Source organism: Physcomitrium patens, chromosome 3 (assembly GCF_059467195.1).
Source record: "Physcomitrium patens ecotype Gransden chromosome 3, ASM5946719v1, whole genome shotgun sequence".
Taxonomy (NCBI): domain Eukaryota; kingdom Viridiplantae; phylum Streptophyta; class Bryopsida; order Funariales; family Funariaceae; genus Physcomitrium; species Physcomitrium patens.
The window spans coordinates 13352431-13496609 of record NC_143412.1 but is presented as its reverse complement, the minus strand read 5'-3'; the positions used below and the strand labels follow the sequence as shown (position 1 = coordinate 13496609).

General features: G+C 33.8%; 9 protein-coding genes and 1 long non-coding RNA gene across 32 annotated transcripts in view; 3 read left to right on the top strand and 7 right to left on the bottom strand.

Moving 5' to 3' along the window:
* Window positions 1-23474: 23474 nt before the first annotated feature.
* LOC112279774 (uncharacterized) lies at window positions 23475-40612 on the bottom strand. 2 transcript variants are annotated; one of them, XM_024514443.3, is made up of 31 exons: window positions 39958-40612; window positions 39665-39787; window positions 39319-39476; window positions 39093-39137; window positions 38785-38863; window positions 38366-38439; window positions 38138-38244; window positions 37778-37960; window positions 37171-37503; window positions 36607-36856; window positions 36095-36169; window positions 35279-35637; window positions 34728-34941; window positions 34092-34344; window positions 33500-33851; window positions 33033-33207; window positions 32715-32855; window positions 32048-32309; window positions 30814-31925; window positions 30495-30637; window positions 30027-30211; window positions 29246-29722; window positions 28898-29023; window positions 28698-28763; window positions 26719-28565; window positions 26169-26448; window positions 25492-25707; window positions 25215-25343; window positions 24460-24867; window positions 24211-24343; window positions 23475-23988 (listed from the first exon to the last, which is right to left on the bottom strand). In XM_024514443.3, the coding sequence occupies exons 1-31, from the start codon at window positions 40021-40023 to the stop codon at window positions 23735-23737; spliced, it is 8625 nt and encodes a 2874-aa protein (XP_024370211.1). In that variant the 5' UTR covers window positions 40024-40612; the 3' UTR covers window positions 23475-23734. The 2 variants fall into 2 exon arrangements, with proteins under 2 accessions (XP_024370211.1, XP_024370210.1); XM_024514442.3 differs by having other exon boundaries at window positions 33033-33210; window positions 39958-40162.
* A 20835-nt stretch (window positions 40613-61447) lies between these two features.
* LOC112280433 (2-C-methyl-D-erythritol 2,4-cyclodiphosphate synthase, chloroplastic) lies at window positions 61448-64047 on the top strand. 3 transcript variants are annotated; one of them, XM_024515928.3, is made up of 5 exons: window positions 61448-61594; window positions 62259-62391; window positions 62608-62867; window positions 63080-63210; window positions 63499-64047. In XM_024515928.3, exons 2-5 carry the CDS (start codon window positions 62261-62263, stop codon window positions 63730-63732), a joined length of 756 nt encoding a protein of 251 aa, XP_024371696.1. In that variant the 5' UTR covers window positions 61448-61594; window positions 62259-62260; the 3' UTR covers window positions 63733-64047. The 3 variants fall into 3 exon arrangements, with proteins under 3 accessions (XP_024371696.1, XP_024371695.1, XP_024371698.1); XM_024515927.3 differs by having other exon boundaries at window positions 62215-62391; XM_024515930.3 differs by having other exon boundaries at window positions 61572-61868; window positions 62215-62391.
* A 271-nt stretch (window positions 64048-64318) lies between these two features.
* On the bottom strand, window positions 64319-69670 carry LOC112280432 (putative polyamine transporter At3g19553). 2 transcript variants are annotated; one of them, XM_024515926.3, is made up of 2 exons: window positions 66686-69670; window positions 64319-66406 (listed from the first exon to the last, which is right to left on the bottom strand). In XM_024515926.3, exons 1-2 carry the CDS (start codon window positions 67776-67778, stop codon window positions 66276-66278), a joined length of 1224 nt encoding a protein of 407 aa, XP_024371694.1. In that variant the 5' UTR covers window positions 67779-69670; the 3' UTR covers window positions 64319-66275. The 2 variants fall into 2 exon arrangements, with proteins under 2 accessions (XP_024371694.1, XP_024371693.1); XM_024515925.3 differs by having other exon boundaries at window positions 66525-69669.
* Window positions 69671-69948: 278 nt separating this feature from the next.
* Window positions 69949-80107, bottom strand: LOC112280431 (uncharacterized). Of its 10 annotated transcripts, none has more exons than XM_024515915.3 (15): window positions 79733-79989; window positions 79080-79135; window positions 77989-78709; window positions 77412-77666; window positions 76895-76999; window positions 75800-76511; window positions 75216-75568; window positions 74683-74832; window positions 73267-74196; window positions 72859-73067; window positions 72337-72616; window positions 72108-72215; window positions 71506-71784; window positions 71064-71207; window positions 69949-70715 (listed from the first exon to the last, which is right to left on the bottom strand). In XM_024515915.3, exons 3-15 carry the CDS (start codon window positions 78472-78474, stop codon window positions 70527-70529), a joined length of 4200 nt encoding a protein of 1399 aa, XP_024371683.1. In that variant the 5' UTR covers window positions 78475-78709; window positions 79080-79135; window positions 79733-79989; the 3' UTR covers window positions 69949-70526. The 10 variants fall into 10 exon arrangements, with proteins under 10 accessions (XP_024371683.1, XP_090104978.1, XP_024371685.1 ...); XM_090248852.1 differs by lacking the exon at window positions 79080-79135 and having other exon boundaries at window positions 75800-76009; window positions 76151-76511; XM_024515917.3 differs by lacking the exons at window positions 79080-79135; window positions 79733-79989 and adding an exon at window positions 80029-80107.
* Window positions 80108-80792: 685 nt separating this feature from the next.
* On the bottom strand, window positions 80793-82038 carry LOC141045217 (uncharacterized). Its single transcript, XR_012217218.2, has 2 exons — window positions 81900-82038; window positions 80793-81639 (listed from the first exon to the last, which is right to left on the bottom strand). It is a non-coding gene; the product is annotated as an uncharacterized LOC141045217 (long non-coding RNA).
* Window positions 82039-87081: 5043 nt separating this feature from the next.
* Window positions 87082-92640, top strand: LOC112280395 (uncharacterized). Of its 2 annotated transcripts, none has more exons than XM_024515848.3 (14): window positions 87082-87269; window positions 87467-87521; window positions 88187-88639; window positions 89098-89184; window positions 89366-89407; window positions 89645-89689; window positions 89915-89980; window positions 90195-90251; window positions 90363-90424; window positions 90760-90880; window positions 91050-91226; window positions 91608-91717; window positions 91967-92049; window positions 92148-92640. In XM_024515848.3, the coding sequence occupies exons 1-14, from the start codon at window positions 87223-87225 to the stop codon at window positions 92396-92398; spliced, it is 1656 nt and encodes a 551-aa protein (XP_024371616.1). In that variant the 5' UTR covers window positions 87082-87222; the 3' UTR covers window positions 92399-92640. The 2 variants fall into 2 exon arrangements, with proteins under 2 accessions (XP_024371616.1, XP_024371617.1); XM_024515849.3 differs by having other exon boundaries at window positions 87088-87269; window positions 87447-87521.
* Window positions 92641-97492: 4852 nt separating this feature from the next.
* LOC112280176 (putative glucan endo-1,3-beta-glucosidase A6) lies at window positions 97493-102528 on the top strand. 4 transcript variants are annotated; one of them, XM_024515342.3, is made up of 3 exons: window positions 97501-99448; window positions 99680-100990; window positions 101140-102528. In XM_024515342.3, the coding sequence occupies exons 1-3, from the start codon at window positions 99373-99375 to the stop codon at window positions 101166-101168; spliced, it is 1416 nt and encodes a 471-aa protein (XP_024371110.1). In that variant the 5' UTR covers window positions 97501-99372; the 3' UTR covers window positions 101169-102528. The 4 variants fall into 4 exon arrangements, with proteins under 4 accessions (XP_024371108.1, XP_024371107.1, XP_073388914.1 ...); XM_024515340.3 differs by having other exon boundaries at window positions 97493-99448; window positions 99692-102528; XM_024515339.3 differs by having other exon boundaries at window positions 97496-99448; window positions 99680-102528.
* Window positions 102529-103020: 492 nt separating this feature from the next.
* On the bottom strand, window positions 103021-105712 carry LOC112280177 (uncharacterized). Its single transcript, XM_024515343.3, has 3 exons — window positions 104316-105712; window positions 103910-104075; window positions 103021-103714 (listed from the first exon to the last, which is right to left on the bottom strand). Exons 1-3 carry the CDS (start codon window positions 105093-105095, stop codon window positions 103272-103274), a joined length of 1389 nt encoding a protein of 462 aa, XP_024371111.1. The 5' UTR covers window positions 105096-105712; the 3' UTR covers window positions 103021-103271.
* Window positions 105713-108290: 2578 nt separating this feature from the next.
* LOC112280709 (uncharacterized) lies at window positions 108291-112968 on the bottom strand. Of its 6 annotated transcripts, XR_016502129.1 has the most exons (7): window positions 112128-112957; window positions 110827-110928; window positions 110509-110653; window positions 110227-110276; window positions 109913-110105; window positions 108958-109221; window positions 108314-108664 (listed from the first exon to the last, which is right to left on the bottom strand). XR_016502129.1 is itself a non-coding variant. In XM_073532391.2 (6 exons), the coding sequence occupies exons 1-6, from the start codon at window positions 112221-112223 to the stop codon at window positions 109211-109213; spliced, it is 597 nt and encodes a 198-aa protein (XP_073388492.1). In that variant the 5' UTR covers window positions 112224-112957; the 3' UTR covers window positions 108304-109210. The 6 variants fall into 6 exon arrangements, 5 of the variants coding, with proteins under 5 accessions (XP_073388493.1, XP_073388492.1, XP_090104977.1 ...); XM_073532391.2 differs by having other exon boundaries at window positions 108304-109221; XM_090248851.1 differs by lacking the exons at window positions 108314-108664; window positions 108958-109221 and adding an exon at window positions 109277-109576 and having other exon boundaries at window positions 110827-110903; window positions 112128-112968.
* Window positions 112969-143996: 31028 nt separating this feature from the next.
* The window catches only part of LOC141045188 (uncharacterized), a 3363-nt gene continuing 3180 nt past the window's right edge, over window positions 143997-144179 (bottom strand). Inside the window, exon 2 of the mRNA XM_073532737.2 lies at window positions 143997-144179. This exon is cut by the window's right edge and continues 2769 nt beyond it. The gene's annotated coding sequence lies outside the window, so the exon portion shown is untranslated.

Below are 144179 nucleotides of genomic sequence, written 5' to 3'. Positions count from 1 at the left end.
AAAATATTCAATGCTTTTTGGGCTTTGCCAACTATTATTGGATCTTCATCAGAGACTTCTTGTCACGGACATACATATAATTACCTATATAAATAGATAAAAGTATGTAAAAGTAGATAAAAGTAGGTTAATTGTGTAATATCTTCTAGAGAAGCTTCTTAGAAGCTTCATAGACGCTGCTTTGACTTTATAGGAGTCTATAGTTGACTTTTAGGCTAGAAACTTGGTCAACAAGTTAGCCATGTGCCACACATGTTGGAAGCTTAAAGAACAAGCTAACTACATGGTCCATCCATAGAAAACTTGCCTTGTAAGCAAAGGCATGTGGCCTAGAAAGTCAACATATATTGGAGGTCTTATAGAACATCGCCATGTGGCTTCTAGTTAGATAGTATATATAGAGGTAAGAGTGAAGCCCTCTTCACTCTTGTCAACTCCTTTCTTGCTTCTAGTCTAGTTTCAAGGGTCTCTAGTTTTCTTGTATTTTGGCAATAGCCATTCTAATTTCTTTCTTAATATACATATTTCTATTTTGTCCTATTGCTTTGAGAAAAGTCTCACTTACTCTTTAGCTTTCATCGAGTTCTTGTCCTTGACAGATTGACAAGAGTTCACTTACAATATGAGAGCTTTGTCTTTTCTTGATTAAGAGTGGATTACCCCTTTTTCTTGATAAGACATAAGCGCATTAGAAGTTGCGGATTACCCTCTTTTAAACTGATATTGTTCTTAGTATTTTCTTTGTTATCAATTCCTCTCTTCTATTTGTTTTGAGCGTTATTAGACATCTTCTCTTTTCTAAGTGCTACTATGGCAGAGCTTGTTGAAATGAAGAGTGCAATGGCACAGATGCAAGAACAATTGAGGGAGTTAATGCTTGCGATGCATCAACTCAATTTACCACCACAAGGAGCAACAAGAATGGTAGGAAGTGAAGATATAGAGATGATTGGGGCTGCTTCAACATCTGCACCAAACCATGTCCCTTCTCCCAGAATGGAACACCCTTCGAGTATTAGAGAACCGAGAGTGGCCTTGCCCGAGAAGTTTGATGGTACCAGATCCAAGTTTCGAGGATTCATCAATCAGGTCCAATTAGTGATTGAACTTCAACCCCAGAGCTATCCAACTCCAGGGTCACAAGTTAGATTCATTGGTACACTTCTTTCAAGTTCAGCATTGTCATGGTTTTCATCTTTTCTTGAACAACGAGATCCAATATTGGATAATCTGGAGGCTTTTTTGGCGGAGTTTCGATCCATGTTTGGAGAACATGATGCAATTCGTGTTGCAACCAACAAGATCCGTATTTTGCGACAAGGCAATCGATCAGTAACATTATATGCTTCGCAATTTCGACAACTTGCAACTGATATCAAGTGGGATGATGCCGCACTTGTGAGTCAATTTCTCTACGGATTACAATATGAGGTAAAGAAATTGATGCTTAATTTACCTGATCCTCAAACATTGAGTCAAGCAATTGACTTTGCTGTGAAGTGTGACAATCGACTTTTTGAATTTCGATCCGAGAGTCGCACAAGTAGGCCTCAACGTTACTACAATTCAATGGCAACACCGACGTCTCCTCAACACATACCTTCAGAAGTAGAGGATATGCAAATTGATGCGGTACGTTTCAAACCTCTTACTGAGCAAGAAAAGTCTCGTCGTCGACAAGAAGGATTGTGCTTATATTGTGGATAACCTAAGCACACTGCTCAACATTGTCCAAAGAAGTGACGTAACTACAAAATGAGGAGTACGGCTGTCAAAGAAGACAGTATGTCGGAAAACGAGTACGTCCAGCTACAATAGGGACCGTGCGGCTGGAATCTTGTACAACTTCTAATGAAGGTCCTATCCTCTCCTCAGAACCATCTCCTTGTTTTATAATAGATGTTCGTTTAGGACCTAATAATTACAAAGCCTCTGCCTTGATAGATTCAGGAGCCTCAGCTTGTTTTTTAGATGAAGAATTTGCTAGATGTCATAGAATATCATTAATACAAAAAACTAAACCTGTACACGTAGAAGTCATAGATGGTCGTCCGTTGTCTTCTGGAGATGTAACTCACGAAACACTTCCTGTAGATGTAGTAATAAATGGTCATAGTAGTTGCGTAATTTTTAATATAATTAGATCTCCCTCTAATCCAGTAATTTTAGGCTTATCATGGTTAGAAAAGTATAATCCTCGAATAGATTGGATTTCTCGTAAACTTGATTTTCCTCGGAGCATTAGTAACAGTTCTATTAATCAAGTAAAAAACCATGAGTCTAGTATAGTAAAACCCGCACTTATAGGTGCAAAAGCATTTATACACGCAGCAAAAGAAGGATCAACTTTTGCTATTTATGCTGCACCTATTTTTGAAAGCGTAAAGACTTCAAGTGGCATTCCAAGTCAATATCAAGATTATCAAGACGTTTTTGAGAAAAAGAATGCAGATATTCTTCCTGAGCATCGCCCATACGATTGTTCAATCGATCTCAAGGAAGGAACTCAGCCACCATTTGGACCAATTTACAGTTTATCGCAAGATGAGTTGGCTAAACTCAAGACATATATTGACGAGAATTTAGCGAAGAATTTCATACGCCATTCAAAATCTCCAGCAGGAGCTCCAATTTTATTCGTAAAGAAAAAAGATGGATCTTTACGAATGTGTGTTGACTATCGAGGACTCAATAAGATCACAATCAAGAACAGGTATCCATTATCTTTGATATCAGGACTCCTTGACCAGTTGAATCAAGCTAAGATCTATACAAAAATAGATCTAAGAGGAGCATATAATCTAGTACGGATCAAAGAAGGAGATGAATGGAAGACTGCGTTTCGAACCAGGTACGGACACTTTGAATACAATGTCATGCCTTTTGGACTCACGAATGCACCAGCTGCTTTTCAACATCTCATGAATGATGTATTTCGTGAATTCTTAGACAATTTTGTCGTCTGCTACCTAGACGATATCCTGATTTATTCTAAGAATGTTGAAGAACATGAAATACATGTTCGTCAAGTATTACAAAAACTTAGAGATGCAGGATTGTACGCCAAGATAGAAAAGTGTGTATTTCACACTACTCAAGTTGACTTTTTAGGATACATCATTTCAAATGATGGTCTTATGATGGATTCTAAGAAAGTCCAAACAATCATGGATTGGAAGATTCCAAAGACTGTAAGAGATGTCCAATGTTTCTTGGGATTTGCCAATTACTATCGGATCTTCATCAAAGACTTCTCACGAGTTGCAGCTCCACTTACACGCTTGACTAGTAAAGATAAATTCCAATGGAATCAAGAAGCGGAAGCAGCATTTGAAGCCTTGAAGACATCGTTTGTCTCTGCACCAGTCTTATATCGTGTTGACTTTTCCAAGGCATTTTTTATGGAAACAGACGCATCGGATTTTGCCTTGGGTGCAGTTTTATCACAAATGGGAACAGATGACAAACTCCATCCGATAGCTTTTCATTCAAGAAAATTCTCAGCAGCCGAGATCAATTATGAGATCCACGATGAAGAACTTCTTGCAATCGTGGATTCCTTTCAAGAATGGCGTCATTATCTAGAAGGTGCTTCTAGTCCAGTCACTGTGTATACAGATCACAAGAACCTCGAGTATTTCATGTCAGCACGCGTGTTGAATCGTCGTCAAGCTCGTTGGAGTATGTCTTTGTCAAGATTCGACTTCATTATCACTTATCGGCCAGGAAAACAACAAGGTTTGTCCGATGCCCTGTCTAGACGTTCTTATTTTGCACCAAAAGAAGGAGATGCAGCTTTTGAGCAACAAAGAACGGTCCTCTTGAAACCGGAGCAATTTCATCTCCGAGCAGTGAAATCAACATTGACTGTTGATTCAACTTTTCTCAAGCAAATCTAGTCCAGTATGTCCTCAGACCCTCTTGTTCATGATATCGAGAATAATTCTTCCAAGTCTCATGATTCTTCTAAGTTCGAGTTCAAGAATAATCTATTATATTTTGAAGGACGCCTATATGTTCCAGAAGGAAAAGCACGTTTGCGTGTTCTTCAAGCACGTCATGACTTTCCAGCAGCAGGGCACTTTGGATATAATAAGACTCTGGAACTCATATAAAGAGTTTTGGTGGCCACAAATGTGGAAGTCAGTCAAAGACTTTGTACAATCATGTGATATTTGTTCAAGATCAAAAATTCCTCGACATCGACCTTACGGACTTCTTCAGCCATTACCTATACCAGAACAACCATGGTCTTCTGTTTCTATGGATTTCATCACAGATCTTCCAAACTCAAGATCTTATGATTCTATATTTGTGATAGTAGATCGTTTCACCAAGATGGCACATTTTATGCCATGTACAAAATCTATCACAGGTGAAGAAACAGCTAAGCTTTTCATTGATAATATCTATCGCTATCATGGATTACCTAAAGATATCATATCGGATAGGGGAACTCAATTTGTGTCGAGATTTTGGAGGACTCTTTTCAAGATTTTAAAAGTGGACATAAAGCTATCTTCAGCTTTCCATCCTCAAACTGATGGACAAACAGAGCGCGTAAACCAAGTCTTGGAATAGTATTTAAGGTGTACCATCAACTACCAACAAGATGATTGGACAATCCTTCTGCCATTGGCAGAGTTTGCTTATAATAATACAGTACATTCTTCCACGCAACAAACACCTTTCTTTGCCAATTATGGCTATCATCCACGACTTGATACTTTTGATTTTTTAAAAGTTGATAATCCTGCAGCAGAAGACATGGCAAATCGGTTGTCAGAGTTACATGCAATAATGAAGGCGCAGTTGAAGAAAGCTCAAGAACGACAAAAGATAAATGCAGATGTATATCGTAAAGAGCAACCACAACTCAACGTGGGTGATAAGGTATGGCTACTTCGTCGCAATATCAAGACCACTCGACCTTGTGACAAATTGGACTATCGTAGGCTTGGCCCCTTTTCTGTTTCTGAACAGATCAACCCAGTTGCATATCGGTTACATCTACCGGAGTCAATGAAGATCCATCCTGTATTCCACGTGTCTCTTCTTGAACCATATAAGACAGTGGATATACAAGGAAGAAGACAAATGCCACCGCCTCCTATAGAAGTAGATAATAATGAAGAATTTGAGGTGGAAGAGATATTAGACTCAAGGCGGCGCCGAAATAAGCTGGAATATCTTGTTCATTGGCGCGGATATGATATTAGTGAGCGCACATGGGAGCCATCCAGGAATCTAGCAAATGCATCAGCTAAAGTCAAAGTTTTTCATCAACGACATCCATCAAAACCAAGATGAAAACCTCTCTTATAAAAGAGACAAGATTGAGGCAAGATAACATTCAATTTCCTATCCTTGTTTGTAACTTCTTTGCATTTGTGACGCTAATTAGATGGAGAGCCAACAACCAGCGGATTCAACTCAAGAACCTTCGTTTGCTGACTTACCGGATGAGACATTGCGATTGTCACAACCTTCAAGACGACGCAACTGAGATGAAGACCCTCAAGAACGACATGTTCTTCCTCGAATAGATGGTGAGATACAACGCATTTGGTATCACGACCTTGGAAGAGATTCTCGATGTTTGGTGATATTATTGGAGATAGGAACGACTCCTAATGGTGTTTCAAATGTATTATTTGAAGGAAGTTATGAAGGCCTCAATAATGATCAAATAACAGGGTGGTCTTCTCGCCCTGGAATGGGACACTATCGATGGCTAAGAGGACCCATCAACTATCTTCGAAGAGAACAAAGATCAGAGTATGTAGCAAATACAATTCGCCGCATATTAGATTTTCTCAATATATAATCACCGCTCCTCGTGGAACTCGTCCCTAGAAGGGGGGGTAATGTCACGGACATACATATAATTACCTATATGAATAGATAAAAGTATGTAAAAGTAGATAAAAGTAGGTTAATTGTGTAATATCTTCTAGAGAAGCTTCTTAGAAGCTTCATAGACGCTGCTTTGACTTTATAGGAGTCTATAGTTGACTTTTAGGCTAGAAACTTGGTCAACAAGTTAGCCATGTGCCACACATGTTGGAAGCTTAAAGAACAAGCTAACTACGTGGTCCATCCATAGAAACTTTGCCTTGTAAGCAAAGGCATGTGGCCTAGAAAGTCAACATATATTGGAGGTCTTATAGAACATCGCCATGTGGCTTCTAGTTAGATAGTATATATAGAGGCAAGAGTGAAGCCCTCTTCACTCTTGTCAACTCCTTTCTTGCTTCTAGTCTAGTTTCAAGGGTCTCTAGTTTTCTTGTATTTTGGCAATAGCCATTCTAATTTCTTTCTTAATATACATATTTCTATTTTGTCCTATTGCTTTGAGAAAAGTCTCACTTACTCTTTAGCTTTCATCGAGTTCTTGTCCTTGACACTTCTCTCAAGTTGCAGTTCCACTTATATCTTTGACTTGCAAAGACAAACTAGAGTGGAGCAAAGAAATTGAAGCATCTTTTGAAATTTTGAAGTCAACCTTTATTTTTACATAAATCTTATATTTTTTGCACAAATGCGTCAATTTTTCTAAAGCATTTTCTATCGAAACAGACGCATCAAAATTTGCTTTGGATGTTGTATTATCACAAATGGATATAGATGATAAACTTCACGTAATAGCTTTTCATTCCAGAAAATTTTCAATAGCCGAGATTAACTATGAAATCTACAATAAAGAGCTTCTTGCAATCATGGATTCATTTCAAGAATAGCATCATCATCTAAAAGGTGCTTCTAATTTAGTCACCTTATGCATGGATCACAAGAAACTTGAGTACTTCATGTCAACACGTGTTTTAAATTGTCGCTAAGTCCGTTGGAGCATGTCTTTATCAAGATTTTATTTTAAGATCACATATCAATTCGAAATACAACAAGATTTATTAGACACCATTTTTAAATGTTCTTATCTTGCACCAAAAGAAAGAGATGTATCTTTTTATCATCAAAGAACAATTCTCTTGAAGCCAGAGCATTTTCATCTTTGAGTAATAAAATCAATGTTGATTGTTGATTCGACCCTTGTGAAACAAATCCAATCAAATATGTCTTTTGATCTTCTTGTTCTCAATATCAAGAATCTTTCTTCTAAATCTTAAGATACTTCTAAGTTTGAGTTCAAAAATAACCTACTCTATTTCAAATGTCGATTATATATTCCAGAAAGAGAAGTACGATTATGTATTCTTCAAGCACATCACGACTTTTCAGCAACATGACATTTTAGATATAATAAGACTTTGGAGCTTATATCTAGAGATTTTTGGAGGCTACAAATGTGAAAGGGTGTGAAAAACTTTGTTCAGTCATACAACATTTCTTCAAGGTCAAAAATTCCTCGTCATCAATCTTACAGACTTCTTCAACCATTGCCTATTCTAGAACAACCATGGTCTTCTATTTCTTAAGATTTCATCATGCATCTTCCAATCTTAGGTTCATATGACTCTATATTTGTGATAGTAGATCATTTTATTAAGATGGCATATTTTATACCATGTATAAAATCTATCACAGGTGAAGAAACAACTAAGTTCTTTCTTGACAACATCCAATCGCTATCATGGATTATCCAAAGATATTATATAGGATATGAAAACTTAAAAATAGATATAAAATTAACTTTGACATTTCATCATCAAACTGATAGATAAATAGAGTGTGTTAAGCAAGTTTTGGAGCAATATTTAAGATGTACCATCAACTACCAAAAAGATGATTGGACAATTCTTTTGCCATTAGCAAAGTTTGCTTATAATAACATGATAATTTCTTCTATAAAACAAACAACTTTCTTTGCCAATTGTGATTATCATTCTCACGGACACAGAATACAGACTTGATATCTACCAAGAAGTTCAAGAAGAACTGGCAAGAACTAGATTAATCAGATGAATACAAGTACAACACAAAAGAGGTGAACTAGAGCTCCAAGAGATGTGTTGTCGAGACTCAAGAACTCTTCAGCCTCGATCCCAATATATACTCCTATTTAGAAAGCTTCTCAAGCAACTTCTACCAACTAGGAAGCTTCTAGAAGGTTCCAGAGACTTGCTTCTAGAAGGTTCTAGAAACTTATCTCTAGAAGGTTCTAAGGACTATGTCCCTAACATCTTCTACCAATTAAGAAGCTTCTAGAAGGTTTCAGAGACTTGCTTCTAGAAGGTTCTAGAAGCTTGTTTCTAGAAGGTTCTAGAAACTTGTCTCTAGAAGGTTCTAAGGACTATGTCCCTAACATCACCTCCTCCTTTAGCTTCGAGGTCTCTGAGAAGCAATATTGTTGTCAATCAGTACCAATGCAAGAAAATGAAGATCTGTCGCATAACGTCTGTTATGAACTCCAACTGTTGTTCACGAGATAAGTGGTTCATCGACCCTTGAAGCCAACGATAGTGGCCCACTCCTTCAACTTCTGACCAAGCATGAACTTCCGTGTCTTCATTGTGAAATTGTCCTGCACTTATGCCTTCTGGTTGACCATCATAAGCAGGCTCGGACTCAAATACAATCACCAGTGATCGGTTACTTGGTATCCTCCGTCGTCGTCGTGGTGCAGGTGGTTCTTCATCTCGGGGTCGCCTTCATGAACTAGTTGGTTGAGATAATCTGACTGGCATAGTATCTATCTCTTGGCTATCCATATCAGAAGACCAAACTATGGCTACTGAAAAAATTCTATTTTATCTTGGAGAAAATAACTACATCAACTACGAATTTTGGTGGTGCTCTCTCCCTTTCTTATATTCTTAGGTGAGCAAGCTTCAGAAAGAAGCTATTGTCGAACCGGCTTAAGTTTATGAGGATGTTGTTGATGAAACTCTTGTACCTTTTGCGGCGCATTGGTGAGATTTTTTAGCTGGCTCCCACGTTCGCTCATTAATGTCGTAGCCGCACCAATGAACAAGATATTCCAACTTGCCCCACCTTCGGCGAGAATCCAACACCATTTCAACCTCGTATTCCTCGTGGTTCTCGATCTCAATACTAGGTGGCGGACATTGCACTCTTTCAGAAAAAGATGACTCTCGATAAGGCTCCAACAAAGAAACATGAAAGATTGGATGTACCTTCATAGAAGCCGGTAATTCCAGACGGTACACCACTGGATTGATTTGTTTTTGGATGATAAATGGTCCCAATCTTCGATAGTCCAACTTATCACATGGTCGCTTGGTCTTCATATTCCGTCGAAGAAGCCATGCTTTATCTCCAATTTTGAAAGTAGGTACTTGATTCCGAAATCTATTTGCAGACGCCTTGTAGGATTCTTGAGCGGATTGTAATTGAAGCTTCAACGTATTTTGAAGCTCTGATAGTTGTTTCGCAAATCCTTCAGCTGCTGGATTGTTATTTGTTGATGGACTTAATAAATCAAGCTTTGGATGATACCCATAGTTGGAAAAGAATGGTGTGTATTGAGTCGACGCATGGAGGGTGATGTTATATGCAAACTCGGCTAGCGGCAGATATGTGGTCTAATCATCTTGCTGATAGTTGATGCTGCATCGTAAGTATTGTTCTAAGACTTGGTTCACCCGTTCCGTTTGACCGTCAGTTTGAGGATGAAAAGCCAAAGAAAGCTTGATATCCACCTTCAGTATCTCAAAGAGAGATCTCCAAAACTTTGATACGAACTGGATTCCTCGATCTGATATGATATCATTTGGTAGTCCATGATATCGATACACATTATCGAGAAAGAGTCTTGCTATGACTTCACTGGACGATGTCTTCTTGCAAGGGACAAAGTGTGCCATTTTTGTAAGCCGATCTACCACGACAAAGATGTTGTCAAATGAGTTCGATGATGGCAGGTCCGTGATGAAGTCCATGGAAATTGAAGACCATGGTCGATGTGGAATCGGCAATGACTGTAGGAGTCCATAAGGGCGATGCCGAGGATTCCTGGATCTTAAACAGATGTCGCAGGAGAGAACAAAATCTTTCACATCCTTCCACATTTGGGGCCACCAAAAATCTCGAGAAATAAGCTCCAAGGTCTTGTTGAATCCAAAATGTCCCGCAGCTGGAAATTCGTGGCGAGATTGAAGAACTCGGAGTCATGCTGGTCCTTTTGGGATATATAACTGCTCTTCAAAGTATAAAAGATCTCCCTCCACCTTGAACTTGTTGTCATTGGCATGCTGCTTAATATCAATGGCTACTAAATCTTCAATGGTTACGGCACGTACCTGATTCAGGAAGTCAGCATCAATTGGTATAATAGTAGCGCAAAGCTGAAATTGCTCTGGCTTCAACAATGTCGTACATTGTTGATCAAACGCTGCTTCTCCAGCCTTTGGTACAAGATACGATCTCCTCAATAAGGCATCAGATAGTCCTTGCTGCTTTCCAGGTCGATAAGTGATAATAAAATCGAACCTAGATAGCAACATACTCCATCAAGCTTGACGTCGATTTAGAACTCGAGCCGACATGAAATATTCCAAATTCTTGTGATCTGTGTATATGGTCACTGGATGTGCAGCTCCTTAAAGAAAGTGACGCCATTCTTGGAAAGAATCCACTATAGCAAGAAGTTCCTTATCGTGGATCTCATAATTGATTTCAGCAACACAAAACTTTCGAGAATAGAATGCAATCGGATGGAGCTTCTTATCTTCTCCCATTTGTAAAAGTACAGCTCCCAAAGCAAAATCCGAAGCATCAATTTCTAAATAGAAGGCCTTTGTAAAGTCTGGATGTATCAAGATTGGAGCCGTAGTAAATGCGGTCTTCAGGTTTTGAAACACCTTCTCTGCTAGAGGTCCCCATTCCAGCTTATCCTTGCATGTCAACCAAGTGAGAGGAGCAGCAACTTGAGAGTAGTTCTTGATAAAGATCCGTTAGAAGTTGGCAAAACCAAGAAAGCATTGTACATCTCTAACCGTCTTTGGAACCTCCCAAGACACGATTGCTTCCACCTTCTTGGGGTCCATCTTCAAGCCTTCCGTAGTCGCAACGAACCCCAGAAACTCCATCTCTATTTGGTGAAATAAACACTTCTCCAATTTGGCATATAGTCCTTGCTCGCTTAGTTTCTCCAATACCAAACGAACGTATTTTTCATGCACTTCCTCATTTTTGGAGAATATCAAAATATCATCCAAATAGATGACAACAAAATCGTCAAGGTATTCTCGAAAAATATCATTCATCATATATTGAAAGACCGCTGGAGCATTGGTAAGACCAAAGGGCATGACATTATATTCAAAATGGCCATACCTTGTACGGAATGCTATCTTCCACTCATCTCCTTCCTTGATTTGTACGAGGTTGTAAGCTCTCCTTAGATCAATTTTTGTAAAGATCCTTGCACGTCCAAGTTGTTCTAAGAGACCAGAAATCAAGGGTAACGAGTAATGATTCTTCTTTATGACCTTGTTCAGGCCTCGATAGTCCACGCACATCCGCAACGAGCCATCTTTCTTCTTCAAAAATAAGATGGGTGCTTTAGCTGACGATTTTGAATGACGGATGAAGTTCTTGGCTAGATTCTCGTTGATGTACTTCCGCAACTCCGCCAATTTCATCTGCGATAGATTGTAGATTGGGCCAAAAGGCGGTTGTGCTCCTTCCTGTAAGTCTATGGCGCAATCATATGGTCTGTGTTTCGGTAGCATGTTGGCATTTTTCTTTTGAAACACATCTTTAAAATCTTTATATTGCTCCGGTATACTTGCTGTCGAGATCTTCTCCCCGGTAGTTGAAGCCGCATAAATGACAAACGGTGTGCCTCCCTTGGACAATCTTATAAATGCTCTTGCTCCAATAAATAAGGATTTCTCTATTCGGGGTTTTCTACTAGGCTTGCTCTTGGGTGGTTTTGTGGGAAAGGTCATCTTCCGCAACTTCCAATCTATGGATGGATTATGCTTTTCCAACTAGGAAAGACCAAGAATAACAGGATTTGATGGGGTTCTAATAATATTGAAAATAATATGACTACTATGGTCCTTAAACGTCACTTCTATAGGTTCTGATTCATGGGTGACACTACCAGACAATAAAGGTCGTCCATCTATGACCTCAACGTGAACAGGTTTGGATTTTTGTACCAAAGGGATCTTATGACGCTTTGCAAATTCTTCGTCTAAAAAACAAGCAGATGCTCTTGAATCTAATAATGCTAAGGTTCTCAGTTTCTGAGGGCCAATAAGTAAAGAGATTGTAAAATAAAGGGCAGGTTGAGCGGAAAGAAAGGAACCTGGTTGTTGTTGTGATATTTCACTGTCCAGTCGCACGGTTCCTATTGTGGCTGGGCATCCTTGTTTTTCTGAATAAACGCACCCCTAGTCTTGATAATACGTCGATTTTGCTTCTTGGGGCAGTTTCCAACTTTGTGGCCTTCTTCACCGCAATACAAGCATAGACCTTCCTCCATACGCCGCTTTTTTTCTTCTAGAGTAAGAGATTTGATACGTACTGTATCAATTTGCATGTCTTCTACCTCTGAATGTGAATTCACGCTGCTTGCCAACATAGTTGGGGTGTGGCAAACCATATGTTGTCTTGAACGTTGGTCTTGGCGACGTTGAAATAGGCGGTTATCGCACTTCATAGCTTCGCTAATAGCTTCGTTGAGTGTTTGCGGATCAGGAAGAGTTAACAGCAAATCCTTCACATCGTCCCTTAAACCCCAATAGAATTGATTCATCAACGCTTCTTCGTCCCAATTGATATCACATGCTAATTGCCTGAAGTCCAATGCATAGATTGATGTAGAACGCATCCCTTGTCGTAGTGACTGGATCTTTGTTGTAGCCCATCGAACCTTGTTGTGTTCACCAAATGCTAAGGCAAATGCCTCCAAAAAGGATTTAAAGTTGTTTAGTATGGACGATCGTTTCTCAAACAAAGGAGCAACCATGATAGAACTCGTCCTGTAAGTAAGGTTCCAACAAGCCCAACACGTGACTCCTCCATTGGATAGCGTTCGGGTTGTAAAACTGTTATCAACCTGATTTGGTTGACGAATCCTCCAAACTTGGAACGTGTACCATCGAACTTGTCCGGAAGACTAACTCGGGGTTTCTTATGTTGTAGAACCAGCGGTTCTTGTCAAACCTGAGGCAAAGTTGCTTCTCCAAGTGTAGAAGTTTGAGGCTGGTGCAACCTAGATTGTGCCATCCCAGATGCTCCATCATTATGAAGCCTTGCCACAACTCCTTTAATCTCTGCAGTTCTTTGCGATAACGTAGCGAGGACATTCATGATAGCATCTAACTTGGACTCTGAACTTTCCATCATACTAATGTCTTCGCCCCCGACCATTCTAAGAGAAGGACAGAAATGACTCTACAAGAAGACAATATTGGTTTAGAGGAGGGTACTCCACAACCTCTAAAATGCCTTAAGAGCTTCAAGAAAAGGGGTAATCCACTCTCTCCAAGAAGAATAAGACTCCAATATTGTAACAAAAGAAGTATCAGTTTAGAGGAGGGTAATCCGCAACCTCTAAAATGCTAGTACACTTCCAAGCAGAGCGATAATCCACACTCTAACAAAGAAGAAACTAGCTCTGATATCTGAGGTGAGTGAAGTCTCGACAAACTGTCACGGACACAGAATACAGACTTGATATCTACTAAGAAGTTCAAGAAGAACTGGCAAGAACTAGATTAATCAGATGAATACAAGAACAACACCAGAGATGTGAGTTAGAGCTCCAAGAGATGTATTGTCGAGACTCAAGAACTCTTCAGCCTCGATCCCAATATATACTCCTATTTAGAAAGCTTCTCAAGCAACTTCTACCAACTAGGAAGCTTCTAGAAGGTTCCAGAGACTTGTTTCTAGAAGGTTCTAGAAACTTATCTCTAGAAGGTTCTAAGGACTATATCCCTAACATCTTCTACCAATTAAGAAGCTTCTAGAAGGTTCCAGAGACTTGCTTCTAGAAGGTTCTAGAAGCTTGTCTCTAGAAGGTTCTAGAAACTTGTCTCTAGAAGGTTCTAAGGACTATGTCCCTAACAATCATCCATGACTTGATACTTTTGACTTTTCAAAAGTTGATAATCCTAGAGCAAAAGATTTGGCAAATCATTTGTTAGAAATACATGCAATAATGAAAGCGTAGTTAAAAAAAGCTCAAGAATAACAGAAGATCAATGTGGATGTCTATCAAAAAGAACAACCACCATTCTACATGGGTAACAAGGTATGATTATTTCATTGCAATATCAATACCACTTGTCTTTGTGACAAGTTGGACTATTTTCAATTTCTGTACAAATCAATCCAATTGCTTATCATTTACACCTACCAAAGTCAATAAAAATCCATCCAATATTCCATGTATCTCTTCTTGAACCATACAAGATAGTGAACATATTAAGAAGAAGACAAGCTCTACTTCCTCCTATAAAAGTGGACAATAATGAAGAGTTCGAAGTAGAAGAAGTCATAGATTTAAGGTGGAGTTGAAATAAATTGGAATATCTTGTCCATAGAAACGGATATGATATTAGTGAAAGTATATGGGAGCCAATAAAGAATCTTGCAAATGCAGCAAAGGCGGTGGAGGCTTTTCATCAATGACATCCATCAAAATCAAGATGAAAATCTTTCTTATAAAAGAAATAAGATCTAAGCAAGATAACATTCTACTTTCAATTCTTGTTTGTATCTTCTTTGTAATTGTGATAGTAAGGAGATGGAGAATCAACAACCAACAAATTTGATTGAAGACCCTTTGTTTATTGACTTGCTAGACAAAACATTGCAATTGTCACAACCTTCAAGACGATGTAATCGAGATGAAGATCCTTAAGAACGACATCTTTTTCCTCGAATAGATGGCAAGATACAATGTATTTGATATCACGACCTTGGAAGAGACTCCTAATATTTGATAATTTTATTAGATGTAAGAACAACTTCTAATGATGTTCCAAATATTTTATTTGAAGGAAGTTATAGAGGCCTCAACAATGATTAGATAACAAGGTGATCTTTCCACCGTTGTAGGAGACACTATTGATGGTTGAGAGGCCCTATCAACCATCTTTGAAGAGAACAAAGATCTGAGTATGTGGTGAATATAATTTGTCGCATCATAGAAGTCTTCAACATATGATGACTGTTCCTCATGGAACTCATTTCTAGAAGGGGGGGATAATGTTGTAGACATATCCATGTAAGCCAATAATTACCTGTATAAATACATAGAAGTAAATAGAAGTAAGTAAAAATAAGTTAATTCTATAATATCTTCTATAGAAGCTTCCTAGAAGCTTTATAGATGTTGCTTTGACTTTATAGGTATCTTTAATTGACTTTTTGGATTAGAAACGTAGTCAATAAGTTGGCCATGTGCCACACATGTTGTTAGCTTGAAGACCAAATATGTGTAAATATGAACTAAAAGCCCCTAGTAAGATAGAATATATAGAGACAAGAGTGAAGCCCTCTTTACTCTTATCAACTCCTTTCTTGCTTCTAATCTAGTTTCAAGAGTCTCAAGTTTTCTTGTCTTTTGGCAGTAAGTCTTTCTAATTTCTTTTAATATACATACTTCTTTATTTTTATTTTGTCACTCTTCTTTGACACAAATTTCATTGATTTATCCATCATCTTTTAGTTCATATTTTAACACCTTGTTAATATTGAATTAAGAAGATATTATATCATTGTTAAGTCTTAATGGTTGGTGATTTCTATAATCAGTAATATTTTGTGAATTTCTTCTTATTAATAGCTTAGTCTACTCTAAAAAAAATTATTACTTCTATTGTACTAGAATTTGTCTTTGAAAAAGTTAATTGTACATACAAACTTATTGCACCTTACTAACAACAAAATATATGTCAGAATCTCTTTAAGTTCACAATAATGACTATGGATTTTGAGAATCCAATAAAAAGCCATCAAAAAGGTTGTCAACATAGTACAATAAATAGGTCAAATTTATACTATATATAATTTTTTTTTTACAATTTGAAAATTTTTAAAATTATAAGTATAAAAGTACGCCATTGCACAAATTGCAAATGAATTAGGTAAAATATATGTGTTTGACTTTTTTGTAGTATTCATACTTTATAATCCTTTGCTAGAATATTGCCAATTGACTTGGGTTTATTACCAATTGAATTAGATTTATTGTTGATGGACTTAGGTTTATAGAAAAGATGTAGAAAATCATAAAGTAAAATTCACATTTGTATTTATTTAATGGCTAAGTAGTTTAATGTGAGTTGAAATTGAGTTGTTATTCTAGCAAGCTAACATAAATTGATTTATATTTATGTACTCATAGAAGCTTATGTACTTATAAAAGCTAGTATGATTTGTGCTTATATGCATATAAATTTATCTTATTATACTTATGTAAGCTACATTGATTCTTTTATCTTAACACCATATTACTTAATATTTGTGACCATTGATAAAATCATCTTGGAATAAATAAATAAATCATAATTAATTACCTTCTCAATACCTTTGACATTCATACATTCAGTGAGTACATCTAATGCCATAAGTATGCTTATTATGTTATCTTTAAGATCCATCAAGGTTTTTTTGTAATGCACCAAAAGAATCAATATAATACTTAAAGAACATAGTTTGTAATGTTGAACAATATAATATGATATCAATTACATAAGCCATTTTTTACCTTATTTTTCTTTGTTTATTATTAACATAATATTTAAGTGATGACTTTAAACTTTGAGTTGTTTGCAAATTCTTTTAATTTTGAAAGCTTAAAACTACCTCTATATAAAATGTTAATAAAAGATGATACATTAAATTAATTGTCATGTTCAAAAGAATATAATTTTTTTATTATATACAAGGCTTTTTAGACTTAAACTTCAACAAATGATCATGTAAAAATATGTCTAAATAACAAATTCAAAAAACTTACAAAAAATACCAATATATTAATAGAATGTTTGAATGTTTAGACAAAATTAACTTTAGATTTTTTAATTTATAGATAAATTATAGCACTAATTAAACTAATTATAGAAATATAAGATACCTACATAAATATAAAACAATAAGACTATATCTCAATAATAGAAAAATATAAAAATCTTCTAAGAGAATCAAAACTTTAAAAAATATAGTCTTAATGGCATATCTTATGCTTATATGACCTTAACTTAAAACAAATTTCTACAAGAATACTAATATTTAATCCAAATATCTTATTTTATGATCAATATTAATTTTTGACTTATTTAAAAACAAAAGACAACTATTAATCAAATGCACTTTCAAACAATCTAAACAAAGTCATTTAAAGTCACAAATTTGATCATTATAGGTGAATTTTTTGTATGGTGAAGGATTTTTTCGACTTATACAGCCATATAAATTACAAAGCATAAATCCAAGTTCAATTCTACTTATATGATAGTATGCACTTATGATGTCATCTATTATGTTTATTTTAACAAGTTTTTTTTTATTAGTGGCATGTAATGCATTATTACTCTAAACATGTACATAAAATCTGATCCTTTATTGTTTCTTATAAGAAGAGTACATACATATTTATTGAATTGACATAATCTTCTTTATTTAAGTACTTTGTTGAATGCCATCTTCAAACTTGTTGATTATTCTAGCATTGAACTATATATTATCTATACTCCAAGATTCTCTAGCAATTTGCAAGCCAAGGTTCCACTATCACTCAATCATTGAAGATTAAAAAGATTGTGAATATAGAAGAGAAGTAAATTCATAACTCCACAAAGACATGCTTTTGAATAAACACACATTGTAGCATTATAAATAAAAAGAGCCACAATTAAAGTTTTTAAATGATCTTGATATCTTATGCCTACATTAATTAGCCCATTTTCACTCAAAGATGTTTAAAATATTTTCTTTGAATCTTTCTTATACTTAAAAATAAGATTTAAGGTGAAGAAGATAAAATATAAAAATTTAAAAAATAAAAACATGGCTTTTAATTCCTTGCTATTCTTTTTTCATCTTTTCATTTAATTAAATTATAAATCTTATACTTACTTTGAATTGACTAAATTATATACATCAAGTTGAAATCACTTTAATTGAATCATGGATATCATAGTAGAATTATTTTGGCTGAATAATGGATATTAAGATAAAATCACATTAATTGAGTTATAGACATCAAAGTCAACTTCAATATTCTAGCACTGTCCAAATTCATATGCAATTCTAGATGCAATTTGAGATGCAATTCTAGTTAATATTTTTGGATTGATGTAATATACAACTTGATTCAATGTCAGTTGAGAAGCTTATATCTTTCTTCGAATCCTTGTAGCAAGTTTTATTTGTAAGTCTATATATCAAATACATGAATCACAAAAAATAAAAATATTGATATATTCTTGCATAAATCAAAAAAAATAGATACTTATTCAAAGTAATATAGTATTAGAACAAAAATGGCTATTGCCAAAAACAAAAAGATTAAAGACTCTTAAAACTAGATTAAGAATAAGACAAGTATTAATAAAAGTGAAGAAGATTTTATTCTTGCCTCTATATATATTATTTAATTAAAAGCTATATTGTAATATTCTATAAGATATCTAAGACATATCTAAGGTGCAAGACAAGTATCTAAATTGTAAGGCAATTTGTCTTTATGTACACCATATAACGAACTTATATTATAAGTTGCTAATATGTACAATATGTATCTAATTTATTAGCCAAGTTTCTAACCTATAAATCTATAAGAAGCACATCTAAAGGAAAATCTACATCTTTAAAGCTTCTACAAGCTTCTCCATAAGATATTATCAAATCTACCTTCATTTACCTTCTACCTAATATTTCTTCTCTAATTAATTATATCTATTTGTGACATTATGTTCTTCTTTTTTTAGCAAAGCTACTATTGAAGCTTACTATTGAGCTATTATTGTTGTTTCGGATTTAAATTTATTGGCACCATTTCTCTCTTTCTATCTTTTATGCTTAATTTTAGAGGTATAAGTCTTAGACATAGAGTTTAGTATATGAATTGAGTATAGTAGTGTATATATCTTACAATTTGCAGAGTTGATATTTTTCTCCTATTTTGATATTTGATCTAGATTGGACTTATTGGAATTTATGAGTCAATAGATGTGATTGATTAAGGTTAGATATTGCAAAAATATGTCATTTTTTGTAATATTTTGTGTAAATACTAAACATAGCAAGTATATTGTTAGATTCACCACTACCTAGTGGTTGAGTCATATATCAATACTTGACTATACTAAGCTCAATCTAAGCTCAAATTTGATCTAATTCATAATAAATGTATCTTGAGCAATGTATCTACTTAGATAGATTGATTTAAAAAGCAAAACTTGCAAATAATCTTGGGTGCAATAAAAAAATGAATCCATAGTAATTACGCTTTGTTGTGGCATACACTAACCTCCTATCACTCTACTAAGTTTACTACAATTCTTTAAAAAAATGCCTCTTTATAACATTTAAGGCAACGGAGTACATACTTACAAAAATGAAGAAATGATTTGATTCCTTAATTATCAATTATTGGCTTAGCTACTAGTATAGGATGTACAAATATATTTGTGCAATATTTCAATAAATTTTCTGTTTTAATTTGTTGGATTTCAATAATAATCAAATCAACTCTTCATAAAATTTATCTTAAATCTACTTATTATTTTTTGATGTTTTTGTGTATTGACATGGATCCATTATTGTAGATCAAGTAATAACTACTAGTCTTACATATGAATTGGAATAAATTATAAGAAAAGTTGAAGAAGGCTCTTTGAATACAACAACTACTAAGTCTACTGTAAGTTCTTTAAAATTTCTAAGAGGCTTTAATTTCAATAATTCAAGCACTTTAACTATCAATATTGTCATAATTCAATAGCTTGTTTAAATGATAGAAGCTTAAAAATATTGTGTAATTTAATTTTAAGTGATTGGAATCTATTTTCAAGTATTTTTAAGAATTTATTTTTTTAAAATCTAAAATATATATATTTTTAATAATTTTATAATTATTTTATATTTAGGAAGTTTGTTAAATTATTTTGTGATTATTTTTCTTTATGATTAGATATTTGAAAATAAAATCTATTATTAGAAAATATCATATTTATTTAAGTCTTTCTTAATATTTAGTTCATTTTTTTGCTATGACACATTGGCTCTCATTTATTTCATGGACAATGAGATGGAAGAAGAGTATGATGTTTGAATGCTTATAACTATTGATAATGCAATTATTTTATGATCCATGTTACATAGCAAAGGAATGTATGAGAATCTATAAAATATTATTATCTTAAATTATATAATATCAATTATATAGTAATTTTCTATGTTCATTTGATTTTATAATGAGCTGATAGTTGTATTGACAATATGTGTTGGCAATGAATAGAGAAGGTAAATGGTGACCCTTGAGGGAAAAAAAAAAAAAAAAAAAAAAAAAAAAAGAGTAAGAATTATTGAATAACATGTATGATGATTTTTCAAACTTGCTAGACAAAGTTGGAAATTTGTATAAATTGGCAGAAGCATGTGTATTCTCTTTTTTATTTCCTTAATATGTGTGGACTTGAATTTTTACAAATTTTTAGGATTTTATCAATGAATTTAATGTAAAGATGAAAAAGATAATTAAAAATGCATTATTTATAAGTCTTGTTTATTAATGTCATCTTTAAAAATGCATGAATTAATAGAGATTACATGGCAATACAAGTAGTAAGATTTTCTATGGCATTTTATGTGGGACATGATTCCAAACAAATTAATAGTAAGACCACATTGATTAGCAATTATAAGGTTATATTTTATAAGAGATATTCTATCTTCTTTTTTTGACAAAGGTACATGAGCCATGTTCATTTTAAGATCTATAAATTGCAAATAGAGAGCTCCAACCAAATTTTAAGTATGTATGCTTAAAAATAGAACTATTCAAGAATAACAAAGACAAAAATCAATACTTAAAAGAAGCCTCCAAAATGAAAATAGAGAAACACTTATAAGTATTGTTTCTTATTATTCTTCTTTAATGTTTACTTGTACATCTAAATGAACTATGGAATAAGTTTAAAGAAAGTTTTTTTCGTGACATGAATTATTTTTTGGCTCAAGATCATGGAGTTGAGGTACCAACAAAAAAAAAAGATATCAAATCATAGACTATTTCTTCTTGATTATATTCTTTAACAATCCAAAAAAATACTTATTGTTTTTTTATTAATACCAAAGTATAGAAAAGAATTAGAATGAGAATGCTACAAATTGTATGTTTACATAGCATATGACATTAGATCATGTCATATTAAAACAAATAGTAGAAGAATATATATTCTAATTAAATGATGAACAACATTATATACATTTAGATATCTTTATTTTAGTAGATAATAATTTTGGAAGTTTTCATTTTTTAGAAGGACTTGTAGCAAGTAAAAGAACATTTATTTATAATATAACAGCAATGAAGATCTTTGTAATGGAAATATTGTTTTGTGTGGTGCTTCTTCTAAAATTGCAATACAACTTTTAAGTGGTAGATACAGTGCACACTTTATGTTTAAAGTTTTGTTTTGTCTTAGTTAAAATTTATTTTATAATATTGCAAAGAAAGCATCATATACAAATATGCTGAAAAAAACAATTCTTATTATTTGGGATGAAGTAGTAATGCAACATTGCCATTGTACAAACATAGTTCATAAAACTCTCTAAAACACAAATAGAATTGACATGTTATTTTGTGGATTTACTATAGTCTTTGATAGAGATTTTTGGCAAATTCTTTATGTTTTTCTTTTAAGTTCAAGAAAGGAGATTGTTGATGTTTCTTGCAACAATTAAAGATTTGATCTCATAAAAAAGCATACAAGTTGACATATAATATGTGTTTAAAAGGTAAATTTAATGAGAATCAAATATTTATTGGAGATGTATTGAAGATATGCATTATACATGTTTATTACTTTTGAAAGTTTTTTTATGATATTTTGTTTATGTTTAACATATCTAAGAATGATTTCAATTTGTAGATTGGAAATGGACCAACACTTGCAGATCCTTTGAGAAGTAGAATGAGTCTTCTAAAACACATGAAAGTAGGTCCAATATCAAATGATTTGATTTAAATTGTTTATATGGGATTAGATGAAAATGGAATACTTTGAGATAAAAATTTCACCAACATGTTAAATTTATTTGTACAAAATTATGATGTTGATGATAAATATAAGAGAGATATTTAGAAATTTCTTAGAATTTCATGTGTTTATGTCAACATCGATATAGTAGTTTTAGAAGATAGTTTTGACAATGGTAATGGTTATAATTTTTATGTTGCCCTTTCATGAAGCACTTCTATAAACATGATCAAGATCTTTTGTTTGAAAACAATGAAGACAAAAAGACCATGAATGTAGTTTATTACAAAAAAATTTAACAAATCTATCTAAGTTGTTGTAGTAAATAAGAATTGGATTTGCCAATAACATTGAAGAAACATAAATGGTTCTATAGGTATGTGTATACTATTTTTTTATGTTTTTGTTTTTTTGTTGGTCAACATTTATTTAGGAGTAATTAATTGTTGTCTTAGCAACTAGAAATTAAATTTTATAATTTTTTTGTATCCAATGGCATGAATTTCTACTAATATATATATATATATATATATATATATTAGTACACATTCATATATAGCAAATGAACAAACAAATGAAAAGAATACACACCAATGTAATATTTACAAATAGCAATATTTTATATGTAAGATGGTTATAAGAAAAATTTCAAAGTGTACTTTAGAACTCATATGAAAAGTTGTATTTTTTAAAATATAAAGTGAATAACTAGTCTTGTTAAATAAACATTCTATTATATAACTATAAGTTATAATACTATTTATTACTACAGTTTTGCACTATTATAGACTTAAATAAATTTTGTTTAAATGATTATCTTTAAAATTAAAATAAGAGTAAAATTTATTTTATAAAGAGTTGATTACATACACATCGTCACTGACATGAGACACGGGTCAAAGCTACACAGCCGAATTTTCAGATTTTAAGAGATAAACTTCAAAAACATAAAAATAAACATTATGATTCAAATTTACTAATGAAGGATAAACTGGTTCTAAATTATATCAAGCGTTTTTCTTCACTGGATTTTAAGTTCGACAGACCCTGATGAACTGAACCAAACCTGACTGGCCACATGCATCATTGCTGCGTTTACGGGCTATTCTGAATGTCACATCCGCCCATGTCCCAATCACTTAGCCATTGAATTGGGTGATCAACACCATAAGTGAAAATAGAGTTGGAAGTATCACAGTGGCAACCTACAACAATTAGATCGATTAAATGTTCCTAGACGCTCATCACAAAGAAAACACTAAAGAGGTAAGATTCAGACTCAGCTCGGTAGACAGTTGCAACTCTTGTCCAGACTCGTTTGAGTAGTAAAGCTCCAGTTCACACTTTCAATCATCAAATGTACTAATTAAATACTCTACAAAATTGTAACTTCTTGAGAAGTCTGATCACTAAAATCTATCTACAAAACTTACTCTTGTGGGTACAAAAATGATCGGAAATGGTATCCTCCAGTGCTGGCTTTCACACCAGTGAGTGCCATAAACCAAATCTATTAAATGATTCTCAAGGAGTTGGATTGTAGTGAAAAAATAAGGCTTTTTTGAAAAACTGATACTCTAGAGACCTCTCTGACGTTTGGAGTCTATAATTTTCCGTTTTTTCTGTGCTTGTCGTTTCTGATTTAACCTTATCTTGCGCTTAGCATTGCGCTCCGGATCCACAAGTACATTGAGCTTTTGAGCTCTTTTACGTTTCTCGCGGACATCTTTAACCCGCTGACGAACGTTGTTGTACACTTGTACAAATTCGTTCACTCCTAGTAATTCTCGCAAGCCGCTTAGCACTTCATCGCCCAACGCCTTGAGCTCCACTGCTCTCCCACAAAACATGACATTCTTCGAAGTGAGCAAGTAGTGACAGAGATGTAACGGTCCGACTAGTAAAGCTCGTCAGAGACACCACAACGAGGGATTGGAACATAGTAACACTGAATCCATTCCAACATTGGCGACGTGCATATCAATCAAAAGCAAAAAAGAACACGGAATCGAATGATGAACGATCCTGCAGTCACTATACTTAGGTACCATACCTTGCACAAGCTTCGCCGCAGATCCTTCAGTAATTTTGAAAAGAGGCACAAGAATGGATCGCAAATAGGGCTGAACCCCAACTACTCCTAACCGAGGAGCCATGGCGGCATACCACTGCAAAACTGCCTTCGCCTGCCAAGCCATATCAAACGTCTTAACGGTAAGTTGGAGTGAACCAGTGAGCGAAAAGGGATTTATAATATCATGTTTTCTGCTGTGAAAATCCAAAGCGTGTTTGCTGTCCTTACCTGGATGGGCTGAACACGAAGGGCAACCTTCTCAAGCCTTCTGAAAAGAAGTGTAAGAGCCCAAGATGCACCACTTCCGTCTACATGGTCCTCTGTCATTAGGGCTCCATTAGTAGGCAAGTCTTCATCATCCTCCCCTATTGCTCCATCGTCAGAATCCAAGTTTTGTGCTTCCTTTTTCAAATCTCTCTCTTTCGCACCAAGCATTTTCTTAGCTTCCTCGATTCTTCTTTGGCTTTTAGGTTCACTGACATGGTAGGCTGATTCCGAATGAGGAAACGCGGATGAGACATAGAGCAGATTTTTCACAACTTGTTCCGCCAGAGCACTATCCATTATTTCCGCGTCAAGCTGCTCACAAAGGGATCCAGCAACGAATAGGAGCCAACTTGGATGTAGCATCGGCAGCTGTTCAGGCGAAAGAATACAAAACAAAATTAAGTGTGTGATCATAAGGAATTTTGTCAGCGAATTCAATTCACACCTCAATTTTGCACATTACATATGGCACTATACCAACTATGCATTGTTTCAAGAAAATCGCTATAGAAACTACCTACCGACATTTGAACGAACCAAGAACCAGCGAGATTATACGACAAACAGCATGTGGAACACCACAGTAGATGACTCTCATATTGTTTGATCATGAAGGTCCACGCGCGGGCGTGTGCGTGTGTGCACACACACACAGTCACACACATGTTACCTAAATTGAACATTACATAGAAATAAACAATCCTCTCAAAACTTACCTTCGAGTTACTCTTTTTATGATTGGTCTGACCACATGAATCATAGTATAATCCAAGCAAGCGTCCAGAGACAAGTCGAATCCAAGAGTGCTTGTGCAGTAACAAAGTGCACACTAACTCCCAAAAATCCTGAGAAAAAACAACACAAGCGACCAATAGCACTTAGATTTAAAGACAAAAGAGTCTGAAACAAGACTGCAGGTCAGACATTCTTAGATGAAATTAAGGAGGGCACTAAACGTCTTCCAAATGTAATAAACCTGAATCAGACACTCACCTGGAGCTTTAAATGGAAGCAGAATTGAGGAAATTGCTGCAGAAGCTTTTCCGTCATGATCAATGAAGCATAAGCCTCTTGCCAATATGGAAGGTCGTCTTCCTTCTCTTCGCTTTCAGAGGTACATTTCATCAATATGTTAATTGTGGCTCCTACAACTTCTTCTACGTAATTCTTAAATTTTGCTTTCATTACCTCAATCGAAAATCCCAGTACCTACAAGAACATATGCCAGTCTGAGGTCAGAGCTCCATTCATTGTAGAGCCAATGAAAGGCTTGAAACGAACGAAGTACTAGAGAAAGACAAGTGGATAATGAGCAATGACATGTCTTCGACTTTGTATGAAATACAACAAAACTCTACAAAATAATAAATGAATAATTAACTATCGTAGAGACAAAGATACGGAAACGAGATGTCTAAGAGTAGCGCCTGCGTATCTAACACCAAGTAACTGATAAGCAAATTTACAAGAAAATTTTCAAGAAAAAGTTTGTTGCATAATTAAGAGCAGTGCTGCTATACAGTATTTTTATAATAAATACCACGTAAAAAGTTAGTAAGACAATAAACATATTCGTCATCATGAACATCCTTCTCCTTGCGTTTAGCTAAAGAATAAAATCAAATTCTCATAATCATAATTGTTAAGATATCATAGACCCGGACTCTTACCTGTGCGGCAGGTCGCCAAAGTCGAAAATTTTCACCCTTATACCATTTGAGTGAAAAGTCCACCATTCTCTGCAGAGCATGAGGACCAACCCTGTTCATGAGCACCTTCAACACTGTTCCCACCATGGTTCGGACATGGTTTGATTGATCATTCACCAGCCTTGTCACTAGTGGTAAGAAAATTGTATCAGCATGTTCTTCAACGACTGCCTCCGGAAATTTCATAATTATCGTATGAAGCATTTCTAAAGCCGCCTCTCGACCACTTTCATGCTCATACCTGTAGGATTGGTGTACAGCATGAATCAGAATCATTTTGAACATACTGATGAAAATAGTAATACTGAAAAGCCCCAAAGATCATCATAGTAGACTTAGCAAACAGAGATCGTTGCTGTGTTCTAAGACCATTGAACTCATGACTACAACCATACGCAATTTCCTGATTCAAATAACTAGCATTAGATGAAACGAAAGATGGATCCAAGTCTAAAAACTAACGATAGCAAACTACAAATGACAATGATTTTTAGAGGATTCGTCCTCTTACCCTAAATTTGTTAAGAGGAAGCCAAGATGCTGCTGCAGACGCTTAGCTCCAAGTGGATAGTCAAGCAAGAACTGAAGAAAAATCTGGCTGCAGACCTGTCGAACAGCGGGGAGTTGACTCTGTACCATCACTCCGGAAACACGGGTCATCATGTCACACAGCTCAGGAATAAGAAGCTTGCGACTCACAACAGCCTTCAAAAGAGCCAAAGCTGTACTCCCAGTAGTACTTTCCAAGTCAGTAAACACAGGAAAGCTTAGTAGCGACCGAAGCTGCTCATCTGTTATCTTTGCAGTCTTGCAATGCCGAATAAGAGTGATAAGAAGCTGGAAGCAAGCCTGCATAACCGGAGTATCAGTCCTTCCAGATTGCTGAGCCATGTTGAACACTAGCTTTGACATTTTGGCTCCACATTTGTCCACAGAGGGCAAAGGCAACTTAACGAGTATACTTAGACACTTCATCACCCCCGACAAGACGCCGTCATATTTCGAAGTCAAAAATCTAAAGAATAGATCCACTAAAGGATCGAGCATTGACAACGTCAGCTGATCTTGAAAACTGATCTTTACTTTCTTCAAGTGAGTGTAGAACAACTGCAGAGCGAATTCTGTGAGCAGATGTGCATTTGGAATTCCGGTTCCGGTAGTGGTAGCATTATTGTTCGCATCCTTATCTTTACTGTAATTTAATTCTGCTGATTTTGCAGCAACCATCTTCGTCAGCCTTCCAGATCCCTTTCCTTCTAGTTTTTCCTGCTTCTTGGCAGCCAGCGATAAAGCTACAGCATTCTCCTCCTTTAAGCCATCTTCCAGTAGCCCGTGGACCAGAACAAAAAGAGCATCTTGCCTGACCGAAGAATTAGATTGCAAACCAAGGGCAATGTGCTTCAACATATTCTCAACCTTCACGCGATTCTTTGGGGAAAACGTTTTCGGTAAATTTCTCCTAACCGGGCCCAGCAAAGTGGGAACTACAGATGGGAAAGTGCTGAATTGCGCAATCAGTTTCATGCCATCGAAGGATCGCATGTGCCTCGTCTCTTTCATCTTGATTGCAATAGCTTCCACATTTTTCTCTTCCGCTACTTCACCCATGATATCATTCTCCAGTAATTCCAATAGTAGCGGTACACAATAATCAAACTCCCCTACTTTCACTGTTTCTACAACCTTTACTAGGATTGCATTCAGAGTGTAACCCAGTACATGAACCTCGAATCCCTTCGTAAGTGAAGCCTTCAGAACACCTACAATGAAGTGCAAATAACGTGGGCCTAGAGTGGCAGCCACTGAGACTAGTGCAGAACGAGCCTCATCCCTCACTGCCTGGCTGTTTCGGTTCTTAAGCAAATTTGTAATACTTTGCAGTATACGTGGCAACTCAACCTCTACTACCTCTTCTGGCATAAGCTTCAGAATTTTCACCAGCGCAAGAGCCACTGAAGAATTGACGATGTCCATTTTTGAAACCATTACCTTATTAAATTCAGGCAAAACACGCTTGCGAAGAAGATTTTCTATCTCAACTGGTAACGCTTGTGTGGTGCCGTTGTTCGCATCATCCCTTGTGTCCTCACACATACTGTCTTCTGCTCTCGACTCAAAAAAGTGAAAAGCATCAAGAGTTGAACACACCAATCGCACCAAAACTTTCTGATGTTCCGCTTTTGAAGTAAGGAACCTGAATGACCGCATCAGCAATCCAAAATAAGGCTCCCAGGTGAGTTGGCTGGCTATGCATGCTATAGTTTCGATAGCAGCTCCCGCAAGGTTTCCCTCCTTGTCACCTTTTGCCTCGAATATAGAATTCATAAACAAAGGTACAAAAATCCTCAAGAGGGCTCCCTGATCACGCCAAAAATGTTTTTAGTAGACATTTGGATACACATTGTAAGATATTATTAAACCATAGAACTACAGAAAATACTGTGTTTCAGCAAATAGATGAATACATCACCACAAGCCAACCCTATTTACCTGAGAGAAATTTCCAGCAGCACACAAGGTCCTGAATTTTGCCATTGCCTTGATTCTTCTGTGAATCTGTATGGACCAACAGAAGAAGCAATGTCAAACAAATGTCAATCACAAAACCAACACGAACTCATTATAGGATGTTCCCAATGGTTAAAGAATTGTTAAAAGAAGAAAGTAGGTAGAATAAGTAAACGTGATACCTGTAGATGGACTATGTTGTAAAAGAAGTCAACTTCTGGATCTGTGTTCACAAGGCCTTGATATTCGCTCAGGGCTGGAATTTTTGAAAAGCTCAGAGCCATTACACGTAGTAAAGTAACCCATTCCTGCAGCGGTAACAAAAAATTAAATTACAGGATTATTTGAAATTGACCAGCTGTTTATCACCATTCTTCTAATATGAATAAATTCCGAACGTGATCTTTATCCTCCTAACTCTTTCTTCAGCTGATAGAACTTGGATGGAGACTTGAAACAACTTTGTCACCAGCATAACATAAAAGATTAGCATTTGTCCTTTCATTCTAATTAGCACTTGAACAACTTACCCTTCTCACAACGAGTAGTTCAGATCCCATCGAATTACGAACATGTGGAAGTAGAAACCTTTGTACCAGTGACTTGACTGATCCTGTCCCCCCCTTAGTAAGGACTTCAGAAACATCAAAGCTACCCTCCACCGGTTCGCTAGCCAGTTCACCATCAGCAACATCATGAGAGATTCCCGCGTCCTCGCACAATTCATCTACTTTATCATCTTGCAAGTCGTCAGCGGACTTTTCCTCCGGTAAAGAGGACGCGAACTTGACGAACGACTGCAAACAGCTCGAAGAACTGTGTCTGAGAGACATGTCCTCAGACCCCATGTCGAAAACTGCTTGTGATAGAACAAGCAGACCCGTTGATCTATTGAAATGAGAAAAAAACGATGAATCCATTCGCTCATAAGCTTGTAGTCGCCGATCATAGTCAAATTCTTCCATAGTTGTAGTTGACATGGCATTCAAGTCAACTAATAACTCCGCCTGTACGAAAACTAGAATGGGTGAGCTGAAGTTTAAATTAATTTAGGAACAAAATAGATTAAGAACACAAATCCATACAGTGGTAAAACAAAGAAAATTAGTTCTCCCAGTCATACCAAAATCACTGTAATAAACCTGAACGACAGTATATGCAGGCCATGTACCAACACACGTTATGTGGAATAAAAGAATAACAAATTGTTGCACAGAACCATCGCAACATAAAAAAAATTAAAATAAACATTAATAAAATTCGGCGTTCATCTGATATTTCAACAAAACAGGAATAGTTGGCATCACATACCACTGGTAGAAGGGAGGAATCAACACGAGAAAACTCTTCAAGACTTTGACAAATTGCAATTCGATTCCCTTGCATCGAAACTGAAGCTAGAAGAAGCGCCAGAGCTGGAAGACATTTATCGATACTCTGAACGTCCAATGCTGGTGCCAGACCACTAAGGACATGGAGAACCTCCTTCAAGACATCTGCACCCGCAAACAATAAGGTGATAGATGAGACATCAAGTGGAGTCCAAGAAAATGAGATATACATGAGAAAAAAAAAAAAAAAAAAAAAAAAAAAAAAAAAAAAAAAAAAATGATCTGTAGTTTTCACAACAAGCGGGAACACAAAAACCAAAAATCCAAAAAAAGAAGAGAAAAACGAACAGACAAACAAACAAAACAAAACAAAACAAAACAAAGGACAGGAGGAAATACAATGAAGAGAATAAACACGTAAATGTGTATATGAGCTCTCTATTATTACCTTGATCCATCCGCTTCTTTATCTTCAAGAAAGGAAGTAACACATCCACTAAGTTCCTTGCCTCCTCCTTATCTTTGACATAATGACTAAGTCGGCTCAATATTCTTAGTTCACGTTTCACAGAAAAAGCAGACGACTTTCCCCTGCGAATGCACAAAACAAGTTTTTTAAGTGGCACTTGCATGCAATGTGTAACAAAGTTGAAGGCTCAGCGAAAAACTAATTCGCTTCTCAACACAAAAAGTTGTAGCTTAGATATTACAAGGGAGTCCAATTAAACTTAGTAAGAATATGCTTAGAAAAGTTGTGTATTTCTTACTTGAGTTTCTCCCGCCTGATCGACAAAAGATCATGAACTCTGGCAAGCAAAACCTGTAGATGAGGCAACAATACTTTTTTTACAACCTCCTGCCCATCTTCTCCATCTTCCTCTTCAAGATTCAACAAGCCCTCAATAAAGCTGACAACTGCTGTTATGACAGCCGGTGTAGCGGTTCTGTAACTGAATACAGCAACAACATTCGGCACAAGGGTTGGAACACGGGCAAGTAGAGGTGCCAAGAGCACACTCTTTCCCATCGATAAAAGGCAGGAAAAGACAGCCCCAGGAGCAGTGCTCGAATGATTTTCCGCAGCGAACTTTTGAATTGCAGGCGAAATCGACTGAAAGAATATATCCCAATACACAAGATTGTAGTCGAAATCCTCAAATTTCGTTAATACTGTCGCAATGATCTTCAAACATAGTGTTCTCAAGTCGTGACTACCCCCAACATTCGTTTTCGAAGGTTGCTCCAATTCCTCCTCGTCTTCGTTCAGATCTTCTGCATCTATGTCTTCAGCATCCTCCATTTTGTCAGCAACTTCCGTCAGAGCAGATGGTGACTCTGTATTGGTGTCGTCAGTGCCAACATCAACCTGCATGGATGCATTACTTGCTGGAGCAGATTTAGCCTCAGAAATCGCCTGGACCGCTTTGTTCTCCACTGAGTCCAATTCCATTCCATCTACCATTATCTGGTCTGCAGATCTTGTTTTCTCAACCATTTCAGAAGATTCTTCACTCACTCCCAAAGTACTTTCGAGGCACTTAAAGACTAGACCCAGCAACGCGTGCAAATAAGGTCCAAGTCTTTCCCTATCAAAAATGTCGAGGGAATCTTTAACCATGTGTAAAAATCCCATCTTTCGTTTGTATTGCAGGGCTGCTACAGCACTAACATCAACCCAATCAATAAATTTAGAAGTAACCTCTCTTTTTAAAATTGCAGCCTCCCATTGGGGCGTTGATCCCTCAGATATTAAGGACGCGGCGTCAGAAAATGAAGTCTGCAAAGGCTTTAGCAAAAGAGTGAAAAGAGGAGCCAGCTCCTCCGTCTCTAACTGTGCCAAAAATTGAAGAACAGCATTCCTTTGCACACCCGCTCCTGTCTGCGCATGATACGAAAGCCAATCAACATAACTTATTTAAAATATAGAAGAAGCCAAGATTGCAATTTTCGAATTAGTGAAGTGGCCAATAAAGAAAGCAAATGGTAACTCAGATGCCTTGCCTTTCCAGCAAACTTGCCACTGCGTTTCATGATTTTGGGATACAGAATGCGCAGAACCACTTCAAGTAACCCAGACCGATGCTCTTCTTGCACCTGATGAGATTCTCTTCTTATATCCCATGTCGTAAGCTCCTCTCGAAGAGAAGAGTATGAGATGAGATTTTGCAGATGCATAACATGTGATGTCAGATAGCTGTCTTTCCAGTTGAGTAGACATTCTAGACTTAACGTCTGAATTGATGGATCATTGTCCATGAGAATCCTACAGCATGAAATTGCTTTCATTAGTGAAAATCAAATGATATCCATCCTTTCGTGTTGCTAAAAACTATGGTTTTCAACTGTCATATAGACACACAAACTTCTGCTCTATGCACTAACCGTCATCTTCTACAATAGAACTCAAACATCATCTTTTTAAAATCAACGTCACTTGTTATTGTTCCCGTGAGCTTTCATAAGTTTAGTTACAATCGAACACCTTATCAATAAACAAGATCTTTACAACACTGAGGACTTCAAATGTTAGTTAAACAACTAGTACGAGAATCACTGAAAATAATTAAGATTTTATCATGTTCCAACAAGAACATGTTTACACCACAGATGCCTTTAAATATATAAAGAAGTATTTAACTAAATAAAAGTAACGAAAAAGAGGGTGCACCTATTCAATAAGATCCCCTTCACTATTGCTCCTTTGTAATATGCACGAGCATTTCGCATATCTTTCAACAATGTCAGCCACTCTTTCAGGGCTTTCTTCCAATCTTTGCCACTTCCTCCCTTGGTGGTTTCAGAAGATCCACTGCATTCAGCATTAACGGCACAAAGAGTACCTAAAATAAAGATTCGACTTATGTGGACATACCGACTGAAACTTCACACAGCTCGACATAGCAATGAAAATACGAACAAAAACACACATTTTACACTTATCAAATAGTATCCAGCTATTAATTGAAGGAGGGGAAGGAATAACAACCTGTCCTCATCAATATGACCAACAAATGCAAGAAAAAGTGGAAGGAGCTGCCTTGATTTGGCTTCTGCAAACTTCGGTAGTTTTTGAGTGGTCCGAAGGACCAGAGACAAAAGAGTACCAGTGTCTGTACTGTCAGTCGTCTCAGATAATTTTGCGTCCAGTCTTGCGTGGGCATCTGCTACAAATAAATGGAATTTTCCTTAGTACAGATCACAGATGACATTTGTATCTTAACACCATTAGCCAAAAAAAAGTAAACTCTCAGACAAATGCAACTAATATTGAAGTTAATGATAAGAACTACATAATTTTACATTCTTCAAATACAGAAAAAAGACGGTAAACCAAATTGTAGTTGAAGTCAAGGTTTCCTGTACTCTAAATTGATGTGTAGCAGCAGGATATAAAATATCTCAAATCACATAAATAAGTAAAGGAGTCCAGACAAAAGGGTAGTTTAGTAATACCATGTGGAAGACAAACACAGCCTTCCCTAACATCCTCTCTTTTTCTTGATTCAAAAACAGGCTGTGATAAAAAATCTTTCTGAAAATGCTGCAAGTAATCAGTCAAAACATCCCAAGCAGTGACACCCACGGTATCGATCAAAGCAGCCAGACACTCCATAGCTGGATCCCACAGCACTGAAAATCGATTCCGCAAGATCCCAACCATCATGTGAACAAGTGGGACTACATAAGCTCCCGGAACCCGACCAGCACAAACATCTACTTTGATGTGAGCAACTATCAGATTACTTTGCCGGCAACTTTCAAGCACCAAGGGGGCCGCTTCTATAGAGAGCATCTGCTGTACCAGCTGTGCACCAAAAACATCCAAGGATGATTGATCAGAACGAGTACGATCTTACGTAATGAACTTTCTGATCTCGGTAAGATTCTGTCGCTAACTAATCAATCGATCGTCATATCAAATCAAAAGTAAGTACAGCTCAGTTTGAACGGGCGTAATCAGGTTACAAAGGTTCATATCAAATTTATAGGACCTCAATGCCTTACCAATTGTAACAACAAAGAATTAAAGTAGTAACTTATTTACCTTACTAGTCTGTCCCTTCCCATTCTCTTTCGACAAACCGTCATTTCGTTTTTGTCGTTTAGAATCGTTCTGAGAGCCGTCTTCATGCGAATTAGAAAGCGGCTCAAAGTAACTGAGGACCCGCAGTGTTGCAAGTCTAATTGCCTTAACAGGAGATCCCAGATTCACACTTGCAAGTGGGAAAAATTTCAGTGCAGCCGAGGTACCGAGTTCTGCAGGATATACTCTGGCCTGATCTTCCGCTTGTAGAGACCTATTAGAGACACCAAAAACATTTAGGATCGTTTGGCTTAGGTACATTACAGAGCAATATACTTGTATGACCAACGCCTTCCATAACCTCACATTTTATCCTAAAGTAGACATGGAAAGACTATTAGCATCTTTCTAAAGAATTCAATGATGGAGGTGATTTTTACTAAAAATATAATAAAATAAGGGATTTAAAAAAACACTTAATATTTCCAAGTTTCATGCCAAATGAGAACCATAAAATATTACTTAAATCCAAGCTGAACTTCCAAATGCTTCCATAAGACTATCTCCAACAACCATCCCTGAGATAACAAAGCTATGAAAACCCACTCAATTTCCATCTCAAAATCCAAGACAGTAAGCGACCCAACAGGTCATTACCCAAAAGCAGCGTCCAAATAATCAGCCACCGCTTTCAAGACGGGTTCTGATTGCATGTGTCGATTTGCGAATGCAATAAATGTACTAGCACACTCTTTCATATTGTTGGATGTCCTCTGCAGCAATTTCGTATGTGTAGACAATGCTGCCCCAAGCAAAGTCTCCAATAGCTTATTCGCGACTCCACCGGTCCTCATAGAATCCTCTATCTCACCTACAATACATAATTAAAGTAAGCAGGTCTGTTTGCCAGCAATCTTATCCATGACCTTCTCGAATCAGATTTTTAGGTGAAGGCAGTTGGTCCAGTTCGGCAACTGTTTGACCTTTCTACAGACTCAAATAGTTCAGCTCACCCGGTGTTCACATTGACAAGGTATACAATCTCAAGCTAGCAGTATAGAACTCTAGTCATTATTTAGATATGGATATTCTAATTAGATTTGAATTATGTAATTAACTTTCGAAGTTCTTGAGCAAGTTGAAAAATAAAATTTATAGATAAGCGTATCCTCAATAAGTACAACCAAGCAACAAAGTAAGTTACATACCTTTATCAAACGCGGTTATATAGTCCTCAATAGCCACCGCAAACTCCCAGGCTCGTCCCAAGTGGTCATCGCCTGAACCCACAATGTAAGGGAAACAATTAAGTGCCACCCACATCAAAGCAGGCTCGAGCTTCAGAAAGTCCTCGAACTTCGATATTTTTCGGCCATTCGGCAAAGAAGCCCTCAGCGAAGCTATCGAATCTTCGATTAGCCTAGTGACAAAGTTTATCAAGTTCGTGCTATCCGGCAGATGCGTCAATAAGAATGGGTGATTCCCTGACGGATCCATCTTCTGGCACAAATCTAGCACCATAGGAAGTGCTGTTGAGGTGTTCCTTTGTATCAACCCAGAAAGAGCCCTGAAGAAAAAAAATGTATTAGAAGCATATATACACATACATGTGCAAGTTCGTAACATGTCAAAATTAACTTTCTTTTATTATAATTCCGGATTACAATGCAAAGAAATTGCACACCATTTAACACTCTGAATGTTAATCTCCAGATTTCAAGACATGAATGTGAACTTTACAACGACAAGGTATAAAATTTCTTTACATTTGTATCACTTTCACAAAACACAAGGAGATTTCATGCAGAGGCTTTATGTTGGAATTTTGGTGTACGCATTGGATGGAATGAGTGGCAAGAAGATGACTGTAAGATATCTTAGAAAATAAGGATGAGAACATGGAGAGCGAGAATCAATAAAATGAGCATGAAAACAAATAACTAACAACCGTGGAATAAGAGAAGTAGAAAAAGCATTTAAACCAATACATACACAAGGAATATCGAAGGATTACAATGACAAACCTCAAAATATAGGGAACAAATGGACGCAACAAGTCGAAGTCCTGCTCGATAACGCCTCGTAAGAAAGGTAGAATACTGAATTTGTCACAAACCGATTGAAACAGTTATTAAAAATGGCATTAAACTCCAAAGAGATAACATCCTGTTAACGCCCAAATAGCCGAGATATGGTAACAGGGGACACAAACACTTGAGGTCCTTCATACAAAAGCTTCTTATCAAGGCAAATACAGAACAAACTACACACGACGAAGAATGAAACCAAAGCTGTCTGTTCAATATATTCCACCACACTGGAGTTGAATGTTCTTCATTCAAGTATCCTTGTTCGACAATTTAACTTCTGGTCATCTAAGATTTTTTATTCAGCACGTAAAGCAGCAATCAGGCGATTCTAGAAAGTCACAACTGACAGAAACATTGAACAAACAAACAAACAAACAAATAATCAAACTACCAAAAAGATATGATTCCAACAACACAAATTTAAAAACTAATGTATAAAACCATACCTAGTACTCTTCTGACATGTAAATGCCAAAGCCCATGTCGGCGCAGTCTTAGCTATAGTTGCTGGTCCAAAGCTGGCACCTGCTTGTCGTCCATGGCTCTTGATTAAAGCCAGTAATAATCGGAGAACCTCAGAACAGAGTGCTACTGATGAGTCAGCTACTATTACAATTTCTGATGTGGCTTCCTTGTCTACAAGGAGAAAGTAAGGCTGCAAAAACCTTGTTGCGAGACCAAAAAGAGGCTTGTAGTCTGCATTTCCACAAAACGCAACAATATTGATAAATCCGCCGCAGGCAAAGTTAACAAGAAGTTTTTTCCTGCCAGTCTGCAATTTAAATTGCTGTGCATTTCCTAAACATGGCGATGTTCCACTCAGGAGCATACGGATCTAAAGTAGTGCACAAACATGAATTCGCAAATTAAAACTAACATCAAAGTGATATTATATATCATAGCTTCAGTACATACAAGCCTCATGTGCATCTTACAATTATTTCTAGTCAATGCGTTCAACAAAAGCCAATTTCCTCATCACGAAAACATTCCCCATGAATTGCACTCACCATTAACACGACTTCCTTTTCGATACTCGAGAACACCATTCAGCAGGGACAAACACGAAGTCAGGTGCAACTCATCGATATTGTCGTGCGCACCAATAACATTAGATTTCCCACCATTATAAGATGATTTTTCAATGTGATCACCACCCCCGTTAACTAAGCCGGAATGTGATGATTGAGAAGCGTCCTGATTGAGAAAGGACATTTTATCTAATTCCTGCACTATTTCTTCGTGAAGGCAGGTCCAGAGAAGATCTAGTTTTTCCCTGCGCACATCCTCTATGATGCGGCTCAGAGTTTCCGACACCACTTTTAGAGCAACAGATCTCCCCTCTGATTTCCAATGAGAAACAAGAAAAAATTACATTAGTTGACGCCGATTGAAAGTGAAAGTATATAACTATGCAATCAGGAGTAAAAGAGTCAGCAGGTACAAGTGTCCAAGGTTTCTGCAAGAAAAAGAAATACATACAAGCCTCATTGCGACGCTTACAGGAAAAGACGAAAATAAGGAACATGAGTTCTGCGATCATATCCAAAAACTAAGTACATGCATGAAATGCCCTTTCTAATGCAATACGAAACGATCTTATAAAAACGTTAATACCTGAATTTTTTTTGGTCACACCAGACAGAACAGAGCGATCGAGCAGCAGTCTCAACAGAGGCTCCGCACGAGAGTGTAGACCAGAGGAAGGACCCTTTAGCGTATAACAGAAAAGAGCGGCGCATCCTGAAATCTTTTCCTCAATAGGATCTGCTTCAGCTTCTGCAACAATCTTACGAACACCTACAGATTCATAGACGGGAAAATAAGTTAGCACGCTGCAAGTTCCACTAATGTTCTCCAAATTAGCAACTGCATGGTTCACCACCAACTTCTTTGAGGAGAGATCCGAATGACTCAAAATTGATACGAGAAACAAATCCTTAACATGACTCATCAGTACTGTCCTTCGAGAAATACCTTTGATTAATTGCTTCATGGAGGCATTTCGGAGCAAAAATGAAACTGCCTCCGCTGCAAATTCCTGCACATAGGATTTAGGATAATAACGCAGCCCTCTAGTCATCCTGTTACAACCAAAGATGAAAACAAAGTTAAAGGAAGTGATGTCAGCAAGACTATTCTCAAAAATCAAAAGAAATTGGTGAAGGAACTGTACAGAATATGCGGAATCAAAAAAATGCTCACTTCAAGCAAGACGGGATATCATTTGTGAGAAGCTTGCTCAGATATTTGATGACATAGGAAATTGACGTAAAAACCTGTTTAACACACAGAACACCAAAGTGGACTAAATAAAAAAAATACAAAATGGTTCCACAAGGCTAAGATGTAGACATGAACAACGACAGCGGGCAAAGAAACATACGTCTAGATATGTTGACCTCCAAAATTAAAGATGCAGATTATTTTGAGAAGCAAAAAATTCAAAACAAACTAATGATGCAATTGAAAGATCCGCAAAAGAACAGCAGAAACGAAAGCCCAATTCTCACCCTTGAAGGAAAAAGCTAACGAATTTCTACGTTAGAATATGCCCATTTCAAGCTCTTCTTTTCCTAAAAGACTGTAAACGAATAAGAAGGTGATGTTGAAGAAGCAAATACCTGTTCAATAAGATCTGGATCACGATCTGCCCCCTCTTTCAGCACGCATACACATGCGTCCAATAAGCGAGGAATGTATCTGCAAAATTAAAAACAGCTTGTGATGTCACTCTCAAAGTACCATCATATTCTGCAAAAGAAAACCTGTGGAGCAGAATCTCTGCCCACTTTCACTATCTTAGAAAACGCTTCTATTTAACTGAATTGATAAAAATGCAATAAATTTAGGAAAAAGAAAGTAAAGCAAATCTCTACAAAACAGCCAACTAACGTCATTCACGTGCTTGAAGGATTCACACAATACTTACGGTACAAATTCTTCCCTTAAGTCGCGAGATAACAGCGCAATTAAACTGCAAAAACAACAAAACATCCATTCGTATTCAGCAACACACTAGCATTATCGATCTAAATGTTCAGGAGTATTTCACAACGGAAACTTGGTATTGTAGGAAATCGAACAGCATAGCGAGTCCTCGCTTACGAGTCAATCTGCAAAAATGAGACCCAAGTTTTGTCCATCGATTCACTCACCTCATTATCGGTTCCAAGGAAAGGGCGGCACTCATGTGAACGCGGGATAATAAACACTCCATCACAGTCTCCTTGTGGAATAAAAGTTGTGGTAGCGTTTGCACCACAGGCAGCAGCTGCTGATAGACGTCGTTGAAGTCTGCAGCACTGTTTAATTCCTGAATCCCCACGTTGAGACTAAAGGTTAAACATCTCACAGTCAGAGTACGGCAGCTTCGATCATACGATGCAGGATACTAAAAGACTAAGAGCCTTGTAATTCGCAAAATATTGATTTGAATGAGTCATATATTTTAATCATGAAATCATACAAAGTGAAGCCACTATTTAGAAAGGTACCACTTACCCTCCATTGTACAAGGTTTTCGTGAAAAAAAGAAGAGCCTGCGGTAGGCTGAAACTTCACTGGTGCAAGACTGCGAAACACGTCCACATCTACTTCCTCCACGCGAGTCGCAAAGTTCTTGAACTGCAAAGCACATTATTCGTGAAACCACGCAACTTAGCAGCAGTATTAGAGCGCAACAACACACAAGACCAAAAAATTAAATGAAATATAACGCTTAGGATTTAGGGTTTAAGCACGATGCAATTCAAACAGGGGAAGAAGATTGTGATAATCAATTCCCAAACCCGTACCACAAAGCGCTTGGAGCCAGGACCCTTATTCAGACTTTTCAGCGGGCGCGGCTGCTTGGACGCCATCTCCAAAAACTGGAAAACCTACAAAGACAATCTATCTCTCTTGATTGTCAGGATTTCGTTCTCCTCTCTGAACCACCAGCGAATCTTCAATGAGTTCTAACACTCAAACGCACCAAAAATTGAGCAGGTCCAAACACCTTCTAAGGTGTGAATGCGATGAAATGACTAAACCTAGAACCATGCTCCGAAAAGTAAACGAGCATAATTGTGATACACCTCTTGACATGCGTTCTACTGAAGGTGCATAACGTGCAAGACGGAGCACAACAATTCCATTCAATGCTTGGGCAACCTCGTTACAGCCGAGTGTTATTTCTCCAAGTCCTTTAAGCTTTTCCACGCACCCTGATCAACCCCAAATTGTCAGTCCGCGCACCCCCTGCCCGTCCTTGAACAAAATTTCCAACGGTGAACCTCTTGTCGAATTGTGCGCCCGGACACTTTGTGTGCGGGTTTCAAAATCTGTGCTCGTGAGCAACAAGTGAAAAATTCCACAGACGATCGAGTTGGGAGGGGGACGCCGCCTACGATGGCAGCACCAGGGCAGAAGCGGCTCTCCTCTTCTCACAGCCGCCGCTTGTCCCACTGCCTTCTCTTCTCTTCTGAGGTCTCTAACTCAAACCTTAAGGTTTCCCAAAACCCCTTACTCCTCTTCCCTTTCCACACATGCGTCTTTCGGTCAATGTCCTCCTGCCAGCTTGGCACCGCCTACCTTTGCCGTATTCCACGTCGGATAAACATCCGCTGCTGATGTAGGATCGCATTCTGAGGCCTATTTGTTGCACCCGCTTCTGTTGAAGCCATCCCAACGTCCTTTTAATTCTGTGTTAGAAGATGTGGAATAGATGTGGTAAGGATTCCATGCTGAAACTTTGGTTGAATATAGAAATAAAAAATATTTTTGGACAATTTTTATTTGTAAGAAGTAAAAGTGTATCTTGTTTGACTTGTTATGCAAAAACAAAAAAAGATGATGAATTCAAGAGATTAATTTATTTTAAAATATAATAAATAATAAATAAAAACAAAAACAACTTCTACTCAATGATTTTGATTAAATTTTCAATTGGAAGAAAATATATATATATATATATATATATATATATATATATAAATTAGAGAAAATCCATGCCATTGGACAAAAAAAAGTTAACTTTTAATTTTTAGTTACTAAGTCAACAATCGATCACTCCTAAAGAAAAGTTGAACAAGAGAATTATATATATATATATATATATATATATATAAAACAATAGAACCAATTATGTTTCATCAATGTTATTGGCAAATTCAATTCTTATTTACTACAACAACTTAAATAGCTAAGTTAAAGAGGTTTTGAGAAAAATTCTATTTACAATGGTGTTTCAATCTTTATTATTTTTAAAATACATAATCTTAACCATATTTGGACTAGTGCATCATGAAAGAACAACATACAATTGTTCATTTACAAATATAGTGGTTCTAATATCTATTCCTACATTCTTTAATGATTGTCTTTGAGATTTCTTATTGGTCATTGCAAATGCCATCTTTATCAAAAACTACCATTGCTATAATTCGAATAAAATCTCTATACATAATTGATATAATATGAGCTTTGGAAGAAAAGCCAACTATCTCTTGTAATTTCTAAATCATACTCTTATTAGTATAACTTGATCAATTAGTTTTCTAATGACTAAATATTATCCATTACAAAGTTGTTGATAATAAGCAATGTTTTGCAACAACATCATTAGACATCTTATCTTCAATTCCAAGTTAAATAATGGAAATCCACATGGATTTAAGCTATTCAAATATTCCATTAGAAAATAATTGCTATTATTGATACTATCTTTAATAACTACTAGATTTGTATTGAAATAAACAAATGCAACTCTAAGAAATATTTTTCTAGTACAACTATCTATATCATTCACATCATAACTTTATGCACATAAAATTGTTATGTGGATAAAATATTTATCTCCAAGTGTCCCATTTTCATCCAATTCCAAAGATATAACTTGAATCAAATCAATTATTGTCAAACCTACTTTTATACATTTTAGAAGAATTCTCCTATTTTTCAATGGATTTGTAATTGGTAATCTATTTCCAATCTACAAATGAAAACTATACTTAGATATATTAAACATAAAAATATATCATGAAAAAATTCTTTAAAATATATATATATATATATATATATATATATATATATACTTTTAAGAATTTTATAGAAAATAATTGATTTTCATTAGATTTACCTCCCAAATAAATATTTTAGATCAACTTGTACACTTTAGTATGAGACCAAATCTTTGATTGTTGCAAAGAAGTATCTACAATCTCCATTCTTGAACCATTAACAAAAACATGAAAATTTTGCTAAAAATCTTCACTAAAAATTACATTAAATTTGCTAAATAACTTGACAATGTTGTTTGTGTCTTAGAGAGTTCTATGAATTGCTTTGGCACAATGAAAATATTGCATTGGTACTTCGTTTTAAATAATAAAAATAGTCTTTCTTAGTGCATTTATATATGGTGCATTCTCTATAATATTGTAAAATAAATCTTTACTAAGAAAAAATAAAAGTTTAAATATAGAATGTGTAATCTATTTATCACTTAAAATTTGTATTATGATTTTAGTAGAAGCAAGACATTTAATAATATTTCTATCACTTGAAAAATTCATTGTTGTTATATTGTAATTTTTTTTTACTTCATGTTGGTCTTTCTAAAAAATACAAACTTTTAAGATTGTTATTTGCTAAAGTAGAGATATTTAAATATACAATGCATTATTTATCATTTAACTTTGGCATACATTCTTCTACTATTTGTTTTAGCTTGTTACAATTTCATACCATATATTCTTCATGTATATAATTTGTAGTATTCTCAATCTAGTTCTTTTTGTACTATAATATTGATAGCAAATTAATACGAATTTAATTAAGAAAAAATAGTATATGATCTAATATTTTTTTTTGTATGTATTTCAATTCCATGATCTTAAGTCAATTGAAAATCCATATCATTATAAAACTTTCCTCATATTTTTTTGAAATGTGCATGTGAATACTAAAGAAGAATAACCGCATTAAATGTTCTTAATTGCTTCTCTATTTTTGTTAGGAAGATTTCTTCCAAGCATTGATTCCACTCTTTGTCATCCTTCAATAGTTCCATTTCTAAGCATTGACCTTTAAATTTTGGTTAGAGTGCATTATTTACAATTTACAAATCTATAAATAAATATATATTACTTATTAGTATTATAAGAAAAATAAAGATAGAATCTTTTTTTTGCAATAAGAATAGCAAAATATAAACTTATAATTACAAATCCATATTTTCTTACTATCCACTTCTTAGAGGTCTTGCTCCACAAAAAATGCTATAAAAATTCTTCATATTTGTATTACCTAGAAATCTCTATAAATTCAAACATTTCTAAAAGTATTATTAAAGTTATTTTTTGCCGTTTTTCATGGATTTAGGCTTTAATTGCATCATCATTTAGATAAAAAAAAAAATGAATGCATTCAAGAAAGATCCAATGTATATCAAATTACATTTTGAACTTTTTCATGCATATTCATTTCAAAAAGATATTATATTACCTTTAAAGCTCCAATATATAATGCATCAATATATTGCTTGACTTCATCTTCTTTATTTCTAATCTATATTGTTGTATAATCATGCCTTTAATAGATATACTTATAAATATGTTTCAAAATGTGAACTAAGTTATAAACTTCAATGCTGATATGATAATATTATTTTCTACAAAGAATAGAATTATATGGAAGAACATCTTAATTGTCTGCAATATAATTGATGTTACATCTGAATATTCTTTTGGATAATTTTTTTTGACATATTCCATCCATCATGCATAGAGCTTGCATATTTTGAGATCCAAGTGGACCATAAACCATACAAAAGCTAATTATTGTAAATATGAGTGGACTTTTTTTAAAATAAAAAAGACTATATACAAATAATCCTATCAATATTGATTAAATCTTTTATTTTATTATTCTATAAAATTTGATTTATTGATATATAGTAGTCTAAGCTTAAACTCAATTATTAAAATTTTAATAATTAAAGTTATTAATTTATTGATATTTCTTACAAAAATTGAATTTTTATGAAATTAAAATCATAAAGTCATTATTATTAATTATTTTTAAAAAATAGGATTTCTTTGATTATTTTGGTGCATATAAATGAAGCATTTTTCTATATTTTATAATCAAATATAGGTCGTCCTAATTAATTTTAAAATTTTATTTAAATTTTTTTATATTTATTTATTTTAAATATGTTTCTTGATAAGTTCAATTTCTTCCAAGAAAGAAAATAAATCTAATATATCCTACTCAATCATTTTTTTTGCAATTAATTGTAATAAAACATTGCCAAAGAATGTTTTAATAAAAAAAATTGCTTAAAGATTTTTTTTATTTAAAGATGTACCTCTATTCAAAAAATAATGGTGGACAAGGAATCTTGATTAAATACAATTTTCAAACTAAACATGAAAGTACAAAGGATACAATCTCAATCAATCTATATAACATCAAAAAACCATCCAACTATACACCATAACAATTGTAAAATATTTTGGCACATAAAAATAGTCTTGCCAGACTTTGTAACTAACCCAAATTTTTATTTTGTATATAGCTTTTGTACATTATATGAATCAATCTATATAACATCAAAAAAGCCATCTAACTATGCACCATGAGAATTGTAAAATATTTTGGTATATAAAAATAGCCTTGCTAGACTTTATAACTAACTCAAATTTTTATTTTGTATATAGCTTTTGTACTTTATATGAATCAATCTATATTAAATCAAAAAAACCATCCAACTATGTATTATAATAATTGTAAAATATTTTGGCACATAAAAATAGTCTTGCTAGACTTTGTAACTAACTCAAATTTTTATTTTGTATATAGCTTTTGTACATTATATGAAACAACTAGTAATGCAAATATTAAACTAAGTGTGGTTTATCATACAACCATACAATTTGGCAATGCACTTATAGAGCTTAGATTTTAAAAAATATGTATAAAAAATCAATTAAAGATGTTGAAGACCAAAAACAAATCACCATAAAATGTCAACACCTTTAATACATACTTATAGTGGATGCAAAAAGAGGCTTGCACAATACCTTGCATCCTAATTGCAGTCAATTATTCTTTTCACTAATAATAATGACAAACAATCTTATTTCAAACCTTTCTTAAAAGGCACAAATCTCCAAAAGTAATAGGACTTACTAGACAAAAGGTAATTCTTTTATGTAATTTGAATGAAATGAAAACCTAAAAATTATAAAAAATTCTACAATACTATAACTTTTAAGAATTTTAAATTTAGATCTTAAAAAGGTGTATTCTATTTTATAGTAATAGTATTATATTTTTATTTTTTTAAGATTTTACTTTTGATATATACCTTTTTAATGAAAAAATTCTATAGTAAGAAGTATGTAGCCTATCAACAAAGGTAGAATTTGTCAAGAAGATTATATACAAAACTAAACCATCAATAATAGTATTTAATGATCATATACATCTACTCCAATAATTACTTAGATAATATAATTAGATAGAAGTATGTAAAAATAAGTTAATTTAATGATATCTTATAGAGTAGCTTCTTAAAAGCTTCATAAATGTAACTTTGTCTTTATACATGTTTGTAATTCATTAGTAGGTTAGAAACTTAGCCAACAAATTAGTTACATATTGCACATGTTGGTAGCTTACGATATAAGCTAACTATCTGGTGTACACATAGAAAACTTGCCTTGCAAGTTAAGACATGTATCTTGCAAGTTGAATATATGTCAGAGGTCCTATAGAATATCACCACATAACTCTTAGATAGATTGTATACATAGAGGCAAAGAGTGAAGCCTTCTTTACTCTTCCTAATGCATTTTTAGTCCTTATTCTTATTTCAAGTCTTCATAGTTTTCTTATTTTTTGGCAATAGCCATTCTAATTTTAATACTATAATAGTTTTGAATAAATATCTATTTTTTTTATATGACACAAGTGTATATTGAATTTCTTTTTCTTTGAGATATATGTCTTTGATAATTTGACAAAAGTTCTAAGTCATTGTTCTTGTTTTATTTTTAGAAGTACATAGATTATTTCATTTCTATTGTTATCTTTGAAGATTGTAAACTACCTACATTTAAAGTAATAATTTAATTTTTTAATACTAATTTTTTTATAAAAAGAATATACTATTTTTTTTTAGAAATTTTTATTTGATATTAGAGGTTGTAAATTATCTTCTTCTAATTTGACTTATGAGTTTATTTGAATTATTTATGGAAGAAAAAATATTGATACTATTTTTTGTAAAAAAAAAAAAAAAAAAAAAAAAAAAAAAAAATTAAAATTTTCATGAACTTATCAACACTCTAAGAATAAAACTCTCATTTATTTTTGATATAAATCATAGATGTACTATTCCTATACTTATGAAAGAAGTCAATAATGAAGTTCAAATTCTATGCCAAAAAGTTGTGCAATTGAGAGAAACAAGTAGATTAAGTTCACAATTAAATCTAAAAAGTCTTGTTACTATTAATGTGAGAGAAGCAAGGATAAGTATGCCATAGAAGTTTAATAGAATAAAATCAAAGTTTCAATGATTTCCACAATAAGTGAAGCTTTATTTAAGGTTGCATCTTTTCTGATACTTTGACTGATTTATTCAAGTTGGATTCATATGTGCACTTCTATCTAGGAGAGCTTATTCTTTGATGGAAATAGACTTAGGACTCTTTTAGGATCTAAATACATTCTTAGAAATCTTATGGCCACGTTTGAAGAAAGTGATTGAAAAGGAGTAGTAGAGACCAAATTCCTATCATCATAATAAGGATCATATTCAACTACCATATATGTTGCAGAATTCTAAAGCATTATTTGTAATGTGGATTGGAATGACAAAGTCTTTATTAATTAATATTGATATAGATTGAAGGACAATGTCAAAGAATTATTATTGACAATGCCAAGAATAGCATCATTGAAATAATTTATTGCTTAACTTATTGCATGCAACAATCAATTCTTTAAAAGACATTAAAAACAAAGCTTTGGTTAAAGAGATACAATTGTCATCAATATATATATATATTTACCTCAATAGTTACTTATAAGATTAAGTAGAAGTAGGTAAAATAGAATAATTTCATAAAGTCTTTTAGGGTAGCTTTCTAGAAGCTTCTTAGATATAATTTTGATTTTAGATGTGTTTGTAGGTTAGAAACTTGGCCAAAAAGCTAACCATATATTAGTAGCTTGTGGAACAAATTATCTCCATATAGTAGCTTGTGGAACACGCCAATTACATGGCGCATACATAGATAACTTATCTTGCAAGATAAGACATATGGCTAGCAAAGTCAATACATGTTGGAGGTCCTATTGGACATCGCCACATAGTTCTTAATCAGATAGTATATATAGAGGCAAGTGTGAAGCTTTCTTCACTCTTATCAATGTCTTTCTAGTCTTAGTCTTGTTTCAAGACTTTCTAGTTTTCTTGTTTTTGGCAATAGCCATTCTAGTTAATATTACATCACCTTTTGAGTGACTTTCTAGTTCTCTTCATTTGTAGAAGAATGTATTGAAGATTCTCTTTCTTTGAGATTCATGTCCTTGACAGTTTGACAAGAGTGTTAACATATTATTTTTGTCTTGTTTTAGAAGTGAGTGGATTATCCCACTTCTATTGTTGTGTTTTGAAGGTTCTGGACTATCCACCTTTAAACAAAAAATATTATTTTCTAACACTGATCTTTCCTTAAAGAGAGTGGATTATCTCTCTTTATGGGATTTTTTTTTTTAGAGGTTGCAGATTACTCTCCTCTAATTTAACTTTTGAATTTGTTTGAGTTGTCTATGGAAGGAAAGATTATAGATGCTACTCTCAATGGAAGTCAGAATAGATTTGTAACTATTACAGATCTTCATGAGCTTGTCAACATTCTAGGAGTAGAAATCTCAGGTATTTCTAATATGAATCATAGAAGTACCATACGTACGCCTATGGAAGAAGTTCAGAGTCTGCAATAAGAAATTGTGCATTTGAAAGAAGTAAATAGATCAACGTCACAACAAATCTAGGGAGTTTTGTTTCTATAAGTATGACAGGGACAAGGATTAATATGCCTCAAAAGTTTGATGGAACAAGATCAAAATTTTGAGGATTTTTGCAAGAAGTCAAGCTCTATCTAAAATTGCATCCTTTCCAATATTCTGATGGATTTACCCAAGTCAGATTTATAGGCGCACTACTATTAAGAAGTACTCTCTTTTGGTTTGCACCTTTAATGAAAAAAGTTTCACGACTCTTTTATGATTTGAATTCATTTCTAGAAGTGTTTATGGCTACATTCGGAGAAAGTGATCGAGAAAAAATAGTAGAGATCAAGCTTTTATTTTTACGACAAGGATCATGATCAGTCACTACATATGCTTTCAAATTCCAAAATCTTGCTTGCAACGTGGGCTGGAACGACAAACCACTAATCAATCAATTTCGATATGGATTGAAGGATAGCATCAAAGATTTGTTATTAATAATGTCGAAAGTAGAATCTTTGGAACAATTTATTACTCAAGCCATTGCATGCAATAATCATTTATTTGAAAAGCGTCAAGAACAAAGATTTGATTAGAGAGGAATAAATCAAGTAATGGCAGCAGCTCCTAAGTTTTTTGAAACATATTCGTCAAAGTTAAAACTAATACAAATTGATATGATATGTTTAAATCTCTCACAAAGCAAGAAAAGACTCGACGTCGCCAAAAGGGTTTGTATTTATATTATGGAGAAGCTAAGCACATGACTCAACATTATCCAAAAAAGTAATGCAATTACAAAATGAAGAGCACAATTACCAAAGAAGATAATATGTTGAAAAATAAGTTTTTCCAGCTACAATAGGGATTGTGCAGTTGGAATCATATGCAATACCTAGTAAAGGTCCTATCCTCTCCTCAGACTCCTCACTTTGTTTCATAATAGAAGTATATTTAGGACCTAATAATCACAAAGTCTTTGCATTGTTAGATTCAGGAGCCTTAGCATGTTTTATAGAGAAAGATTTTGCCAAAAATTTTAAAAATACCTTTAGTGAAGATTCTTAAATCCGTACATGTAGAAGTCATAGATGATCATTCGTTGTCTTCTGAAAATGTTATCCATAAAACTATTCCTTTAGATATAGAAATTAAAGATCATAACTTTGTAATAGTATTTAATATAATAAAATCTCCCTCTAATCTAATTATTTTAGGATTATCATGGCTAGAAAAATATAACCCTCAAATAGATTGGATTTCTCATAATCTTAACTTTTTTGATACTATAATCAAAGATTACGTTAGCAAAATAGAAATACATAAACTCAGTACATCTAAATCTTTACTAGTAGGTGCAAAAGCCTTCGGCATGCTGCAAAAGAAGAATCATCTTTTACTATATATGCTATATCCATTTCTAATGGAGAAACAATGTTGAGTAGTATTCCTAAGCAATATCAAGAATTCCAAGACGTTTTTGAAAAGAAGAATACAGATATTCTCTCCGAACATCGACCTTATGATTGTTCAATTGATCTACAAGAGGGAGCTCAACCACCATTCAAACCAATCTATAGCTTATCATAAAATGAATTAGTTGCATTAAAAGAATATATTGATAAAAATTTGGCAAAGAACTTCATACACCATTCTAAATCTCCAGTCGGGGCTCCTATCTTATTTGTGAAGAAGAAAGACGGATCTCTTCAAATGTGTGTGGATTATTAAGGACTCAACAAGATCACCATCAAAAATAGGTATCCTTTGCTTTTAATTTCGGAACTTCTTGACCAACTTAATCAAGCAAAGATCTATACTAAAATAGATCTACGAGGAGCATACAACTTAGTTCGTATCAAAGAAGGAGATGAATAGAAGACAACTTTTCGAACTAGGTATGGATAATTTGAATAAAATGTCATGCCTTTTAGATTCATGAATGCACCAACCGCTTTTCAACACCTTATGAATGATATTTTTCATGAGTTCTTAGATGATTTTGTTGTTTGCTATTTACACGACATTCTAATCTATTCTAAGAATACAGAAAAATATGAGCTTCATGTTTGCCACATGTTACAGAAACTTAGAGATGCAAGATTATATGCCAAATTGAAAAAGTATGTATTCCACACTACTCAAGTTGACTTTTTAGGGTACATCATTTCCAACAGAGGCCTTATGATGGATCCCAAGAAGGTTCAAACTATCATAGATTGGAAGATTTCAAGAACAGTATGAGATGTGCAGTGCTTTTTGAGCTTTACTAATTACTGTCGAATCTTCATCAAGAATTTTTATCAAGTTGTAGCTCTATTTATACGTTTGACTTGTATAGACAAACTTGAGTGGAATAAAGAAGCAGAAGCATCATTTGATGTTGTAAAGAAGGAATTTATTTCTGGACCAATCTTATATTGCGTTGACTTCTCCAAGGCATTTTTTATGGAAATAGATGCGTCAGATTTTGCTATAGGTACCATGTTGTCACAAATAGAACTAGATAATAAATTCCACCCATTCAAGAAAGCTATCCATTTGAGAAAATTTTCAGTAGTCAAGTTTAATTATGATATCTATGACAAAAAACTCCTTGCAATCGTGGATTCATTTCAAGAATTGCATCATTATTTAGAAGGCACTTCAAGTCCAATTACTAAATATACAGACTATAAGAACCTCGAGTACTTCATGTCAACACATGTCTTCAATCATTGTCAAGCCCGTTGGAGCATGTCATTATCTAAATTCAATTTTAATATCACTTATCGACACAGAAAACAACAAGGTCTATCGAATGCTCTTTCTAGACGTTCTTATCTTGCACAAAAAGAAGAAGATGCATCTTTTGATCAATAAAGATCAATTCTCTTGAAGCCCGAGCATTTTCATCTTGGAGTTGTAAAATCAACATTGACTATTGATTCATCATTTGTGAAGCAAATTCAATCAAGCATGTTCTTTGATCTTCTTATACATGATATCAAGGATACTTCTTCTAAGTTTCATGATACTTCCAAGTTTGAATTCAAAAATAATCTAGTATATTTTGAATGATGCCTATATATTCCAGAAGGTGAAGTTCAATTACGTATTTTTCAAGCTCATCATGATTTTCCAGCAACATGACATTTTGAGTACAATAAAACTTTGGAATTAATATCTAGGGATTTTTAGTGGCCACAAATGTAAAAGACAGTCAAAGATTTTGTACAATCTTGTGATATTTTCTTAAGATCAAAAACTCCTCGTCATCGACCTTATGAACTTTTTTAGCCATTACCCATTCCAGAATAATCATGGTCTTCTATTTCTATGGATTTCATCACGAATCTTCCAATCTCAGATTTTTATGACTCTATATTCATGATAGTAAATCGTTTTACCAAGATGACAGATTTTGTACCATGTACAAAATCTATCACAGGTGAAAAAATACCTAAGCTTTTCATTGACAATATCTATCGCTATCATGGATTACCAAAAGATATTATATTGGATAGGAGAACTCAATTTGTATCAAGATTTTGGAGAACCCTATTCAAGATTCTAAAGGTGGATATAAAGCTTTCTTTAGCTTTTCATCTTCAAACTAATGGACAAACAAAACGGGTAAATCAAGTTTTGGAGCAATATTTGAGATGTATCATCAACTACCATCAAGATAATTGGACAACTCTTTTATCATTGGCAGAGTTTACATATAATAATTCGGTACATTCTTCAACTCAACAAATATCTTTTTTTTTCCAATTATGATTATCATCCACGTCTTGATATTTTTGACTTTTCAAAAGTTGATAATCTTGTGGAGGAAGATTTAGCAAATTGTTTATTAGAGCTACATACAAAAATGAAGATACAATTAAAAGAAGCTCAAGAACAACAAAAGACCAACACAGATGCCTATCGCAAGGAATAACCACAATATAATATGGGTGATAAAATATGGGTACTTCGTCGTAATATCAAGACTACTCGTCCTTGTGATAAATTAGATTATCATAGGCTATGATCTTTTCTTATTTGTGAATAAATTAATTCTATTATCTATCAATTACATCTATCAGAATCTATGAAGATCCACTTTGTATTTCACGTGTCTCTTCTAGAGCCGTATAAGACAATGAATATCTTGGAAAGAAGACAAATGCCACCTCCTCTTATAAAAGTGGATAATAATCAAGAGTTTGAGGTGGAAGAAGTCTTAGACTCAAGGTGGCACCGAATTAAGTTGGAATATCTTGTTTATTGGCATGGATATGAAATTAGTGAACGCACATAGGAGCCATCAAAGAATCTTGCAAATGCAGCAAAGAAAGTTGATGACTTTCATCAACAATATCCATCAAAATCAAAATAAAGAATAATAAATCTTTGCTATAAAAGAAATAAGATCAAAGAAAAATAACATTCTACCTTCTATCTTTCATTGTAGCTTTTGTGTATTTGTGATGAAATGGCACACCAACAACCAAGAAATTCAACTCAAGCGCTTTCATTTGTAGACTTATTAGACGAGACATTACGATTGTTACAACCTTCAAGATAATAGAATCGAGATGAAGATCCTCAAATATGACATGTCTTTCCTCGAATAGAAGGTGAGATACAATGTGTTTAGTATCACGACCTTGGAAGAGACTCCTGATGTTTAGTAATTTTATTAGAGGTAGGAACAACTCCTGACGGTGTTCTAAATATATTATTTGAAGGAAGCTATGAAGGCCTCAACAATGACCAAATAATAGGGTGGTCTTCTTGTCCTGGTATGGGACACTATAGATGGTTGAGAGGACCTATCAACTATCTTCGAAGAGAGCAAAGATCGGAATATCTAGCAAATACAATTCATCACATCTTGGACTTCTTCAGCATATGAAGACCGCTCCTTATGGAACTCGTCCCTAGAAGGGGGGGTAATATCATGGACATATATATTTACCTCAATAGTTACTTATAAAATTAAGTAGAAGTAGGTAAAATAGAATAATTTCATAAAGTCTTTTAGGGTAGCTTCCTAAAAGCTTCTTACATGCGGTTTTGATTTTAGATGTGTTTATAGGTTAGAAACTTGGCCAAAAAGCTAACCATATATTAGTAGCTTGTGGAACAAATTGTCTCCATATAGTAGCTTGTGAAACATGCCAATTACATGGCGCATACATAGATAACTTGTCTTACAAGATAAGACATATGGCTAGCAAAGTCAATACATGTTGGAGGTCCTATTGGACATCGCCACATAGTTCTTAGTCATATAGTATATATGGAGGCAAGAATGAAGCCTTCTTCACTCTTATCAATGTCTTTCTAGTCTTAGTCTTGTTTCAAGACTTTCTAGTCTTCTTGTTTTTGGCAGTAGCCATTCTAGTTAATATTACATCACCTTTTGAGTGACTTTCTAGTTCTCTTCATTTGTAGAAGAATGTATTGAGGATTCTCTTTCTTTGAGATTCATGTCCTTCACAACAAGTCAAGTTATGACCATAACTTCTAAGTTTTAAGAAGATTATTCATCAAAGCTTGAATCTATATAAATTAATATGTTATGTTTCAAATCTCTTACTGAATAAGAAAAGATTTCATGTTTTTAATAAGAATAGTGCTTATATTGTAGAGATTCTAAGCACATTATTCAATATTATCTAAAGAAGCAATATAATCATAAAATGAAGAGCATAATTCTTAAAGAATATAATGTATCAAGAACAAGAACTTGATGGAAGCTTATGAAGAAGTAGACTCTTTTAAAGAAAATATATATATATATATATATATATATATATATATATATATATATATATATATATAAAAGAAAAATTAGATTGATTATTGTTAAAATATAATGAAAATAAAAATTATTGAATATAGATTAGAAGTAAAAAAGGAGTTGATAAGAATGAAGAGAGCTTCACTCTTTGCCTCTATATATACTATCTACCTAAGATCTATGTGGCAACATTCTATAATATGTCCAAAAATATGTTAACTTTGCATAACTTAGATTTTGACTTATAAGGCAAGTTTTCTACATAGGTACGAAATAGTTAGCTTGTTCCGCAAGCTATCAATACATGTGGCACATGGGTAGCTTGTTGACTAAGTTTTTAACCTACCAATCAATTACAAACATATATAAAATTAAATTAGTATCTAGGAAGCTTCTAAAAAGTTTCTCTAAAAGATATTATGAAATTAATCTATTTTTATCTAATTCTACCTATTCATATTATCTTGATAATAATTATAGTAGGTATATATCCATGACACAATGTATCAAAAGATGAATTTTTTAGTTATAATATGAATTGTACCACTAAAATCCTATAAAATATCTAATAAAGGTCATATTTTTTTTTTAATTCTTTTACCTTTTATTATAGAAGAATTTTTTTTAGGGCCAAAATATCACAAAGTTTTTGTTTTTTTAGATTTAAAAGTATCAACTTATTTTATAAGAAAGGCTTTTATTAAAAAACAAGAAATATCTTTAATTAAAAAAATCAAACCTATATATGTAAAAGTCATAGATGATTATTTATTGTCTTCTAAAGACATTATCTATGAAACAATTCCTTTAGATATAGCAACTCAAGCTTATAATAGTTTATTAATACTTAATATCATTATATTTTATATCAATCTAATTTTTTTAGGATTACTAAGACTAAAAAAGTATAATCCTTAAATAGATTGAATTTTTTGTAATCTTGATTTTTTTTGTAGTTTAATCTAAGATTTTGCTAGTTAAGTAAATATCTTTAAATTCAATACAACCAAATCTTTATTAATAGTTGCAAAAACATTCATGCAAGCTATAAAAGAAACATCAGTTTTGGTTATATATGCCATACCTATTTTTGTTGGAAAAAAAACTTCAAGTGACATTCTAAGCTAGTACTAAGATTATCAAGATGTTTTTGAGAAGAAGAATGTAGATATTTTTCTAAAGCATTGTTCCTATGGCTATTCTATTAAACTTTAAGAAAGAGCCCAACTACTATTAGGACCAATCTATAGATTATTGCAAAATGAGTTGGTTGCATTTAAAGAGTATATTAACAAAAACTTGGCTAAAAACTTTATACACCATTCTTAGTGTCTAATACGAATTCCTATCTTATTTGTGAAGAAAAAAGATGGATTTCTATGGATATGTATAAACTATCAAAGATTCAAGAAGATCACCATAAAAAATATGTACTCTTTATCTTTGATTTCTAAACTTCTTCATCAATTCAATGAAGCATAGATTTCTACAAAAAAATATTTTCAAAGAAAATACAACCTGATATGCATTAAAGAAGGGGATTAATGAAAGATTATATTTTAAATTAAATATAGGAATTTTGAATATAATGTCATATCTTTTAGATTTCTAAATGGATGAATTATTTTTTTAAATCTAATGAATGATGTTTTTTGTGAATTTCTTGGTGATTTTATTGTTTATTATTTAGACAATAGTTTTAATCTATTTTAAAAATACAAAAGAACATAAAATTTATATTTTTCTTATGTCACAAAAATTGAGACATACAAGATTACATGCCAAGACGGAAAAATATGTATTTCATATTATTTAAGTTGACTTCTTAGAATACATTATTTCAAACAATGTCCTTATAATGGATCCTTAGAAGGTCCAAACTATCATAGATAAGAAGGTTCCAAGTGTAGTCAAAGATGTATAATATTTTTTGGAATTTTTTAATTATTATAGAATCTTTATCAAGAACTTTTTTTTAAGTTGCAACTTTTTTTATACATCTAACATACAGAGTCAAATTTGAATGGAGCAAAGAAGCAAAAGCATCTTTTGAAGCCTTAAAGACATTATTTATTTTTTTACCAATCTTATATTATTTTAATTTTTTTAATATATTATAAATAAAAACAAATGCATCAAGCTTTGCTAAAAATGTAGTATTATCATAAATAAGAGTAAATAACAAGCTCTACCTAATAGCTTTCTATTCGAAGAAATTTTTAGTAATTAAGATTAAATATAAGATCCACAATAAGGAGTTTCTTGCTACCATGGATTTATTTTAAGAATAGCATCATTATTTAAAAGACACTTCTAATTCAATCATCATATATATAAATCATAAGAACCTCAAGTATTTCATGGGAGTAAGTATTTTGAATTATCATCAAGTCCATTATAATATATTTTTATCAAGATTTGATTTTAAGATCACATATTGATGCAAAAAACAACAAGATTTATCAAATGTCCTCTTTGAACATTTTTATTTTGCATCCAAAGAAAGAAATTCAACTTTTGATCAATAAAGAATGATTATCTTGAAGCTAAAGTATTTTCATCTTCAAATAATGAATTCAACATTGACTGTTGATTCAACCTTCCTTAAGCAAATTCAATGAAGTATGTCTTTTGATCTTCTTATTCATAATATTAAGCATAATTTTTTTAAGTATTATGATATTTCTTAGTTTGAATTTAAAAATAATCTATTTTATTCTAAAAAATGCTTATATATTCTAAAAGACAAAGCATAACTATGATTTCTTTAAGCTTGTCATGAATTTTTAATAATTGGATATTTTTGATACAACAAAATTTTGGAGATAATATCTAAAGATTTTTGGTGACCTCAAATATTGAGAGATGTCCACGACATTATACAATTATGTGACATTCATTCAAGATAAAAAAATCCCTTGTCATCAATTTTATAGACTTCTTTAACCATATCTATTTTGGAACAACTATGGTCTTTTGTTTTATAGATTTTATGATAGATCTTTTATTTCAAATTCTTATAATTCTATATTTGTGATAGTAGATTATTTCATTAAGATGGTACATTCTATATTATGTACAAAATCTATCACAATTAAAGAAATAGCCAGGTTTTTTTTATAATATCTATTACTACTATAGATTGTCCAAGGATATTATATCAAATAGGAGGACACAATTTATATCAAGCTTTTGAAAAATTCTTTTTAAAGATTCTAAAGATGGACTTAAAATTATCCTTGGTTTTTTATCTTCAAATTGATAGACAAATAGAGTGTCTAAATCAAATTTTATAATAGTATTTGAAGAATATCATCAACTACCATCAAAATAATTGAACAATTTTTTTGCCATTGACAGAATTTACCTATAATTATATAGTAAATTTTTCTATTCAAGAAGTACCTTTCTTTACTAATTACAATTATCATCCATGATTTGATATTTTTGACTTTTTAAAATTTATTAATTCAATAGAAAAAAATTTAATAAATCATTTATTAGAGCTACATACAATAAAAAAAGGTACAATTAAAAAAAAATCAAGAATAATAATAGATTAGGATAGATGCCTATTCTAAGAAATAACCTCAATTTGAAGTTGCTGATAAGGTATAATTACTTTGTGATAACATTAAGGCTATTTTCTTTGTGATAAGTTAGATTACCATAGACTTAGACTATTTCATATATGTGAATAAATCCATCTAGTTTCTTAGCAATTACATTTATTGGAGTCTATAAAGATTCGTTATATATTTCATATATTCCTTCTTAAACCTTATAAGATGCCAAATATCTCAAGAAAAAGACAAATGTCACTGCATCCTATAATAGTGGATAATAATTAAGAGTTCAAGGTGGAATATGTTTAAGATTGAAGGCAGTGTCGAAATAGTTTGAAAAATCTTATTTATTGACATAGATATGATATTACTCAATGCACATGGAAACCAACCAAGAATCTTTGAAATGCAATAAAAAGAGTTGATGCTTTTCATTGACAACATCCATCAAAATCAAGATGAAGAATAACAAATCTTTGCTACAAAAGAAATGTGGTTCATGAAATATTATATTTTATTTTTTATCCTTGTTTGTAGTTTTTTTATATTTATGACCTTAAAGAGATGGAGAATCCATAGTCAAAAGAATTAAATCAAGAACTATTATTTTTTGGCTTATTAAATAAAACATTGCAATTATTGTAGATTTTAGATGATGTAATAAAAATGATTATCTTTAAAAAAGATATATTTTTCTTCAAATAAATGGTGAGATACAATATGTTTGATATTATGAATTTAGAAAAAAAAATCTATATTTAGTAATTTTATTACAAGTAAGAATAATTCTTAATAGTATTACAAATATTTTATTTGAAGGAAGTTACGAAGGTTTTAAGAGTGATCAAATTACAAGATGGTCTTCTTGCCTTGGAATGGAATATTATTGATGGTTAAGAGGACTTATTAACTACCTTTAAAAGAAACAAAGTTTAGAGTATGTAGCAATTATAATTTGCCACATCTTGGACTTCATCAATATGTAATCATTGCTCTTTTATGGAACTCATCCCTAAAAAGAGGTATAATATCATGAACATATATATATATATATATATATATATATATATATATCTTTCAATAATTATTTAAATAATATAATTATATTGAATTATGTAAAAATAGATTAATTTGATAACATCTTATAGAATAGCTTCTTAAAAGCTTCATAGATGTGTTTTTGACTTTACACGTGTTTGTAGTTGATTCGTAAGTTAGAAATTTGGCCAACAAATTAGCCATATATTATACATGTTGGTAGCTTGTGATATAAGCTAAATATATAGTTCACACATATAAAACTTACCTTGCAAGTTAAGATATGCATCTTGCAAGTTAGACACGTGTCAAAGATCTTATATAATATAGTCATGTAATTCTTAATTAGATAGTATATATAGATGTAAAGAGTGAAGTCTTTTTTACTCTTGCCAATGCCTTTCTAGTCTTTAGTCTTGTTTCAAGACTTTCTATGCTTCTTGATTTTTGACAATAGCTATTTCAATTTTAATACTATATTAATTTTGAATGAATATCTATTCTTTTTAAGTGACAAAAGAATATATTAAAGTTTTTCCTTCTTTAAGATTCATATATTTAATACATTGCAAAAATAAAGAAGATAAAAAAATTTAAAAATCATTAATGATTTATATATATTTTTTAAATCTATTAAATAAACCACAAATAAACAAAGAAAAATTATTAAACCAACCAAAATAGAGTGCACTTCTATACACGTTTATTTTTTAGTAAAAGAATTCTCTTCCAAATATTCAATCATTATTTAATAATCACAAAAATATATATATATATATATATATATATATATATATATATATATATTATAAGTCTTTATCATCCACAAAATGCTTATATATTTTAAGGCATAGCAATATTGTGCTAAATTACAAATCTATAATATGTATGCATTCAACTACTTCCTTACAATTCTTAATCCTTGTTCTTCTTCCATATTTTTTTTCTAACGCTTTATGCACTATATATCACTACAACAAAAATAAGTTTTTATTATATTTATAATTAATTAATATGATTGTGATTATTTGGCATGAATAGATTGCACTTGGATCTAAAATTAATTAGATCTAAAACTAATCCCAATCTAATCTCCATTACAAAAACATGGATCCTTGCATCCAGAAAGCAAGACATTATTTTTTGCAATATGAGAGTGGTGAAATTTGCAATGATTTGCAAACCAAGTATATATATATATATATATATATATATATATATATATATAAATTTTATGCATATTATTTATAAATCATAAAAATACATTATGGATAATTATCTTAACATGGAGTTCATATGTGATATTATTAATTCATAAAACATCAATTATATTTAAGTATATTTTGTGTAATATATATTTGTATATTGTTATTGATTTCTTTTTGTAATGGTTTTAGAAAGATTAAATAATTATATTATAAGCATAAAATAATTTTAATCATAAGTTCTGCAATAATGTTAATTTACTGGATAGTCTTAGTTATTGATGAATATAATGACATTTAAATATGCATGTGGTATCAATCAAAATGGTCATCTCTCAAAATAATTATATAACTTAAATCAACTTAATATCAAATGTTTATAGTAAGTAGTGAACATCTCATAAATATCAAATGTAATTATATCAAACAAAAAAGATAATTACTCAATTTCTTAGTTTATATTTTTAAAAAATAATATCATTGAATTTTAAAATAAAATTATAATGATGATAGTGTATTTAATTATTCTTATGTCAACATTGCACATATTACTTAATGTATTTAAAATACATGTATATAAGAGTTCTAAAATTAGTTATATTATATACATAACTATATATATTTATAGTTATAATTATGATTTGATAAATTATAAAAGATTTTAAAAGTTATTTTGAGTAAATTTAATAGATACGAATTATATATAATAAATCATGTATGGTTTGTCAATTAAATATGTTTCAAAAATTTAGAATAATTCATGTTTAGAAATTTATTTAGTATAGCAAGATTAAAATGAATCAATAAAAATGTGGTTAAGAATAATTTAATAAATAAATAAATAAGTAAGTTTATAAGATTTATACCTATCTTTTATGTTTTATAGAGAATGATTTAAATTTTTTTTAAAAAAAATATTGTGTATGTATATATACAATCTTGCATATGTTGTTTAAATTTAATATAACACATACAGTGATTGTATTGAAAAATATGAACTAAGAATTTTTGTACTGTAGTATAACTTATAGCTTGAATTGATTTTATTTTTTATTTTTTTTTATATGTGTTAAAAACTTATTAGCTGTAGGTCTATTAGTTTATCAACACTGTTGGGATAAGCTCTGTAAGATATATATATATATATATATATATAAATATAGATGATGAAAGGGACTGTGGAATTTGAAATTGAATCGCCAATTTTGTAACTTTGATGAAACTGTTTTGCCTTTGTTTGTTGTATTTTGTTTTATATCGTTTTAAAATCATTAATTGTTTAAATAAGTAATTTACATAAATCACTCAACAATAAGGGAATTATTAATAGCGTTTTTTGTTAAGAAAATTAGACGATTTGCAAAACATCGGTTAAATCCATATTCTCAGTGCTGCAATGTAAAACTGTAAGTGAAATTGAATAACGAATAATGCTGAAAACACGAGCTGAGGTGAGTTCCTTCACTATATGCAGTTCGATACGGTCATAGGGTCAACAGAGGACACGCGACCGCGCAAACCCAACCCATGACCACGTCCGCATCCTCTTGAAGACCCTAGCAGATGAATAATACGATTTGTACGGATGAATTGTGGGATTGGTGGATGAAGAAGCTGGAGTCGCAGATGCCTCGCGGGTGTCGTTCTCCATCCTCGCATCGCATCGCTGAGGTATTTGCCCAAATCCTGTGGTCATTCCTCGAGGGAATCCGTCCCCACGCCCTCGCCGTGTTACCGGGTGGCCCACTTCAAGGTTGGAGAAACGAGAGCATGTAGCTTCATCAGCCTCACAGGAAGAAATTGTTCTCGCACTTTGCAGCTGAATTGTCTCTGCGTGGTGAGTTCTTGCGAAGTTTTTGTTTTTTGTCCGTCGTTGACTGCTCCTCGCTGTGAATTTTGGAAAAAACTTGTTAGCTCGTACTCGTCCAGTGGGGTGGTCACTGTTTCTGGAAGGATCAGACCTCGCTGCGTTATAAATGTCCGATAAGGCTCTCATTGTTGCTGGACATTCTTTTTTGTGGTTACTTGTGGTGTCTGCCTGCTGCTACTCTCAGAGTGTGTGTTTGCCGAGTGAGGAGAAGGCGATTAGGATTTCGGGATTCACGACGAAGGCAACTACGTTTTGATTGCATTCTAATATACTGTTTAGGTTATCTGATTTTGGTTAGCGGAATTTTGCGTACGAGTTATTTATGCAATTGTGTTTCGAAGTTTGGTCGTTGTTGTTCCTTATTAATCGAGCAATTAGAATGTAGCCCGAGTTGCTTCTTTAAGAGTAGTAAATCATTGCTTGTTGTTGATTTCATCGTAGTTTGCGCTTCCTCAAGGCAGTTAATAAAAATGATACGTGTGTGACTGTTGTTACGTATAGTCGTTCACTTATTCTGGTCTTTGTGGTTTGAGTCTAAGGTGTGGTCCAATATGAACGTTCTTATTTTCGAGATTGCTTTGAAACAGAATACCTGTGTGCCACTCTTTTAAGCGAGCTATACTTTTTACAGCGATGGCCACATCGGTTGCTACTAACGCGACCTACTGTCAACTGGGCAATGCGACTGAAGTGTGCCGCTCGGTTTTTCCAAGGAAGAGTTCCGGGTCTGGGTGTAGCCATGTGTATTTTGGAAGAAACTTGAGGTACGATGTCTTTCAATAAACTAATTCGAATGGTTGTCTTTACAAGAAACGGCCATTGAAGTGCAACGGTTTTTAACTCTCATGTGTCGTATGTGGGAATAGTTATGTATTTGAGAAATGAAATCATCCATCAGTAATTCTACTTTTCTTCTTGTTACTCTAAAGAAACCATTTTTGTATCTCCTTTTCTCAAAATAGTTTCACTCCAATCTGCAGTAAAAGCTTGCACGCGAATTCGAGAGGTCGAGTGTGTTCGCTTGATGCAAAGAAGCAACGGGGAACATTTGAAGTTCGGTGTCAAGCCGCTAGCACCAGCACCGAAGTTGAGAATGATGTTGTCGGAGTGAAGCAGGCACCTGTTCTTCCGTTCCGAGTGGGTCATGGGTTTGACCTTCATCGTCTGGAGCCCGGACTACCCCTTATCATTGGAGGAGTAAACATTCCACACGACCGTGGTTGCGAGGCCCATTCTGATGGTATTGCCTCTTCATAACAACTTCCGCAAGCCCTTCTTTATGTTTGTCAATTTGTTTCGAGCAATGTCCAGAACTTGTCCTGCCTACTGGTTGCTGTTTCGTGTCATTTTCTAATATGCGAACTATAACTTATGCGTGGTTTTCCGGTATCGATGTAGGCGGTTTTTGATTATTTTAAATTTAAATTTATTGAAATTTTTATTTTATTACAGGGGATGTGCTACTGCACTGTGTTGTGGATGCTATCTTGGGTGCCTTGGGTCTTCCGGACATTGGGCAACTATTTCCAGACAATGATCCAAAGTGGCGGGGAGCTGTCTCGTCTGTCTTTGTCATTGAGGCTGTGAGTATCCTTTGTTTTTTGTCCTCGCCATGAGCATTCTGTTTAGTTCTTTCTCGCAGAGCATACTTATAGAATCCTTCAGTTGTCATGTCAGAAGAAGCTATAACTAAGTTCCGCACAGGGTATGAGGAGAATTCGTTCCCATAAAGTGGTTGTTACTCTGCAATTGCACTGGTTTGAAGAAGAACGTCTGTAAATCGTTTGTACTCCTTCCTCCCGAGAAGATTGTGTATCTGATTTTTCCGGTTTTCACGTTTGCTTATTTCCATGGGCTCTGCATGGTAACAGGTCAGGCGTATGAAGGCTGCAGGATACGTTATCGGTAACCTGGATGCCACTCTGATTTTGCAAAGACCTAAATTGAGCCCTCATAAAGAAGCTATCCGTGCGAATTTGTGCGAGCTATTAGAAGCGGATCCTTCTGTTATCAATTTGAAGGCAAAAACACATGAGAAGGTGGACAGTCTAGGTGAAAACCGGAGTGTTGCTGCACATACTGTTGTGCTTCTTATGCGTAAGTAGGCATTGCATAACTTTTATGTGCTCCACCATGGACACCGTGGAGGTCAATTCCCACTTTCTTTTTGATTTATTTTGGAGGGGCCGTGTAATGATTTACATCTCAGCATAAATGGCTGATTAATCATGCCCAATGTATTCGCATTGTACTAGAAACGTACTTTAGTTAGTTGAGGTCACTTCAGTAGCTGAGTATGTGGATGCTGCTATTCATGAAATAGAATATATTTTTTCTGATTATTCCTGACTTGGTGTGAAGCAAAGTCATGTTATTCAAATATTCCGCCAATAAAAGAATTTAATTTTCTGATTAGTAAATGGACTCGTGACACTTCTCTATGAGTACACATTCTGCTATATGTTGTCTTCGTTCATTTCAGCTAGAAGAAAACAAGCGTTTGGCTGTTGCGATGTTGTTGGTGCAGCTTTTTCAGGTACTTCTCCTACAGAGTTGCATTACCTCTACCTAAGTTAGATCCTCTTATTATCATTTTCTAACCACAAAATAGGTATTCTTAGGTTAGAAATATTCGATGAATATTTCTAGTATGTCACGAATTTGAATCTGAGCAGTGACGGATCTGGCTCGCAGGGTAAACGGCGTGAAGACGGTGGTCAAGTTATTGACGTACCTAGGGAGAACGTAGTATGTGAAGTTTGTCACGGTGCAAAAGACAAAGAAAAAGAACAAGAAATTGGACTCGAGATATCCTCCATTTCCCTTCCGTCTGATAAAATATTGTGCACAACCACTCACCCTAGTGGTTTACTTGATTTGCCTACCTTTGTAATTGCTTGTACATAATTTTAAGAGGCTGCGGTTGAATTTGTGCCTGATCAAGAATGCCCCAATTTTGCTGAAAACTTCAAGGACAAGAAAACATACCGGAAATTTTCTCAGTGTGGTGAAGATCGTTGGCCAATATCATGGAAATGATGAAAAATGGACGAGACTTGACAATGCGTAATTACATTCATATTTTTCATCTTTCATGCAGTATAATGATCGGTATAATTTTGCTGATTCTGCGTCTCCGTAGATAATGCCCTTGAATCAGGTACATGCACAATAATTGAGTTCTTAGCCCAGTCTGTTTTCCGTCAAGTTTGCTCCTCAGATCAGTAGTTTAGACGTTGAACTCGCTCGAATAATCTCCGCATGTTAATGCCTCAACTTGCTACATTCTAACGGCTGACTATTGGTGAGCAGAACAAGCGGGTCAGAATGCCACATGCGGGCGGTCTTAGCACATCTGAGCATGAGCAGTGGTGTAGACACATTGACTAGCGTCTCAATTTCACATGATCGAAGCAATCGTGGTATCTGCCCACATTCCATGTACACCAGTATCGATATGCAGGCAACTGCGGAAGATACAAATACTGCTCAACGGATTAGACAATGACGGTATCTGCCAATGAGTGGCATCGACCTCATGACGTACACATCACAATCCAACATTCTGAAATACTAGTGTGGCTCCATCCAATGTAACAAAGGAACCTTCGAGGTGCATTAGCAATGCCCTCTCCCGACCCTTAGGTCTTCGTTGATACAAGGTCCTCACCGCAAAGAGAATAGACATCCACGACAGTCCTCACATCGTGGTAATTTTACTGCCTAAGACTATACGTGGTGTCGTGTTTGCCTGGTGTAGGAGCTTGTCCTACGATTGTGAAGAAGGGGCAGTGCAACGTAGTTGTTCTAAGTTTCCCTTAGTCTGGATGTGCTATCTGGTAACAAGCTGGTGCTGTAATTGATTCCTCAAGCGCTACCAGACTAGTGAGGCACCGGCTGGCAATCACAAGAAGTTGATTCAATTCTTTTGCATAGACCATGGTCTAATTGAGACTATCAATTCATAAGAATATCTCCTGCTGGTCTGACATATGACGCAGCTCTGTAGCCAATTCTCAAGTCTGTTCCTTCACGTGTAAACTCCAACTGTGCGACATCTTTTGGAATTCTTCAACACTGCTCAATCAACGATGCCCTCTTTGAAAATGCGCATATTGAAGTTTTCTGCACTGGTACCCCAAAATCAGTCTTCATTTCAGGTACGCAATTCAGAGGAAGTTTTCATCATTCAATGCTGTAATCAAGCAGCTTATCGCTTCTTCCCTCCCTTGACACTCTGGTCCTACTGAAGTGGAGTCGCTTGCAAACCAGCTGATTGTTTCACCAAGACCTCCCAAAGCTATTTCACTGAGACTGTCAAAGCAGTCATTCGTCTTCCACATCATTTTCCATAACTGCAAGTGCTCATGAAATTATTTCTCAGCACCAGTAGAAAGCCGCTATTCCTATCTAGATCCCTTGGAGCTAAAGGATTGGTTTTCCTTTATTCCACTCGATGAGCAGAGGCACAGGTGGTGCCATAATCAGTATGAGTAAAGTCGAGAATAAGGGGCGACATATCAGACTTCAAGCTTGATCCTGTGTATTTGCTTCCGGAGCAGTTTCTCCGAGCTCACCCTAAATACGTGTGAAAAGAATGACATCGCCATCTACACCATTGTGCAAATGCAAGCATCCTGGGAGAGGATTAGGTCAAGAGCCCGGACCCCTCATCATGAGCATCATGAGACGACGAACCGACGACTTCAACATCCTTCGGGTAAATCTTAGGTGAGGCTGAGAATTTGAACCATCTCTTCTGCTTGGCGACTTCCAACCCTGGGTACACCACAAACCCCAGCATGGAGATGAAAACACCGAGAATGATCGTCTTCAAGGATGCCAACACTAGGATGGAAAGGAGGAAAATTGAGGGGGGCAGCAGCAAAAGACTCACTCCGGCAGTGTTGAGAGGGATGCAAAAAGGCCGGAGGAGATTAGGTTGCTGGACTCTGAGCCAGATGAAAGCCGCAAACTCCAATAACATACCAAAGCAGTAGAGGAAGTTGAGGAACTCGATGATCTCTTGGAAGGACATCCAGGAGAGGATAATCACACCTGTGGCGGAGCAGAGAATGCCCAACGAGGGTGTGCCATACTTGGATCTCTGCTCAAAGACTTGAGGCAACAACCCGTTCTCTCCCATCCCGAGCAACTGGAATGAATTGCTGCTCATTTCCGCCTCAAACAAGCCCATGTTTGAGAGCGCCGCTGCAATTGTAATCCAACATTTCAATGGTGCGCCTCCGATGACAAGCGCTACGTCTGCCAGGTATCCATCTTCCCATTTCGCTCGGTCAAGTTCCACAGCCCCGGTTCCAGCGAGAAGCGGCACAATGTAGGTGAAGGTTACCAAAACAACGGCCCATAACAGAGCTTTGGGTAATGTTTGCGAAGGCTTGTCGACTTCGCCCGCCAATGTGCTGACATTATCCCAATAATTCAGATTCCAGAACAGAATGTTGAGATAGACCCGCCAGTTCATGCTCCTCAAGTCCATCACGAACCATCTCTGCATTTGGATTTTTGGGATGGCAAGCAAGCTGAATACGAAAAACGGAAGTAAGGTGAAGATTGCTAATGCTACTGCTGTAATTCCTACAATTGTCAAGCCTCTGTAATTGAGATAAGTCAATCCTACGGTGGTCAGTAAAAGAGCGGCGACACGAGCAGGGCCTTTGGCAAACACGGGGAGCCCTCGTTTGAGATAATCTAAGAAGAGGACGGGGTAGAGCGCATTGTCCGTCACTCCGCTCATCCATTTGAGCCAACCTTCTTGGAATCCCCAAAATGGTCCAAAAGCCGCTGATATCCACACCACAAAGCCTCCATTCTTCGGAAACGCTGTGGCTAATTCGGCTGTCACCAAGGCTTCGGGGATGGACCACACAAACGGAACGATAATGAAACCAAGAAGAGCGAGAAGAGGTCCTCCTGCTCTCACAGAATCCTCCAGTCCGAAGGGACCACCGGACACTTCATAAAAGATTAGGGCAACCAGTGGCAGCATTGATAGCTTCGCAACTGAGCCTCGCCTGGGGGAGCTCTGTTCCGAGGCAGTCGGTGTGTCCTGCCCTTCTTCACCGGCATTGATGCCAAATTCTTCACGATTCAGCGGGTGCGGTGCGATAACAGGCATGACTTCCTTCATCGCATGCAGATTTTCGCGATCAGACTACGCTGTCACGCACCAAGGATTTTCCAAGCGCATGTCCGTCCCCTCCTCATGGTTAAGTGCAGCATGCTCTCCAAGTATCGTTCAACGCCGCTGGGTCGATTGCAATCGCCATTTCCTCAAGGACGACGTTGCAAACGCTCATGGTTGCTGGAGAGACGAATCCTCGCCATTTACGGTTCGGGAAACATGCGAAGAATGGTGAATCGTGGATGTGGGTGGGGCTTCTTCAAACATGGGCTCGCACTCCAAACAGAAGGAGGAGCCCATCATCGCGAGAAAAGCTAACTGAACAAGCTGTGGTGAAGCTTTTGACTTGGACCCCATTCACACTTGCAAGCCCCGATCCTGTTTATTCACATTCGAGACTGACGTGGAAGGCACGAATGTCTGGCCCACCTGAATGGAATGTGTCCTGGTGCCCACGTGGCTCATCCTTGGTTGCTTGTGAACTGCGTTTCTCTTGAACCTCTCATCCAAAAAACTTGCATTTCTTTTGACTGTCTTTCGTTTTTTTAATAATTAAATAAATGAAAACTCTTTCTGTTCAAACCCCAAAAGAAATGTTTTTGACCACAAGTCAATACAAAAAATTAGAATTGTTTCTAAACTTTAGAGAGTGTACAATGATATCTGGATTTTTTAATTTAAATTCAAAAGTTACTGTTTGATATAATCTCACTGAATGTGTTCAAAATAACTCTTTGCAATGTTATGGTTTTTGTTTAGTTTTCTGTTATTTTTTTCTCTTCAATGTTATTTTCCTGTTTATTTGGTGATGTTTGACCATGGCTTGTACATAAATTATATTTTCTATATACTATTCAAAATACAAACATTTCAAAATTGATGTATTCATGTATGTAGACTTTTTAAACTTGTGTACTTTTGCATCACACACAAGCATACTTTCAAATACCTTTCATTCATATTATAAGATAAATATAGAGTTTTATATATTTTTAACCAGCCGTTTGTCCTCGATGCACATTGCGGGAGTTCTGTGAAGGACCCGGTGTTGTCGATCAGCAGGCGCACCCCAGCTCAGAATAACACACGTCCATCGCATTTTCGTCACATATTGGAGGATTCGAAGTCACTCACTATGGTTTCTGGTGATATTGTTTAGGAGTTGCATGGCTCCGGAGTATGCCACTCTCGAGCAACTAACAGACTAGGCTGACGTTAACAGCTTTTGCGTTCTTTTAGTCGAGATTGTAATTGGGAGGAGAAACATCGATTTTGATGCACTGTCGGATACAGCATGCCTTATTAGAGTGGGAAATCACAATGCAGTGGGGAGGGAATTAATGTTTTCCAGGATGTAATGCATGTCATCTTGTTTGGTAGTTTGATTGTTTGATTGAACGAACTCAGTACAATGCACGTCGGCAATGGCGTTTTTTAAACTGTCAGGTGACTTGACAAATGAGTAGTCTCCAAATATAGGCTTGGAGTTTCTTTGAAGAAAGTTGCCTCTTCTATCTTTTTGATGCCAAGGTTTATCTACGCCAAGTGCATGCCCCTGGGTTGCACCTGGTTCTAAATATTGCATTGTTCTGCATCCAGCGAGTTCGAGAAAACGGCCATCCAGTTTCTCTGTGTTGGCGATGCTACTCAGTGAAGAGAAGATGGAAATAGTCATGAAGTATGTGCAACAATCGTCGCTTTCTGGAAAGCAGCAATCATCTAAATACACATCAACAACTTTGCTATAATCTAGATCTAGTAGTGACATAACTTTGCTACGTTTTCAACATACTAAAACAACGGAAAAAACACAATACAACAAAATCAGGTTTAAAGCCTTCATGCGGTCAAGTATGATTTTAATGTAGAATCTATTTAAAATCTAGTTGCGATTTTGTAATTAAGCAGCACTTAGCGTAATATAATGAATCGTGAATTTGTACAGAAGCCACATTTCTCGTCAGATCGTGGATAAAATCATGGTTCTGTCTGCTGCCAAAGACGAAGTTAATGAACGCATAAGATGAATGCCTTTACAAGATTAATCCTCTGAGTAGGCATTCATGCATGCACACGGCTGCAAGTGATAAGCTGAAATTCGGTGACATAATTCTGAAGCTTACGCATTGCACAGAGAAAATATAAAACAGCAACACATTGCAACTGGCAAAAAAAAAAAAAAAAAAAAAAAGACTCAAACTGAGAAAAATGGTAAAGTACATGATCGGCAATTGTCAAAAGGCCACTCCTGCCTACGGCAAACGCCTCTAAAGACCTGCTGCTGCTTGTCGATGAACCTTGGGACGTACTGCTAAACTGTACATTGATAGTATGATCCCCATCTTTGAGTCTGAACTACAGGAATCCGGAGCAGCCTGAGCATTACATTGACTGTTGTGATCCGACGCCGAATGTTCATGCTTCTACCTACCCTACCCAATTTTCCACAAGTTGATATCACCCAAGTTTGAATACCCAGATCTAGAGAGGATAAGCTTGTGGAGGAATACGAGATTCTTTGAACCTCGGTGAGACTGCTGCAGACCAAACACAGACCTTTCAGAGTAACAATCATCACCCGGATATAGACTGATTGATGGATCCACTGATTTCAATGGTCCTTGGGAAGGACACACTACCACCAATAAATTTCACGGCTAGCTCTTCAGATCATATGCTACAGGAGAAAGTTAATAACCATGATGGTTGGAGAATTTCTCGAAGTGGACAGAAAAAGAATCAGTGTGGTTCCAATTATGAAGAAATTGGTTCGTAAGGAAATAACAACCACGGATGCTTCAGGGCCTCACTGGCATTTGGTCGCAGAAGAGGGTTGATATTGAGAAGGTAGCCAACAAACTCCACAAAGCCTTGGTCACCCATGGGTAGACGATGGGCTAGAGACGTCTTCTTCGGCAGCAGGTACTCGAGTTGGTCAGAATCCTGTCAACAATCATGTGTAACGCAATAAGGGAACAAGTATCATACGTGTAGCTAAAACATAATCACACCATGTGATTAAGACCATACCATGTCAGTGAGATAACTCAAAACAAAACGAAAAAATAGAATGTTGAAAAATCACGAACGATTATGGGAAAAGAACTGGACTAATGTATACACCAGATTCACAAGAACAATCTGTGTGATAACTTACGAAGTGAACTTTGCACTCGTAATGGCATAGCACAAAGAATGTGCAGTGAAAACTAAGATTTATGTACTAGAAGTATATCCACAAGTACAAGAACCTTCTCAAACTCAGAATGAACACATTCAAAAAGATCGTACCTGATTCCGTTCATAAAGCGTGTGGTTCTTGGTGAAGAACTTGTGAGTGTCTCGTCCCTTGGATAAAAGCTCAGGTTCTATTGGACCTAGTATTCCGACCACACGAGCTAATAGCGTCGCCAGGGAATCATTTTGGAAAAGTACCTACATACATCAACGTATCAAACCTCATTAGGTAACCACGTTTTTTCTAAAGCACAATTGCTAAAACGACCAACACAATCGTGCAATCACTTTTACCAAAGCCCGACCTTCATTCGGATGTAGTTTGCACATCAACAAACAAATCTGTCTAGCTTTACCCACACTAAACGTTATCCACTTCCCGTCACCCACAAACAAACCGGCCTCTAAAGATATCCGCACCATACAGGGGCAAAGTTGCAAATATTTACAGGTAATCACATGTCATATAGACAATATAACTAGACCCATCACTCACATTTCCTGAACATAGTTCTGCAAGAATGCAACCAAGAGACCACATGTCGATCTTGTGATCATAAGGAAGACCAAGAATAACTTCAGGGGCTCGATACGAGCGAGATTGCACATAAGGGCACAGATGATCTGTCTGGAAACAACTGCTTCCCAAGTCGATCACTTTGATCTCACACCGACTGTAACTTTTCACCAGAATATTTTCCGGTTTCAAATCGCAGTGAATCAGCCCCAAACTATGAATGAACTCCAGTGCCTCCAAACACTGCCGGGCGATGGACTGCACAGATATACACAACAGAACAATGAGCAATGATTAACTCGACAACCGAGTGATGTTAAAGTAAAGCTCAGTAAATTTCCGTTCTGATTCACTCAACGTCCACCCCTAACCATAACTACCCTTCCAGACCAACCTCTATAATCGAATGCCCGCTGCAAGTCTCTAGATTTCTCTAGTTATGCAAAACATTCACATGCCACAAACTTGTGTACGCTATATATAGAAATCTAGTAAGGTTCACTTACAAATCGAATAACAACACTATGCTTATAGGAACAAAAGTAAAGGAACCAGATCGGCATCAAGGATGCGAAATACACCTGAAGACGGGGCATTGTAAAATAAACCTCGCCACCCGATTCTCTGTTGTACTTGTGGAATTCGTACAGGTTGGCTCGAAGTAACTCACAAACGATGAACAAATGCTCCTGCAATTATTACCACCAATATTTAATCTTCGTCCAAATGAAAGGAAAACAAAATTACATATGTAGTACAACTCAATTTGCATGGTCCATCAAAGAGTAACACAAACGACACTATTATTACCCGGTGGTAAAAATAATCGTACAGCCGCAAGAGGTGGTGCTTGTCACCAGGGTCGTGCTTGTTGATGTACTTGAGAAGCTTGATTTCATCAAGACTCTGATCGAAGAAGTCTTTATTATTCTTGATAATCTTCATACACACATCCATTCCTGTGAGCAGGTCGTGAGCCTGAATAGCTGTGCTGAATGCAGCAGAGCCTAGATACTCCGTCACATGATAGCGACCAGCAACAACTGCATTAATCACAACTGGAAAGTCTTTGTCTTCCTCAAACCCAGTCCTGCAAATTCAAGCACTCCGATCTTGTGAATAGTGACGACAATTAACCCAATTAATTGTCCAGCAGACGAGCATGGAAAGGTCCCCTCAAAACTTCGCCACAAGTCCTTAATATGTAGGTGAATGGATATGCGTTAAGTGAATACGAGTGAAGGTAGCAAGAATAAAGTTTCATGCGAGCAACGACCGTCATCTAGCAACTTGAAAAGGTTTCAACAACATCCATCAACTTGGCAGCAATACCTGTTCTTTCGATGGATGATCTTCAAATCGAATGTCTCGAACTCCTCTTCTTCTGCTCTTATTCTCCGAATTTGCTCTTGCACTGCTGCGGCTTCTTCGTCTTCGGCTGCTACAGCCTCAGTATCCCTAATTTTCTGGTGCACCTCCAACGTATCTTCTTCCTCTACGTCCTGCTCTACTTCGTCATCACCTTCTCCTGCATTCTCATCCTGCACAGGCACAGTGACAATAAGAGAAAAATTTGGGCCGAGAAAGTGACTAACTGATACGCAAGATGAGGTGCAGGTTGATACAAAGCATCTGGCTGACCCACCACCTAACACTAGTCTTCAGCAGTTCTACTTGATCTCGTAATTTCACCATAACCATGGGATAAACCTCAATTATGCCAAAGACAAATTATGTCACCTTGGCAACTGTACTGCCATACCCAGCCGTCGAGCTCGCAGATCCAGTGGACCGCACGGACAGATCTCGATGGCCATCATTACGGGGACTCAGCATGGGCGAGGATTCATTGCTCTTGCGCCTCCAAGAAGCTAAAGGATCATCCGGCTCCGACACGCCATTCCCATAATCTGCTTCTTCACCAAGCATCTGACCAGTGATGTCTCTAACAGACCACAATGACTTCCCTGAGTCTACTCTAGATACAGCTCCGATGTCTCCTCCACTTGTGGAGGGAGATGGAAATGAAAATCCACCGAACCCTGTGGTACCAGCTGTCTCGGACTCCTTGTGCCGACGACCCTCACCAACGTTACTAACCTTCTCCATAGTGGAATTCTCCTTTTCTGAGTTCGGTAGATGTAGGATATCCAAAGTCGAGACCTCCCGCTCGACTCCACGACGCTTGTGACTCGCCCACGGATTGTTGTAATATTTAAGGATCAAGTCTTCTTCCTCCTCTTCTTCGTCCTGCTTCCGATTACTCTCAGATTCATGTGCTTTTCCTCTGGCGCTATTCCTTAGTTGAGGTGATAACCTGGTTTGCCCCATGCTGCGATCACCGATCTCTCCTATATCTAAATCCCCTTCACCGCTTTCCCCTGGTACACTCTGACGCCTTTCACTGCCAAAATCTGCAACATCACTGCTCACGCCCACACCACCAAACCGCACTGAACCCATTCTGTCATCCTCCACTACAAAGACATGATTATTTAGAACAGCTCTTCCGTGGTCAGGTTTTTTGACACCCTCCTCTTCTGACTGAATTCCTTTGGAAGCATCAAAATTTCGCCACCTTGTATCACTATCCATCAAAGGAACATTAACCGCGCCCAATAGCTGTCTGTCGAACTGGTCTGGGTCAAGGATGCGCGTAGCGTCGGCAATCTGGATCCACAAACAGTTTGTTACGACAAAATAAACAAACAAAACATAAAGTATAAAATAAAATCAACAACAACGACAACACAAGCCTTGTTCTGAACAGGCCCTGCTCCTTATCACATCAAAATTACCAGAGCATGTTCCGTCAAAGAGGATCATTTAACTTAGCAACCAGATAAATAACAAGCATAAGCACGAGATTTGTCCTTAGTATAGAGCATTTCTATACAAGATTCTTCAGTCAAGGAGCCTCAGAGAGGATGCTGAAAAAATGTGCCAAGTAAAGCCGAAAAATTGTACTCCCGTCGACAAAGTTTTCGTTTACACTGAGGGATAAGTTGACAATATTCATAACCACTAAGGCTTGGGAATATGTTTCAGAATGGTCTAGTATCTAGGTAGTGACTTCTACACAAGTACAAAGTTACCCTGTCCTATAACTTCGCACTCTACAGCTGTTTAACCTCCAGAGGGTGGATGTGACTATACCTGGCGATTAATACCAACAGTATCTCCACCATCCATGCGCCCAAATACCTCACTTGTCTGAACCTCGTTAACTTCTACTAGAGTTTTTCCCTTTTCTCTCTCTGCCTTGTTGAGACAGGCAAGAGACTCCTCCCCAGAAAAGTAGGACTGCTAAACAGAGAGACGTTCATATTCTTAGTCAAGGCTGTCGAAATACTTTTCACGCCATATCCGTCCAAATAGGAACAAGAGAACGCCAAGTGAGTACTGACGAAATTCATTCCAACACACGTGACTGAGCCAGAAGGAAGGGACAAACAAATTTTTAAAAACCTCGGAATGGCACAATCGAGTCAATCCAACCCTTGCCCTCGAAAGACCACCTTAGTTACTACTAGGTGCACAACATCAGAAGGTTCCGTACAATTCGCAAAGCCCTTCGCTTGTCAAGCTTGGAACCACTCAGAAGGCCACTAGTTGTGTAAGAAGAATATCAACTCCGCACAGAAACTCAACGCATTAACTGAACACGAAGAGAACAGGAATACACTTGCCTCTTCTTCGAGGACAGAACAACCTTCTTCCTCGTCCTTCTCGTACTTCTCATAATCCTTCTCACGCCGAGAGCTACGTGCAGCTTCTTCGTTAGGGCGAGCTCGCTCATCATCACTTGGATAATCAATTTCATGTGCCAAGAACCACTCCTCGTCTTCTATTGGCTGCCTAAGGTACCCAGGATCGTCATCGTCCTCGTAAGTATCAGAGTCCCAACACTCGTCCGCATATTCCACTGCAGATTCACTCTGCACATCTCCTGCTGTTGCAAACCCAGACAGGAGCTCAGACTGGTCCTCTACAATGCCATGGCTCACTGAAGGCCGAGCAGACGCAGGTATGCGCCGAGACCCTACAATTACGTACACCAGTAGTGGAAAACCGTGCATTAAAAACCAGGAGAACCCTTCGACATTAGCCTGCACGTAACGCTTCTGAAAAAATGTATTTTTCACAATGCCTTCCATTTCAGGGCAGGCCAACAATAGTAGAGACTTTGTAATAAACATCAAAGAGCATATGAGCGTGATTGAAACACAGGTTGAAAAAGCAAGACTCTAACACAGAAACACTCGACACGTACCAGATGAGGAGACGTCCTGACCAACAGGAACGTCAAGATACGACCCTAGTCCAAAGGGAATAGCGTTCGCAGTCCCAGCAACATTACCAGGTGACGAAGATTCAACACTCTTCTTCATCCCACTAGCATACTCATCTTGGACTGCTTCAAGGCTCTTGGCATCAATTGAACGCAACCGAACAGGTGCAAGTTTAGGAAGACCCTCCTGAACTGATCTAGGAGCTACACAAGTTAATTTCCTTTCTACTATTGTGGAGCTCGGCCCTTCTACTGTTGACTGCTCTATTGTATAAGACGTTTTCAATTCATCTGAAGAAACAGCTGCATATTGCGAACCAGTGTCTTGTTTACCGAAAGCTTGAGGTACGAGCTCCTGCTTTGTGCCCGTTTGAAGCCGCTCAGGATATAAGTGTGGAGGGTTAATAGAAATAGTTTCCTTTCCCCCCTCCTCAAAACTCTTCTTCGAATCCGCTGCAAGCGACACACTTGTCTTGATGAGTGGGATAGTCTTGATAGGAACTTCTGCCCACTCTGGACTTTTAGGCACGGTGAAGTTCAAACTTCCAGCGCTAACATCTTCTGATTTCGAATCAGTAGGAAGTGTTGCATTAGCTTTAATCTCATTCCTAGGTGCCAGCTGCACCTCAATTGTAGCCTCTGGAAGAAAAGTCGCAGAATCTTGGACATCTGTGGATTGTCCATTACTCTCAGTCTGCAAACAACATGACTGTCAATACAATTGCTGCACTAACGAAAGAGCTACAATTAATTAACCATCGCTGCAAATCCTACTAGTCGCGGATCAAATTCGAGAGAGAGAGAGAGAGAGAGAGAGAGAGAAGCAAGCACTGAAGAGGGCTACCACCAAATCTCTCTCTAACGAGTAACGAGGACATAGGGTACAAATGGACCACACGCACTAGTGAAGACGGCTCTTCCAAACGAGGGAAAGGTCAGGATTAGTATTTCGTGAGCTCTGCTAACTTCGGCGGACACTCAAGAAACGACCCAGTTTCTAGTCCCATATCTCGCCTTACAAACCACAACCATGTGAACCTGTGGTGCAATGAAAGCCTTCAGGAACACAATATTTACCCATTTATCTGATTGACTTTCCACTTTCTTTGCCATTGCCACAACAGCTCGAAAGCTCTTCTCTCGTTCAAGAGCGGGCTTATCAGCAGCCTTGGGCTCCCACCTCTGGAAAGATATGATCTTTGTCAGCATCTTACTCCACATAAAGCCCAAGACTGATTAAATAACAGACACAGGGCATCGTTACACCAGAAGCTCTGCCTACTCCCGCCTGATCTCCATCAAGCATACTCCAAACGACACCTCCGATGCGGTAGTCACGGACAGATTGTCGCATTTCACAACACTGCGTCCAAGGACAACGAAGACGAAACGGGATGTGCGCATCTAAATCGAGAATCGGTTCACCGAGAAAAGGAAATAACCGAAGATACCTCATTGGAAAGACGCATTACTCACCCTCAATGCCGTTCGCTAACTCTTAATCTTACTTACAGACATGATTAATCCGTAGTGTTCAGCTATGCACTAAAAAAATTCACAAGACCAAAATCTCAACAACATCTCAACATCCCACCTGTTTCAGTGCATCTACTTTTCCTCGTGTTGCTTCGAAGTGCGCTTGTGGGGGGTCTGCTTCATGACCTGGTAATAACTCTTTCCTCTGACTCGTTGGAGTAAACACTCCCCCAATGCAAGAATCAGAAGCAACATTCCCTGGGCTTGCGTTACTTGCTTCCGCCTCCTTTAGATCAGGCGTCACCTTCTCGATGGAAGAAATGGCCCCCATTTCTGCCTCAGTCTGAAGGACACTCAAGCCTCCTATTCTACCCTGTGACGACAATGACAAGATAGCTGTTGTGAAAAGTTTGACCCACATCAGTATCCAATTGTCTAAAACTACAACCGTTAAGACTCTGAAAGCAGCTAAAATCAATTCCTTAAACAACAAAGGCTTGCAAGTCCTGGTCATCGCTGTGTTTCTTCAATCCAACTAATGTACAAAATATTTCGTCAGGGAAGTTGTACTCGGCCTTCAAAGGCCTGTTCCTCATAGAATACATGAAGAAACCATAATCTCCCATGTTTCTAGGGAATGAGAAAGATTCTACACTGGCACAGGACATAAAATAAAATAAAAATACTTCACTTACCGGAGACTTCCTTCTCTCAATCATCTTCTTCTGGGAGATGGGAGAGAGAGAAACTTGTGAAGGCGAGCTACCAACATCAAGTGTAGAGTGCAGCTTTGTAGATCGTTCAAAATCCTTCACCTCAAATTCCATAAACAGTGGTTCGGAAACCTCCGCCTTCATCGATGACCAAAGTGGTTCCACATGACCATGGGGCTCCTCCTTGGCTGCTAGCCTCAACGCTGCAGACGGTTTTACGTCTGTCACCAACTTGTCTTGCGCTGGTTTGTTAGGCACAGCTTTCAATTCCGCATGTTTCTGTGTAGTTTTCTCTTGCACCGATTTAAGGCACATGGCCACTTCTAGGTCCAGGTCATCGTTCAACGGTACAAGGTCTGGACCATTGGACTGCTGCCGGAGGCTGACCTCCTCCCTCAGGACTTCCTCTGCCCTTGTAAAGTGATGCTGGTGCAAGTATTTTAAAATAATACCGATGGTGTCCGCCATTGTTATTCCAATGGTATGAGGACCCAAATGGCTCACGAGCTACGCCCCGTCCGGTATACCCGAAACCTTAACTTGTCATCTGGTATGCCTTCCCTGTAAACACTTATTTATATCTCTGCATAAAATTTCACTGACGCAGACGAACCACCTGCTCCTTACTTGTCCATAATAACACCACACTCAAGATCACACCATTACGCTCGACTCCATTTGCTTCACTCAATGATGTCAGCTCCTGAAAAGCCAGGTTTTAGTTTGAGTCAAACCAAGGCAATATTCCTTCAAATCCGCAGTACACATGAAAAACATCATGTATTGCAAGGAAAAAAGTAAACAGATAAATAATCAATCCTGGGCATCCTCGGATTTCAAGACAAGGTGTCCGTCGAATATCCAGACTGATAGCCAGAAAGAGCTTCACTGCTCCGGAAACACAAAAACGTCCCTGGAGAGATACGAGCTAAAGAGCACAAGCACATTGCGTTTGAAGGAAAGAGATCTCCTCCTGCTTCCCTCTCCAATGATCAAACCCTAAACATATTTCTCGCAAGAACGACTACACTACAGACGCGAAATGAAGCCCAGATGCAAGTCTTCAGCATCACCTGTAGCCATGCCCTCGCTTCAAATCGGAAAAGTGACGCACTACACAATCTGCCCTCTGTATCACAACAAAGAAATTCAAACATAATCGACGTCTCTCAGTCAAAACAATCGCGAGACAAACGATTGCCTGCTTCCTAATAATCTCCGCCACCCGCCACCGACAGAACGGCATCCAACCCAATGAACATGTCACTCACTGAAGAGAGAAAAAAACTCAAATGTGAAAATAAAAAGCCGCAAAGAACCAGACGATATCGATAGCGCTCCATGAACATTGTATCCCGAACATCGACACTGCACAATGCGGCTTCGACCCACCACAAAACACCTTCATGTCTCGAACCTCAACGTTCCTAACAAAAATAAAACGCCATCACTCCTCGCCAAACAAACACCGAAGAAACCGAAATCGCTGACTTTGACCCCTAACAAAACTTGACGATCCTATCCAACAACCAGTCGCAAACTCGTCACACTCCACCGCCTAAAAATGAACCCAGAGGCCCAACGACAAAAGAGACGATCGAAACGCTGTTCGCGACTCATCCCGACATCTCCGACTCCGCAAACCACATAACCAACCACAAACACAGGGGAATATTCGTTAACTCCAAACAAGGCCACAAGGCTAAGGTTACCGGTACACGCATACCAGCTTGCAAGAGCAAATCGCCATGGCTACATTGCACCACCAAGGATGATGCGGCGCAACGAGGTCGCAATGCAATACAGTTTCAACAACGCCATGTTCGATGATGATGATGATCGTCAACATCCATGCACACGCGCTACCTATCCATAATATTCATTTCCCCTCTTTCTTCCTTCTGCCATCACACAGGAGACGAGGAATACCACCACCGACGACGGCCAAAAAAAAAAAAAAAAAAAAAAAACAAAGCACAGGATTCGCACGACGAAGATGCAAACGAGACAATAAACTACAACCTTGAAGGACGATACACGAGAAGACCACGAGAATCCGAGGGAGTAATGCAGTGACGTGAAGTGAAACGAGACAAACACAAAGCTCCACAGCAGAACGAGACGACGAGCGGGGGAAGGGCCACGGGCGCGGGCCAACGGGCTCCCCTCGCTTTTCGCTGCCCGGCCCGGCCTGGCTCCTCTCTTCCCAAGTAAAAGGGCTCTCTCGCTCGAATCCTGGAATTGGCCACCACCCAGCGGACGATCCTCCCCTTCCATCGGCGACCAGTGGACGAGCCTTTCGACCAGCCAAGGCAGCCCTCTACTAAGTAGGCCCCAAAAGGGGGGTTTTCTATCCATCATATTGCTTCTTTCTCATTTCCACTCCTTTTTTGTCTCTTCTGCTTCAAGGTTTTTCTCTACGCCTTCTTTTCTTCCTCTGCTTTTGAAGGAAAAAAAAAAAGAAAAAAAAGAAAAAAAAAAGAGGGGGGGGTCTTTGTTTCTTCTGCGTTTATTGTATTGTCACATATTGTCACATCAATCAAGTATTTTTAAATAAATAAATAAATTTTCCAGCAATTTCTGGATTTTGCCATCGAGTTTAGGTACTCAGGTCTCACCATCAAAGGTACTACATGTTGGATAAAACTAATAAACATCAATTCTTTTTAATACAATGTTGTGTAGCCTTTTGGGTTGTGTAATGTTGTGAATACAAACGGGAGCAAATCTGCTCTTCACTTCACTCTTTGACTAGTTATTGTTACAATAATATTAATTTGTGAAGAAATAGACATATTACGATATTTATTGATTGTTTGACTATTTTTTTCTGAACGGGTGCACAAAGTGCAATAGACACTACTGGATGTGATGTGTGAAAAGCCTCACACGAATGGATTGTGCTGGTTCAACCTAAGATTGATATTTGTTCTTGTTGCTAAACTTCTCATTACAAGAATCTAAAAAATGAATTTATTTAGTTATAAGTACTAGGCATGCATGTCTTTCTACTTCCTATATTTGAATGAATGTAGCTATGTTACAATTATTCTCCACCCTTGCAACTTCCCCTCCCCGTCAAGGAAAAAACCCACCCGATCTCTCGCAGTTTGCTAATGCGCCCCACCCACCATCGGCGAGATTGATTCGCATGTAGCACTCTTTCTTACTTTCGTGGACGACTACGAGTGCTACAGCGACAACTCGATTAACCGCTCTCCCCCAAGCAGTTCAAAAACGGGTTCCGAATATGCTCTTGGATGTGATTTGGGGGAGCCCCAAATCGAGTGAAAGGCAGCACCAGCAGCACCACTGTGCTATCATCAAAGACACGGCAGCAGATTACGATCATCGGCTGCGTGGGAATTAGGCAGGGAATGAACGATTCTTCGTCTTCTTCTTCTGCCCTCTCCGGGTGGCGGTGTATGCTGGAAGGAATCTTCGGAGGTAGGCCTGCAATGGTCTTCTTTCGCCGCACATCCTGCTAAGGTGGTGGGGGCCGAGGGAAGGCTCCCTTTGCCGCTGCTGTTTGTCGTCGTATCCCCTCCTCTCCCTCTCCTCCGCCCCTTCTTCTTCGCCATATTCGGGTTGTCCCCCGCTCTTCTGCCTTCTCGTCTCCACACAACGCCAACCCTGCACAGGAAAGCTTGTCTGTTATAGTGAGGATGAGGGTGCCGCAAGTTTTTTCTTTTCTATATTAACGTCGGAATACCTTAAACCGTGTCAGGCCTTTGAACCAACTCGTAAATGTTGCCAGAAACCACGTTTGTACAAACCCCAAACCGCTTTGAAGAATGTAGAAAGATTCCGAGTGGATTCCAAGTCCACCGATGATTGGCAAGCTTTATAACAATGAAGGCAGTGGTTTTGTGTGATGGATGTGGTAGTTTAACCTGTTCTTACGGGTGGTTTTGTTCAACTCTACGACTCGGTTCAAGGGTAAATTGCAAAAACTGCTATGATAATTTTTTATCAATTCAAGCACTGTGTTGTTTCAATTTTTTCTTCTGGAGCACATCAGAACCTTATTTCTCCCACCCTCCCCCCCGAGATAGCTGAAAAACCATCAGTAGATTGATTAAAGTATTCTGACATTAATACTAGACAAATCGCTATAACCCTCGGCCCGTTTGGGAATGCGTGCATCCCTTGCAACACATGGTGAGTCTGTTTGTTCTGTGTCGATGACACATGAGCTTGCGGTGTCCAGCGCTTCGCTTCATTACGGTGTTGTTTTCTTCTTCTGCTTCTTCTTCGTGTCACATCACCCTATATTGCAGGATTTTAATAGCCGGTTTTAGGGTTTAGGCTAGATGTAAGATTGTGCATGAGACAGAACTGCTCTGTGATACCATGTATATTAAAATTAGAACTAATACAACTGTTTGCGTGTTTAGATATCCATAATGATACATATAATGTTTATTTCGAATGTACCCATATTTGATCTGATGTTGATTTTTCTGTTTGTATGGTGCGGTTTATATACATGTATATGTGTATCTTCACATTCAAAATATTGGGTAGATTTTTGTATTATAGTTTTAGAATGTAAGAGATTGTTTCATTTGGAGAAGTAAGGAAAACAATATTAGTCACTGAAGTTAAAAGGTAAAATAATGTGTTTACAATATTATTTGGTGACATATATAAAAGATACACTGTATTAAAGGTAGTGCATGGAGGAGACAATTTTCTTCATCACATTGGCAAAGTCAAAGCTTCATTAAAAAAATTAAAATTAAAAATGAACTTTTTGAGCCCCTAGGGGGGTGCATTGCAAGTCTTTAGGTGGCACTCTTTCGTGGTTTTAGAGTGGGTTTTAAGAGGCTTTGTACTCCCACATTTCTTAATAAGTAGGCCACAAAAATTATATATATATATATATATATATATATATATCACAATCATATCTTGTTAGAGTACAAATACTACAATACAACTTGATAATAAATGTTTTTATGAATCATGGTAAAGTTATAGTTTTACTTTAAGTGAGTTATGCAACAAGCCTTTTAATACTATTTTTAAAATTATTATAAGGCATTCCAAGATAGTATTTAACACAGTTTTACAAAATGTTGAAAAAAAGCCGAGGATTAAAACTATAAATTGTTGGGTTTAAAATAAAATACAAAACATATCCCACAAAACGTTTCTGGATCTTAGCATTATTAATTGAATAAAAAAAACGAATGTGAAAATGACACTTAAAAGAAATAAATTGCAAATTTTGATAGATTGTTAATCAACATGTATGTGACATGTTATGTTTTGCAATTTTAATTAAAATTCAAATACTAAATACTGAATTTCACCACCCAATTTATAACATAAGTCTAATGTTGAGTTCTCAAACCTTATCTTAAAGTCCCAGTTTCTCATAATGTAGTCAAGTTTTAACAACTCAAATTGGAACCACTTCAAAATTTAAATCAATTAACAAAAAAAAAATTCTTTTACTGAAGATAATTGCCAATTGTCTCAATTACATGGGTATCTGAAAGAGAATCATATTTAACACAAATCAGTGAATAATTCTTCTCACAAGTAGTAGGTATCAAAATCTAAGTTAGGTATTTTTTGTTTCCGTTGAATATCTTTGAGCAACACCATCAGTCAAAATTAGTCAGTATATTTTATACACTTGTTTTTGCTTGAAACACAGTACCATTATAGACTATGAATTTATAATACATCTATATATATATATATATATGACTTGTTCAAACTTGTCAGGTGCGTTTACTCAAGAATTTGTCATGTCTACAACAATTCAAGCATTCAATTCAATTAATGTAACTGTATAGCTTGAAAAGTACCAAAGGTTAAAAAAGATAATCACTCACCTCCTCATGCTTAAATAGATGTTTTACATCTTATCACTTTGCTTTGGACTAGCATGTTTTTTACCTGTGAAAACACTTCACAAAAAGGTGAATATGTCAAATTTTATTTTCACGATACTATCTATAATGTTTCCGTTTTTCAATTGTTTAAGAAACTAGACGAAATATCAGTTACTTGTTTAGAAGGCCATTAATTTTCTCCACCAGGAAATATATATATATGTATATATATATATTTATTTATTTATATAATAAGTGATTGAAATATAAAAAGTTCAAATTGAGGTTGGACCCTTAAACTTGAATCTTACCATGAATTGCTTTGGGTCTTGAATATCATAGCAGAGAACAAAAAAGTTATGTATCTATACTTTCAATTGTCATTTGTACTAAAAAAGCATTGTAAAAAAAAAAGTTCTTCACAACTTTGGTTTGAACATAAACATTTGTGCAATTATTCGAATTGTCATGTTCAAGACAAGTTGAATGCAAAATTCTTCAGCTCAGAAAAATGTAAAGTAATTGTATTCATCATTAGCCTTAATAAGCAAAATTAACACATTACGAAACAAGAAAAGAACAAGAAAAAGAAAAGGAAAAATATGAAGGTTTAATTCTCTTTTATTGGTTCAATATCTGAATTTATCCTTGTATATATAGTAACTCATATAATGTTTTTTGACGTTTTGTTCCAAGGATCAATGGCCCTGAAAAGAATTGCTCGTGTTGATATACATCAATAGTGACCTATATCTGTATATATGTAAATATAAACAAATATATATATATAATGGAGAAATGTATTAAACCCATACCTCAATTTTAAAGTATTTGTGTGATATCTCAAATAAACAAAAAGTCTACAGATGATGATATCTTTTATGCGTTAGTCTTATTGTTTTGGATACGATCAACAATTGTGTACAAAATTAGCTCTAGTTTTAGAAAAAGTTGAAAATTATATAGTTTTCCATGCATTGCAAATTAATTGTGTTTAGGATTGGTATGTGTCATTTAGCAGTGGCTATTATAATGCCAACATTAATACAATATCCAACTGGATGTTTTGCAGCCTGCACCACAAATATCTTTATTTTTGGAAAAGATTGTCATCTTAGTTGTGCCTTTATGTTGGTTTTTTATAATAATATTCGGCTTAGTGTTATTGATTCGAAGCTCAGAGATCCTCGAATTGAAACTGTTGAAATACTTCCTTAATTTCGATGGTCCTCGACTTCCTTTTTTTTCAACTAAAATTGGATTGTTGGTTTTTGCTTGTTATCTTGTAATCTTCCAAGGTCGCCACCAAACTAATCTTTCACGATTTTGTTTGTGACATTTTTAGCAACATGTTTACTACATTTTTTTTAATATGGAAATCAAACATTCGTACAATTTTTGCTTTAAAAATAAAAATTTCATCATTCTCTCGTTCCCATCCTTTGTGAAATTTTTCGAATGATCCATTACTGCGCAGAAAATCTAAACTATTATTGAATAATTAGCAACATATCTAACTGCCACTTGTGTTCAATTTTTATGCTTAAATGGCATGTTTGAGAGCATTCCAGGCAACAAGTGTACACAAGTTTCATGGAATGTTCTCAACCATGTCATTCATAAATTAACAAGTGTATACACAATTGTCGTTTATTTCTATTGAATGTTTGAATAATAGATGCACTAAAGTAAACTGAAACAAAAATTACGTGTTTGTAAACAATTTAAGTCTGTGTTGTCTGTAAATAAGACCATTTTGTTTCATTTATCACTAAATCACACAATTTTATAAACTACAGGAAATTGATTAATTATTTGAAAACACCCACTTTTCATATTTAAAGCTTTATCTGTCTGACAAAACACTATTAGAGGAGCTGTTACTCTTCTAAGGTCATGAATTAAAAATAGTACCGTCGTATTTTAGCATTAATAGTAAGCAAATTTACCTCAAAAACCATTAAATAGACCTTCTACAACTGAACAAAAGTATTCTCTTTGATCGTATGAGAGATTTTTTCATCTTTTCATGAGTGAGTAAAGTAACAAGTTTGAGTACTGGTTTCAGTAAGAATACACATCATGTTATTCATATTAGTATAAAATACTTTTGATGTCATGGCTTGTTTATCAAATGTTATTTACAACAAATGTTATGTCAAAAAGTATTCATCAGATTTGTAAAGTACTAGGATACTGTTTTTTTTTTGTATTATAAGTGAAATAAATTATATTATTCAGCCCAAGTATTGCTTATTAACATTGCAATATACATAGCATTTCATGTTTTTTGCATCCCTTTTATTACTTTTTTCAGATGTTGCATGGCTTGCTTTACCATTGTAGAAATTTATTTTTTCTAGGTTTAATCCTTCTTATTTTGGTTCAGTCCATTGACTGTAACCTAAGTTTTTCTACACCTTAAACTTTGGTGCTACATTATTGAACTTGGTTACAAAGTGGTGACATTTTTATTTTGTTTTTTTAATGTACTTCAAAAAATAAGAAACACTTCAGTCCAAATATATTCTATATAGAAACTTAGAATGTGTAAATACTTTATTAAATATGAAATATATTAATACTCAACTAGATTAAAATCATATTATGGGTAGACCAAGATAGTTTGCTAGAGGTATGTTTTAGTTTAAAATTACTTGATAATCTTCTTTCAAGTTGTCTTATAATTATTCTCAATTCGGTTTTCTTTTTATGTTCACTCTAAGCACCCTAAAAAATGCTCAATAATTTAAACTGTTTGGTTTTTTTTTTCAGATTTTATTTATTTATTTATTATTTTTTTCATATCTGTAAGTTACTTACGCATTTGCTTTTTTTATTTATTTTTTATTTTTTAGTGTGTATACTTTTTAAAATTATATGTAAACTGTTTCCTAAAGAAAGAATGCAATCATGAACCTTGAAGATTGTCTAGTTTTTTCATAAAGTTGGAATACAGCTTTATAGCATTTTTAACCGAATTCATGGTATAAAATACATAAAATAATTAAATAAATAATATTTCGGTTGTTCCGAATGAAACACACAAAATTAATCTTCTAATGAACAATAGAATGCGATTTTCGTTGCTTGTGGGGACAGGAACCCGCGCAATTCCAGAACGGGTGGAAGAACCCGACCCGCGCATTTTTAGATCCGGTTCTTCTACCCGTTCGGGAATTGCGCGGGTCCTATCTCGTCGCGACATAGTTCACGGCGCATTTGGCTCTTCTTAGCACAGCTATAGTGTGTGTGTGTGTGTGTGTGAGAGTGAATGATGTTATGCTCAGGAGAGCAGCGGATGTGGACCAATTTATTTCAGGAGTATGGTTAGATCGGAGACTTAGACGGTGCGGACAAGACGTGCATGCGGCGGCTCTGGAATTCTCGGATTATGTCAGTTTGCAATTGGAGGTTTGAATTCAGTTCGTTTTTTTTTTTTATTTTATTTTTTTTTATTTTAGTGTTGCTGTGAGGAGCGCATCAGCATTGGATTCGACGATTCGTGGAGTCGTAGGCCGCCGTTTTCATAAGAGGGTTTTGGTGTTGACGGGTTTTTATTTTATTTTTTTCTTCTTGATTGGATTGGAGGGAATTTGAGGGAGCTGAAGGGAATTGGAGCGACCTGGAGCGATGACGCGTGGTCGGCGTCTGGCGTCGCAGCTGGTTTGTTTTCTCGTTGATTTCTATTTGCAAACTGACATAAACTGTGAATTTCGTGTTTTTTCCCAGCTTCATGATGGTTTTCCTCAATTCGTTTGTGCTTCAATTAATTGACTTGAACGTGTATGCGTTTACTGTGGTGAAATTTTTCATGGAGTGGCGGATATTTTCAGCTCAATAGATATCCGTGTTTTTTTCATTTTGTATTTTTTAATTTTTCTACATTTTGTAACAAAATTTGAGGAAATCTATTTGTGTTTCTTTTCATTGATAAATTCTGGTGATGGTGCTGCCATGCTTACATTTTGACCTTTCATCATGTTTCAACAGAATTGCATGATGTATCAATGCTGTGAAAATTTGACTGATGAAATTCTTAGTCCTCCACCCTTTTTCATTTTCTTTCCTTCTGCAGACTGATCTTACCTGTTTTCTGTCTTCCGTTTTTCCGGTCCTGGAAGTGGCGATAATTAGAACTCTTATTTTCTTGTGAAATTCTCTGGCTTTTGACTTCCAAATCCATTTATTGGATGATCATATCTTGTGCTTCTTATTCGTCTTCTTCTTCGTATTTATTTTTAAATTTTAATTATAGAATATATTCAAATATGTAATGTATTTCAAAAACAATTCTTGACATTAACATTTTATCTGGTTTGAGGGAACAGGTTCAAGGAAGCTTTTCATTGTCAAATGGTGTTCGTTCATCTCACAGCAGGGGTTCCGGGTCCTATATTTCGACTGGTGAACTCCTGCGTAGTGAAGCTAGACACATGTGTGAACACGACGTTGGAATTAGGACCAGGCTGGTTGGACGTAGAGCATCGCATAGGAATGAAGGCAATTTTTTGAATCGGATTCCGAATTTAATGAGCTACTGTGATGATGGTGTAAGAGTGATGGATATTTCTAATAAGCATCGCTACTTAGACTATTCAAATCGTCAATGGTTTGAGTTTCAAAAACGTGCCATGAGTTCCTCGGAACAAGCAGTGAAGACTTCTGATAACCAGGAGGTGAAGACAGCCGATGTTTCTCAATCTAATGATTCTGTCGGCCTGAAGCAGCCACCATTGAGCCAACCACTTGAAGGGACTTTGATGCCTACATCAGAGGAAGAAGTAAGGAGCTATTCACTCTATTAATTTCAATGCTCTGACGTGTGTACTTATACGCACTCTTCAAAAACCTATTTCTTTTTCAAAAACATAAATCTATTTCTTCTATGTGAAGTCCATTGTGTAGCTGTTGTACCCACCTTTCTGAATGATCTGAATTTTTACGAATCCATCGTCTCTGTGATCGGTGAGATGGAGGTCAGTGACTTGAAGTTTATGTAGGCGCAATTGCCCTAGATTGGACATCATCACTGTGCTTTTGGTGGATGTTGTGTAGATGTTGTTGCTTTCTTGAATTGAGTCACCTGAAATAGAGAGAGTAACACTTTTCGATATCATGTGTATCGCTGTGCGGATGCAGTTTTGATTATGGCAAACTGAATTTTCATGTTCGCTGATGCTTTCTGCCAATTCAATTTAATTGACCATTTAATTGTGGTTATGGTTGAACATTTATGTAGGAGATGATTGCTCCTATTCTTTCAAGGCCGGACCTCCTGGTAACTCGCAATGTAGAGTGGGCCAATCTTGCGCTTGGGTTTGAGCAGGTAGGCAAATACGTGGCGAATTTACCGGTCATTTACATTACCAGTATATTACTTGATTTTATGTCTGCTTGGAAAGTTAGCTGTTTTGCTTTTAGCTCTGATATGCTGGAAATTCTAAATAGTGTTTGTGAATGAATGGTGCGGACGTATGAACTTGTTGACATACTTTGGTTTTTTGCAGCAAAATAAATATCTCATTGTGGATCCTCGGGAGCCTGAAGTAGTGAGTCGTCCTTCACTCCTAAATAGGATGAATCTTGCATATGCTTTCTGCATGATACTGACTGATTTGCTACCCCGTCCTTGCTTCGTGTTCTTGCATGAAGAGCAAATATTAAAATTTGGAGAAGATGTGATACGAGTGCATTAGATGGACAATTTTGAGCAAGTAATATACTGCAAAAGTTTGTTTCCTTTTGATGTTGCTCTGATTTCACGTATATGAACTTTGTGTTCTCAGCCCGTGGGATATATCGTTGAAAAGAGCAACGTGTTACTACGACAGGCAAGTGATGTTTCTTCATATTTTTATAAGCTTGTCCTTTTATCAACAAAAGCAGTCAAACAAGATTCTGTTTGATCTTAAATGTTACTCCTGAACACTGATAGTCGTTCAGGATCTTCCCCTGGTTATTGTATTCGTACCGTATCAAACTGCATGATGGTGTTTATAAAGTAAGTTTTTCTATCTGATGTGTTGAGCCACTGAGCAGAGATTTGCTTTTCACAGGTAATGAGGACCAGGCGACCTTTTGTTGTATCCTTGCTGAATGCCAACGGTGAAGAAGTCTGCCAGGTAGAAAATTTGCTCAAAAACATTTTCCCTGTTTTCTTATCATTCTACTGTCTTATTGACTGAACTACACTTTGGTTTTGGCCACCACAATTGAACGTGATCCGTACATGGTTGAAAGATTGATCTGCAATGTCTCTTTCATTGAATGTGTCGGGTGTATCTCAAGCTGAAGTTTATTTCTCTAATACTGTGCATGCTTTGCTTCTGTGTTTAGGTGCGAAGACCGGCGTTCCTCATAAATAGCTCCATATTTGTGGAGGTCAATGGCAAAGTAAGTGTATCATCATCGATGAAAATTAGAATTGCTACTGTCTCTGCGCTCCATGTTCAACAAGCCTTATTCGCTTATGTATAATTGCGTGCTTTTCAAATCTGTGTGTAGGTTATCGGTGAATGTCACAGAAGATGGCATCTTTGGAAGCGTATATATGATGTCTACATAGGGTATGAACTCTCTTAGGATTGCTTTTATATTGATTTTGTTTGTTATTTGAGCTGTCGATTAGACATGCTTGCTTACCAAGAAATCAATAGCAGCACATGGCAAATGGAGTGTGGTTTCTCTGTCTGATATGACTTCACATGTATCAAATCTTATGATTATCTGATCTCAAGACGCATTTCCAATGCCTAAGAATGTAGGTTTTTATGTTATTTTATTATTTTAGTTTTTTGCAGTGTTTGAGGTGGAGTTTAAGAAATGAAATTGTTAAAACATCTACAATGGTTTGTAACTGCAGCTTGGAATGAAGTTAATGTCTCTTTCGACTCTTTCGCAGAAACAAGCAGTTTGCGACAGTGGAGAATCCTGGTTTTTGGAATTGGAATTTCACTCTGATGGATGATAGAGGAGGAGTGCTTGCAGAAATTGACCGATCTTGGCGTGGTTTTGGCTATGAGGTCATGCATTTCTGTTTTGGCGATGTATTCTTAGTGATTTAAGGAAAGTTTTGATTGATTGAAGTTAGATAATAAAAATTGAAGGGCACTTGTTTTGGACATTCCTTGGTTTTGACTGTTGATGCATCTCTTTTCGAAAGCTGATGTTGTGTCGAATGTGTTTTTGCAGTTTCTGACTGATGCTGGACAATACGTGATTAGGTTTGGGGATGTCTTGCCCAAAGCAAGTATTCAGCATGCCACTCCAGTGTCGGTTGAGGCAGTAGACAGGAAGCCGTTTCTGCTAACCAAGAGTGAGAAAACAGGTGCTGCAGAAATGCAAGAGTTGCGACAAGCTGCTGATCAGGTTACTAATTTTTTTCCACTGAAATGGACTAATTATTATGACTCTCTGATGTGATCTTCATCTTTTTCTTGCTTGAATTTCCGGTAAATTTAGTCTTGCTACTGATTACTTCTTTTCCACCTTTTATCCTACTTTTAGTATTTCCAGAGTAGCCGTAACTTCATGGTGTATATTTTTAAGAAGGATTTTGCATGAAAATGGGTCGCTGTACGGCTGCGTTCATATTTTTTAAAACTTGTGGACATAGAAAAAAGTTCTCTGAGATTCGAACTAGACCTGTGACTTAAGTTATGCATTCTGGTTGTGTCGTTCTCTTGAAGTAGTTGCATTTGCAATGCGGGTAGTCTCTATAGCTTGAGGTGCTTTCTGTGCGAGTGTCAGGTTGATGCGTTAGAAGTGGTCAGACCTCTGAGTTTGACAGAGAGAGCAGTAGCTTTAGCATTGGCCGTTTCTCTCGACAACGACTATTTTTCAAGACACAGCCAGACTGGGTAAGCAGTTCTAATCTCTGCATATGTACTTTTTAAATTTTTCTTTCAAAGCTGTCTGATCCAAACTTATGAGCAAGCTGCCCACTTCTGTCTTTAAGTTTATTAAATTTTGGCCTTTGGGGTTGGCGAGGAGAGGAGAATATCCTGTCCTACATTGTATTTTCCTGTGTTTTTCTGTTATAAAGCGCCAGATTGGCATGTAATGCAACTAACCAACTAACGTTGTTTCCTCACGCCTTGACTTGCCAGTGTTGGAATGCCTATGCCAATTCCTTTCTACACCTCTGAATCAGCTGCCACTGAAGACTCCCACCCTGAATCATCAAATGCTGGTATGAGTTGCCCTTCTTTAGATTTGAACACCTACGATGTACTGGTCAATCCACCACGTGGATTCCCTGCACTCATGATGTTATTTTGGCTTATTCAGGAAGTGAGACAGGGCATGAAGTCTTTCCCAGTGAAGGTTATCAAGGTTCACATGATAGTAACACAGGACGAGAAGGAGGAACACCAGATGGCACTAAAGATGAGATGTTAGCGGACGATCCTTTCTTCGGCATGTTTGATGAGCCAGAGAGCGGGGGTCAGATCAACGATGACCAATTTTTTGACGATACACCTGATTCTGGTGATAGCTGGGGATCGAGCGACTGGGGAATAGGTGATTCCGAGAGCTAGGAGGCAACAGGAAGTGCACTTTATCAACGGTGAGGCGTACTAGCTTCCAATCTAGGATGGATTAGGCAGAGGTAAGATTCCAATTTTGAAGAACATGGGTTGTATTTAGAGACTTGTAGGATGAACGAGATTACGGTGTAGGAATATTCAGATACCCCAAACTCTGCAGCAGAATGACAGAGTATGTCTGAGAATTGGGTTTTGTTATGTCTGATTATTCCAGCAATCATTTTTGTAAGTTATGTCGTTGCGCTCTTTGCCTTCCATGAAGTATATGACACTCTTTGCAAGGTGCTTAGAAGTTAGTACCGACAACTCTGCAGGAATTTCCGGTCATCTGTCAGCGAGACGTATGGAATGACACTAACAACCAGTTTTCAATGCAGTTTGGTATCAACATTGGTATCAACTGGCTGTTTCACGCACAATATATCCAATGTCTGACAGAGCAACGCAAGATCTTGTGATTTTTTCCTATTTTTATTGGTTTTGATCTTGTTAAGCCCATACAAAAATATTCAATCTTAGACAAATGATTAAGGTGGTCTCTGTGTTTAGAAGTTCACTTGGAAAAATCATGGTGTAAAAGCCTCACAAAGGTCTCTTAGTTGGTGAAGATTTTTTTTTTTTTTTTTTTTTTTTTTTTTTTTGATTTTTGATTTTTGATTTTTTAGAGGAAATACAAAATGAGAAGTTATGAAAATGACCAAATCATTTTTTTTCTAAAATTATAAGTATGTATATTTATATCAACTCATATTCATATATACATATATCAACTTGTATTTTGATTCCAACAAGATAAACAAACATCAAAAATAAAGATCTCTCATGTTAATGGTTATCTATAATAAAACTTGTCACTTCTCAAGTTATTGTGAAAACCAATAGATGGGCCTATTGCAAATTTAGAGAACATCATTAATAATGCTGTGTAAGAAAAAAGTGCTTAGACTTATAGAAATGATTTTTTTCTATTCATATTTTGAATAAATATATATATATATATATATATATATATATATATTTTCCAAAAAACTCATAACTCACACTTAACTCCGTGCACGTTAAAAATGTTAATCCGAAAAATCATTTTGCACAGTATGATATTATACATATTTAAGTAAGAGACATCAAATCACAACAATACACTCAAAAAGTATGCCATATTTAATGTAGGATCATTAAACATGGCATATGTTTTGAGTGTATGTATTCTTCATGTCAAAAGACAGCAAGGCTTGGATACACAAACCCATGATTGACAACAAACTTCAATTTGATGAATATATAATCATTCTTTGTTACTTTATCTCTTTATATTTGCAAAAAAGGCAACTTGTTTTTTGCATACTTAGACCTAATGCACTGAAATAGCCTTTTACCAATTTTCACAAAACCAAACAAATGATTTCCAGTAGACTACAAATTGGTTGGTTGCTGGGATGGTTTCACACTGTCTCATGCGTCTGGTTTTTCTACTCTGCCCTTTTGAAAAGTTTATTTATTTGTTTATGTAAAGTTTTATCTATTTATTTACATATTGTTCTTTCTGCCCACTCATGACTGGTGGATGAAACCTATCAAGATGAAGCTTTTGGTTCAATAAAGTAGATTGTTCACTAGCAATACTTGATGAACTTGAAGTATTGCTTAAGATCAAAAGCCAAATGCATCTGCTTTACTTGCATTTAGAAGTGGGTAAGTAAAACAAGGTAAAACAATAGAAGAAGGGAAAAGGAAAAATGAGAAAAAGGTGAGAAGTGTCTTAAATTAATATTAAATTATTGTGTTATTTGACAACCCAAAAACTTGTACAGTTTTGCAACACATGATTGAATCTTCCTTTGAGATTTTGTGACTAAATATCATCATTTATCATTTTTTTAATTCTGCTTATCAAAACTTTTGAGTTCCAATTTTACTAAAATGAAGTTCTAAATCAATGGCTGTTAGTCATTTTAGACATTGCCTTCAGCTAGTCGAACAAATTTATACATCAGATAATATTTTTTTTATTTTTATAATATTTTTTTATATGATTTTGTATTATCATCATTGTTATATACATATTACCTATTTCTTTTAACATTTCACTAGTTTGTTTGTATTGTATTTGGTCTTTAAAACCTACTTGGTTTTTAGTTTGTTGATACATGCATATAAATTGTTCATAGTTATAATTTTTTCTTATAAATATATATACAAATAAATAAATAAACACATACATACATACATACACACACATACACACACACACACACACATATATATATATATATAATAACTTAAACTACTTGTTTTAAATATAATTCAGACAATGGTTATAGAAAATTGCAAGATGGACACTTTTTACTGTGTAGACATTTAATTAAAAAAAAAAAAAAAAAAGAAGTAATATATGCTTATAGATTTATTATAGAAGTTTCAAGCCACAATAACATAATTGTTAACAAGACCTATAAAATACATGTATACATACATACATACATACATACATACATGGTTAAATTCTTATATATGTAGACCAAGACAATGTAATTAGCTTTTGTTTTAAGAGAATTTCTAGGGTATGTATGTATGTATTTTATGTCTTCTTAGCTATTCTATTTTTGTTGCTTGAAATTTCCATAATAAATTTGTAAGTTTTACATTTGTAAGTTTAAATACTTCTAAGTTCAAGCAAAAAGTTACAAGTAAGTTGTAAGTTTAAACATCGTAGCTATTTTATTTTTGTTGCTTAAACTTACAAATTACTTGTAAAGAAAGATGTTTATGCAATAAAAGAGATGTATTTACACAATAATAGGAGGATGTCTACCTACCAATTGTTTAGGTATATGTATTTGTATAAAGCTTATATGCCACATAAGCTAACATTGATGATAATTTTGAAATATTTAATTTAGTTCAGATTTTCTTTTTTCTTTTTCCATACAAATATATCAAAAAAAAAATTTTAAATGTAATAATTATTTTAAAGTTTTGATCATCTAAATTAGTAAATTTTACATGAAATTCTCTATCAACTTAATGGAAAATTCATAGTATATTGGTATAATTTAAATTACTCAAACCTTTTATAAAATTTTATTTTTGATTTTAGGAATAAAATATTAAAAAAATAAAGGTATATAAGATCTTTTATAGTCTTTTAGAAGTTTCCATAAAACATTCTTTAGACATCAAAGATATGTTTTTCTTAGAAACTCCTTTGAAGCCTTTCATAGGATCTACTTGACACAAGATAAATGAAGAAGCAACAAGAAGTATGTTAATACTATTTTGTTTCTAATCTTGTATCTAGTCTAATGTCTAATCTAATCTTATACTTTTTAATCTCTTGGTTTATTGTCTTGCATCTTTCATATATATATATATATATATATATATATTGGTTATTTGTTATTATTATTTATCATTATTAAAATTAGTATTTTATATTTAATTGAAAGTATTTTTAGATATTTTTTATTATGTATTTATTTTTAATCTATAAATTTTGTAAATTTAAGATTGTTAAAGTTTTACAACTCTGCAACTTGATTTTTTTATTCAACAAGAGGCTTCCTATGAAAAATTTAAAATTATATAAAAAATATTTTTATGATGAATATTTTTGTTTATTTTTATTGTATAAGATTGTTGTTGTTAAATTTAAGTTTTTAGTTAATGCTTAAATAAAATTAAAAGTACAATGTTTTCAATAATATGATTTCTTGATTTTAAATTTTTTGTGATGCTATGTTTTATTAGGTTACAATTTAAAATAGTTAAAATAAATATATGTATAAAACATCACTATTTATTTTTAATTTAGAAAAATTACAGAAAATAATAAAACACACTTTTTGTTTTACTTTTAAATTCGGAATAGTTGTTACTAGTATCCCTACATCTTCAAATACATTCCTACAATCTCAGAAACGTATTTTTCATTGCTACAAATATCTTAGGTTATTCATTCGGAATGCTGTTTTTAGATTGCTCTTGTAATTTTTGTGCAAAAAAATGTGGTGGCAACACTTGATGCACATAAGTTTACATTCTAAAATCAAACCCTACCTACATTTTCAATATCATCAAAAAAAGATTACACAATGTCAGTGCATTCTTTTACTGTTAAAAAAAACATTAATTTTAAACAATTCAAGCAAAACTTTGACTACATACATGTCACACATTCATTGTGCCATCTTAATTTCAATACTTAAATTGCCATTGATGAATAACTTCTTAATATATAGTAGATTCTAACTATATCTTGATGTCATGAGATATGGATCGTATTCACAAATATATATATATATATATATATATATCTATATATATGTTTTAATGCCCACATGACAAAATCAATTGAATCGTCATCGTCACCTGCCTCGTTTTTCGACAATAACTTACCGAAATGTCGCTTCGGCAACACAGTTGTTGCCATCGTCGTCGTCGTCGTTCTCGTCATCGTCGTCGGCAGGGTATGAAGTCTGATTGTGTGAGTGTATTAACGTACAAATCCGCAGACTCGGTCACACAGAGTGTCGTAGTGTGAGTGCGAGTGTGAATTATTTGTTCCTCGGGGGGTTTCTAAGCTTCCCCCTTCGCCGCGAGCATTGTTGCCTGGTATAGCAGCGACCAGAACAACATTTGCTGGGGTTGACCCAAAAGCTACACTACTACTCTCTGCCTTGTGATATAAGAAAAAGAAAAAAGATGAGTTTCTGTTGCTCCGACCCTCACTGATTTGCCGATGTGGTTCCGCATCTGAGAAGCCATCAGGTCCAGCATGTGAGTGCAGCAAAGCTGGCTTGAAACGACGGTAAAGAAAACTTACACCCACACACACACACATTAACAGGTTGTGATCCACGGGTCGGTATTCGAAAGCGCCTAGAACACGCTAAGTTTGTCGATTCATGTGAACGGCCTGACGGTCCCCACGTGAAATCGGCTCCTCATAGTCACCATTGTCGTCATGCTCCCCACCATGAACTCGTCGTACTCGCACAGTTCGTTCTCACCAAAAATGTGATCTCTACGAAAGCCTTGGTACCCTCCGATTGCGAGGATCGGGGTTTCGATACCGAAGTCAGGTGGGTGTCTTCGCCGTGTTGTGTGTTGGAAGTTTCTGTGCAGTTGCAACCACTGTTCCAAAGCTGTTTGCAAGTGTGACAGTAGATGATCGTAAAGAAAATTTCTATTGAAGATCGTCCCGTTTAACATCCTTGCTGAACTCTATACATACAGAAATTTTCACTTCATCGCATGCGGTTACTTCTAATTTTGTCATCAGCTTAACTCACGGTTCAACCTCTTCCATGCTGTCGAGTACTGCAATCCTCTTTTTCTAATTTGAGTCTACGTTGTAACTTAGAGTCGACCTTACTAAAGTAGGGTTGCTCTTTATTATATCCAACAGGTCGTTGATCGTGTTGGATTGGTCTTTGAGTGATGTTTATGAGCCTTGTTGACGGAGCTAATGGTATATTACCTGATTGATTGATTGGTTGGTTGGTAGGTGGGTTGTTATGGATTCAGCTGATCTGGACCAAGTTACAGTTTGATTTTCGATCGATCAGTTTTGATTGGGTATGTTTGAAGTTGATTGAGTAGTTTTGGTTTGAACAATGCAGCTGCTGGAAGTTCTTATCACAGAAAATTGCATTATTTTATTTCTTCTTTTCACTGCATTCCTTAGGAAGGAAAAGAGCAAATCACACAAGCCCTGCTGATAGGACGAAGTTGTCAAGAAAAACTTGATGTTAAATCCACAGTTAGCTAATTCGGTAATGAACTTGAGCTATCTCTGAATGCGCACGTGTGTATGTATGACCGTGTGTACTAGATGGAGAGAAATAGAGAGAGATGGAGAGAGAGAGAGATCACTTGATAAGAATCCAAACTCATGCAGCTACCCAGAGAATTCATTTCGAATAGCTTTTCTGTACTTTTTTCCCCCAAAATATTACGGAGTGGAGTATCTCACAGCGCCCTTCCCTTTGTTACAAAAACTCCGTGATTTGAAAGTCCGACAAATTCATCGCAAAAAAACTTAACTATCGAGGCGTGATTTTAACCATTTCCATCAATTAGTTTACCTTTCTTAGGAGACGCGTTGCTACCCTGGAGCCGAGTTGAATATCCGGATCTTCGGCGAACTTGTGAGAGAGCGCTGGGACGCTATCGAACAATACAAAGATCCCAGTTGTCATCTGCTGAGTACACTCGTGGACACTCCCAATTCTATCAATTCTCACTAGCTGCAGAGAACACCGATCATCTTTCGAAGAAGGGACAGTCCTCCAGTCGATTGAAAATGTGCGGCGTGTTGGAATCTGGTGGCCTCAACTCGTCATGTAGCTCAAAACCCAGAATGTCGTGAAGAGCTTTCGAGAAATCGACCCAGCAATGAGGAATTGAATTTCATTTCACCTGGAGGTCTTGATTGTTCATGAAAGGATAGATCAGTCATCTTCTGACCCAGTAAACTAGCGCCAGATTGTCCATTCAGATTAGTGTCGTGGGTTTGCTTGGATTGTCATCTATCGGAGACTCGTCGTCAACTGGTTTTAACTCATTTGTGTCCAGTGAGAGTTCTCTTTTCGTCCTTAAGCTCATTAGGTGTTCGATCGTTTGTCTCCGTTCGGGAAAGTGCAACCTGGGGTCGTACGTCAAGAAGGCCATTATGCTAAGCTCCAAGGAGATTCACGGAAAAACCTCTCTGTACTTCTTTTCAATCGTGCTCCTGATACCGAAGCAAGCCTACTCTCCTGCTCTGGGCCAAAATTGTCTGAAAACTGCAAATTACTAGGAAACGCATGCTTCTTCAAAAGCTTTAGATAATCCTTTATCACAGCCTTCGACGAAAGAAGTACAAATTGAGTACCAGAACTGTCAGGCGATACCGTATTACATGGTGGAAGAGGAGGCATCTCGCATCCGGAACCGACTACTTGGGACACTGAATCAATTCGAGAATGTCGCCGCCATTGTTGCTCTCACTGTGCCTCACGCTGCTTACTTGCCAATGCCATGGACAAGCGCCCCTTAACGGTATGATGCATATAAACTCCCAAATTCTGAATTGATTAGCTTCCTGTGCTTTTCCGCATTGTATAAATTTGGCACTCTCAACTAATTGACTTGCACCAAGTAAGCTGAGAGACCAGTTTGCATATTGTGAGCTGAATCACTTGACAACCAGTCAAGGTATTGTTTATTTTACAGAAAACGTCAAGGTATGAAGATTCCGATGACCTGACGAATTTTGCAATTGCCGTGTAGCTGTATCTGCAGACGGATACGCTCAACAGTCTCGCACTTTGGGCATCAACTACGGAACACTTGGCGACAACCTTCCCAGCCCAGCCGATGCAGTCGCAGCAATCAAGGCAATGAAAATTGGAAGAGTGAAATTATTCAGTCCAAATGCAGACATCCTCACAGCGCTGGCGAACACCGGTATGGAGGTTGTGGTGGCAGTGCCGAATGAGGAGATTGTCGCGGTCGGTGCAAGCCCCGCCGCAGCAACTGCTTGGGTTCGGCTGCACATCTCACCTTATCATCCTGAAGCAAACATCGTAGTCATCCTTGTTGGAAACGAAATTTTCACTGGCACAACCTTTCAATCGACATGGACGTCTCTCCTCCCAGCGACCCAAAACCTTCATGCTGCGATTGAGAGCTTCGGCTGGTCAGGGCAAATTAGGATTTCCACCGCCGTAGCACTGGATGTACTGGCCTCCTCGTTTCCGCCTTCCGCAGGAACATTCCGCTCGGACATTGCCACGTCTTTCGTTCGACCCCTGCTCTCATTCCTTACCAAAACAAACTCCTACTTGTTCGTGAACGTATATCCCTTTCTGACGTACTCCAGCAGCTCCGACATCAACCTCAGCTACGCCATGTTCGCCAGCACCACGGACAACGTTGTAGACGGCGGGCTCACGTACACCAATCTCATGGACGCGCAGCTCGACGCAGTGTACGCTGCTGCAACCAAGCTCGGATTCACAAGCTTGCGCATCGCAATTGGTGAGACGGGATGGCCTTCTGCTGGCGACTCAACTGAAGTTGCCGCCACAATCGACAACGCCGCAAATTACAATCGGCGTTTGGTGCGCAAAATTCTGTCCACAACACAAATCGGCACTCCGGCCAGGCCCGGAGTGTTCATCCCAACCTACATTTTCGCTCTTTTCAATGAAAATTTGAAGCCTGGAGTCAGTTCCGAGCGCAACTGGGGCCTTCTCCACCCTAATCTCTCTCCTGTATACGCAATAGACCTTACGGGCCAGATCTATGACAGTCAATACAGCCCTAACAGCAACAGCTCTCCACTTCAGACAGGGTCAGGCACATGGTGCATCAGCAATGAGAATTCGGATCCTGTCACTCTGGAGAATGGTTTAAACTTCGCATGCGGCGCAGATGTGGAATTTTGCAAGGCCATTCAACCGAGTGCGAGTTGCTATCTTCCCAGTACTATTGTCAGCCATGCTGCTTGGGCATTTAATAACTACTGGCAGAAATATAAGGGTGCTGGCGGAAGTTGCTCCTTTAGTGGAGCTGGCGTCTTGACCTCCACTGATCCAAGTAAGAGCCTATCAAGCACCTCAGAGTTCTTTTTGTCGTTTTCAAAGATGAATTTGGTTTGCAGATGTGGACGTCTTTAGAAGTAAACCCACAATCATATATCGTGGGTGCGCTCGGGAGTTCAATTCTCCTGACATTATGCTGCTCAGGTTATGGAGCTTGTGTGTTCCCGCACTAGTGAAGATCAGCTCTCAGAAATTGCATGGAGAAGTAAGAGCTGCAGGATGAACACCACCAACCCTTAGAATCATCAAATTTGAAGAAATCACAGATTGGGCACACACATTCTTTTACTACCTGAATGTGACGTCGCGGGTCCTTCGAAAACTTTCTCTCATGAATGGCTGTCGACTTTTTTTGTTACATATTGAACATTCATCGAAGTGGTTGATTAGGTGATAAGTATGCACATATTTGACTAAATACGACGGCAAACTAATTTGTAGGCCACGGTTCGTCTGTACTCAACCTCACACTGTTAGTCTTTGGTCTTTTTAACCGAGCAGTTCAGTTCTTCATATTCAGTACGAATTCTAGCAGATTGAGAACTGTTAGTGTAACGTGAGGAGCCTCAGGTTTTTGTACGTGGTCGCAGCGCTAGATTCTCCAAACATAATATTGTTCTGTGCATGTACATGTAAAGTTGCATTGATACACTCCTCAACAGTGAGCGAATACGCTATTCAAATAATTAACTGAGTAGGACATTTGTCCGGGGATGCCGAGACCTGCACATGCGATGCTTGTGTGATAGCTACGGAGGAGGTGAAGCGCATCCTTCCACCTGTGAGTAACTGCAATGCATATCATGACATCATTCGGAGACGGGTACTGCCCTTCCGTTTTTCACGAAACTGGACCACTCTCGGCGTTTCTAAGAACAACCGGACCAGGTAACGCCGGAAGCTCTGGGCCCAAAGTTGTCATGTTTCGCTGGTGACTTTCACGTCCAGTACAGAGTAACCCTAATCTCGATCAGTGGGCAAGTCGGTTTTGCACTCTTTGCGTGTTCGCCATCACTGGATCGACATGGGTAAAGAGCCCTATTCCAGAGGAGAGCCAGCCGAAGTGCATTCCATCCGATCCACATGTTCCAATTCGAGCAGAGACTCGGTCTGCCCCGGCACTGCGTCATGGCTTTTGCGACGGCCTGGTGAACTCTCATCACGGATGTGACCAAAAATCATTGTTTAGAACTGAATTGTGGATGCGTTGGAGTAAAATAAACTCCTCTGCTTCAATGTTTATACTTATCTACGGCCACTACACATCCCTTTGAGATTTATGGCATGGACAGTGGAAAACATATTTTGCAACCATACTAGATTATTACTGTCCTAACAACTTTGAAAATTCACAGACTGGGGGGTGGAGTGTACGCGGTCCTAGATTGTGTCCGTGGAAGTTACATTTGAACTTCCAAACTATAAAATGCGTGTTCTACAAGTTCCACGTCATCTGTATGAGACGCATCAACCTCACGAGGTTTTGAATGTCTATGGATTTGAAGATAATTTAACGATCGACAAGCTTACTAATTCCTATGCTTAATACCCAAAATGTAATCAGAAAGAAGCTATCAGTCTCATCCTTGGGTATGTAAGTAACGAGTTACATAGTAGACGAGTAGATCGTCACCACAGAGAACCACAAAGAAGACCCACCAGAAGCTCGTACACAGAAAAGATTCAGAACTTGACACTCTCAGCCCATAAAACTGTTATGAATCTTTTATCAGATTGAAACTTGCTCTATTATCCGCAATTGTGAAATACGTCTAGATCACATAAGCGAAAGATGTGTGGGTACTTGAATTCAAGTTTCACGCTTGAGCTATGGGACTGCTTACTAGCTGAAGTTTCTGAAATGATCTCTGCTGAAGTTTTCGCATTCCTATAAGGTACGGTATTAACTAGGAGTAGGATAAAAACAATGACATAAGTTGGATATGAGTACAACCTTGATAACTCGTTATTAACTAGCAGTGGGATAAAAACAATAACAATAATGAAAGGATATGAGTAGAACCGTAGTTTGAATGTAGCTCGAGAGCTGACTTGTAATAAGCACATCATTGGCGCTGGAGGGTTTGAATAAATCATTCAAATACATGAGCAGTCGTTACTTTACAAATTACTCGATTTGGCGAAATCCTTCAGGATACTTCAAAATACCGCTATTTCTGATAGACCTGTAGGAGTGTTGTAATGAATTGGGAGATAATCACTCCAGAAAGAATGCCTTGCAACTAAAACGCTGCTGAGGAATTCACTTTAAAGAGCTACTTTTCTGTGAGGTAGAAAATGATTGAATCCACAAGACTCTGCATCAAAGTCCTCGAATACAACGGGGAGGAGAATACAAAGGAGAACTGAAGAGCGGACTCTCGCATGAAGGGGAAGAGGGCCAAACAAGGCCCCACGCCGTGAGTGGACGAGCACGACAGGTAGTCTTTGACTCCCACTGCTGCAGCTTCTTCACCAAGGTCCTCAACCACGGGAGTAAACATTGTTGACAGAACCGACGTGCGGAGGCTTCCGCTGGGAGTCAGATTGGGAAACCGCATAGCCTGAACCATGAGTGCATTCAAATCTCCCATGTCTGTGAAATGCTTCCGGTTTTTTATTGCAGTGTCGAAGTCTTCTGAGCATCGGGTTGCAAGATCCCAGAAGGATTCAGGCTCCGTGGTGTGGATAGTTCTCATCAGAGCTGCATGGTAGAAACCTGGCACCCGGAGAAATTTCGATTGTAACAAATTATGTAATGACGATTTAGAAAGACCGGTTTTGAGGATAAGGAAATGAAATTTTAGGGTATGTCCTTCCTCTATCTTGAACTTCACCCAGAAAGTTTCCATTCAGCAGTAACTTGAAACTAACTAAATCCCACCAACTTGAAACTGAATCTGGAAGTGCATACCAACGGTAGAATCTGGGAGAACAGGATGCAGTCGATTACGACATTGTAACAGCACGGTTGTTCCGTAGTGCTCGCCTCTGGGTCCCACCCGCTTGTAAGCTGTAACAGTCTTGAGCGCTGCAGCGTTAATCGCGCCATGAATTGACACACTGCGCTTCTCGCATTCCTGCACACAAATTACAAATTGAGACACCATGGCATTGCATAATATTATCACGTTACTCGAATGCGAGCATCTGAAATAAACATGGCTTTATGCATTTTTCCAAACTAATCCATTTCTTGAATATGCCTGCAACAGTTTTCCTCTTCTGAAAGTTGTGGACATGACATGTGATACGTGATCAGCATGGAAGTGCATCTCTACGGAGAGTGGTGATATGGAAGAAATTTGAAAGAAAAACACCTTGAGTAGCAAATCAGTGGCTTCAGCAGTCAAACCCGCGCGAAGGAGCTTGGATTGTCGAAGGCCTTCAGGGTTATCAAAGGGCAGATAGGCATGTCGACGCGACACCAAACCATAGCCAACGACGTCCACACCGTGGGCCCAGAATGGCTTCTTCGCCTGCCCCGAAGGAATAGCATCTTCGATACAGGGCAGAAGCACCTCCTGCGGTTCTGAGAGCTTGAGTTTTTCAAGATTATCCTCCACGCCTTCTGCACTCTCTTTCTCGGTTCCCGATCTCTTGTACAGAGAGCTGACAACCTGCTTGATAATGATGGGAGTACTCGCCATGTCGGCGGCTGCGGCGTGAAGGCGAAGAACGAGAAGAGATTGAGATTCAGGAAGGAGGTAAAGCTTAGGTTCAAAAACCGGAACAGGACACTTCTGATATGGAATGTTTAGCTCGTCTTCTGTGATCCCATGCCACAGCTGCTGAGCCCTGTTGTCCTCATCGCCTTCTTCCTCACCCTGAGCACTCCAGACAATCTCTGAGAGGCTTACACTCACTGTCTCTGGCGTCTGGAAGAAAAATTCGTTGTGCGCTTGCTCAATCGTAGACCTAAGACGGGGATGCAATGCAAGCACGTCGCGAAGAGCTGCTTCGAGATCGGTCACAGGTATACGGCGTTCGAAGAGAATAGAGCTAATCGTAATCCCTGTCCCTTCATCAACAGCAGCTACCCAATTCGCCTCCGTCTTACCGAGCTTTCTCGCGGCTGTTTGCACTACCATGCCCGCCATCGCCAGCGTCTCCCAATGTTCCTTTCAAAATTCGAAAACTCTCCAAAACTCTCTTCTCAATCACAAGCCCTTCCCTGGAAATATACACACGAAATTGGCAGCAGTAGGAAAATCCCAGCTCCCACCCCAACGCTCAAAACTCAACACGCTTCACAAGATTCCCAGGAATCATTCACCAAACACCCACGAGACAATTCGATGACGCTACAATTCTCTCCACCCCAACACACCAAACGGGCATCAGCGAAGCTATAATCCAGTAACAGAAACAGACAATGCGGCAAAACAACAAATATCAAAGGAAAAAGTAAAAAATTCCTGCTCTTCTCGAACTCGCACAACCAATCACCTGCTCATCACCACCACCACTCCAACTCTAACCCTCCTCTGCTCTACTTTGGTCTGCTCTACACATTGTAGCCCAACCACGAGGAAAATACACGAACCCGTGACGCACAAATCCTCACCAAAGGTTCCCTGACAAGGTCCTGCCGTATGACCACGTCTCCAACCCAGACGTCAAATCAAAATTATGGGTATTATTCCACAAAGGTGCAATTCGCTACCCGGCGTGGATTTAGGAAGTTGGACGCCTCGTGTGATTGCATTTTGGCAGCGATCTCCATAGAGCTCGCACCTCCAGCTCGCGCTGGCGGGAGGGAGCACGGCTCTTCGTGTCCGCTGATGATACCCGCCCTTTCACGGCCCTAGCGCCAAAACCGCTTCCACCTCAGCACATTCGCTGCCTTGTCCCGCGAAAACAAGTGAGATCGTTTGGTCGGCTGAGGTGGCTGCCAAGCGGACTCCACGTGGTCTCCATCTTTGAGTTATCAGTGTAGTTGTGGGTTGGTGAGCAACTTCTCTCATGGGCTTTGAACGATGTGATACTCAACTATTGATGGCCAAGTAAATGAAGAGTGTGGGCATTTCATTCATTATTCTCCGGATGGGACTCATGAGAGTGCTTTGGAATAATATAAATAAATTAGAGATATATGTATATATATATATATATATATATATAAAGTGGTTTATGATTATGGATAGAATTTATTGCTTTTTATGATGTACCCTTGTGATTATCCATTATTCTTTACCTCATTATGAAAGAGGGCAACATTCATATACATATATATAGACATGTTTTAAGTATTATATATTCTTATTGGACTCCTCATGCTTGAAAGTGGTAAGTTTGATATTTATTCTTTTAAAAAAAGTTAAACATGAAGCTTTTAAAAAACAAAAATTATCTTTTTCTTGTTTGATTTATTATAAATATAGATGGCATTTTTAATAATGCACTCATTGATTTTAATGTCGTTTTTAAAAGTTATTACTTGTACATTATTATTTCTTTTTTATGCTTTCCTTGAATTAAAAATGATCTTGCTATGATAATTCTTTTAAAAATTAAATTCTATTTCAATAAACTATTATTCAGATATTTATTATTATTATTATTATTATTATTATTTTCTTCTACTATATAATTCTCTAATCTATTTGGTAACTTGGTTATTGATTAAGTGAAGAAAAAGAGGGAGGGTTGTAGGAAACCATATATTAACATGCTTATAAAAACAAATCTATTTGCAAAAAATATGTAAATCTGTATACAACTTACACCACAATAAATCATACGAAATTCTTGAAAAAAAATGCATGTGTCATTTGCTAGAAAATTTTCATATTTACTAATATTAGAAAGAAAATGATAAAACAGAAAAAAAAAAAAAAAAAAAAAAAAAAAAAACTCAAAATCAAAATCAAAATCATCTGAACATAATTTTATATACAATTACTGATTAGTCTAATGTCAATTATAAAATTAGCTTTTTAACATAGATAAATAAGAGTGTTGGAAAATCATATATGTAAATCATATATGATTTACATAAAGGATTACGTATTCAAATCATAGATTATTATTTATTTTATTTTATTTTATTTACCTAATAATTTTAAAAAACAAATTGTCTTGAATTCAAAAAAAAAAAAAAAAAAAAAAAAAAGAAACTGAACTAAACTAAACAAAATGGGATGATAACACAACTGCTCACAAATGATAGAGAAGATTTTATTTTAAAAAATGTAATAAATAAAAAGTATAATGTTACGTTTATAGAGATGTATTTTTAAAAAAAAAAGTATAATGATACATTTTTATCATAAAATGCATTTAAACATTCATGCCAAATTAGAAAATATTTAAAAATAATTTATCCTTCACAACCTTCTATATGTCTGGTAAGAATCATCAATTAGTTTTAAGACATTGACCATGATTAAATATATATGTATAATTGTTACTTATGATTAAATATATATGTATAAATGTTATTTATAATTCAATTGATGATATTAAATTATTTTTATCAAAAAATATATATTTAATTTTGATTTTTCATTAGTATTATATCTATAAAGAAACTACATATTTTATCATATCATGTCAATGATTTTTGGTGCACAAACTGCACTGTAATGTAATAACCATTTAATTTACTTCAAATCCATTATTTTTTTATATAATAAATACTTTATTTTAAAAAAACTTAGAATTTAGCCAGTATGAATTTTAAAGTGGCGACTTTTATTCCGTTTTATATATTTATTTTACATATTTATTTTTCATAACTGATATGTTTTTAATACAGTTTTGCTTTAGAAAATAGTGTAAAATTAAGTCAACTCAATCAATGTTTTATTTTATGCATCAATTTTATTTCTATATCAAAAATCAAATCCAATGGATAATTTTAATTTAAAATTCAAATAAAATGTAAATTCATAGAATAATTTATATGTCAATGTAATCGTTTTGAAATAAGTAATGTATATCAGGTTATTTATTTATTCATATAATTATTTGAATTCTCAAATAATTTTAATTTTTAATTACGTGTAATTTAAAATTTTAATTCTAATTTTGATTTTTTAATAGTAAGAATTTGGTTCTTAAAAGATGACTAGACTTTCAAGTTTTTGATTAATGCTATAAAAAGTAATTATCATGGTTTATTGATAAATTTTATTTAATTTTTTAGTCGAATATTTCTATTGTAGAAACTGAATTATCTTTTAATTTAGATTAAAAAAAACTTTACAGTCCATTGTAAAAAAAAATTAAATTTGTGAATAGTTTTTAGATTTTGTTCAAATTTTATATTTTATATTTTATATATGAAAAATAAAATATATAATATAATGTGAATTTTAATTTAAATTATTAGTATTTGGTAAAATTGATGGATCAATGTCAATAAATATTTTTGCATGTGTTTTTATATAAGCCTTAATAAATAACAATAAAAAACTACTAGATTGTAATCTTAACCTTGTATTACTATTTTATGATAATGTTTCCACAATTACATATAAAGAAAATGGATTTACTGTTCTAAAATTTATTATAACTAACTTTTTAAGATCTAGGAAATTATTTTGACAAGAAACTTACATTCTAAATTTCTTTGTTATGTTGTTACAGCCAAAAACATATTTATGTTTTTAACTTTTTACAATTTATAATCTTTAGATTAAAGATATTCACATCTTTTAAGAATCTGTCATGGACAAACATGCAGTAGATGATATTAGTATTGCAATCCACAATCAGGTCCTATTGCAGGAGCTTGCTTTTGTAGTAGCACATCATGTTGTTAAGATCTTGTATACTCTGAAAAAATGGATAACGTAGAGAAATGATATACACTCTAAAGCAGAGCTAAGAGAGGTTATTAGTATGTATTCTGAGTATGTTTAGTTTTATTTTAATCCCTAAGAATATATTATCTTACTTTCCGAAATACTGATATCAAATTCTAACAAATGATAGAAAGCGCCGAGCAAATCTTGCCTTGATTAGGGGCATTGGAATTAGCACATTGAAAAGTGAGGACCAATGTTTAGTCTTCCTTAGTATGTTTGTACCTACAGTGCATGGGAATCCAGTGCTGGTCTAATCTGCTTAGAGAAGTCACAAATTCATGCCAGCCATGGCAACCATTTAATCTACAGCATAAGTTTGCACGTGCCTTTGATTACAGGTGGGTGTAAATAGAGTCTCCATTGATAACGTTGACATGAGCTCCTCTGCAGTTCCTCCAGAGTCAAACAGCACCTGCTTCAAACATAATAAGGATGATTGTGTGGATATTCCTTATATGAAACCGTCTCAAGCAAGGAGAAGCGTTATTATTGAGCAACTTTCATGAGGTGACTCAGAATTCATAGATAATAGAGCCACTCTCCAATATACGAGGCTTCAGCCATTTTAAGAGGTGTCATATTAGGCTGCATACCATCGCTAGCTTTTGCCAGGATGAGGATTATCAAAAAAAGTTGCTCACTCACCACATTTTCCGTTAAGTGAATTGAATGACCTTGGGTGGCTTGCACACAAGACAAGGTATTTAGGGGTATTCCCTCCCAAGTCGCTCTTTTAGATACATCATATATCACATGGTCTTGAGGAACTATGTCAAAAATAAGCAGGAATTGTCTCTGTTTATCCGTCTACCAAATACTAATGTGATTATTGCCACTCGAAATTACGAAATGATTCCAAATACAGAAATACATGACCCACAAACCTCTGAAACTGACCTAACAAGAAATCGGAACCCTCCATGCATCTCAAGAACCCAGACCTAGACCTCAAATCAGAAGTATGCTGATGTTTTAAAACTTTATTGAGAGCAAGATCGTTCTTCAGAATACAAAAACATGTTTAGTAAATGCTCAAACCAATTATACTTCTTTGACATTCTTGTCGAAAAATGAGGAAAGAGGTAGTGGCCCACCATCCTCACCTTCGCTATTGCTTCTACTATCTAAAGTACTCTCAGATCGTCTTCTTCGTGACTTGTGCCTCTCCTTCCTGTCCTTCCTATCTTTTCTGCTTTTCCGTCGATCTCTGTCTTTCCGCCGATCGTCCTCACTGCTAGAACTATCTGTTTCAGACTCAGAGTCGCTTCTACCACGACGTCTCTTTGAAGAAGACCTCTGACAATACAGAAGGTAACACGTTGATGAAAACAAGTATTGACTCTAAATTTTAAAGCTTGTGAGTGTTGTCGGAATAAAAATCGATGCTCGTCTTCTTCATAAAAGCTAGCAAACATACCTTTCTTTTCTTGGCAACTTTAAGCTTGTCTCTGTCTTTATCCTTCTTGCCTGGAACATGCAGAGTAATTTACGAATTCAAAATTTGTATTTGGAGCTTCAAGCAATGCACGTAGAATCTACCAGCTGATGTCTTGTAAATGGGGACCACACTTCGTTGTATTGCCTGGTAATACGCAGCAGCGATACAAACAGATTTTACACAAACCAAGCTCAATCATAACCATAAGTAAAATCTCTAAAACCACCGAAACTTTTGAAGGGGTGAATTCCATTAACTTACTCTTTTTTAAACCTTTATCTCGCAAGGTAGCATGATTTGATCCTCTTGCCAGCTTCTTCGCTCGCTCAGCATCCAATTGTGCTCGATATTCTCTCATTAATTTAGCCTCGTCATCTTCAAGTTCTTCTTGTCTCCTAGCTTCCTCCTACAACATCGAAATCCCAGTTTTCAGCACCTCCTTCCACTGCCAGCTTGCTTTTAAAGGCGGTGAAATGAATCTACAATAACTAGGATTCGCTGCCCAACAGATAATAAACATCATATTTCTCCAATCTACATCAACTCTCTGGATAGGAACTAAATGATAACGAGAAGTACCTTCTGTTTCTGCTTCCACTCTTCCCAGGTAACCGTGTGTGAAGTTTGAAGAGATGCCAAACGTGCAGCATGCCACTCTGGTGAATGGAAAGATCCGTCCATCTGCGTCTCCCTTTGTCAGTAGCTCTCCAGAAAATACCATAGCTGATACCTTTCTCATTTCTTTTAAACCTCGGACTCTCAAAAATAGAACCAAATCTTGTGACAGGTCAACTCTGTAACTGCCGCTATGGTAAAATTTCATAGACCACGGAAATACATTTCAAAAGCTGGAGAGAACAAAAGCCTATAAGCATTGAAAAGTTAAGAGTACCGAAGACAAATGACTACCTGCTCTAAAAAGAATAACAATCAAGGATTAAAAAAAAAAAACACACACACACACACACACAGCAATATGATTCAGCCAAGTTGGCGATCCAAAGACAAAATATGTCTGCTCATACTAACTCCCTCTATTTTTCATGACGACGTGCACCTGCCAAGACTATTTGCAGCAGAGCGTTGGCATGCTAGTCGCTCAATAGGTAACAGATAAATTCTCCGATTGAAAAAGGAGGTGCCCGTACCATCAGCATTGAAAATGGCCACGACGCTCGATTGGAGTATTAATCCAAGTTATCATGTTCACTTTGGAGGTATGAATTGACACATAAACAGCAGACTTTGAGAGCACTAATTGCACAGAATTGAACACAACTAAACGTGATCCTATGAGTACACTGTCCAAGCCACCCTAAACAACATTTCGCCGGGCCCAGTAATATGTCATTAGACGGTAGTTGAGCCTTTTCGGAGTGACAAAATTCTCACATATCCAAAACAACGACTTCTTTCATTTGAGAGAAGAATCTCTTAAAATTGTAGGACACCAATCCGGTGTTCTGGTAACCAATGATGTAGACTACGTACATTTGCTTGCATGTAGAATTTTGATTCCTTTCTCAAGACTCTAAAATCCAAGAAGTTGGCAACCCATGATAACCGTTTTCTACTAAGTGGCAATTTTCCATGAGGTTTCTGAAAACTCCCTTTTACGAAAGTCCATCATACGGAAGTCGAAATTCTGCTCCATCACTAGCTGAAGGATACAAAAGGCTACCGAATGAGCAGTCTGATACCTCTACATTGAACATAAATACGTGTTTCTCGCCCATGGAGTACGCTCCTAACAGTAGATTCCACATGCATAGTTTCCAACCCGACTGCCTATCATGGAACGGTGCCACAGTTCATAACCCGACCCAGAAATCACCCACTGCTAGAACAATAATCAGAGTCGAGGGTGGAAGAATACACACCATGCCATCATCAATCTCCTCGCCCGGACCGCCGGCAGCAGTACTTGTCCCCATTTTGGCCCGCTGCATTGCCTTGTACGCCTGATTCTTCCCCATGGCTGCTAAATGCCTCTCCCTCCCTTACCCTAATTAACACCCACTCTTCTCGTCGCCGAATCTGCTTCTTTCTTCCTCTCCCCTCGACATAGACTCTCAACTAACTCTCTTACACAATCTCTACACCCAATCCATTCCCACAACCTAAAACCCTAAATTACGATCCCCGCTGCAAAAATTCTATCCTCCCAACAGTCCATCGTGCGCAACGAACTCCCGACAAAAAAACCCCTCTGGAAAAAACAACTACAAACACAAGAAGAAGAAAAAAAAACGAAAATAAATCACCCGCTGTCCAACTCCATCCCCAGTCCTCAGACAGAATTATCGCAGTATTCGAAAGGAAACGTGGAAATTCAAAACGACCGAATCAATAGTCCGATTCTCACGTAAAGAACGGCATTAGAATACAACCAAGTAAAACTGGGAAAGAGGAAGGGAAGTGAGGAAAAAAACAGAGGAAAACAGAAGAAGTAGAAGAAGGGCAGTGGAGACGCAACAATTGGATTGACAGGAAGACTAAAAAAGAAGAATGAGTGGGAGAAGGAGGAGAAAGAGGAGGAAGAGGAGGAAGAGTCAGGACGGCAGGGGGGAGGAGGCTGGCTATGGCGGGAGGGAGGTATGAGGAGGAGGAGCAGGATGAGACGAAGAAGACGACGAAGCCGTGGAGTTGCACACGAGAAGAAGAATAAGCAGCAGCAGCAGAACCAGAATCAGAAGAAGAGACGGAGCTGCATGAAGGAGGAGGAGGACGAGCTCCATGGCCAATATAGATGAATGAGCTAATGGATGAAATTATGGATGAACTTGAAGATGAATTAATGGATGGATGAGTGGATGGATGGGTGTATCACTACCCCACCTTGATGACCATGATGATGATGACATTCGCACTCCCCGTTCTCACGTTCCCTTACCTTGCACCCCCCCCCCCCCGTTTAAATTTTAATTTAATTCTAACAAATGCATAGTTAGAGACGTATATAAAAACAAGTGTGGGTTTGCTATTGCAATTCTATTGGAATCATTTTAAAATCGTTTGATGCAATCAAGAGCTTTGGTAGTGGTTAATTACGTGGTGTCAACAACTCCAATAAGCATAGTATAGACCTTGAATTAGATAAATACTGATTAAGAATGTGAAACATGAATGGAAATTCATTTTTAATCCTTAAGCAAGCTAGCTAGTTATAATGAAATTATAAAATTTTAGAGTATATACATACATACATACATACATACATACATACATACATGTTAAATAAAGAAAGAAATAATTTGATGGTTATTATGAACACGTATATTATGTGTAGAAGTAATAATAAACAATTACAATCTACTATCATTCAAGATCTGTGCTTCAAAGTAATGCATTGAAGCAAATTATTCTTCTGTAAGAATATATATTACAATAATTAATCAACTTTTAAAAAATTCAAAATAGGATCACACAAATACCTTTTATAAATAAAGAAATTAAAACTAAATAAATATAAAGCATGCAAAGTAATATAAATTACATTGATAGCATACAGAAACAGGTGAATGCTATCTATGCATATAAAATTCATGTTCATAAACCTTGATGTTTTAGTGTTTTGGTTTTATTTTTAAAATAAGTAAATTTTAATATTTTTGAATGTGATAATAATAAAAAGGAATTATAAAATTAAAAACTAATTTTTAAATGTCACCAGTAATTAGCAAAAATATTATATTTATAAAAAAAAAAAAAAAAAAAAACAACAACAACAACAACAACTATAAAGTTGAGATACTATTAATCTAACTTTTAAAGTAAACAAACACATATAAAATTTACTTTCAAAAAAATAAGACACTTTCACAAGAACTTCAAAATAATTGATTTAAAAAATAAAATAAAATAAAATAAATTTGAATACTAGTAAATAAATAATTAAAAAATATACTTAGTTTTTTATAATTATAATAATTATATCCTAATTATTAAAATATTGAATTGAATTTTAAAATTAATAATATAAAATTAATTAATGTTGAAAAATAATAATATTTTTTAATAGTTTATGAATTAAAAAGCAGTTCACATTTAGATTTATAATATTCTAGTAAATAACGTAAAGTAAAACTAGTAAAAAAAGTATTATGTAGATATTATTTTTCTCAAAAATTAGAGTAGAAGCTCCTTAAACATAGGTTATATCTATGAGTATTGATAGAGTTTTTATATGGATGTAGCAACTTCTTTAAAATTATTTTTAGACCCTAAGTGTCAATACACAAGTATTTTACAACTTACACATTTATTCCACAAATCTTGTGGACTTTATGAGGTTATAAAATATAAATTTTATTATCTAATATATTTAGAAGCAATAGTAAGATTAATCTGAATCTTATCAGTGTTTTTTATTTTAAATTTCATTTTAATTTTTATTCCTATCTTACTTCAAAATTCTATAATTTATTTTTAGATTTTTAAAAATATTAGTAATAAAATATTTATCTTAATTTCTTATTTTTAATTAATGATTTTATGAAAATATTGCCTTAACATTTAGTTCTCAAGTCTAGCAATTCTATAGATTTCAAAAATTACAAACTAAAGATTCGTAATTTCTAATTTTTGAAGAATATAGTTTAAAAAAATTTAGAATTTCTTTTATTAAGATATTTTATGAAGTGAAAATAAAAATAATAAAATATAGAAGTTAATAAAATGAAGATAAGTAATCAAAGAAGAATATGTTTTTGTTGAATTATATATATATTACTTTTGAATAACTTTAAAAAATATATAGTTTGGTTTAGGTAATCTACCATTACAAATTAGATATTTAAAAACCATAATTTGGTAGATTTGTCATTGAATGCATTGAAAGAGATGACCATGATTGTTTTTAAAGTTGGCAATAGTTTAAAAACATTACGTGGTCTATATTAAAGAAGCTTTCATGAAGAACCACATCATAAGATTGTACAAATTTTTGGATATTTTTTCTCTCTTTTTGACATTGAGTATTTTACATTATATGTAAAATTTTATGATGTTGGAATATTGTGTTGTATTTAAAGGATATATAATTAAATTGAGTCTTTTAAAATTAATAAATATCTTAGAAAATCAAAAATAATTTCTTTAAAATAAATTTATAAAAAGTTTTATAGTTGATTAGTTTATAGCTTTCAGATGTAATAACTTTAGTTTCAAAAGTTAATAAAATATTAATTTTATATTATGTGTCTTTCTTTTGTTGTAAGTTTTAAGTGTTCAGAAAAAAACATTAAATAAGATTTGTTGAATATAAGAATAATGCAAAATAAAAAATTAATATTATAACAAAGATATACTCCAAAAATCACAAAGGTAGTTTAGGATACATGTTGACAAAAATACGTCAAATTCTTGTAATTAGTATAAATTGTGAATAGAATAGAAATAGAAATAAAATTCATAATTTTATTTTGGAAATAAATTTATAATTTATCTCTAAGATATACTTAAGAAGTATTAATTGTAATCTTATTATTATTCATAGATATTAAGTTAAAAACAAAAATAATAAAAATAAATATATATATTATTTATACTCATTTTTTGTAATTCTAAATACCAATTAAAAAACTTAATTCAATTCTCACCTTTAAAATCTCTTTAAAATTATATTTTGATCTCATAAATAACTTAATTAACCAACTATATAAATTAACATATTTTTATTAATTATTTCATAAAATTTTAATTATCAGAAAGTTTGTATTACCTAAAAATATAATTTTATTATATGAAGATTAATATTATGATGAACAATTTAAGATTAAAATTATAAAACTATCAAATTTGATGCTTTTAAAAGTAAAAATTAGAAATATTATTGCATGGCATTGTTTTAAATTAAAACAAGATAATTTTTTCTTTTAAATTTTAATTTTTAGTATTTATGAGACATATACTTTAGACACATTATTATTTGGATTTTAGAGTTTTTATCTCAATCTTTTGATTTTTCTCCAGCTTATGATTAAATCAAAAAATACTGAAATATTATGATGTTTTGTCTAAATATTCTATAAAATATTGATACTTAATTTTTCATCTCTATTATAACTACCATAATAAAACTAAACATATACAAATCTATTTATGTATACATTATTTTTTATTTATTTATTAATTTTTTGTTTATAAATTTGTAAGTATAAAATCACAATTAAAAATTTAAAAGAATCCTCATATTAAATAAAATTTTAACTATTCCAAAATTTTATCAAATAAAATAAATTTAAAAAATATAATAGTTTCAAAAGTTTGTTGATTTTCTATTGAGACATTTAGAATTTTTTAATCACAATTTTATTATTAGAAATAAAATTAATATATTAAAAAGTTTAAAATTACATATATTTAATAAAATATGACTTTTGTGTAAATAAATATTTTCATATACAATAGATTGAGTACTATACATCATTATCAAATAAACAATCAAATAATGATAAAAAAAATATAAAAAATACTTTAAGAAAAAAAAAAGAAATCACAACATAAGTTAAGGATCTCTTATTCTATCATAAAAGAATCAAAGAGTGTTAATGCATATGGAAAGTATCAAGATTTATTAAATGGCTAAACCACCAACTTTAAGTAAATAAAGAACAATATACTTTTTTAAATACTTACATAACTTAACTTGACAAGAATATTAAGTTAAGAAAGATTTCTGTAATATATCCTTCAATTCTAACTTATTGAATGGCAACTTTATCATCAATATGTGACAAATCTATAAGAAATCTTTAGTTTGTTTAAATAGATAAGATGTACATAAAAAACTTTTGTAATAAAAATAAGTCGAATCTTTAAAAGATAGAATTGAAAGAAGTAGTGTCAAAATAAACCACATACCATTAATGTTAGCAATAGTAACACAAAAAGGATACAAAATGTGTCCACTTCACTTGGTATTGCCTCATAATCTTGAGATGGACTATTTATACTACATTAAAACCCATATATCTAATCCTATCGATCAAATCCTACAATTGTTAGGACAGAGGTCTTTTGTGAAGGAGTTCGCTAGTACTATTAAAGGCTTAGCTATGGTAGGAATTAACTCTTACTAAAATATATATATATATATATATATATATATATATATATTTTTGATGTGAAGGTTACAATATTCTAATCGAATCTTCTAATATATCAAGCTCTTCATTAGCTTTAATCGAGAACCATCTTACTTTTTTCTTTGAATATATATAGTTATATATTTGTCTTAGTTTATTCATGTTGAGTTCTTCTTTATTATAGTATTTGGTCTTCTATAGTTTTTTGTGATTCTGTATCTTAGCAAGAGCTATCTTAGGTCCTACCTTGTTGATTCTTTTATTATAGTCTATACCCATTAAAATGCATGTGTCTATTACTTGAGAGTGGTCTATGTTGAAATGATTATATATACTTTGTAGCATTATAACATCTACATATCCTTCTATCATATCGATATCCTTTATTAGGTAGAGACATCCAAATAACAAACTATCGTAGTCACAACTTAGTACAACATCTACTTCTTTGCTCTGGCACATGAGAGCACACGTAACATCTACTTCATATTCTCCTACTGCACATACATCAAGAGACATAAGAGCTTTTGATATGTTCAACTCTATGCATTCGAAGAGTACATCATAGTACTGCTTTGCATTCCCTTCATATTTGACAAGACAAAATCCCTACTTGAAGAGTTTGAGTACGAAGGAGCTATAATATCAAATCCTAATCTTGAACTCTATAAATGGTGTTCTTTACTTGACTTCTCAAGTTTGTATCCTTCTGTTATGATAAGTCATAATACATGCTACTCAATATTTATTAAAAGGAATTCTAATCAACCTTGCTTCACCATGCAAATATCTGACAAAAAGTCTTATATGTTTGCTAAGGAGCCTTTAGGATTGGTACCATCCATGCTAAGGACATTAATACTAAAGAGAAAGGAAGTTAAGATGTGATCTAGTATAGCTATAGGAATAGAAAAGGTAGTTCTTGAAAGAAGACAGCTTGCTCTAAAGATATCAGCTAATTTTGTATATGGTTCATATGGGATTCGCAATTCTTTGTACTTACAATTTATAGAAGGTGCAAAGTCCACAAGAACAATAAGTAGATCGATGCTTATATATGCATCAAGGATTATATTATCTAAATATCTAATATAGTTGGTATATGGCAATACCGACTCGTGTATATTTACATATGATACTGCTCGAGATTATGAATCCTGTGAAGCATTACTTGTTTGTATATCTGATGAAGTATCAAAAGAGTTTCATGTACCCGTGAAGCTCGAGTTTGAAATTGTGTTTGAAACATTTCTTTTAATCACAAAGAAGAGATATATAGGACTTATAGCTGTTGAACGTAAGATGATATACAAGGGAGTTGTTGTATGAAGAAGAGATAGTTACATATTTCTGAAGCGTTCAATATTAGTGATTATTATTATTATTTTTTTTATCACAAATGAATTATACAAGATTTTTTGACACAACCATTGATTTTTTATTAATTTATTTGATTCTATGAAGCATTTCAAATATTTCTGGTTAATCACCAATATATACACTGCCTATATAAAAAATATTTTATAGCCAAAAATCTATGCAAAAACTTAATTATCATTTATACCTCAAAAATCTAGTTTTATGCTTAGTTTTTTTTGGATAAATTTTAGATCAAAAGCATAAATCCCTTTATCACTTCTTCATTTTTCTAAGCACTTTCAAAACAAAAAGTTGAAGAAAATAGAAAAAAATAGAACATTCTTGTGAAGAGAATAAAAAATTATATTACAAGTCGACCATCTCTTATTCTATAACAAAAAAACCAAAGAGTATAAATGCATGTGGAAAGCATTAAATTTTATTAAATTATTGAACTACTATCTTCAAGCAAAATTAACAAGAAGTTTTTCAAAACATTGATAAAACTTGACTTTATAAAAATATTTGTATATTATTAAATTACATGTAAATAAAATTATGCATTAAATAAAAAATGGTATAATAAAGGATATATTAATATTATTAGATTACTAATATTTAAATTAATATAATTTTAGTCTAATCCAATGTGGTCTAGCATATTATGCCATATGTTGTGACATAATTCTAATTTATAAAAAATATTCAAAATTTATACAACAAACATAATAATAATAATAATAATAATAATAATAATGTTTTTCAAGAATATTTGACATCAAAAAGATGATCTAAGATAAGAGAGCATATAAAATTTAAATTATGTAAAAATGAATTGTTTGAGGACTTGAAAAATATATAACCTATTGTATTGCACAAACTAAAAAAAAATCAATAAGCATATGTCATACGTGTATAAAGCATATATATTTATAAAAAATATATTTAAATACTTAATTTGATTCTAAAACTTATACATAGAGATAATATATATATATATATATATATATATATATATATATAATGATGTTTTTAGAGGATGAATTTTTAACTTCATTTTTAGAACAATAATATTTTTATTTCTATTTATACTCTATAGTGAGTCAAAAAACTATTTCAATTTTGATATATTTTTAGAAAGAATAGTGTATTACATATGAATTGTAGTGAATAATAATATGTAGTTTGTATAGCAAATAAATTATTCTTTTACAGCTACCAAATGAATCTAGGTCGAAAAGAATGAATTGAATAATTGTGGAGCTATGACCAATCTAATTTGGAGTAGTATTGAATTTTTTTTTGAATGTGGTGTCTAATTTTTGGATTCCAGCAATTATTTAATATTACTGCATTCTATCATCATTAAATTTACTATGATAATATTATTACTAATCTAATGATATCATTAATGCTTATTAGCAGCTATAAAAATACCATTCTTAATAACAATTTCTGGCATGGACATATTCCAAATTATTATATTTTAGGACCTTCTAGAATCTTTTATAAATTTTTAGAATCTTTTAGATACTTTTAGAATCTTCTATAATCTTTTAGAAAGTTCCATAGGCTTTTAAAAGCCTCTTTAGACTTTTGAAAACTTCCATAAAAAGTACCATAGACTTCTGTAACCTTCATTATAGTATAAATAGAAATCTTTGGAATGACTTTTGCTATCAATTTCATTCTTTATATTTAATCTTGACATATTTTTTTATCACATTCTTGTATCTTTGATAATTCTTTGAACAACTATGAGATCCATTCTCTACTTTCTCCAAGACAGCATCACCTTTGTTCTTCTTTATTCTCAAAAATCTTATGGCCAAATCGCTTCTGAACTTGGCTGCAATAAAACTACTATCTCTAAGAAAGCAAAAAAGATCACTTCTAATAGAGAGAATCTTAAATTTGATAGTCCAAAAAAATTCACTATAGTAGATGAAAAGATAATCATTTTCCAAATCAACACTAGGAAGATTGAAAATACTATTGAAGTTGCTAAAAACCTTAATAATATCATTAATAATCATATATCAACCCAAATCATTTGAAATGTTTTCAAGAAATGGAACATAGAAATTATGGTGAAGTAGAAAAAGCCACTATTATCTACCTACCATTAGAAACAATACTTGGATTTTGCTTTGAAGTACAAAGAATGGACTATAGAGAATTGAAAGAAGGTTATTTTGTCAAATGAGATAAAAATCAATAGATTTGAGTTAGATGGCAAAAAGTGGGTGTAGAAACAAAAAGATTAGTCTTTGCTTAAGAAGAAGATCAAAAAAATAATTAAGCATGGAAATAGAAATATAATAATATGAAATTATATGAGATGGAATGGAATTTGAAGGATGGTAGAGGTTGATAGGAGGATGGATGCCAAGCAATTTATAGAAATTCTTAAAAAAATTGATTCTTTAGTATCAAAGAATCTAATATTTTTGAAGAAAAGGTGATTTTTCAGTAAGATAACAACTCCAAGTATTACTCAAAACTAGCATGGAAGTGGTTTGATCATCATAGAATTAAAATAATGAATTGGCCTGCTTAGTTTTCAGATCTTAGTCCCATTGAACATCTATAGAAGCACTTCAAATGCCAGCTCAATACCTCAAAGATAAAATCAAAATGAGTTTGGAAATTATAGAAAAGAATAGTTGTAGAATGGAATAATGTTGAAGCAGTTTTGTGCCAAAAATTAATAGAAAGTATACCTAGGAGGTTGGAAGTAGTTATCAAGGACAAAAAAGGTCCTACAAAGTATTGATATGTAATTGGATACTACATTCAAAAAAATATTTTAATACTATTTTAAATTAGATTGGTCATAGTTTCACAATTATCTAATGGATTCTTTTCAAATACTATTATTTTGGCTATAATTGGATATGATCAAATACTATCTTTCATTCAAATGAACTCCAACATCTCATATGTACATGGTAGCTCTTGATAGCATGTGATAGTTGACACCTTTTTTTCACTCAAATTGATGCTGTAGCTCTATACTTCATTAGATTTGAGCAAATAATGGCTCTTTGGAGAGATATTCAATTCTTATATATACATACCAAATCTCACTTTTTAAAATTCTCTTTAAAAAATTATATGAAAAAACAAAGCCACGGATCATGTTAATATCATAGAGCTGATTCCTTATTATCAATAAAAGGCACCGCGGCTTCTTACTAAATCTTCTTGGAGCAAATGAGAGATTTTTGGAAAGCTTACAAAGAGAAGCAACTTCTCAAAAATTTCAAACCAAAATTTGAAATATACTATGAAAAAATCTCCAAAGAAAATCTTAAAGAATAGTTTGTTTTTTTTTTTTATTCAAAAAGAAAATATTACTTTATACTAAATTATCTTGGAGTAAATGAGAGATTTCTAAAAATCTTACAGAGACAGAAACTACTCTTCAAAATTATAAATCCAAATTCTGAACACACTTTGTAAAAATTATAAAGAAACCTTAAAGAGTAATTGGTTTTTTTATTTTTATTTTTATTTTATTTTAAAAGGCATTGCACTTTCTACTAATACTTCTTGGAGCAAATAAGAACTTTCTAAAAAACTTAAAAAAAGAAGAAAAACTTTTAAAAGTATCAAATCCAAATTCAAAATATATTATGAACAAACCTCTAAAGAATGGCTAATTATCCTTGAAGAAAGAAATTCCAAGCTAAGAAGAAAAAAAAAAACAATCCAAAAGTCAACACTTACTTATGTTATTCTACTTCAAACTATACTTTTTTATTTCAATATCATACCATTTCATTTTAAGCTTATATCAATCTATCTTAACTTATATTTATAATTATTTATTTATTTTATTTATTTTATTATAAAGTAAATACTTATAATATTTTATATTATTTTTACATATTATACCACTTTTCAGCATCACAACTACGTCCTCCAAACTTGCACATCTTTTTGCATGTCTCAACTTAAATATCTTTATTTTCTTTGTTATTTTCAAACACCTTCTAGATTTACATTCTCAAAATTTGTAAGATCATTTGAATCAAATCTATTATTCTTCTTCTTAAATATATATATTTTTTTTTTAGCCACAAGTAGTTTTAGCCTCATATAATCTAACTTATAAAGAGAATAAGTGGCATTATTATGTATTGTCACTACCACGTATGAATCAAATCATCTTCAAGTAAACTTTTCAAGAGTGATATGTTAGTGCTCCAAACTACTATCAAATAGTAATATCTAATCTTTAATTTCAATTAATTTGGATTTGAAATAGTGAGTTTGTAAAACCTCTCTTTATTACTCAATTTGGCAACTTTTAGTTTTTTCAATGTTATCTCTTGATCTTTAGGCAATCTTTGAAACTATTGAATTTAGAGGTCTAATAATCTTTTTTTTTTATAATGCCATTTTTTTAGTCTGGCAACATCTAAGTAGGTACAAAATCTTCTATAAACATAATTAGTTTTTAGTCCATTTTTAATTCAATAGGCTTATATTTAATAACAATACTATGAATGGTTCTATCAGCCTATAAAGCAAATGATAGAATTCTTGTCCATTCTTTATCTTCTCTTTATAAGCCTTGATAAAAATATTTATGATGGAAGGATGTCATCTCTTACTCTTGTCATTAGTCTTAGGATTATAAGCATTTATCAACTTCAACTTCACACCATATCTTTGAAAAAAAAATTGATCACTATTATATCCAATTCTCCTTGATCAATCTTTATTTTTTCAATGTTGTCATATTTGTTAAAGATATCTTTCAAGACAAATTTATACATTCTATTTGTAATCTTGGTTTTTAAAGCTCTATCTTCAACATAGTTTGAAAGTTTTTTTTTGCTAATATAAAATATTTTATGTTGCATAATCTCAATGGCATAGTTACCAAGTTAACCACCTATTGAAAATTCATAACAAGTAGATAGAGCAGATGCAACTCATCTCTAAATCTGATTGAACTACAATTGGCATTCAATACAAAAAGCCACAAAATTATCCACATCTTTGTAGAGATCTTTCCACTAATATTATTCCTTGATCTTATAGTAGGTGGTTCAAACTCTTCTATGGCTTGTTCAAAGTGTATTATGAAATTCTTTGAGAACTTTGTTCTTGATTTCTGCAATATCTACCATTTTTAATGGTATTCAATCTTTCTTCTTTGGCCCCTTTGACAAGAAACTATCTTTCAAAATATAGCTATAAGACTGATGTTTAATGTCTTTAAAAGCTTTGTTTAATTAACTTTCTTATTTCTTCATCATACTCAAATAGATGCCAATATCTCTCAACTTGCTTCTATAAAAATCATCTCTAAAATAATGATCTTGACTACTTGTGCTTACTCTATTAGTAGCTAATACATAGTTATAGTCCTCCTTTTCATCATCTTCATGAATTTATTATATCTCAATTTCTTCTTTATAAGTATATTTGACTCTAGATAATATATCTGCTATAATATTCATTTTTCTAAAAACGTGCATGAACATAAGATTTGAGTAATTTAATATAGGCTATCCATCTTAACATGGCAATATCATGAGTAGAATAATTGACAATCATACCTAACAATAATAAGCAATTAATTTCCAACACTACATTAGCTCCAATTAAATAATTTATATCTACCTTCTTAGATGTGAATACTCTTAAAAGTTTCCTCTTAACATGTGAATATGCTTTTTGTTTATTTTTAAAAATTCTTGTTCCAAATTCAATAAAAAAAATCTTCTTCTTTTTACATCATCTTAACCAATAGCCCAATTAATAGCAATTGGGCTTGTGTTAATAGTAACTACAACTTATTTGGTACAATCAAGTTGCATCAAGATCAGTAATAACTTCAAAATCTCTTTCAAACCTTTTATTGTTAGATTTTATTTTTGACTCCATCTAAATTTAATCTTTTTTTTAAGAGATTGTATAGTGATTCAACTATATGAAAAAATGAAGAATTCAAATGTGATAAGAGACACAATCTTTCAAAAATCTTCTTACTTTAATAATGCTATAATATACCTTTATTTTAATAATAGCATCAATTTCTTTAATATTAGATTTTCTATTATACCTTCTATAAAAGTATTTAATAATAGAAATCTTATTTATTCCATATTTAGACTTATCAATAAATAAAATTAGATTGATTTCTTAAAGCCTCTTCAAAATCATCTTTACATCTTCAATATAATTCTTCTCAAATCTGCTGCATCCATTAACATTCAATATTAAGTCTTTGGCCTCTTCTTTGTAGACTTTAATAGATATATCATCCTTTAATAGTTTTCTTAAGGATTTTTTTTTTTAAGATTTGATTCTTAAGACTCTGCATATGAGCAACTAAGTTTGTGGCACCTTGAGGCAAAATATACATTCTCATAAGTTCTAATGGATTCTTCATGGTTGTCAAATTTTTATTTTTTTATATGAGTTGAAATTGATCATAATTAAAATAAAGATTTCTAATAGAATAGATGGCATGTCTTGTAAAAACCTCAAAAACCTCATCTACAATCAATCTTGATCCTTTATTTCTAATTTTATTTTATTTGATGGCTGCATGTCTTACATAAACTTCAAATTTCTAAATTTCTATTAGAGTATAGAGCCATAGATGATTTAAATATTTTCATTTGCATCTTTTCTTTCAATAGATTTATCAATTTAGATAGTAAGGCTTTTAATATAGTAATTGGCTTCAAATTCCAAGGCATATGTGGAATAATAAAAATGACTATTGACACAATAATCTTTAGATTAATATATCCAATCTCATTTGGTGAAGAGGTAAAAATTATACCATATTTAGAAATCATTTTTTGGAACCTTTTTTTTCAAGTTTTTTCAAAAACTCACTTCTTCCAATCTTTAGCTTAGTCAATGTTTTCTCCATAAAGTTATACTCAATCTTTCTTATTTTTCTTAATCTAGATTCTTTTTTAGTCTTGTTGATATGATCTTTCGAGTCCAATGGCAATTGTATTACCATTAGTTTCACTTCTTTTGTTATGGTCTTATACTTAATATTTACAATTGCTTTAATTTCCAAGCTATAAATTTCAATCAACCTTGCTTCAATAGCTATCTTGAATACCTCTTTATATAAGTTTCTTGAATAAATTTCTACTATCATATCATCAAATGTAGCGACATCTTCTTACAAAGTTTCTAAAATTTATAAAATATCATTTGAATTTTTTTTTCCTCAATCATTTCAAAAATAAATTCATCACTCAAAATCATATTATTTTTAATTTTTTATTTATTTTTTAATTTTTTTTTATCATTTTTCTTAAAGTATTCTTTATATATAGAATCCAAATCTTCAATCTTCTAAAAACTCATAAATTCATCTTTTATTAAACTTCAAATCTTACATCCACTCTTTTATATATTAAGGAATACAAAAGTAGATGATTTTTTTAAACCTATAATATCCCATATTCTATTTGTGCAATCTAAAAATTTTGAAAATCATTATATTTATAGTCCATAGAAGTTTTTTAAAGTTCATCTCTATGCCTCTCATGATTTGGCCTTATAATGAATAATTTGATTGATCTCTTATCATCATAGCTAGGCATCCTAGTATAGTATGAGCCATCATTCAATACCTTACCTTAGTTTCTATCCTTATTGTAATGATATATGGCTATTCCAAAATGATTAGATAACTTCCTTGATTTTATTCAAAGAAGTTTTGATTCCCTCTACATCACCAATTTTAATGCCTAGTATTAAACATGCTCTATAAAGGTTATTCTTTTGTTATTGGTAACTTTCAACATTCATATATAGTTGGTATCAATTAGCTATTTGCCCTTTTTATTAACCTTTTTGGACAAGATATTGATCTCAGAGCCATAATCCATCAATACTAAGATTGATTCTTCAAAGCCTCCAATCTTTATATATGTCTTTGTAATAGTACTTACCTAGAATAAGTAAGTATAAGTTGTCAAAACTTCACTATTATTCCTCTATAGTTTGTTAATTCTACATTAGGACACCTTAGCCTCTATTGCAACTTTTTCTTCTTGGTTCTTGCTTGTGTTTGCTCTTTGATGTGAGCCATTCTATCACATAAAAATATTTGTAGTTCTTCATTGTCCATTTCATTATACAAAATATTATCAATAACTTCAACTTTTGTATTTTGAGTCTTACTATAATTGATTCTATCTTTTTTGCTTTTCTTACCACTATCTATATTATCACATATTAATATAAATTCTTATTTATTTTTTTATTTTTTTGTCATCAGAGTATCTAGTGCCTTTGCTATCATTATTTTAATTGTCATTTATTTCTTCCTCTTGATCACATCAATGATAAACTTATAAATTTTTTTTTTTGGTAATATCAAAAGCTTTTCTTAAGATAAATTCAATTTTGGCATCAAAAATACTTTCTTCCAAAATGTCCTTTATGTCAATTAATGATTCAATATTAAATTAGAATTTATAGGCTGATGCCTTATCCTTTCTCTTGGTCTTGTCTTCTTTCTCTTTGTCCTTACTATTGATTATTTATTCTTCTTACTTTTCCTTTATGAGTAGAACATTAGTTTCTAAATGTGAAGTAAAAGGCCATGCTTCTTGCCTTGTATTGTTTATTGATTTGTCTCTTAGAATAGCCTTTCTACTACTTAGAATCTTTTTTATGTTAATTGGCATCTTTGATTCTTTTTTTTAACTAATTTTGCTAATTTTAATCTCCATTCATACATCATAGGATTCTTTTTTACTATATTCACTTATCAAATAGGCTCTAATCATGGTTGCATTAACTGGATCATTTCATCCAATTAATCTTCTCATAATTTATACTCCCTTCACTATTACTTCTTTACATGTATGTATAGAGATTCCCACCTTGTTGTATTCAATCTTAATGATACAAATCTATGCCTTCTTATCACATAAAGAGCTGCTCCTTTTCAATCTATCTTCTATTGATTTCTTCAGCCACCTCTGCCAAAATTAGTCTCTAAAGGCTCATTTATTGTAGCATTTTTAATTTTGCCTTCTTCAAAGATAATAATGCCACTCTTTATGACATCTTCATATAATCCACAATCACCACATTTGTAATTTGGATTATCACATCAAATGCATTTCACCACAAATCCTTTTGATCCTTGAGCCGACTATGAAGTGCTTGACCTTGTGTTTTTCTTCAAAGGATTTATTTCTACCTTCAACTCTTTCATATCCTTTAACTCATTAAGGATTTTTGAAGGTCTACACCTATGAAATGGATATCTTTCATATCTTTTAACTCATTAAGGATAACTTTGTCTATAATCTCACCTTTTCAAGAGCTTAATAGAATAGAAGCAAACAAAGTTATTATACAAGCCTTCACAATTATTATTGATGTTTTTTTCTATTCTTGCTCCTAATCATCTAACCTTCATACAATGATGCTTAATAATGAAGTTCATTGCTTCTTCCAACCTTCTTCAATTAATAGTAAAACTACCTTATTCCATCCCATCTTAAAAAATAAAAAATAATTTATCTTCTATTTCTTCATTTGTAGCTTGCAAAAAAAAACTCTGATATCTTCACTTCTAGAAGGTAATTTTTAAATAATAAGAGTTTTCTAAATTACTTCTTAAACTTCTTTAGTAGCTTTTTTGGTCCCATATATTTATATAATTATTTTTATATCTAATAAAAAAAATCTCTCTTAGATATTCTTTCAATGTTTACATCAAAGTATTCATTTTTTAATACTTCTTCAAATCTAGTATATGTATTCAAATAAATGCTTCCATATATCTGCCTCATGATTTTTTTAATTTTTGAGATAATTAATAGATCAAATGTTTCAATCATCCTATCTACTAGAACTTATTAGATTCTCATTTCATAGGTGTAGACCTTCAAAAATCTACAAATATTCTTTCCATCAAATCTCTTCATTTTGCTAATAACATCCTTCAATGCTTTGGTAGCTCTTTGTCTATTTGCATTAGCAATTTGTTAGTCTCTGAACATCTACATAGCCCTTCAAAAATCCTCTGCAAGGTTTTCATCATCTCTTTTGTTGGGGCTTCCTTAATCTGCATCTTCCATCTTGTCTTGACCAATCTAATAGATCTAAAGCTTCTCTCAATGGAAGCACCAAATGTTAGGATGAGAGAGCTTACTTAAGGAAAATATATAATTTTGGCTATAATTAGATATGATCAAATATCAACTTTTATTCAAATAAACTCCAATATGTGATATATACATGGGAGACTTAAAAATATATAGCAATTGACACCTATTTTTTACTCAAATAGATGCTATAGCTCTAAATTTCATTAGACTTCAGCATATGATTCCTCTAAAAACAAATTTCAATCTTTATATAAATACATCAAATCTCACTTCTTAAATATTTCTACAACAAACTTTATAAGCAAATAAAGCCATAATATTGTCACGGACATATGCATGTAAGCCAATACTTACCTGTATAAATAGGTAGAAGTAAGTAAAAGTAAATAAAAGTAATTTAATTCTATAATATCTTCTATAGAAGCTTTTTAGAAGCTTTATAGATATTTCTTTGATTTTATAGGTATCTTTAATTCACTTATTGGATTAGAAAAGTAGTCAACAAGTTGGCCATATGCCACACATATTGTTAGCTTGAAGACCAAGCTAATTATGTGGCCTATACGTAAAAAAACTTGCCTTGTAAGTCAAGGCATGTGTCTTATAAAGTCAACATATATTAGAGGTCCTATCAAATATTGCCATGTAGTCCTTCATTAGATAGTATATATAGAGATAAGAGTAAAGCCTTGTTCACTCTTGTCAAATCCTTGCTTGCTTCTAGTCTAGTTTCAAGAGTCTCAATTTTTCTTGTCTTTTGGCAATAAGTCTTTCCAGTTTTTTTTAATTTACATACTTTCCTATTTTAATTTTTTCATTCTTTCTTTGATACGGATTTCATTGGTTTATACATCATCTTTTAGTTCATGTCCTTAAAAAATTGATAAGAGTACACTTAAAAAATCAGAGCTTTGTCTTGTCTTCATTAAGAGTAGATTACCCTTTTTTCATGATAAGATGTAAGAATGTTAGAAGTTGCAGATTATTCTCTTTTAAACTGATATTGTTGTTAGTATTTTCTTTGTTCTCAAGTCCTTTCTTTTAGTTGTCTTGAATGGTATTAGATATTTTTTTTGAGTATTATTATGGCAGAGCTTGTTGAAATGAAGAGTGCAATGGCATAAATACAAGAGTAATTCAGGAAGTTGATGCTTGCGATGTATCAACTTAGTTTACTACCATAAGGATCAACAAGAATGGCAGGAAGTGAGGATATAGAGATGATTAGAGCTGCTTCAACATCTACACCAAATTATGTCCCTCCATCCACGCTAGAACATCCTTCAAGTATTAGAGAACCAAGACTTGTCTTGTTTGAGAAGTTTGATGGTATAAGATTTAAATTTTGAGGAATTAACAATCAACTTTTTGAATTTTGATTTGAGAGTCATCTAAATGGACTTCAATGTTACTACAATTTGATGGCAACATCAATATTTCTTCAACATATACATTCAAAAGTAGAGGATATGCAAATTGATGTGATATGTTTTAAACCTCTTACTGATTAAAAAAAGACTTGTTGCCGTCAAAAAAGATTGTACTTATAGTACGGAGAACCTAAATATACTACTCAACATTATCCAAAGAAGTGAAAAAATCACAAAATGATGAGCACATCTATCAAAGAAGATAATGTGTTGGAAAACCAATTTGTCCAACTACAATAGGGACTGTGCAGTTGAAATCTTATACAATTTTTAATGAAGGTCCTATCCTCTCTTTAGAATCCTTTTCTTGTTCTATAATAGATATGTGTTTAAAACCTAAAAATTATAAAGCCTTTATTTTAATAGATTCAAGAGCCTTCGCTTCTTTTTTAGATGTAGAATTTATTAAAAGTCATAAAATATTGTTAGTATAAAAAACCAAACTTGTTCATGTAGAAGTTATAGATGGTTGTCCGTTATCTTTTGGAGATATTACTCATGAAACACTTCCTATAGATGTAGCAATAAATGGTCATAGTAGTTGCATAATCTTTAATATAATTAGATCTTCATTTAATCTACTCATTTTAGATTTATCATGGTTAAAAAAGTATAATCCTTGTATAGATTAGATTTCTTGTACCCTTGACTTCTCTAAAAGCATAATTAAGAGTGAAATTAATCCAATAGAAAGTCATAAGTCTATTGCAATTAAACCTATATTTGTAGGTATAAGAGCTTTCTTGCATGCTGCAAAAGAAGGATCACCTTGTGTCATTTATGCCACACATGTTTCTAATGATGCAAAGACTTCAAGTAGCATTTTCAAGCAATATCAAGAATTTTAAGATGTATTTGAAAAGAAGAATATAGATACTCTAAGAAAACATCATCCCTATGACTACTCAATTGACCTTCAAGATGGAGCACAATCGCCATTTGGACCAATCTATAGTTTATCAAAAAATGAATTGGCTAAATTCAAGGAATATATTGAAGAAAATCTAGCCAAGAATTTCATACGCCATTTCAAATCACCAGTAGGAGCTCCAATCTTATTTGTGAAGAAGAAAGATGGATCATTGCATATGTGGGTTGATTATCGAGGATTCAATAAGATCACCATCAAGAATAGATATCCTCTACTTTTGATACCTGGACTTCTCGATCAACTAAATCAAGCTAAAATCTATACAAAAATAGATTTATGGCGAGCATACAATCTAGTACGTATTAAAAAAGGAGATAAATAGAAGACTATGTTTCAAATTAGGTATGGCCATTTTGAATACAACGTCGTGCCTTTTGGACTTATAAATACACCAACAAATTTTCAACATTTAATGAATGATGTTTTTGGAGAGTTTTTAGACAATCTTGGTATCTATTATTTGAATGACATCTTGATCTATTCTATGAATACAGATGAACATGAACTTCATGTTCGTTGTGTGTTATAAAAATTAAAAGATGCGAGATTCTATGCCAAGATAGAAAAGTATATATTCCACACTATTCAAGTCAATTTCTTAGGATACATCATTTCAAATGATGGACTTATGATAGATTCTTAAAAAGTTTAAATAATTATGAATTAGAAGATTCCAAAAATATTAAAAGATGTCCAATGTTTTTTGAGCTTTGCGAATTATTATTGGATCTTCATTAAAGACTTCTCTCGAGTTGCAGTTCCACTTACATGTTTGACTTGCAAAGATAAACTTGAGTGGAGTAAAGAAGTTGAAGCATCTTTTGAAACTTTGAAGTCAGCCTTTATTTCTGCACCAATCTTATATTGCCTCAACTTTTCTAAGGTATTTTTTATGGAAACAAATGCATCAGGCTTTGCTTATGGTATTGTCTTATTATAAATGGGGGCATATAATAAACTTCATATAGTAGCTTTTTATTCCAAAAAAATTTCAGCACTCAAGATTAATTATGAAATCCACGAAAAAGAACTTCTTGCAATCATGGATTCATTTCAAGAATGGTGTCATCATATAAAAGGCACTTGTAATTCAATCATTGTATATATGGATCACAAGAATCTTAAGAACTTCAAATTAATACATGTTTTAAATCGTCACCAAGCCTGTTAGAACATGTCTTTATCAAGATTTGATTTTAAGATTACATATCGATAAAAAAAAAAACAAAAAAAAAAAAAACAAGGTTTATCAGACATCCTTTCTAGATGTTCTTGTTTTGTACCAAAAGAAGGAGATGCATCTTTTGATCAACAAAGAACAATTCTCTTAAAGCCAAAGTATTTTCATCTCTAAGTAATGAAATCAACGATGACTTTTGATTCAACTCTTGTGAAACAAATCTAATTAAGTATGTCTTTTGATCGTCTTATTTATAATATCAAGAATCCTTCTTCTAAGTCCCAAGATACTTCTAAGTTTGAGTTCAAAAACAACCTACTCTATTTTGAAGGTCGATTATATGTTCTAAAAGGAGAAACACAATTACAAATTCTTCAAGCATGTTACAACTTTCCAACAGCAAGACGTTTTGGATACAATAAGACTTTGGAGCTTATATCTAGAGATTTTTGTTGACCACAAATGTGGAAGGATGTAAAAGACTTTGTTCAATCATGCGACGTTTGTTCAAGATTAAATAACTCATCATCATCGACTTTACAGATGTCTTCAACCATTACCTATTCTAGAATAACCATGGTCTTTTGTTTCTATGGATTTTATTATGGATCTTTCAATCTCAAGTTCTTATGATTCTATATTCATGATAGTAGATCGTTTTACTAAGATGGTATATTTTGTACTATGTACAAAATCTATCACAAGTCAAGAAACAACTAAACTCTTTTTTGACAAAATCTATTACTATCATGGATTATCCAAGGATATTATATCCAATAGGGGAACTCAGTTTGTATCAAGATTTTGGCAATCTCTTTTCAAGATTTTAAAAGTGGATATAAAACTATCTTTGGTATTCCATCCTCAAACTCATGGACAAATGGAGTATGTTAATCAAGTCTTGGAACAGTATTTAAGATGTACCATCAATTATCAACAAGATAATTGGAAAATTCTTTTACCATTGGCAAAGTATACTTTTAATAACATAGTACATTCTTCTATAAAATAAATACCTTTCTTTATCAATTATGGTTATTATCCACAACTTGATACATTTGACTTTTCAAAGCTCATAATCCTATGGCGAAAGATTTAGCAAATTATTTATCAGAGCCCCATGTAACAATGTAGGCATAGTTAAAAGAAGTCAAGAATAACAAAAGATCAATGTGAATGTCTATGAAAAGGAACAACCACCATTCTACATGGGTGACAAGGTATGATTATTTAGTCCCAATATCAAGACCATCCATCCTTGTGACAAGTTGGACTATCATAGGCTTGAACCATTTCCTATTTTTGCACAAATCAATCTAATTGCATATCATTTACACCTACCAGAGTCAATAAAAATCTATCCAGTATTCCACATGTCTCTTCTTGAATCCTACAAAATAGTAGACATACCAAGAAGAAGACATGTTCTACCTCCTCCTATAGAAGTGGATAATAATAAAAAAATATAAAATAGAAGAAGTCGTAGATTTAAGGCGGCATTGAAATAAATTAGAATAACTTGTTCATTAGCATCGATATGATATTAGTGAATGCACATGAGAGCCAGTAAAGAATCTTGCAAATGTAGCAAAGGCAGTGGAGGTTTTTTATCGATGACATCCATTAAAATCAAGGTGAAAATTTTTTGTATAAAAGAAATAAGATCCAGGCAATATAATATTTTGCTTTCAATCTTTGTTTGTAGCTTCTTTGTAGTTGAGACGCTAAGGAGATGGAAAACCAACAACCAAAGGATTTAACTAAAGAGCCTTTGTATCCTGACTTGCTGGATAAGATATTGTGATTTTAACAACCTTCAAGACGATGCAATTTAGATGAAGATCCTCAAGAATAAAATATTTTTTCTTGAATAGATGGTGAGATACAACATGTTTAATATCACGACCTTCGAAGAGACTCTCAATGTTTGATAATTTTATTAGAGGTAGAAGCAACTCGTGACAATGTTCCTAATATTTTATTTGAATGAAGTTATAAATGCGTCAACAACAATCAGATAATAAGGTGGTATCCCACCCTAGTATGAGACACAATCGATGGTTGAGAGGCCCTATCAACCATCTTCAAAGAGAACAAAGATTTGAGTATTTGGCAATTACAATTCGTCACATCATAGATTTTCTCAACATATGATGAGTGCTCCCCTTGTCCCTAAAAAGAGAGGTAATATTATGGACATACGCATGTAAGCCAATATTTACCTATATAAATATGTAGAAGTAAGTAAAAGTATATAAAAGTAATTTAATTATATAATATCTTCTATGATAGCTTCGTAGAAGCTTCATAGATGCTGCTTTGATTTTATAGGTGTCTTTAATTCACTTTTTGTATTAAAAAAGTAGTCAAAAAGTTGATCATGTGCCACACATATTGTTAGCTTGAAGATCAAGTTAATTATATGGCCTATACATAGAAAAACTTGCCTTGTAAATCAAAGCATGCATCCTACAAAGTCAACACATATTGGAGGTTCTATAGAACATCACCTTATAGCCCCTAGTTAGATAGTATATATAAAGACAAGAGTGAAGCCTTGTTTACTCGTGTCAACTCCTTTCTTGCTTCTAGTTTAGTTTCAAGAGTCTCAATTTTTCTTGTCTTTTGGCAATAAGCCTTTTTAGTTTCTTTTAATATAAAAATTTCTTTATTTCTATTTTGTCACTTTTTCTTTGACATAGATTTCATTGGTTTATGTATCATCTTTTAGTTCATGTCTTTGACAGATATCATATTACATGTATTCTTTCTTCAAAATATACCTTGCATCTACTTGTAGAAGATAAGAAGAAATGTAACAACAATCATTTGAAGTTTGATAGAATCTTAAATGAACTTAAAGTAATTTTTAATAATTTTAATCAAACTTTAATCAATTCAAAGTAAATTTAAAAGAAATTATAAAAGAAATTATAAAAAATATATATAATTGTGATAAATTAATTTTTTAAAAAATATTAAAAAAATCTAAAAGACATATTGAAATAATATCTTAAAAAAATAATAATAATCTTTTAAAAATATCATAAATAGAAAATTTAAAAGAAATAATAAAAAATCCCAAAGAAATATTTAAAATAAGAATTTTTAATAAATCCTAAGTAAATCTTGATTCAATCCTAATTTAATTCAAATTAAAATTTTAATGAATCTAAATTAAATTCTAATAAAATTCCAATTAAAATCTTAATGAATCTTAATCAAATCTTAAATCAAATTCTACTAAAATTCTAAAACTTAATAAAATCTTAAATTCTAACTAAATACTAAATCTTAACCAAGTTTCAAATTAACCATAAGTAAAATCTAATTAAATCCTAAATCTAAAACAAATCCTATAGCAGATTAAAAATTCAATAATTAATGATTAAATCATTGATGTTTATTCAAAATTTTTAAATTTTATAAAATTAAGTTAGCAACAATTACAAAATATTTAAAGAAGATCACATATACCAAATAGATGATAATTCCTAAACTCCACTTAGATGTGGATTGGCTTCTTTTTCCAATCTTGATATTGATTATAAAGTAATAATTTTTTAATTTCACCATTGAATTGGTCTCAAATTTTAAAAAATTATTGAAACTCAAGCTAGCTACTATTAAAAATAATTTTTTATCAATCCAATTGGCAGATTAATAAATATCTTAGAAATTTTTATGAGTCTTCTAAACTCCAATTTTGAAGACCAAAATCCATAAATACTCTCATATTCTTTATTCTAATTGTTGGATTGACGTCAATTTTTTCAAAAATATTTACAACAAGTATAATAATAAAGTATAAAATTTTTTCTTATAAATATCTTTTAAAATTCACAAAACTTTCAAATTTTTAAACTTATTTTATTTCTCAAAATCTAAACCCATCAAATATATTATTTATTTTTAAAATCCTTAAAAATCTTAATATTAATCTAAATGAAATAAAACTAATTTACAAAAATCTATTATCAAGTCTACTCTCAAAATCTGCTCTTTGATTTGCAAAGAAATCCTAGAGTTGTCCTAGGTGTATAGTTTTTTGCCTTGGGGCCTAATTCTGATCTATGTTTTTAACTAGTGTCATGATGTAATATGACTAATAAGTGAAAGAGCAAAAATAGATCTTATTTCAAAATATTTTAGATTAGAAAAATAAAGGATAAAAGCATATATAGGTAGAAATTAGAAGTTGATTTTGGCAAAAATTATTTTAAGAAGATAAACATTTAAAAAAAATAAGAAATAAAAAATTACATAATATTGAAAAAGAATTATATTAATTAGAATCATAAGAAGATAAGGAGAAGATTTTAGTTGTTTATGAAGAAAATGGATTAGAAGATTTTTTGAGATTAATTACATCTATTGGATTAAGTAATAATAATAAGATTGTGGAAATTCATGCAATGGAGGTTGATTCTATACTTGAATCTTTTTAAGCTTCAAAAGTTATTATAAAGATAAAACATAAAATAATAGATAAAAAAATAAAAACTATTGCCAAATCTTTATAAAAGATTTTATAGAATAAAAAGAAGAATATCAATAGAAGAAAGTTTAAAAGATTTAAAAAATATTAGAAATCAATTTATTAAAGAGACTTTTGAGGAATTGAAGATTGGATATAATGGTCTATCCATATTGTAGTAATATATAGTTGTTCTAAAATCATTAGATAAGATGTTGTATCTTGAATAAAGAAATTTTGCTCTATTGGAATATTACAAATTTGATTTTTAACATCTTAGTAAGCTCCATATACTTTTCTTTGTGTGTATTTAGTTGCTTATATTAACTATCCATATTACATATTAATTGGCCATCTCTACTTCTTATAAAGCTCCTTAGATATAAGATTTATCTTAGAACCATAGCCAATTAAAGCAACAATTGATTCTTTTATATCTCTTATATTTACTAATACTTTTTTAGTTGCTTTTGTTCAATGCTTTTAAGTATAATAGCTTGAAGCTTCTATTTCCTTGTTACTATAATCTTCAAAACTCATTCATTGATTATAACCATTTCTTTTACGTATTGATTGTTTGTAACAATTATCAATCTTTTCTTCATCCTTGTATATCTTTGCATCAATAGCATGATTCATTCAAGCTTCATCCATTAATTAATTATTATTATTATTTTAATATTATCAATAATAACATCATAAAATATCTTCTTTGTAATTCATAAAATATTTTTCAATGTAAATTCCATCTTAGCATTTAGTACACATTCTTTAAATAACTCCTTTAAATTTTTTCTCCTTCAATATCAAAGAATAGTTTATAAGCTATTGATTTATTTTTATATTTTACTTCTATTAATTTTTTTTTTAATATTGTTGAAATATATTTTGTAGAAAATTCTTATGAAGCTACTTTATTAGCCTTATTTCTTTGAGTTTGGTTCTTAAAAGAATATATTTCTTTCATATCATCAAAATTTTCTTATTTCTTTTCTTCCATTAAGGCTTTAAGTTGGTTCTTAAAAAATATATGCATGAATTAAAGAGCCTTTTCAATGTCTTTTCAACTTATTACATTATATATTATAGTTTCACTATTCAATAATGTTTTTTGAGGCATTCTTCTTTTTTATATCATAAAAATGGCAGAAGTCTAAAATCTACTTATGTCTATACTTCCATCAAAGTCACCATCTATCCTTACACCATAACTTGTACTTTCTCGTGTTACTATTCCATGTGCTACTAAATAATCTTGAATTAATGTTTTCATACATCCCTTACCAAAATTTATTTCAAAGATATTTTTTATATTCTTTAACATTATCTTTTTTATCTTTTTTGAAAATAACTCCTTATCATTAAATTCATTACAATCCTATTTGGTATAAGAAGCATTGTTATATCAAATGCATCTTTGTACATATCTTTATTTAAAGATAGCCTTTAAATTATTTATAGAATTTTTTTTAAGTCTTGTCAATTTAATTTGAAGATTTTTCTTTTTAAATATAATTTCTTCAATTCCAACATCTTCTTTCTTTGATGTAGATGGTGGAGATTCAATGATAGGTATTATCAATTATATTATATGTACTTAAGTTTAGGTGCTTATGCTACTTTTGAAATATTAATCGCATCATTTTTTTTATTATTTTGCAAGTAAATCTATCACATCTTCAATATTTTTCCACTTCATTATTAATCTTTCATCTTCTTCTATGTCTTCAAGAAACAACTCCAATTTTTCTTATAATTTTCTATTGGCAACTTGAAAAAATAGCTCAACCTTATGTAGCTCCAATGTTAACTTCTTCACCTTCAATAATTAAAAATATTACCTTTCAAACTCTTTTAATAGCTCTATTGCTTGTAAATTCTTATTAAGCTGCTCAATCTATTTTAGAAATAATTTTTTAGTAACATAATCAATATTTTTGAAGAAATATTTATCTTTTAATATATATAAAAATATTTTTTTTGAATTTTCATAATGTTTTATAATTGATGTAACATATTCTTTTAACTTTGATTCTATAGCAATGTCAAGGATATAAATCTTAAAGAAAAAAATCTCAATACACTTTTGTATCTCTCAAAAAGACTAGAAAATCACTCAAAATGATAATATATTGAATTAGAATGGCTATTGCCAAAGACAAGAAGACTAGAAGTCTTGAAATAAGATAAAGGACTAGAATGGCATTAATAAGAGTGAAAAAGGCTTCATTCTTGCTTCCATATATACTATCTAATTAGGAGCTATGTGGCAAATTTCTATAAGACCTCCAATACGTATTAACTTTGCTGAACATATGTTTTTACTTGCAAGACAAGTTTTCTATAATTGTGCTATATAGCTAGCTTGTTCCACAAGCTACCAACATGTATGGCATGTGATTAACTTTTTGAATAAATTTCTAACCTACTAATTAACTATAAATATATTTAAAGTCAAAATCACATCTATGCAGCTTTTAAGAAGCTTCTTTAAAAGATATTATGAAATTAATTTATATTTACATACTTCTACATAATCATATACATAATTATTAGACTAAATACATATGTTTGTGACATTACCTCTCTTTTTAGAAATGAGCTCCATAAGAAGTAGTTATCATCTTTCATGGATCTAGCTATTCTTCATCTTAGTTTTGATAGATGTCATTGATGAAAAGCTTCAATCTTCTTTGCTACATTTATAAGATTTTTTGTTGGCTCCTATGTGCATTCATTAATATCATATTTGTACCAATAAACAAGTTATTTCAATCTATTTTGTACCACTTTGAATCTAAGACTTCTTCTATTGTGAATACTTGATTATTATCCACTTTTATTGTCTTCTTTCTAAGATATTTATTATTTTATATGACTCAAAAAGAAATATGTAGAATATGGCATAGATCTTCATAGACTTTGATACATGTAATTAATAAAAAATAAGATGGATTTATTCACAAAAAGAAAAAGATCCAAGCCTACAATAGTCCAATTTGTTACAAAGATGAATAGTCTTAATATTATGATAAAATAATCATACCTGATCATTTAAGTTGAATTGTGATTATTCCTTATGATAGACATATGCATTGATCTTTTGTCATTCTTGAGCTTTTTTTAATTGTGCCTTTATTATTGCATATAGCTTTGATAAATGATTTGCCAAATTTTTGTTGTAGGATTATCAACTTTTGAAAATTTAAAAATATCAAGTCATGGATGATAACCATAATTGAAAAAAAAGATGTTTGTTAAATAAAAGAATGTATCAAATTATTGTATGTAAACTCTACCAATAGCAAAAAAATTATCTAATCATCTTGATACTACTAGATGATATATCTCAAATACTATTCTAGAATTTAATTCACCTATTTTGTTTGTCCATCGGTTTGAGGATGAAAAGTTGAAGGAAGCTTTGTATCTACCTTTAAAATTTTGAAAGGATTTTTCAAAGTCTTGATACAAATTGAGTCCTCCTATTTGATATAATATCCTTGAGTAATCTATGATAATAGTAGATGTTGTCAAAAAATAATTTAGTTTTTTTTTTTTTTTTTTTTTTTTTTTTTTTTTAATTTATGATAGATTTTATACATGATAAAAAATGTATCATTTTGGTAAAATGATCTATTATCATGAATATAGAATCATACAAACTGAAAATTAGAAGATCGATAATAAAATCCATAAAACAAAAGACAATGATTGTTTTTGAATATGTAATAGTTGAAGAAGTCCATAAGGTTGAAGACAAGGAGTTTTTGATGTTGAATAAATATCATATAATTGTACAAAGTCTTTAACTACTTTTTACATGTGAGGCTATCAAAAATCTTTTAATATTAGCTCTAAAGTCTTATTGTATCTAAAAATTTCCACTTACTGGAAAATCATAATAGCTTAAAAAATACATAATTATATTTTATTTTTTATAATATATAATTTTTTCTTAAAATAGAGTATATTATTTTTGAATTTAAACTTAGAAGTCTCATAAGGCTCAAAAGAATTATTCTTGATATCATAAATAAGAAGATGAGAGGACATATTTGATTGAATTTGCTTAACTAAGGTTGAGCTAATAATTAATGTTGATTTTATTGCTCAAAGACAAAAATACTTTAACTTCAAGAAAATCATTCTTTATTGATCAAAAGCTATGTTTCTTTTTTTTTTAGACGTACATTTGACAAACCTTGTTATTTGTAAAATTAATAAGTGATCTTGAAATCAAATCTTAATAAAAAATATGCTCTAAAGGGCTTAATGATGATTCAAAATAAATTATTCTAAATGTTTTACTTTTGATATTATCAATAAAAAATCTTTAATATTATTCTTTAATCTATATTAAAACTAATTGATAAGAATTTTTTCATTTCAATTGACATTGTAAATAAGGTTTTAGAATTTGACAACATATATAGTGGTTGATTGTGATCTCTGTTGTAAAAATAAGAGCTTAATCTTTTTTTCCAAATGTGGCCATAAAAACTTCTAGGAATGAATTCAAAATATAAAAAAAATCATAAATCCTTTTCTATCAAAGGTATAAATTAAGAGAGAGCACTAAAGATAGGAATATGCTTTTAAACTCAATTTGAGTAAATCCATTAAAATATTGGAAGAGATGCAGCTTTAGATAGAAGTTGACTTCTTATAAATATCCTTGAAATATTAACCTTGTTCCATCAAACTCCTTGGGCATACTAATTCTTGTCTCTATCATATTTGTAGAAGCAAAACTTCTTGGATTTTATTAAGAGGTCAATTTACTTGCTTGCTTCAAATGCACAATTTTTTGATGTAGATTTTGAACTTCTTCCATTGATATAGGCTTAATGTTTCCATGGTTGGCATAGGTGATGTATGAAATTTCTACCCTAAGAGTGTTAACAAATTTGTAAAGATTTGTAATAGTTGCAAATCTATTTTCACTTCTATCAAGTATAACATCCATGATTTTTTCTTTTATTTCAAATAATTTAACAAATTCCCTAGTCAAATTAGAAAAAGAAAATTTGCAATTTCTAATATCAAATGAAAATTTCTACAAAGAGGAATAATATGCTTTCTTAAAGAAAAAATTAATGTTCAAAAATTAAACAATTTATTTAAAGATTTGTACTCTACAACCTTCAAAATATAGCAATAGAAGTGGGACAATTCACTTACTTCTACAACAACATAAGAATAATGAGTTAACATTCTTGTTAAACTTTTAAGGACATGAATTTCAAAAAAACAAATCATAATATACTCTTGTATCACTCAAAAAGACTATAAAATCATTCCAAATAGTAATATATTGAATTAGAATGACTATCGTTAAAGATAAAAAGACTAAAAAGTCATGAAATAAGACTAAGGACTAGAAAGAGGTTGAAAAGAGTGAATAAGGCTTCGTTCTTACATCCATATATACTCTCTATTAGAATCTATGTAGTAATGTTTTATAGAACCTCCAACACGTGTTTATTTTATAAGACATGTATCTTAACTTATAAGGCAAATTTTCTATGTGTGCTTCACATAATTAGCTTGTTCTATAAGCTATGAATATGTATGGCATGTGATTAATTTGTTGATCAAGATCCTAATCTACCAATCAACTATAAATACATATAAAGTCAAAACTACATCTAAAAAGCTTCTAAAAAGCTTTTCTAAAATTAATTTATATTTACATACTTCTACTTAATCATATAGATAATTATTAGAATAAATACATATGTCCTTGATACCTAAATAGCTCAATCATCTTCTTCTTAGAAACTCCATTTAATTCTATTTCTCACATATAACATCTTAAATACTTTGAAATATTTCTTCCTTTAAATTGATCAACTTTATAAATCATTGCTTGTAATGCTTTGGTTGCCAAAGTTTCTTTGTAATCATTGCTTTGTTGTTACTACATAGACAATGTAAAAGCTTGAAACATACTTGCAATGGTTGGATTCATGTATATATCTTATTTTTTTAGTAGAAACTCCACTAAAATCTCTACTTAAAGCTCCTCCCATTGCTCTTTCAAAATTCTTGCTCTCATTTTTTATTAAATCAAAATTAAATAAACAAACTCTAGCGCCTTCTCTCTTAAGCTTTTACATTGGATTCATTACTTATGTCGTATTATGTGTATTTTTGCTTGAGAATGTATCAAGCATCTAACTATGAAAGATAAGTAGAAATATAATAAAAAATCCTATAAAATCTAATAGAATCTTAAATAAGCTTTAAGTAATGTTTAATAATCATAACCAAACTTTAATCAATTCAAATTAAATTTTAAATTTATCAATCCAAATTAAATATATAAAAGTCATAAATTAATTTTTTAAAAAATAAAAAATAAATCTTAAAGAAATATTAAAATAATATCTTAAATAAATAAAAATAATATTTTTAAGATACTATAAATCAAAAAAATTAAAAATAATAAAAAGTCTTATAAAAATATTAAAAATAGAAATCCTAAATAAATCTTAAATAAATCCTAAATAAATCTTAATCAAATCTTGAATAAATTTTAATCAAATCCTAATTTAATCTTAATTAAAATCTTCATAAATATTAATCAAATACTAATTAAATACTAATTAAAATCTTAATAAATCTTAATCAAATCTTTGATCAAATCTCAATAAAATCCTAGTGAAATCATAAATCTTAATCAAATCTTGAATTCTAATAAAATACTAATCTTAACCAAATCCTAAATTAATCCTAAGAAAAACCTAATTAAATCCTAAATCATGAATAAATCCTACAGTAAATTGAAAATTCAATAACTAATAATTGTACTATTAATTTTGATTCAAAATTTGAAAGTTTTACAAACTTAAGTTAGCAACTAATACAAAACATTTGAAGAAGATTACACATACCAAATAGATGATAATTCCTAAACTTTAATCAGACCTCCAACAAAAAATTCTAGAATTTGTATAGGGAGGTCTGATTTTGATCTAGGTTTTCAACAAGTTCTCTCTGAGTATCAATTTTTGGTAATTTAAGGTAATATTTTTTAGATCTATTATTAATTTTCTTTTAAATTTGTCAATATTATTTATTTATTTTATTTATTTTGATTTGATTCATTTATTCTCTTCTAAAATAAATAGAAGTTTCTTCTACAAAAGGTAATATTATGACTAAAATTTTTACTACCTTACTATCATTTATCTTTATTTTTTTATTATATCTTCTATTAGGCTCTTCTGTAATAACATCTTTATTCATATTTTTTACTATATAATTGTGTTACCACAAGACAACAGATTATATTAACATAAGGCAATGGATTCCTCATTATCAATAAAAGATACTAC

What these genes read in the sequence shown, in the direction of transcription:
- LOC112279774 (XM_024514442.3), bottom strand. Translation starts at nt 40,023, where the DNA reads ATGGCGTCCAAGCAGCCGCGCCCGCTGAAAAGTCTGAATAAGGGTCCT. An exon ending in TATAACCGCGTTTGATAAAG is followed by an intron (nt 34,942 to 35,278) that starts GTATGTAACTTA and finishes TATGTATTGTAG; the next exon opens with GTGAGATAGAGGATTCTATG. An exon ending in ATCAGGCGGGAGAAACTCAA is followed by an intron (nt 30,638 to 30,813) that starts GTAAGAAATACA and finishes GTGCATTCGCAG; the next exon opens with GGGAAAGTCGTCTGCTTTTT.
- LOC112280433 (XM_024515928.3), top strand. Translation starts at nt 62,261, where the DNA reads ATGGCCACATCGGTTGCTACTAACGCGACCTACTGTCAACTGGGCAAT. An exon ending in TTGCGAGGCCCATTCTGATG is followed by an intron (nt 62,868 to 63,079) that starts GTATTGCCTCTT and finishes ATTTTATTACAG; the next exon opens with GGGATGTGCTACTGCACTGT. An exon ending in CTGTCTTTGTCATTGAGGCT is followed by an intron (nt 63,211 to 63,498) that starts GTGAGTATCCTT and finishes GCATGGTAACAG; the next exon opens with GTCAGGCGTATGAAGGCTGC.
- LOC112280432 (XM_024515925.3), bottom strand. Translation starts at nt 67,778, where the DNA reads ATGAAGGAAGTCATGCCTGTTATCGCACCGCACCCGCTGAATCGTGAA. An exon ending in TCCCTCTCAACACTGCCGGA is followed by an intron (nt 66,407 to 66,524) that starts GTGAGTCTTTTG and finishes TGGTGTACCCAG; the next exon opens with GGTTGGAAGTCGCCAAGCAG.
- LOC112280431 (XM_024515917.3), bottom strand. Translation starts at nt 78,474, where the DNA reads ATGGCGGACACCATCGGTATTATTTTAAAATACTTGCACCAGCATCAC. An exon ending in TTACAATGCCCCGTCTTCAG is followed by an intron (nt 71,785 to 72,107) that starts GTGTATTTCGCA and finishes ATATCTGTGCAG; the next exon opens with TCCATCGCCCGGCAGTGTTT. An exon ending in CGCTTTATGAACGGAATCAG is followed by an intron (nt 70,716 to 71,063) that starts GTACGATCTTTT and finishes GATTGTTGACAG; the next exon opens with GATTCTGACCAACTCGAGTA.
- LOC112280395 (XM_024515848.3), top strand. Translation starts at nt 87,223, where the DNA reads ATGCGGCGGCTCTGGAATTCTCGGATTATGTCAGTTTGCAATTGGAG. An exon ending in TGCCTACATCAGAGGAAGAA is followed by an intron (nt 88,640 to 89,097) that starts GTAAGGAGCTAT and finishes ACATTTATGTAG; the next exon opens with GAGATGATTGCTCCTATTCT. An exon ending in TCAAGACACAGCCAGACTGG is followed by an intron (nt 91,718 to 91,966) that starts GTAAGCAGTTCT and finishes TTGACTTGCCAG; the next exon opens with TGTTGGAATGCCTATGCCAA.
- LOC112280176 (XM_024515339.3), top strand. Translation starts at nt 99,373, where the DNA reads ATGTCGCCGCCATTGTTGCTCTCACTGTGCCTCACGCTGCTTACTTGC. An exon ending in TGGACAAGCGCCCCTTAACG is followed by an intron (nt 99,449 to 99,679) that starts GTATGATGCATA and finishes ATTGCCGTGTAG; the next exon opens with CTGTATCTGCAGACGGATAC.
- LOC112280177 (XM_024515343.3), bottom strand. Translation starts at nt 105,095, where the DNA reads ATGGCGGGCATGGTAGTGCAAACAGCCGCGAGAAAGCTCGGTAAGACG. An exon ending in CCACTGATTTGCTACTCAAG is followed by an intron (nt 104,076 to 104,315) that starts GTGTTTTTCTTT and finishes ATTTGTGTGCAG; the next exon opens with GAATGCGAGAAGCGCAGTGT. An exon ending in TCTCCCAGATTCTACCGTTG is followed by an intron (nt 103,715 to 103,909) that starts GTATGCACTTCC and finishes TCCGGGTGCCAG; the next exon opens with GTTTCTACCATGCAGCTCTG.
- LOC112280709 (XM_090248850.1), bottom strand. Translation starts at nt 112,223, where the DNA reads ATGGGGAAGAATCAGGCGTACAAGGCAATGCAGCGGGCCAAAATGGGG. An exon ending in AGGAGATTGATGATGGCATG is followed by an intron (nt 110,929 to 112,127) that starts GTGTGTATTCTT and finishes AGGGAGACGCAG; the next exon opens with ATGGACGGATCTTTCCATTC. An exon ending in AGATAAAGGTTTAAAAAAGA is followed by an intron (nt 110,277 to 110,508) that starts GTAAGTTAATGG and finishes TGCATGTTCCAG; the next exon opens with GCAAGAAGGATAAAGACAGA.